Source organism: Ornithodoros turicata, chromosome 2, assembly GCF_037126465.1.
Source record: "Ornithodoros turicata isolate Travis chromosome 2, ASM3712646v1, whole genome shotgun sequence".
Taxonomy (NCBI): Eukaryota; Metazoa; Arthropoda; class Arachnida; order Ixodida; family Argasidae; genus Ornithodoros; species Ornithodoros turicata.
This window is the reverse complement of record NC_088202.1, coordinates 116,856,074-117,000,252: the sequence shown is the minus strand read 5'-3', so window position 1 is coordinate 117,000,252 and position 144,179 is coordinate 116,856,074. Positions and strand designations below refer to the sequence as shown.

Sequence of the window (144,179 nt, the reverse complement as noted above, 5' to 3'; positions counted from 1 at the left end):
AACGGAAACGAATTTATCGTCCGGTATTGAATTCGGGTAATGGCTATTCCTGTTGTGCGATGACATTTGAGTTACCTTTCATTTTTTGTTTGTGTATTTCGATGACTCTATTCCCTGTAACGCTCTAAATACTATCCGAGATCATGGAAAGAAAGCGCAAATTGGATCTCGAGGGTGCATCCCTCACTTACCTCGCCCCAGTCCTCACAACTCCATGACATCAACACATGACTATACTCCATCATAGCACGAGGATGCCAGTCTATGATTTTTAGTTACTTATTTTGTACTTTTTTTTCCTTTCACTGTTGCCGTGACAGTATTATTTACTATTGAGAGCGTCCGCTTAAGAATTCCATTGTCCATTGGATGAAAGTTACGCCCATCTTGAGTTGCTGGACTCCGAGTGACTGAAAACTGAAAACATGTTCCTACATATATACTTTTTTTATTTGCGCATCCCAATGACGTAAAATCACTTGTGTAGTGTGTACGAGTGACACTGAAGCAGCACTTGGGCACAACAGGGTGCTGATAGAGCCGGACGGGCTGTCCACCCGCAGCTCTGTAACAACCGTTCCCATTACCAGAAACAGTAACCGAAACGAAACGGAAACGAAATTGAAAGGCCGGTATCAGAAACGGATAACGGAAACGAAAATCTAGTAGTAACGAAAATGGAAACGGTAACCAAAATACGTCCGTTATCCTTCCCTGGTTTATATAGCTTCCTTTCGCGGACATCGCTATTCAAAATGTACGAAGACGACGAAGACGGGGCTGCACTTGCTGTTTTCGATTGCTTCATGCTCCATGTGCGCAGGCAAAGATCTCGCCATTTTGAACGTACGTGCAACACAATGTCACGAACACTGACTGACAACTTACTCGTGCAAAATAACTCACGCGCATCACGATGTCGTTGACACTGACTCGTGCGAACGAAAACTGTCGTGGCGAATACGCCCGTTTATCCAACTTGTCCATCACCGTTTTTCGGCAGTGCCCAAATACATCGTCGCGTGTTTGGCAACATGTTGTCAAACATAGTCAGAGCGCTTGCTTGTATGACGGCACGGTCACACTGGTTATACACACGTGTTTTAAAACATGTTTTGCCGGTGTATAAACAGTGTGACCAGACGAGATGTTCGTGTATAATGTATATCCAGTGTGACTCCGGCCTTAGTGTCTGTCTTCTATTTGGTCATCTTTGCTCAAACTCACGGAAATGTTTCCTCTATCAAGCTAATAATGTCGCGCAAAAGAAAGATGGGAATTTTGTTGACTATTAACGGGCTCTTCGTCCTTTACAAACTAAGTCTATAGCTGTAATTAAAATTGGTAAAAACCTAGAGTCCCCAATGCGGGGTACAAAAAACAAAAAACAAAAAAACGAAGACGACACACACACGCGGTCGTCCTTCTACGCAACACTGGGATCTCTAGGTTTTTGCGATTTTAATTATGTGGACCAACAAGCCCAGCTTTTAACTCTCTTTAACTTGCTCTCGCTGGGGCAGTCGCCTTGTATTAGCCCGTTGTGGACGTGCAGCACTGAGTTATTTCCAGCGTGTTACACTTTGAATGTAGCCTCTTCGGTAATGCCAAAGCCTCGTCGAAGAAAACCGATTGATTCTATAAAGTGTCTAGTTTACATGGCAGAACTCTGCCGGAACGGAAATCCAACGACCAAGTGTTTTCCGAGGTCCACACCTACGATTTCTAGCGATGCACACCTCGCACGATGCACTTCCTTATTTACCTAGACGTCGTCCGTACGTACTCCAAGTCGAAGGCTTAGAAATGAAGGTACACATTTCTTTCGCAAATACCTGAAAGCAAACGACCACTTTTTCTAGTCGTGGCGAAATGACATGCGCCCGCATAATGATCCAGCGGCAATCTCGGTTCTAGAAAACCCTATCAAGTTGAAACCGCAGGCTCCGAGTCCTTGATCAAAATCTGGGAACAGCGGCAGCTGCTCATAATAAAGCTGCCTTCTCTCTCGCACATCTCAATCTAAAAAAGCGCGGCTTAGAATAAAATCACAGAAATGAAAAGTTGCCTTTTCTCTTTCCTTTCAACATCAGACAGGATCGTTTGGAAAAGTCGACCGTGGGACACAATGATTGCTGCATGAATGCTTCTCGACGGCATGCATCCATTTTCGCGCATACATGCTGATGAGCTGTTTTGGCATATTATTTATTGCTCGGTGGTATATTTTGTGGTAAGAACTACAAGTTATACGTTGTCCGCTGTTAGGTGTTACACATAAGTTATGCTAAACGTTTCGAAACTAAAAAAAAAGGTGAAGGAAAATATGGCTGCAGCTTTGGAACAAACGAGTTTAAATATGGTAGATCCACGGGGCCACCGTTGGCGGTTAGTCTTTGGCAAAGCTCTATTTGAAATGCTATTATTTTTTATTGAAATACATTCAAACATTTGTGAAGCGTCATTGCCATGTGGTCGCTCCTTGAGCTCGACCTGTGGCTGTCGGGCTCGGTGATGTGGCTTGGCGTTTGCGCACGACCGATAGCACCCAGACGAGCATGTCCTTTATGTCGTACTTCCGCCATTCCGTTCCTGCTCGTCGGCACGCTGACCTTCGGTCGCCCGCACTGGTTTCGATGGCGTTGTAAACGCCGAGCAGTATTTATTAAGGATGTGCGAATATTCAAATTCTCGAATTCGAATCGAATATCAAACGCTCTAACTATTCGATTCGCGAATCGGATATCCAATATTCGATTTTTCGAATATTCGACTATTCCACGAATATGAACGACACAACCCGAAAGTGGGCTTCACCTGATGCTTCCGTGCATGAGGTGAAGCCTCCTTTACGAAATTGCCCTTGCTGCAGGATCAACACAGGCCGGACGGTGTTTAGTTTAAGATAACGTTATCCAAAGTTAGTTTTGTAGACATCGTCTGTGGAAGGGGCGGCGCCCCTCCCACATGCAGTTTAGCGGTGCCAACGAGGGACTTCGATTTGATGTCTGTGAGGTTGCCTTTAAAAAGTTAGGACCCTTGAATAATGACTACAGCCCACGAACAAGAAAGGTGTCTTAAAGATGTCCTTTACATCTAAAATTTCAGTAGTGCAACTTCCTAGGATGAGTGGAAAGAAACTAAAGGGTGTTCATGGCAAAGCTGAGGCAGGATGCCAATTCGTTTGTTTCACAAATGGCCTGTGGTTGTCTGAAACAATTACAGCCTCATCCGTATAACATGCTACTGCCTGACATAAAATTTTGAAATGAGGGTAACCACTCCAGTACTCCAGTAAGTGTAGGCTCACCTGAAAAGCAGGAAGCACTCTCATGTAAAATTAAAGAGTAGGGGCTTTAAACAGAAGAATGCATGTCTCTCTTGTGACAGTTAATGCCAGAAAAATTACACTAAAGCCATGGGCTACAAAATGGAAACTTTTAGTGCGAAAGTCACATATTGTAAATTTTGCAGGAATATTCAATATTCGATTCGGTATTCGAAATTTGTTCCCCCATTCGATTCGATATTGGATTCGAATTAAAATATTCGGATTCGCACACCCCTAGTATTGATACTGTCGCGAGCGGAAGGACCAACCGCTGTTATATGCATTTCTGTGTAAACATCTGACGTCACAGTCACACCCCTCTTCAACGCCGCTGCGCAAACACTTGCTGGCGGGGCGTTTGGTGGCGCAGCTGGCGCACATCTCTGCTCCTCGTTTTTCCGCTTCTCGTGCCCTTTCCAAGGTATATTTAAACAGGTAGCGCAACTCCCATAGGCCCCTGTGTCTTCAGAATGACGCCATGATTGAGACGGTCAGCGCCATCCATCCGTTGCGCGGACTACTACAATTGCAAATAAATGACATCAGAGATGACGTCACTAGTATGAATAATAATTAGTGCATAATTAGTCATGCACGTTTACATTGGCCCACTTCGCTTGCTATGTATTCCCTTTTCCGCGCCCAGTCAACGATACCAGACGAGAACACAGAAAAATAAAGCATATCAGGTTTAATGAATTATATCAATTCCAGATACATACGGTTATCACAGATTTTGACAACTCCAAACAGAAAGGCATCGTGATGACCATACAGAAATTAGGAAGGCTCACATAAGGCCCATTTCTCACCCAGAGCTATACGTACGCCTAGTGATTAGACATTTGCATTTATTCAATGAGTGGCCGTTATGGGTTCATTGCAACAAAACACGACATCGTTGGTGCACAGTTGGTTCCTGCTAACACTTACACTATCATGGCCGCTCGTCCCATGACGAAATCTTTTTATTCGCGGGCCCAGCAACAGGGGATGCATTATATTCACCTGTTCACACGTGTTAATCCTGGTCTACAGCACGGAGATGCGAACGTCGCTTCCTGTTTGACCCAAAGAGTGTACGAACTCCGTATTACAGTGCACGGACACACGGTACGGATACAGAGTCGCACGAATAAACACCCCCATGACACATGCGCAAAGGAGCAGGATACGGAAATGTACTGAGTGGTAGATGATCTCGTATATGTGCACGAGCGGGGCAACAGAAAGTTTTTTTCTACATTGAAATTATGAATAACCTATTAGTACACACACAAGCGACGCCCATGTCGCAAAGTTTTTCTGTTTACAACCGTACCTCTACCGTCAACACCCAGGATCGCTCGCGCCTCTTGCTGGTGGCCTTGCCGATGGGTCTGATTTGGTATTTTCGCTAGTTTTCGCTACCAGTTTAGATATACCTTGCCCTTTCCGCACGCCGCCTTCTCCTCCCGCGAACTCTCTCCACAACACATGCTGCCATTGCCACGGACGCGCCTACACGGCTGCCGACGGTAGTTTGTCATGTTACTCCTGTAAAGCTACTAATTTAAAAATACCTTCGTCAGTCACTGCTGACTCATGACCGTTTTCCATGTGACTTTCTGGGAACTATGGTTGTTTTACATCTTAGTGCCGCATGGCGGTTGTCAACAATCACCATTCCCGATGCCAACCTTTCCAATTGCCATCCTATCTTGGGATACCGCACGCTGCCTCCACTACGCCATCAAAATATTACCGCAGAAGGACGTGCATTGTGAATGGCGTCAGTGAGCAGCTTCTGCATAATTTGCTTCTCTGTTCTGTAACAATGTCGCCTGCATTTAAATTTATATAGCAGCTCCGTGCCGATGCTTCTTTGCAAAGCAGTATACAACGGCGTTCCAAATTCCAGTTTGGGTAGATGTTACACGATGTCCCGGATACGAAAGTGGCTGAGACTGTATTTTAAATCCGGCTACCAGACAATGAAAATGCAATACATTGGTGCACGACCGCAGGTGTGATTCGATGTATATTTAAAATACAGAACCTATATGAGGAACCAGTAGTGGCATGCAGGTGCTTATCGGAACTGCCATACGTCGTTCACGATATCGGCATTTGTGCCCTTTAATGTGTAAGTGTTCGTTTCACACCGGCAGCGACCAGATGCTAGGATACCCACTCAATGTGTCGTTAATGACCGAAAACAGCTGTTATATCCCTCGGTGCTTTCCTTCCCTCGCAATAATTCTCCTCGATATAAGTTCGCGAACCTTCCATTTCCGGTAGCGGCAGAATACATTGAATTTTTCGAAGACGGAACTTGCTATACTATGGTCAAATGGGTATTTCTTTGGCTGCACGTATAGCATATGTTTGTAACTCAAACGTCGCCATGCCAGTACTGGACAGCTGTTTCGGCCTTGTTCTATATATATATATATATAAAGAGGGGGGAAAGCCATTAAAGAAATAGATATAAATATAAAAAATATAAATATAAATAAATATAATATATATATATATATATATAGGGTGAGGTAAAAGGATTATCAAACGGCCACGAAGTTTTACAGAAGTTCAAAAAAAAGACGCGGAAACAGATTTTAGGGAAGTTACAAACACTAGTTTATTATTACATAGGGAGACGTTCCTTGCCCATTTTACTTTTTAACGTCTCCCTATGTAATAAACTAGTGTTTGTAACTTCCCTAAAATCTGTTTCCGCGTCTTTTTTTGAACTTATATATGTTTGCGCCGCGAAGCAACTTTGGCTATGAGTGGCGTACAGATGTGGACAGATGTAGAGAGGATTGCAGGAAGGGGTGGGGAACAGGGGGGATAGTATGCGTCCTGGGCCGACTTCAGGGGGAACTGTGCCGACATTCGTCTGGATAGTCTTCGGAAACCAAGCGAAATCCTCACACAGCACAGCCGGTGACAGGATTCAGACCCGAACCACCTCCCAGTCTTCAACACGACCTTGGCTATCACCAAAGAGCGGGACTCTCTAACCCGCTCCGCCATGCCGCTGTTGAACGGTTAGTTAACCGCTGGAATAAGACATAAGTTAACAGACATCGCCAGATAGCACGGCACATCCTTTACTTTGATAAGAATCATCTAAATTGTCTATTAAAATAATAAACAAATCGGCCGTTCTAATCAACGGTCTCCGACGGTTGGTATGTGCGGACAAGCCGCGCAATATTAAGGGAAGGAGACGCGGAGCACTGCAACGATTTTCCGGGTAGCAGCCCAACGTGAGGGCACCGTTATGTGGCGGGCAAATGGCGAGGTGGCGTTTACTTACGGCGCGACGCAATTTACGTAATTTACATAGGGAGATGACGGTCGCTGCCGCGCGAGCTCCGGTGATTACGTGGCTGCTGTATTCGAGATGCGTGAGACACTGACTCCGTGACCTGCATGACAAGTTGGACACAATGGTTGGCCACGTGAGAGGACCCTTTGGCATGCATTGCCCCGTCCGCATTAGGATCTTCCGCAGTTATAGCGAGAAGGGTCATGTAGGGGTGGCACCCTAGTTGTTATGGGCGTACTTCGTTCGCGGCTGATGAACTGGGCACATGTGGAATTCACCTTGCAGCTCCTCTCAGCTGATCGGGAGTCTTCGCGGTTTAATAAGATTGGATTGAAGCGCGGATTGGGCGCAAGTTGCCTCCGTAGTTTAGATAGCGTCTGCGATCTTGTTCAAATCTCTCCGGTGTGATAATGTCACAGCTGTTGTTGCTTGACGGAACCTGTATCAAACGTGATAAATGCGCTCGTGGACAGGGCGTGCCCATACCGATTTGGAATCTCGCTGAGAAAACTCGCGAGAAAATAGTTACATTTTGTTGAAAAGTTCGAAACCAAATAAATGAAGCCACCAAAGCACTTCGCGCCCTTCGGACAAATCGCTTCCGAAAGAATTATCGTTGTCCCGTGGAACTTCCATGGAAGTCCTAATTTATTGATGTCAGTCGCACATCATAGTGATCGGCGCCCAGCCCAACTAAGGCACTTGTTCGTCAACAAAGAAAAGGAAGTTATTAGGTGTTTCGTAAGCATTTCTGCAAATCCACCTTCGCAGCCAGCAGTGAAAAGCTTGTTTGCCAAAGCAGTCTACAGCCCAACCTCAAAACGACAACATTCCAACATTCCTCGTCTCCAGGGCAGCGAATCTCCGCGTCCTCAAGAGGTACAACAACATTTTCCGGCACTATGAATGCATCCATCCATACTACAGGCGCTCATATCTACAGCGTGAATAACGAGGCCTCGCTGCGGGAGAGGCCCGCTCAAAACATTTTTGCGGGTTTCGTGGGGGCGTCATTTCCCCGGCGGAGTGCGGGGACCCGGAAACAAACGACCAAATCAAAATATTTTCCCGCTAACTCTACGAAGGGGGGCGTGGAACAGCAAATAAACGTGTCTCCATCGAATCATGTCGTCGCAGTGCGTGCTTTGACGACGCACTTGGGAATTTTGGATAATTTCACGTGGAAACAGCTCGCGTCTAACCGATAGAGCGCAGTGTAAGGGAAAACGGCCATTATACCATTACCGGAGAAACATGTTTAGGCTTCCGGAATTTCCCTGAGAAGCATGCTTCTTGCTGAACGCCCTGTAGCTGGCGACCGTTGTTCACATCCATGTATTCCTCCTTTAATGACCCGTTAGAAACTGCAGCATCGCTTCGTCTGTGGACATCGAGTGCAACGAAAAACCTAAGCAACACAGTGTACTGGAAGGCGAGCGGACGAGCGGCTGGAAAGTGCCTTATGAATCCAGCGAGTCCTTCTGTGCAGTGGATGGACGAATTACTTCTAGAAAAGCCTCAACAAGCAATAGTGTAGTCTTCATGTGTCAGGTTTATTCAAGAAAGCATTGTTAGAACAAGAAGCTCTACTTCTAAGCGGGGAAATAGGCGCTGAGGCGCTGGCCAATTTTTATACCTTTCTTTAATCTGTTGTTCTCTACAGCACCCGAAGCGTCTCGCGTCTTTGTGTAATCAGGGGCTAGATTTTGAACTTAGCGCTATCCCGTAACGCTTGCTAAACGCTCGTGCTCCCCGGTCGACGGACAATGCGGGAGACGGAATGAGCGCGCAACTTTTGAAAAATAGCTATAACGATCGCTATGTGCAGATCAAGATTGAGCCCCTGCTCTTCGGTATAATGGTCATCTCTGACGTGGGAGTTCCTTCCTGAGAGCGAAAGTGGATTGGAGGAGATGTGGAAAGTGGAACACCCTCTCTTATTACATTGGGTTTGGAGTGCGTCACCAGATTTTGAGTTTGTCGCGTGTGTTTTATATTTGCCTGTTTCTGAGTTATGGTTTCTGGGAATTGCTTGCCTATCGTGCTTGTTGTATGCATTGCTGTTATGGGACTTTCGAGGTCTGATTGGGCTGGACGTACCACAAGACCCGTGCGACGTAAAGCGAACCAGGGTGTATACAACTCCTCCTAGATAGCAGAAGGCCTGCGCCCCACGTGACAAAGCGTCACACGGGAAGGCCTGCTGTGGATACTGCTATGACGTCAGTGAAAGAGCGAACAAGACAAAAGCTCGGAACAGCTCGAAACGCTCACGCAGGCTTCTGTGAGTTGGGCAGTGCGCAGGCCTTCTACTGTTTAGCAGGTGTTGGTTTATAAGCCGTTGTGTGACGTCACTAGGGTGAGAGACGGACTCAGAGCTCAGTGCGGAAGCCAAGAAAGAGTCAAGCCAGCGGACGACCAAACGAAGGAGTGTGGGAGCCCGGATGGAGGCCTGGAGGAAGATCAACAACGACGGCGGCACCCGAATGCCTGTTATCCAGCTTCAAGTTGAGTCGTTAAATAAGCATGGCTTCAGAATAGCGACACTGAGCTCCACAGGTGAGAAGGGAAGCCATCTTATTTCCGCTCCGCACATGCACACAACAATGCTCGACGTGGTAGGTTAGGGAAGCGTGTGTGATTGTTGTGGCGGCATTATCTATGTATTGTCCAACAGAGCGTCCAGAGGAGGTCAAGGTGAACTCAGGGCTGTCAACGCATCTACCGTGGTGAGATGCTCCCATCAGGAACGAAGTTTCGGAGGGCGCTCGACAGATGACATCGTGAGCTAGCAGGGTGTAGGGTGCCTGAATACCAGCTTCCTCTGTGTAGTGCGGCGTCACCCTTTGTAGAAGCAAATGCCGCAAAGCCGCCATGTTTACGCCGACGTTTACAATGCATGAATGCTGTGTACCGATGTCACCCACTTTTTCTAACCACGTCTGTGTGTTTACATCTATGTATTTACTTCACTCCAAAATGTAGTGTGTAGCTAAGCATATAGCTACACTTTTGTGAGCGCATCGCGAGCTGTGCATGGGCGTAAAGATGGCGGGAATTCGTAGCAGACGACGCAGCTGTCTTCACCTTATTTGCAGAGGGAGCTAGTATTGAGGCACCCTAACAGGGTGCGGAAAAAATGGCCTCTTCTTGCCTGTCCTGCTTCTCCTTGGAACTCAGTGTCGCTACTCTGAAGCGAATCTTATTTAATGATTCTAGCTTCAACCAATATATTAGACGGCGAAGTCGCCTTCCACCTGCGGGCAACAGAAGGTGAGGCTGGGAGCACCCAGATGCCGTGCCTGACCAACGAGGGGCAGCCGACGACGATGAGCGGCAAGACGCACAGCCGAGGCCGGCAGCTGGACTCCAGGGACCGAGACATCAAGTAGGACCCACCGCCGTAGTTAACCGTCATTGCTACCGCAGAGCTCAGGAGTTGGACAGGGAGCCCGGGAACAAGGAATATCGATGGAAGCGGCAGCTGAAAGACTGAGCCAGGAGAGGGGCCGGAACGTGCGTCACTGCCGAAGTCATCTTACGAGTCTATCCTCTACTGTCTACACCTTCGTCTGCCGCCTGGGAAGCATGTTGGTGTCGTCGGGTCCTCGTGACGTCATGTTCAGTCAGTTCTAGTCCAGGCATAGGGTAGTGTTTTGATTGCTATGTGCGTTCGGTCGTTTTAACGGGTTCATTAAAAGTTATTGATATAGTGTTAACCAATAATACTGTTTGGGTTATGTGTATGCACAGAAATTATGTTTGTTATCATTAGATAAGCGTGTCAGTTTGATTCTCACCTCTGCGGATAGTCGAGCGAGCGTATTCCATTCTTCTGTGATCGTCAACCTGGCAGTAATCGGTGACGTCACAACGCCACAATATTTACGTGTCTTTGGTCATATACGCAACAGTCCGTACGTGTTATAGCCCTTATACGCCAGAACAAACGATAAACAGCACACACAGAAAAGCATGTGCATCGGGACTACGATAACAACGAACAAACGTTACAGTTAGAGCAAACAATAGATGAGTATATTGTCTTCGGTATAAGGGGTGGGGGATATTTAAAGTAAAAGTAAAAGTTATGTTAATTTGTTATGTTATGTATTTTGTTATTAAAGTTTGCTTTTGTTATCAGTAGCATTAGAACATTCGAGTAATGTCCGACATAACGTCAAGATGAGGGCTCATTTGTGGAACCTATTCTACGAAAGCTTATGACTTTTGCATCAAGCTGACGGAAAGAGAGAGTTCAAAGTAATCGCTGGAAAAGCCCATTAATGAGACTGAGGTAATGCTCTAAGATGCATGTTACATCATACTCGCAAAATAAAGTAGCCAAAAGTAGTAGTAGTAGAGAAAAAAGTCTTAAGAGTGAGAGAGTGAAAAGAAACACGGAGACAGCTTTTACAGAGGAAGGCTCAGCTTAACCTATTGATGAAGATCAAAAGAAAAGAGAGAGATACTTTTGAAGTATCTCGTGTAGTCTCAAAAATTAGAATAATCCTTGTGATTTCGTAGGAGTTTTAGTGCATGCTAGTTGGTGGCTGGTCTTGACTATGGGCTGTGTGGTGAGTTGGGTAACCGCTAATGTGTTTGTCATGTGTAGTGGACGACACATTTGCTTCAGTTTTGGATTGCAACGGATATTTTTCGCGGAGCTGGGACGCCCGACATCAAAGATGATCCGTAATATATGCCGTCTCTTTTCCTTTTCAGACCTATCATCAACCATTCGTTGTCAGAAAAGCCAAACCTCAACCCAACCCGAAAACCCAACATTTGGCTTCTCGAAATCTCGAGATGTCGGGTCACGGAAATATTCTGGGATCCCGGGTTTTCGATAACCGACCGATTATTTATTTGTTTGAATACCCTGCAGCGCCGCTAAACATTATAGCAAAGGAATGGGACATCCAAAAATCTCACAAATATCACAGCACAGCACAGCTGACACATCAACGCATCAAGACGGCACTTACTGGAAGGAAAAAGAACAAATGAAAAAAGAAAGAAAGAAAGAAAAATAATACTAGTAATCACCTCCCGTCAAAGCTTTAAGACCGGATAAAAAGCGGAGTTGGGTGCACCCGGCATGGTGTCATAGTGTCAGTCATTCGGCAGAGTGTCACGAAAGAAAGACTGATTGAAGACATCACTGCTGTACCGATACGGTCTAATTTTTTAGAATGATTTATTCTAGTTGAGAGGTATACAGGGGTCTCAAGGGATACGTCTTTAACCAGGCCAGTCTCACAGCTGTATGTCCCGTAAAGCATTTTGAGCCTACGATGCTTTCTGCGTGCTTCCAAATTTTCCCAACCTATGGACTTCTCTTGATCTCGCTATAGAGCAAGTGGTATAAGAGTAAATGCATGACGCGAAACTCACTACCTGATTTTGCACCGCTTTCATTCTTTTCTTTAAATACGCATGCGCTTAGGATCCCACCACTACCGAAGCATACTCTAATATAGGAAGAACATATGACTTGTAAACGGTTTCCCTTACTCTAGACGGCCCATCTTTAAAGTTTCGCTCGATTAAAAACAAGGTACGGCTGGCTTTAGCAACGATATAATTTATGTGACTCTCCCAAAAGAGTCGACCATTAGCCTCCCACTGCAGAGAGCTGATCGACCCAATTTTTTATATGTTCATGTTCATATGTTCAAGTCAATTTTTATATGTTCATGGTCGTTCGATGAGGATGGTTGAAATGTATAACTTCACACATAGATATGATCAAATTCATAACTCACGTATTGCAACAGTCATTGTGCATTTTAGTGTGTATTGGGCGTTGTGATTATGGTGTAAATTTTCCCTCGATCTGATGCACTTTCCTTCCAGTGTTCTTCCTCTTGTCCGCTGACAGGCGTGCAGCTCCCAGAATACACTCATCGTTTCTGTTACTGATGTCCTCGCATACTCACTGGTCACCGAAAAGCCATATTTCCAAGAACTAATCGGCGCCAGTGCTTCATTACCACTGATAAAATAATGACAACCATAACTGTCGAAGTCACACGGTTATGCCCACTCTATAGAGTTTAGATGATATCATTTCATGCCGAGAGTACGAAAAATTTTGCGGGAGTGTTTTGTTTTTTGCTTCCGCACGGAAGTTCTATTACACTGCGAGTAGATGCTCTTCTGTATTGCAATATTGAAAATCATGAACCGGTCAACCTTAATCCGGTGCATTCTTCCACTTACGCGGTAACGTAGCCAAGAAGCAAAAATTTCGTCAACACTCAAGCATTTCATGACCGAACACCCTTTAAATGTTTTACACAGGCCCGTGGTCTTCCAATCTCCTGCGTAGCTAAGTCCCATAAGTGCTCCTCATTTCGCGAGAGCAGAACACATATTTGAAGCAGAACACTGTTTGAAGCAGAGAAGCGTGAACTTACGACGCTCCAAACAGAGCACAAGTCGTGTGCACACCGTTGCCAGACTCGCGTGAAGTATTATAATTTGGGGAGCGCGCTCTGGGTGTGGCGGGTTTCTAGGGTGTGAGAGCCGGGACCAGAACACGGCCAATGGCGGCTGATGGCAGGGATCACGCGTGGTCTGCGAAAAAGTGATTCCCGGCGGACCCTGATGATGCCCCGCTTATGACCCAAGGGTGTTGGCGGTATCCCGTGATCCTTCTTGGGAGCTCTCCTTCAGTGGGAGGGGAAAGAGGCGCTTAAGAGGATCTCAACAAGTTCTTCGCTCGGAACGAGAAATAACACGCCTACGTCGCGCGGTACGTTTGGACGGCGAGCTCATGGAGAAACGCGATGTGGAAGAGGATTTCAACAAGTTGGCGGTCGGCGCCAAAATCGTGTTAGGTTCCGCTGGAAGTGCTCGTAACGGTTGAGTTGATCGAAGGCTAATAGTACGCCGAGGTATCGTGCAACGGTAGAGAGTCATTCATGCGCGTGGCGTTGATTTATAAGTTCCATTTACAGCATCAATTGCTGAAATTGTAAAAATGTGCGCTTGAGTCTTGAGAGCCTTGCTCGCCGTTGATTCCATGGAGTGTTGAGCTTTGAGCACATCAAGCAGTGAACAAAACATGGAACAGTGGGGGTGTTAATTTATTTTTCACACTGGCTTTCCTCTTGACAGTATTCAGGTTAAGCCAAACAGGTTTCTTTTCCATCGTTCAAAACCAATCGACACACTAATAACTTTGCAGCCGGAGTGCAAAGAACACGCATTTCTGTTAATGTTACAAAGCCCCTCCTCCCGCTAGCGGAGGATACCGATGCTTTCTTTTTCTTTCCGTGTTAGCGCCGCGAAGCAACTGTTGCTATGAGCGGCGCACAGATGTGGATAGAGGACAGCAGGAAGGAGTGGGGGACAGGGGGAGATGCTTTCTTCTCATTGATGTAGCTGATATCCGTATAGAGCCAGCGCAACACAACACTGCTAACGTAACGTGAACAGACCTAGGAAATAACGACGACAAAAGTCGAAATACACGATAGACGTGCACAAGAGAAATTCTGACCGCTAACTTATGCTCAATTAGCAACTACATTTTATCTTCCATCTTAAATTACAGCAGCGCTAAAGAGGGCGCAACGAGGCATGACGTACGGTTTGATGCGCCCGAGGTAACGCGGTAAGAAATAAATGTCAGATTAGCGAAGCTCCAGAAAATATCTTCCGCACAAAGAACATCCATTCGCGAGTACACAGGAGGCGGTAACATTAATTACAATACAGCCGTGTGATGACCATCATTGTTAAACAAAGGTTTGATAATGACCATGTAATTACGGCACGGCAAGTGCCGTCGAAGAGGCGCACTTGGGTGCGCGGGGCGAGGCAAAAATGATGACATCGTGCAGGTGCTCTCACGCGAACACGCTTCCAGCAGGGGAAAGAAGCAGACAAAGCCATCTGGACGTTGAAAGACGCCGTCGCGCTCTGTGTAAACACAGCTGAACACGTCTTATTTCTAAGCCGAAGTGCTGCTGACACATCAGATCGTTGCCGGCAGGGTGCGAAGAACGAAAAAAAAAAAAAAAGAAGAAGAAAGGAAAAAGAAAGAGAATCTCGAATATGGTTACAAGGAGTGTGGACGACGCCGGGCACTGTAATTGTCGTCGTTATCAGACATTCCTGAAGCTTGGGTGAAATACAAAACAGGTGACACCTACCTATGAAACAATGTAAAATGAAAGCGAATGAAGTGAAATGAGGTGAATGCGATTCAGGGACCGTGTATGCGATAAAGATTTGGTGGCTGCCCAAAGCTATAATTTCGGGAAGGGCGACTTGCGCGGCAGTGTACTGACTGATGAAACGATATGGCGATATCCCAATCGACCGACATGCCGCATGGAAAGAGCAGATTTGCTTCAGAAGCATAGAAACAGCAGGAATGGAAACGCAGTTTATGCCGCGTTGTCGTGTTTCGTGCCTGCGCAAGTGCCTGAGTAAGAAATCGTCGGCTTCAAATACCAATAGGCACGTCTGCAGTGATTGCTGACCACCTCGTAGTCTTATACCTCTGCCACACGGGCGTTTTGGTGGTCATCGAAAGCGGTGCCCATCCGACGTTCCGATGTTCATCGATGCTTGATCGCTGCTGCACGGGCGATTCGATGCGCGGATGCGCATGGAGAGATTGACAGGACACACGTTGGATGGCTCTATACGCGTGCTAAGCGAGTTCTGTGATAAAGTTCTTGCAGGATCAAACATGTGCGCAGAGAAGCAAAACTGAGTGCAAAATACGATTTTGGAATTTTAATAGTGTTTGTATTGTTTATTTGTTTGCATTTTGCTTCCTTTCGTTGGTGTCATGGAAGCAGAAGAACCAAGATATACCTTGGAAGAACTGTCAGACGGCTCACGAGGTGCTTTGCGCACGCGCGACGTTGCGGGGCAGCATTGAAGAATAAAACGAAGTAGATACATATATGGTTCTAATTACACGGGGCCGCCCAGATTACGCATAATTTTGTACTTTATTAATTGTATTTACTCACTCTGCCGCTTTATAGCAAAATTTGGTTTACCGCTTTGCTTGTCGCTGGTTGCGAGACTGCCGCCGGCAGTTTTCCATGATCCATGACAGCTTCAATAATGCATCTGGAGTCTCCATCGAGTTGATGACCATCCAGTTTAATGGTAATCATAAGTGACCGTGTAATACCGTTCGATTATCATTCAATTCGATGGACAGCGCTTTCGGTTACCATCCAAACGCCAGTGGGGCAGGGGTATTAGTAAAGGCGCACGTGGACATTTTATTCACTGTGCAGCATGATTTATGTACCTTCAGAACATTCGCATGGAGACTTGTCAATACGCTCATGTTGTTGGTAACATTTCCCTGAGTCTGGGGCTGTGTGCGCAATTGACAAACACAAAGCAGGTGTTTCTCACACTGGACATCTCGTCGTTGTTAGGCGAGCGGCTGCTCAGAGGTCCCGCACGTGCGCCATAGTCGGTTTACTCACGGTTTTCAATCAAATCAAGGGTCCGCGTGAAGTATTTTCGGGTTGTTCGCGGCGATTATCAAGAATATTATTGCGAGCAATAGTGTAGAGTATCGCCTGTGGTGATGAAACACCCCATTTATAATCACCAAACTAAAATTGCGTTTTTTGTGTGTGTGTGGCAGCACGAACAATTCACCAAAAACACCAGAAACATGTCTTTGTCCTGCTTTGTCTTCAACGTATACTCATTTTGTCCTGACGGGCACGGTCATGCAACGGATGTCCCTGTAGAACGTTTTGCTCACATGTCATTTTTGTCTGGACTTCTTAACTAGAGTTGAAATTGTAGATTTTACCTCGGGAAACAGGAAATAGTCAACGATAACAAAATTCAGATATTATCAAGATTCATTATATACAGATGCCAGCTTTGAACGGCGAAGCTTCTGTTGTCAAATCAAGCTTTGATGATGGTCATGTTATGACAAGGAAAGTTGTGGTGTAGAACAAAGTTGTTGTCAAATAAATTTTCGATGATGGTCATGTTATGACAAGGAAAATTGTGGTGTAGAATTTGTTAATTTGTACTTTCATAACACACATGCTTAGCGACTATTTTCACCGCCCCAGGACTGAGGATTCCACCTGCTTTATCCTTCTTGTTCAAAATCTCTTGCACCGAGTATCCACAGAGTTATTTACGCTGTTACTTTTGATTTGATACTCCGATCATACCTCCTTGATCTCGCGTATAGGTTGAAAGAGAGACGACCGGATATACGTTTGGAGAAAGTGGTGTTTACTGATAAAGAAGATAAGACGCGTGAAGGATGTCTATTGGCCAGATGGGGCATCCGGTGCAGTGGTCTGAGCGAAAAGGTTCTGGCTGGCATTTGTCCCTGGAAGGAGTCGACAACAACATGACTGATAGCCTTTACCAAACCGTATACAAGACTGTTGACATCATCATAGAGTCAGGGGTGAATCATTGTTTTTATATCCTCTAGATGCGATCCTCAGTTTTCAGGGAGCCTAGAGCATTCACCATACCAAGGTGCTCATTGACATCTTTCTGCCCATCATAAAGCTGCACATATTACCAAAAAATGACCAATAATCTCGATATTTGCTTCCATAGCCATCATCCAATAAACTGTCATTCAATCATTCAATAACTCATTCAATAAACTCTGGGGTTGTAAGTTTACCGGCTCTTCAAACAAAATTTGACGCACTACTTGATACAAGCTCACGTGAAGTTGTTCTTACGTCTGAACGGAACTTGATGGCAACTTGATAGTTGTGCGCCAGTTGAGAAATACTCCATCAACACATCCGGAACAACAAGGTGAACAAAAGTGATGCCAATCCGTCACCGTACGTTTCCTGTTATGGCTCTTTGAAACACGCCAGACCTAAATCTTATGTAAGCGCAGTGCTTAAGTTGTATCTGTTTTTTTTTGTTTTTTTTTTGAGAAAATTCTTCGTCGACAAATCTGAAACTTCTGCGAATGGCTTCCAAAAACTGAAACCATAAAAGTTCCAAGCAAAAGTCAAGATTTACCGTCTATATTAGACACTTAAGCAACAAAGTGGCAAGTATCTTCACAGATAAAGATTAGGCGTATCTTGATGATGATGATGATTGAAAGAAAAAAATGGGGATTGTAGCCCTCATCACGAGGGCCGGCACGTATCTTATTTAAGAACAACGACTTACGTGAGCAGTAACTGGCACACTGAGCAGCCATACGTATACGCAACAAAGTTTCGTGACCCGTAGGGGTTACCAGATCGGACACGCGGCCCGCACGACTTTGCCAAGCTAATAAATCAAACGACGGGTCTTCACTTTGTTACGGAGCTTTGGAAGCAGGTCATCGCCGTGGGCAGGGCCCAGTAAATTTCCTGCCTTTCAGTATGTCTTTCTTTCCAGTGGTAACAAATTGTACTATATAAAGTGAGGAAAAGAGCGAAGCAATAAAAGCGGGGCTTCTTGCAGTTCCTGGCTGAACGGAAGAACGCCCCTCGAGGTCTAATCTAATACCCTTCTAGAAGAGCGCACCTCTGAAAGCTTTCGCCAGCAAATAACGCGAAGAAACAAAAAGTATCCGGCAACTGGCGCAGCACTCCTCTTCAAATCGTGCTATTGGAGGTGTAAGAACTCTGCCGCCACCACCTTTAGATATATGCGGGTTTTACTCATAATAAACGGAAAAAGAATGGCCGGTAGCACGATATAAACGGCGTAATAGAAGGACGCCTGTGTGGGACTGGTAGCGCATATACACAGGAGTAATAAATGTGGAAACTGCAGTGATATTTATGCTATAACGTAGCTATATCGTCAACCGAGACTTGGGTAAGTATTGAGCTGGGTTCCCAAGGCATCCCTGTTACCACTACCAAGGTATGAGTACTGCGTTACCTTCCAGAGGTGTACCTATTTTGCGAGAAAGGATAAAGGCAGGATAGTTGCTGTATGATCTTTGGTAAGCAGCCTAACAATTTGAACAAGCAATTGTGCATTAAACCTACAAAGTATACGCAAATTTGTTACATCTCTGTCGCCTGTAGTCATCCACGCATTTTCCATGAAAGGTATCTGTAGCTTCATTGTCCTAGGGAGTACCTTGTTCACATTGCACTTTTATTCCTCGTTGCTCCTCCAATCCCAAGCGGTCGCTGAGCACTCAGATTTAAGTGTCATGGAGTAGACGGACCCATATTTGTAGAATCACCATCTCTATATTCTTCTTTATACATGCCTCCCTCCATCCTTCCTAGAGAGTTGTACACATGTGAAACGTAACTCCTTCCTAGCGATGGTTCTACACAGTGTTTGGTTATTTTCTAAGAATCTAGTTGCTGGACGTACTACAAGCAGTCTCCAAGAAAAACCTGAGGGCCCGGTCCTCAGCTTTCGCATAGCCATCGTTATCGCTATAATAAATAATAGTGATAATAATAATAGTAATAATGATGATGACGACGACGACGATGATGGTCTACCGCGATGTTACATGTAAGGTTTGTCTGCGGGATGTGGCGACATGTTGCACTTGCCGCAGGGTAGGACTGCTGATAATTTGGACCACCTTGGCTTCTTTTGACATGCGACGGAAAACTCAGACACACGGTGCTGGAAGCAATGTTTACCTATATTTAAAGTTCGTGCGCTTTGATAGGCTCGCACGAGAGCTCGTGGCGAATCATGGGCCAGAGTGATGCATTTCAAGCGTGTTATGGGATAATGACTAGGTGAAGATCGGGTCCCATCGATCACAATATAGTAACTTCCTTGTCTGTTCCATTACAGCGTGTCCTCACATACAAGTTGTAAACGGTTTCAAGGAATAAAGGGCAGAAGTGTATTCACCGTTGCTCTTCGCCGCTGCTCCTGTATACACCACATGCCGTCCCAGGCGCGCCACAAGTACACTTTCGTGAACGCAGTCGGCCTACTACACAGCATGTTTGTCAATTATGTAAAGATGACACGGTACATCAAAACGTGTTCCCAGCAAAATGTCCCAGCAGCCTGTGGAAATAGGTGTCACCCTTGAGGAGCTGCGACACGTGGACCGGGCTTCGACCTCTCATTCGCATGCAGCCGGCGTGGGTCACTCGCGTGTTGTTGTCTTGCTCTCTGTTCGCAGTTCAAGTGGCTGTCGTCGTTCTATTTGTGACCAACAGATTGGATCACAGCTTCCTCTCTCTGTTTTCTCTAAGAGGACCAGAATGGGGGTTTTCATTCAAGGCACGAGCGAATTGAGACCAGCTCAGTTGTGCGAAATAGCTTTCCACCTCTTCTTTTTTGCAGCGGGAAGCCAAAAGGCCACCGGCAAGACGGTAATCAGGAGACGAGGATCTTGCAGTATTTTCGATCGCTTTGATTCATTCCACAGTCAAGCACTTTATTAGCCCCAAAGGCTGTAAATAGGGACCACTTCGGGTTGTGTGTAAAGGGTTACAGAGAACTTGCAAGACGCCTCCGCTCACCAAGTATACGGTACATTGCCTTCTGCACCCCAGGCATGCATTAAAGGTGCCGTGAAGTGTCATTGTTCGGGTTGTTCGAAACCCTGCTTAATTAATCAACCAGTCTATCAGTAGTAGCATGCAACACTTCCCGTATCATTATCGAACATTACCCTATCAGTGCGCAAGTCAATCTACAAAAATGCCCCAAAATATGAGTCTTGTGCGGAGCGGCGTAACCTTGGAGGCGCGGCCCCATTTGCCGTCGTGACGTAAAGAGCACATTGTGACGTAGGACTAGCGTAGCCAGTAGTCATGCTGACCTCTCTCAACACTTAAAAACAAAAACAACAGTAGTCATGAGCGTACCACCCGATCGGCACTCCCATCAAGTCCCCCCTTCGTCACTGAATGGCGGGTCCTACGCTGTCCTACGAAGGACTTAGGGGTTTCCTATGGCGCGCCCGGATCAAATACTTCTCGCACGGGACACAGGTCACCTACGATTTTTTGTGAGGGGACGCTTGTTTTCTTTTTTTCTGCGACTCGCCGCGTAAAAAAAGAACAACATGAACGTGGTCTTTCTCACCGCTTTAAAAATCATCCAAATTTATTTCAGGCAAAGCAGAACACATGGCCCTATCGGTGACGGTGGCAGTAGTTTGCTTTCACGCTGATCCTGATGGTTGGACCCCCAATCGGTGGATACGATTTGACTTGTACAAGAAAAAATGGAGATGAAGAGCCGCACGAGCTATCAACGTAAGAATACGTTGTGCTATATTTGCAGCTTGCAATGAAAATAGCACAAAGTATCTTTACGTTGGTAGCTCGTATTGAACGACGTGCATTGCTTCGCCGTGTCCACTGCGCGGCCATTTTGTAGCGACCGTGGCGCCACGCCGCGGGAATTTCCTGCGGAGAATGCGGCCTTTTCGGCTCAGTCCATTGGCGAAGTCGTGCGCTCGGGATATAGCTCGTTTTTCAGGCGCTCAATCCGCGATTCATAAGGCTCAGGAATAAAACAGAGCAAAAACCGAAGTCCGTAAAGAGTGCGTTATCTAATAAACTTCTGCGTACTATACGAGGTTCCTTGTTTGTTGAATTATACGTCGAACAGGGTTATTATTTGTCCATGTATTCGTGGTGAAGTCTCATATTAAGGTTTTTGCAGCGTGGCGCAACGGACAATAACGTTGCGGCTAGTACTCAATGGATTGTTTCTGTCACGATAGTTTTCACACATTCCTTCACTTGTCAAACTCGCTGTTCTTCGTATTCACTATTCTCATTTCCAATTCCAAGTGTCACCGTTCTTCAACAACAGAATATTCCCGTCACATTTAAAACTGCCTTTTGGGATTGTTGGTGAATCACTGATGTGGGTGAAAGAGCTAAAACGGAAGGGGAGAAACAAAGACGCGGACACAGAGTGTCTGTATTTCGCCCCTTTCCGTTTTAGCGCCTTTACCCACATCAATTCCAGCCACATATTTCGTAGTTGCGAACATTCAAATTTGTCTCGCAGGAAGACTTGCTGATTAGTGTTGCAGTGATACAAAACAATGACTGTCTTACAGAATTAAATAAGTGCGCATGTTAAGCAGGGATCCCACACTTCAATATCAACAGCATCATATATTCTGGTTCTTCATTTTAGTTCATGCGGGTTATTAGCTCATAAGGCCTATACTTTGAGTTTTCTTTAATAGTGATCTTCCCTGGGAAACAGCTCGCCAATACGACTGGCATAACAGGCCGAAGTTACACTGACCAAAGCGCTCAGCAGCGGAACCAAGGAGAAAGGCTTGCTATACTACCAATCTGTGATATGGAATTTAAAATGCTTGCTAATCCTCGCTAACTGGTTTCATAATTTTCTTTTCAGCGTTGCTTACTCAAACTTATACATGCTGTGCACACTAGGAATTTCGTAGTTTGCGAAGAACACCGGGCAGTTAGCTGTGGATCCTGAGTTAAAATTTGCTTGAGATTTGAACAACGACAAATGATTACGGAAAGCTCAACTGGTCAGAGCACTGGCTGTTGGGTACATATTTTGCGTTAAAATGTATAATCAAATAATATTCGGGCTTAAAATAACAATGTTTGTTGGATGCGGGCAACAATAACCACACCATAGTTCAGCAGCACCACAATTTCCTTTGGGTGAATACGTAGAACACTGGGCAGCAACATCAGAGCGGCTGTTGAGCTGGTACACACGCGGTGTACATGCAATGCAAATAGCCCTTTTGCTTTCATTCGCATTACAAATCTCACCTAACTGGACGACGACGACGACGACGACGACGACGACGACGACGGCGACGACGACGACAATAATAATAATAATAATAATAATAATAATAGGCAGTAGATTTACACGCCAACCGGATATTTTGATTGCGTTAACTTGTTTGTACAGTCAACCACAGTAGAGCGCCATCCAGATAAACGTCTGTTGTTCATTGAGAGCGATTCAAATTGTACGAAGGAGGCTTGTGCAGTGACGTCACGTTTGGTCACATGATACTGGAAAAAATACCGCCGCACCGGAGTCACAGTAGGAGGGCATGCCATGCCATGCCATGTTGGGGTATGAGTGCAATTAGAGAGCAAGTTGTAAAAACACGCGCTGTTGACTCATGCTGCCCGCAGTAAGATGCCTGTGACACATCCTCATGTTTTCCTATGTCACGTGACTCCAAGGCGCTCAAAGGCTGCGCGTGACGTCATGTGCACGAGCAACATTCTGCGCCAACAGGGAATTTGCATTCCGCCAGCTCCTCCTGTAGTCCAGCACTGCACGTGCCGCATTTTTAGGCCCAGGCCCGTCACGAGCCAGGCCTTCCCTTGATTTACCCACCCTGTCCCGGCCCAACGGCTGCATATCTAGCCCGGGGCCGCCCCAAGCCAGAAGGACCCTAAGTTTTCGGTCCAGCCCGGCCCGAGCCCGAGAAATTTATAGGGTACCCGGCCCGGCCCAGTGTATAGGGCTGTAAAATTTGATCGTGGCTATCTAACAGAGGGGTAACATAGGCTCGAGACCGACCTAGGCCCAGCAATGTACGGGCAAATAATGGTCAAACCCGAGCCAAGCCCGCGCCCGCAAAAAGGAAGCTTTACCCAGCCCGGTCCACGGGCCGGGCCGGGCCCGGGTAAGCCCAAGCAGTGCTCTAGTCCACACGCCGACCGTGCCCGCAGGTGGCGGGCTGTGTCGAGAGTAAGTGGGGAGTATAGTTCGCGCTAGTTCGTAGCTAAATCTCTGGTTTATACAGAGCAAGCATCTCATGGATCAGTGGTTCACAATTTAAGTTATTCAGGGAACTCGTGGTCTTGTCAGCACGACTCCAAAGAACATACTACTGCAAGCAACTTTGTACACGTGGGTCGGGCGAACTAGATATCGTAAACGAATTGTTTATTTTGTCGTATTATTTATTGAATATTTAAGTATTTATTTAACTGTTTATTGTTTTGTCGGAAGATATCGCTTCAGCTTTGGCAGGTTAAATTGAACTGTTTGACAGTACTTACCCGCAGGTAAGGCTTTGTGGGTTACCACTGATGCTCGATCCGAAGTCCATGTAAGGTGGAGAGTGTACAGGGTGTCCCAGAAAACGTGTCATTGAATTATAATAAAAAAAACTACGCCACCTTGAATCATGCGGTCAACGGCATTTGTTCTTATTAGGTTTTTGCCACCACCTGATGTGAATGTCAAGTACTCCAAGTTTAATTATGTAAATATTTGCTAACTGAACTCGGAAATTTGCCAAGTAAAGGTCACTTTTTTACCCCACCAATACGAAGAGCGTGCCGAATTCACTCAAATTCACGATAGTTCACAGTGATATTTGCGAGCTATCCCATCGAAAAAAAAATAGCCGAATATCATGCTTTTCGGAGCACCGGACCATAGCGCGCGATGACTTTTTGAGCGCAATCGCTCGCAGTGCGACGAAAGTAGGTTCCGAAGCCAGCCCACAGAGTGATAGTAGAAAAAGTAACAGTTCGTAAAATTGGGAGAGGGAAAGCATTATCCCAGCGAAAGTCGGTCGTGATAAGCCGTGCTTGTTTTATCTCTTTCTGCGATGTCGAGGAGGGCTGGGTTTCCAACCTCCTTTCGTCGGACTGGCAAAGATTGCGCTGAAAAATTAATCGTGCGCTATTCTGTGAGACCTCCGTAGAGCATGATGTTCGGCTATTTTTTCCGATGGGATAGCTCCTAATATCTCTGTCAGTTATCATTAATTTGACTAAATTAGACATGCTCTTCACATTGGTGGGGTAAAAAAGTGACCTTTACTAGGCAAATTTCCGACTTAAGCTCGCAAAAATTTGCATAATTAAACTTACGTTACACAACATTCACATGAGGAGGTGGCAAAAACCCAGTAAGAACAAATGCCATTGACCGCATGACTCTAGGTGGTCGAGTTTTTTTATTATAATTCAATGACACGTTTTCTGGGACACCCTGTATAGGTGGTCAGGAATCTCTAGAGCTGCGGGTGTCAATCTTCAGTGAAACCTTGATAAAAGGATAATCGGCTAGCCAGTTAGCCAGATAACTTATCGAGGATTGGGATAAAAAGAAATTAGGACCGATGTGCATAAGCCAGCCTTCTATAGCTCTACATGACAAGGAGTGCATGTCTTTAGACGTGGTATTCCACTTTGACCTTGTATGTTTTGTACCGGTGTCCCTCGTAGCCGTGTCTTCCATTATATAGCATTGTGTATGAAATTTCTTAAATTACCAGTGAGCGCCTGTCCTGTCAAATTCTGTGTCCGTGTCTTCAGCGCTTCTTCTCCTATGTTAGGAGAGTATAGCTCTCAAGTTTTCTGGAGTAGCTCCAGCTTTCCAAGCGCTGGTCATGCTTTCGAGCCGCAAAAGAAAAGCAACAAGAGTCCCACATACTAGACAGTGGGTTGGATTGCCGGTTGAGCCAGCCGATGATGAAGATGGTTGCTGACTCTACTCTTTACAACGAAGCTCTGCGCGGCACCCTGCTAGTCCGGCGATTCCGATGCCTATCCCGATGACAACAATGAGATCCAAAGCGCTGGGTTCCACGAAACTCCGGTTGTTAACCACTGTCATAGATAACCACACAGTGCAGTGTTGGAGGCTGCCGTTTTGCACACGACTATGTAGTGTGCACTTGTATCTCTCACATGCATCTCTCACATATCTACAGTACGGTTCGCGAGTGCCCATGCGCGATCTTTAAATGTCACCAGCTTGACATAACAACAGCAACAACAACAATGAATGATGACGATGAGATAGGGTGTTTCACCGCGGTGGTGCGGTACCCTGCCCCATTGCACGTGGAACACTATGTGAAGATGATATAAGGACGGATAAAAATACAAGAAAGAACTAAAGCGTCCGGAGGAATCCAGTGCTTATCATAAGCGATACGCCAGGAATTCCTGCCAGGAATTCTTGGTAACTGAACTTTAAAAAATGGGAGACAGTTAATCAGTAGGGACGTTGGCACATTACAGATGTCAACCTGGAACCTCATGCAACAGATATCACTTACGTTGCACGATTACTTCTTATGTACCTACAAATTTTTACAAGAAGTTTACGACTCACGGCCGTGTGGAATCTATACAGGCTTTTGGTTGAGTTTTTCAGCGCATTTTGGATATCTCAAGAGTACGTTTTCATGAAACGCTTCGTACAATGGAGGTAACAGCAAATGAGTTAAATTGTTGCAACCAGTACTCCGTACAGTAAAAATTGACTATGCTAAACTGTACTGTCGCATCCGTCACGGTCAATTCCGAAACTATAATGCCGTTTTACTCCGCGTTCACCACTGATATTAACGCCGAAGATCGGACGTGAATTAGTGGAGTTGGTCCTGCGCAGTTTGATGTAACGCATCGCAGGAGCAGACGACAGACATTGGGCACGTTAAGTAGCTGCTCTCTTGCTGCTTCTCGGGCGCTCCGAGTTTAGTACTCCTCAAGCAGCTATTAAACGGCACTTGGACGCTTGATCAGGCTCGCTGTGCTGCTGTTTTTCCTGTCCCTCTTTTCTACTCTCTCTGCTCTGCTGGCGTCCCACGTCTTGCGTTCTCTTTCTTCGCTTTCGTGGAGAGGAGGGAAGAGGTCACGTGACGGAGCACCATACCCCTTTTTCGTGCACCCTCCAAAAGCTGGGGCGTGAATTGTGCGCTTGCGTACGAAACTCGGAGTACGAGCGTAACTGCGCTTAGCGGTAGGAGTGCGAAACACTCGCGCTCCGGAGCAGCCACTTAACGCGCCCATTGAGGGTATCCCGGAATTCCCCCTCTGGAAACGTCACACGGACAAGCCCAATCATTGAGCGCCCTTTGGCGGGGACAAGTCCAATAAGGGAGCTGCTGGATGGCCCTCGGCGTTGCCCTTCGCGACCGACCGGCAGCCGCGAGGGACGGCGCCTGCTGTCTGCCGTTCGTGGAGAGCCGGTAATAGGCTTGTGGAATGTTGTTTTTGGTTAGCGTCGCACGTGTTCTTATAGCCAGGAGCGTAACACCACTTCCATGCAACATGGTCGCGTCAGAACTCATCGTGGTAAGCGAAAATCAGCGTAGTTAACGAGGTCTTTTCAGTTTGAGTATATTGCGGCGCGAGCGCGAAGCAGACGACCTCGGAGACAATCGACTGCGCTGCGCTAACATTTGTGTGCCTGGCTGACGTCATAATGGTGTTGCTATCAGAGTTGCGGAATTAAAATTCCGGAATTGTAGTGATTCCGGAGTAATGCCCCGTTTTTAGCGCACCGGAACGGAATGGGAATGGAGTTAAGTCACCAGCTGTTGGGAATGGAATTTGAATGGAATTAGACGGGGCCGGAATGGAATGGCCAGCGAATGGTGTTAATTTGCTGGCTTCCAGCACGCTGGATTTTGAGCGGGGGCCACTCAAAGTAAGTGTCTGGCAACCATTCAACCGAAGGTCGTCTACAGTTTCGGATTACAACAAGAAAAAGGTCTGCACTTCGGACGCTGTACGTGCAGGCAATCTTGCTCGTAAACGTTCGTCGTAAACGTACGTCATCAAAATAAAGCAGTATACGATTTTTTGAGCGTTGGCTGTTGGTAGGATATCTAGTATCCCGTTACATGTTTCCTTCTTTTCTTTTTTTTTTTTGTTGCACTGATCAGTGCACCAGTTAATAACTTATAGTGCATCACTTCAGCCCCAGAGTGGGAATGGGAATGTCCTTTTCTTGGGTGGAATGAGAATGAGCCTCGCGTCTTCATTCCGAGGAATTAAACGGAATGGAATTTCAACTCGCGACCACTCCTCGGAATGGAATTGGAATTGGATGGATCGGTCCATTTCGCAACACTGGTTACTATCCCTATGGCTTCAGTACCTTCAGAGGGAGTGTGAATCTTTAAAGCTCGTTTATTTAATATGTGGGCTGTTTTCGGGAGAGAAACCTGGCCAAGTTGACTGTGAAGCGGCGACGAATATTACAGTATAGGTTTCGCACACACGTTTCCGGATGCGATTGTCCCTTTAAACGCTGTTGGGAAACGACCGTTTCAAAACGCAGTAATTTGCCGATGATCTCCTGAGCGCTGTTGATTTTTGTCCAAAATATTTTATTAACATAATTATCTAATACGCTATGAAAGTAGGTCAGCCTTTCGCGCAGACCCTCAGCTTTTCCCTTTCCATCGTGCACGTAGAACGGTCCGATTGGATCGGTCTTAAATAAAGTACCACAACAACTACCGTGATTTCACACGTATTAGCCGCGGCGTGTGCGCGATTTTTTTTTCTCACGGGCGTTCTGCGGCTTATCCACCGGTGCGGCTTATCTGATGACTATTTTCCCTGGTGCTTTCCCCATGCGCCGTTTTTAACGAAAGGGCTGACAGTGTCTCTGGAACAGCACCGCCCTGCCAATGCACGAAGAGCGTAACAGTGGAGCGTCCACATTGGATTGACTGACGTTCCTGGTGCCTTCGCGCAGCAGTTTAACGAAAGTAGTGACAGTGATTCATGTCTTCTGGAAGGTCACTAACCTGTCGATCCATGAAAAACACACAACAAGGGCACATTCAGATCTTGGTACAACACTAGAACTGACCTCCCTTGTTGTACGCCATGCCGAGCCCGGAGTATGGACCAAAGGGTTTATGACCTTCTCTATGGTCTGTTTTGTTGCACAAATCAATCGTGTCGTATTGGCCATGGCTTATCTGCAAGTGCGGCTTATCTGCCGGGAAATTTTCAAACCGTTCCTAGAAACGGGTCCTGCGGCTTATCTGCGGTGCGGCTTATACGTGTGAAATTACGGACCACGTGGGGTCCACGTGGCTTCGTCTTTTTCACCATAGTGTTGTGGCCCGTCTGCGAATGCCCCCTTATTGCTGCTTTCTCAGTGGACAGATGCTTTGTCACGTGCTTTCTCGAACCTTTTTTCCTGGGTTTTCCTCAGACACTTTCAGACATATGTCAGCATAGTTCCCTTAGAAGTCGGCCCAGGACGCCCATTCCCTCAGGGCGCCAGTCGTGACATTTCCCACCTCTGTGAGGCCGACAACGGCGAGCCCTTTCACCAGCACCACCACCATTTTCTTTCTCTCATGCGCAGAGACGTACTGTCGTAGCTTTCGTGCTTTGCGTAGTGGGAAGCGAAATATAGGGACGCCGTGGCGCTACGATGTTTCACGGCCGTCCACAATGCCTACCTTACCCATGGGGTCGAAAAAAAAAACATGAAGATGTGCGACACCGATGGGCTAAATCAGCAGAAACATCATGTACGTCAACGAAGTACCCGCAACGACAACATCGAGCCCGTTGGTTACTCCGCGCCGACCGCGGGGAGTGGAGGAACGCTGCCCACGTAATTCCTCCGTCCATTTTCCCCTCTCCTTCGCAGAAGTTCAATTTGCACAGAGTATTACACAAGTAAGTAACTGACCTAATTACAATTTGCTTTTTTACTAACGTCATAACAACGTAAGTGTTCTACGTGCACACTATCGTTACAATTACGTACAAACCGCTGACATGTACAATATACCGTTCGCATGTACACATATCAGGTAAAATTCGACTGCAAAATAGGTTCTGATTTTTACACTCTTTATATAGTCTGAATCTTTTGTTAGGTGGGGATATATTGATTAGAAGAAAAAGAAAAGGAGAAAAGGAGGAAGAGAATTGTACTTACGATTCCATTCTCATTTGTGGATTGCGGTGTATTCATTCACGCATCCTTCCATCTTGCAGACGGAGAGGGGTGGTCGTCTCACAATGAAAAGATGTGATGTGATGTGATAGAAGAAGAAAACAATGGGGACGTAAGTCACGACGAAGTCAGACAATGAAAGGAGTAAGGCCTTATCGTGGGCACTTTCGGATACCATCAGTGACGTCGTTATCAGAACCACAATGGGCAACGACGATGATGGCCACGCGCCTGAAGCAGCGGCTTCAGTTCCACCGGCGCGGCCATGGAGATGGCCGCCGTCATCCCCTCTCCGTGGCATACCATCACCGCCGGTCGGGACTCATGTAGAGAAACACCACCAGCTCTACATTTGGTGACCCGAACAAAGAACACCGTGTTCGGCGTAATTCGGCCCTTCACCATCCGAAATTTTTGACACAATCGACGAGCACTACCAAGGCAAGCTATCCCTGGAAGCCATCGCCATTACTCGACCCATCTCGCCCGCATCATAACGCCCTTCGCCTCTCCCGCGACGCGCCGACCACTTCCGTCCACGCTACCGATCAGCTGCCGATCCGACCGCTCACTGATCATCGCATCCGACCATCGCTTCACGGCTTCCAGGGCCCGACCTGCGTTATACACGGCTTCCGGCACTGACGACCCACTGCCCCATTACATGCATCCTGCACCTCGACGCGCATGCGCTGCCGGCCGCGACACCTGAGCAGCGTGCTCGCCTGCCGGTTTCAGCAGTCACGGCCGCCGATGCCACGGCACGCATCAGCCGACGTCTCGGCACTCCTCACGGCTACGCAGCCTCATTTCCAGGGACCCTACGAGCTCTCACTCCCGTGCTGGTTGCGGCACCCCAGGCCACGATTCCAATGCCCGACCACGACCTCGACGACGTCGACGCTCTTCTCTGGCAAACCTCATCTCGTCCGCTCCCGCCCCACTCATCGACCTCTTGCTGTAACATGTGCTGTGCCGTGCCGTGAACATATGCAGCAGTGCATGTTTTTTCCACTGTCGCTCTTGCCCTCCTCCTCCGGTTCTTGGATGTCAGTTCTACGGGCACCGTCCTAGCATGAGGCCACGATCATCTGCCCGGTGGGGCATTCCATCACCGCTGGTCAGAACTTGTGTAGAGGGACACCACCTTCTCTACAAGCCAAAAATAACTGCCCAACATTGAGAAACAGTGACATATTGTACTGGAACTGTTGACATTGGGAAAAAAAATAAATAATAGATATATTGAATTCATCACACGACGAATTCGGCTACTCCCATAAACAGAAAAAACTCGAGAAAAAGAACAAAAAACACTTCAGCCTGTCACACGTGGAGGCGATAGAACAAACAAGACCAAACAAGCGGTTAGAGACAAACACAAGACAAACACATGGTGCACAACGAAACACACGGTCCTAGTATACTGTCTCCAATGCATTACTCTGTAGAAAAGTCACAAGTGCTGATAATGGCGGCATCCATCTTGTCAGGCAGCCAAGTATACCCAGCACTTTTACGAGGTCAATGTTTCGATTGTCCAATCGGTCGAGAGGAGCAGATTTCAATGTGGCCCTTTGTAATGTATATTTGGAACCGTGCGCGAAAATCTGCTCAGTGTAATCTACGGCTGCACAAAGTGTACACTAAATCAGCCTTCACAATTTTACGGAGGAATCGGCGCCCGTACGCCAGCATAAAAACGTCTGAACGGATAGAGGAAATGCGGATGGAACACTGAATTTCAGCTCCGGGTCAACTAGATGTAGCAGCGAGGAGTGCCTGTCGCTTTATAGGCATTGGCGGTATATATATCGTCTGTGTAAGAGGTCTTAATAGGTTTCGCCCATGTGCTTTGGCGTACGGCACTAGATGCCTTGTTAAGGACAGATGTGCAAGGTTCGCTACTTCATCAGCCGCTTCACTCCCCTATATGTCTGCGTATCCAGGAATCCATTGTAGTATGATATCATGGCCGGCACCCCTGGATTGCTCGCACACAGTCAGAACGTCGTGGACTGCGGGTACCATACATCCATTACGCAGATATTAAATTATGGTTTGGTGTCCCGCCTTTGAATCACTGTCATATGACCCATTCCGCTGCAGGCGGGCATACAACCACGTATAACTACTAGTTCTGCTGTTGATGTTTTGTGGGACGGCCGTGCCAGTCAGTGTTATGTTCTGTAACTGTTTTTTCCCTAATAATATCTAGGACGATGACATAAAAGCATACTAGTCTAGTCAAGTAAACACGAATACTTCGCGCTTCACTCGAGAGCTAAGGTGGACAAATCACTATGCTGCCCCTCCTCTGAAGGGGTGAAAATATTTGTTAAGGAAATCTGTCCAGCTTTTCAGGTACGTTTGGTTTCTAGACCAACGAAAAACATTATGTCGGCTATTTACTCATCCTGTACTCTACGATCACGTTTAATTACCTTTCACTTTCAAAGGAGCTGGCAGAAGTACAAAGTGACCTCTAGTACCTTTGAATGCGCAATTTATTTTTTGTGGATTTTGGTCATCGAGGCTAGGGATCCACATAGCTTCAGTATGCCTTCGAAGACGTCGCAACACCCGTCAGCGAACCGTTTTGCTGCCCTGCTTCTCGCCTTCCCTACCTCGCAAAAACGAATGAGGTGCATTAAAAGAAAACAAAATGAAGCAAGGGAACGGAAAGGTTTTATTTTATTTTTTTGTCCCCGCACCATTTCATCACATATTTGCTATGACCTTCCCCCTAGCGTTTCCACACACAACCATAACAAGATTTAGCCGTTCACCGACATCCATCGTCACTTGCCTTTCACTCAAGCCCTAAAACTTTCCAGGAACCTCTCAAAAAACTTCACGCAAGCACCAAGCGATCAGTCAATTACGGACGTCACAGTAATCAATGCCAAGTGCCTCGAGGGAAGAATTTCAACAAACAAAGAAGAGGAACTAGCATTCAGCCTATATAGAAGAACAATCGTGGAAGCACAGTACTGAACCGTCACGCAACTGAATTTCAAACCGCCTCAGTGCTACTGCCATTCAATAGCACAATCTTGCGCTCCCCTCTGCTTCGTTTTTCACGTTTTTTTTCTTCTTGTCTTTCTTTCGGTGGTTCTTTCTTGTATTTGGAGCCGACCTCACCTTTGGTTTCATATTGATGCTTCTTTCAGGCAGACAAAACTTCGATTGAGGGCTCGTCTGTGGGTATCAGGCAGCGCAAGGTGAAATGGAACCCATCGAAAATAAACATAAAGGAGAAAAGAAAATCATGCAAAGGGAAATGGAAAACGAATGAAAGACAGGCGAAGACACTACGCCCGCTTTACACCGCTCTTGAAAGCTATCTGGACTTGCGTATTGTATAGAAAAGCTTAGGTTACTCGGAAGCACATCGGAAAGGGTGAAGAAGAAGAAGAAGAAAAAGAGAGCGACAGTCGAAAGAACAATAACGAAATTTGGCAACTGGCTGATCTTTTTACCTCGGCCGTTCATTCTGAGGAAACCCGAGAAAAACGGATTTCTCTTTCCTTCTCCTAAGACGGGCGGATTGCAACGACCAGTAAGGTGTGGGCGTGAAAATATACTAAAGTTAAGGAGAAAGGTAGGATAAAATTGGTGCTGACTGTGGCCCCGTTGAGGGTCAGACTTACGGCGTGGTTGTGTTACTGCTGATGGGAAGTTAAAGTAGAGAGAGCATGACAGAAGCGGGAACTGTACTTATGAATTCCAGTGAAAGCGTCATTCTTGTTCAAGTGCGTTCGTGAAGCTTCAGAACCTTCAAAGTAGGTGATAGTTTAAAATGATGCATGTTAGATAGGTCACAATAGCTTTTCCGCGTTCGCCAGCTAAGGACACAGTGTTGCCACTGTTTGGGCTCTCATCCCTCCGATGGGGGCATAATGACTGTTCCCATTTTGGTTTTTCACAAAGAAAATATGTGATAGGATAAAGCAAGGTAATGAACCAATGATAAAGCAATTTCCCCGCAAATAACGGACATGTGGATATGAGTAGCTATAGGAAGATCTAAACGACGTGTGCAGTACATACTAGCTTCTTGAAGATAACAACGCGTTTGAATAAGCATTAGTCTTCAGTTAAGCTCTAGAAATTTGCTAACACTGAATCAATAGATAGCAATGAAAGGCACACTTACCTTACGTATTACTGACCTTCTCACTAATAAACGCAATATTTCTCTTCATCGACGTTTGCCACTGCACTTAAACACGCGGACAAGCACATGAGCACTAAGCTGTGCATCTGTAGCTTAAATGTCTGCTCTTACGAACACCCGAGCATGGTAATGGTAATTGGAGTACATTTACACGTAAGGTGTGTCAGCCGAGTGTGGCCACATGCTACGCGTGCCGCAAGGTAGGTCTGGGGATAATTTCGACCACATATGGGGTTCCTTTGACGTGCGCCGAAAACCCGAGCGTGACTCACCTCTCACGTCCATGATCACCATACGCAGAAGACATAACTTTGGTCAACTAAGTATTCATTTAATTCAGGCAAATCATGAAACAGACTATGTACATGACAACATTCTCCTCCAAGACCACTCGTTAAACCATCACTCTCTCGCACTTGCAGCCTGCGGTCGATGCGTCTCTGCGTTAACGGTAAATGGTACGATGACGTAGAGTTCTCTCCTCCTATGATAGTACTCGTGCTGATGATGAGCGCGAAGAAAAAAAGTTTCGCCACGATAACGTAGTCCATGCGCTCTCCTTCACACGTTGTAGACAGCACTGCAACGGTTTCACCGAGTCCTTCCGCTCACACGCAGATGCACGGATGCTTTGTTTCCACCTCGTGTGGGAATCAATGGAGATATGCCCGCCTGAAGCAGAGAGGCAGGCTTCCGAGGAGAAGCACGGTGGCTAGAGTGGGAAGGGACACTCCTCCAGAAGAGGCTAAGAAGAGAGAGGAAAGAGGAAGAAGAGAAAGAGAGTGCAATCTCTAAACGGCTGTGGCATAGAAATAGAACCGTATATGCACATCTATGTAGCGGAGTCCCGAGGTGCACTTTCATAACTCAGATAATTAAGTGAACGTGGAAAGGTCTGGAAGGATGCAGCGAAATGGGATTGCAAGACCAGGTTCGTCCCGCGCTAATGGTGTGTTCCGGAAGGTTTATAGTTCAAGGTACGACTGTGTTGTTTTAGGAGAACGCACAATGTTTCTAGGCGTTCTTCTTTCTGCTTTGTGGTTCATTACATTATGGACTCACTGTACCATAGGCTAGAGTAAAGAAATAATTATTTTTTCTACGTGCCCAAAAATGCAGTCACACTAACCGTTCAGGCACATCAAAGGAAGGAGCACTTTGGCCATGCCTATATTGGTTCTCCTAAGTACGTGACTTTTATCGCCGCCGCTTGACTGGCGGAGATGCGTCCCGTGACGTCACGACAGGGGGAGTTTTGGTACTGGCGTTGGTGTGAATTATGATAGGGTGCGTTAAGTAGGCGCCCCTCTTCCGGCGCACTGAAACGGAGAGTATGAGACACCCGGAGAGGCCGCTCAACAGCGAAAAGCAGCTTTAGTGCTTTAGACTGCTCTCTCGGCGATGCCGCTTCCTGTCGTCTACTCATACAATGCACAAACTGAAGGTGCGGTGGCTTTGTTTGGACGGCAGCGGGTTTGAGGACATTTTCTCTCAGCAGCAAATGAGACGTAAACGATGGAAATATGTAATAGACGCAATAGGAGCAATTTCCAATGAAGGTACTGCTTGGTGTGAACATTATCCGCATTAAAGCCCTGCATGACCCGCGAACAAATGCCGACATCCGCATGGAAGTGACGAAAAATATGATAGTTTACCGAAATGGGAGAATTCGTAAGTTGCTATATTTTGCTTCCAAGCGTACCATTCGAACTAATTAGAAGTACTCTTCTGCCAGCACCAGCCGTTTGCTCCCGGTGGATCGCTCGATCAACAGGAAATACGCCATGGCAAATGCTTCAACCCGCAAGCGCTTGTCGTCTGCCTCGATGCACACATCTGAGATGGGAGCGCGAAAAAGTGGCTGTTGTCTGACACTTCGGAGTGAGCCGATGGCGCATGTGTCGCGTTAAGGGAGTGAAGTATGAAACACTCGCGCCCCTCTTTTGGCGCACTTAAATCAGAATTGTAAGACACCTGGAGCGGCCACTAAACAAGGAAAAGGACCTTTGGAGCGCTCTGCTCACTCGCTGATGCCGCTTCCTGTTGTCCGTTCATGTGCACAGTCGGAGGACAAGTCGGCTTAGTTTGAACCAATATCAACGTTGGACGAGACGACAGCGGTTGTAAAGAATTTTCTTTGTAAGGGCGAATGAAACAGAAAAGATGGAAATAACAGACACCATATAGGAGCTGTTCACCATAAAGATGACTGTATGGCGTGAAAATGTCTGCATTAAAGCGCTGCATTTCCCGCGAATAACCGCCGATATCTGTGCGAGTGTCGCCCACTAATAAAAAAGCACGATAACAGTTATGAAAATATTACAGTGTCCTGAAATGGAAGCATTGGGTAACACAGTAGGTCCGTATTTTGCTTCCGTGCCCACACTTCGCAGTTCGTGTACCGGCGCTCAACAGGAACTACGTCACGGAAAATCTCAAGCACTCGGGCGCTTGTCGTCTGCTTCCATGCACCCAAATGAAACGGGAGCGCGAAAAGCGGCTCGGAGTCTCACACTCCCTGGTGCGCGAGTGGCGCTTCTGTTGCGTTGACTAGAGTGGAGTGGAGTGGAGCGGAAACACTCGCGCTCCGGGACGCCTACTTAACGCACCCATTGTCTACGCGTCTATTACCGTTTGTTTGATGATCGTTTGTTTTAAATGATCGTTTGTTTTACATGTATCCGACATAATTTGGGGCAAAATATCACGACCTCTTTGAAGGGTGTGCAGTTACTATACATGACGTACTATTTCGATTGGAGCGTGTTATAGTACAGCGAAAAGGATTATGTGACTGTCGTGAGGATCCCGTGAGGATTATCATTCTAGTGCTGCCGCAGTGATACCCGCGTGATCTGGAATAGCTTCATCATTTATATTTGCGACAGAGGTCTCTTAATGTTCGGTACACAAAATAAACAAACAAACAAACAAACACACAATGAGTGCTATTCGAAAGAAGCGTCCATAAACAGCGAATTGTGGGAGATGGGACTACGGAGCGGTACGAGAAGAAAAGACAAGAGAAACTATAGTAGTAGTGCGTTACAATAAAGTAGTTGGTACTTTCGCAGACGCATACACCTATCTAATTCGTCGACTTTTGAGTGAGCACATCACTGGAGTGTAATGGTTCGCGTATGGCACATTTAAATATAAACTCTCCGTCTATATAATATATATACTGATATAATAATATAATAATAATCATATAATGATAATAACATATATAGGTATAATAAATATAGATATATAATATAATCTCGTGTTCTCCGTCGAAATGATATGGGCGAAGGACCAAGGACCAAACAGCCCTACTATTGAGTTTCTTTACAGCTCATATATGGCTGCAGTGTAACGGATCAAAGCGATTTAATTAAATTTAGCGCATAACGTAGGTTCACGCGGCGCGTTTCTAGTCTTTATGAGTCAATAAGGTACACCTTGCCTGGTGAGGCGAATGCACATAAGTGGATCCGCAAGCGTACATTGAAGTGATATGCTTTAAGAATAAAAGGAGCAAATTAGGCAGCAACTACAGCTTCTACTCCTCCTAGATTGCCATTACTCCCTATTTTAGTCCACTAACACTGAAATTTACTTTCCAGCGCAACAAACATCCATAAACTTCGCATAAACTTTTGGTCCTGAAACGGACTGATGTTTGTAGAAATGCGTCTAGTCCTCAAAAAGACTAACATTACTCTCTCGTTTTTGTTCTCTCTCTTAAGGTGTATACATATCTTACCTAAAAGCTATGCCATCTTTATGCCATATTTCTCAGAGATGAGACACTTTTGCGCTTCGATGCACTGAACACAAGACGTGTAACTTCTCTGCGCATGCCTTCATCTCGATCATGTTCTCATCTCTTATTTTCTGTTTGCCAACATATCAATTTATATAAATGGCCAGCTATTAGGGCGTTATCTGACGTATTATGGCGGACGTTGAATTCTTTCACGGGTCAAGCAAACAGAAAAGGTGGGGAGCACCAACAGACGAGGAGCATATAAAAAGAATATTCTCCAGTGCGCCATCCATCATCCCTAAATTATACATATACCCCTGCCGTTATACAAGTCAGATAGAAACAAGCCGCTACATGCTCAGCGAGCTGAAACAACGGGGCTGCCTATCAGGTGCCTCGATATTGATTTTGAATTATGTCAGATAGCATGCGCGCACTTGATGAGTACGAAAACAAAAGGTACCGTGGTTCACTGGGGCCGAACGAATTAAGAGAATATTGAATAAACGCTTTTAGGGATATTTTACGTTACTGCCTTCATAGTAGGCGAAACAGATGGGGCAGGAATGATTGGTGTCAGATGCACCGTTAAAACAAGAACTTTCGCCGCATAACATCGCCAGGGGGTCAACCGTCATTCTGAATCATATCTTTCTGTCTCATGACTTGTTGAAAAGAAGAGGTGCACGGCAATTTTTTGACAAGTAATCAAAAATGCAAAGTGTCCAAAAAAACAGGACGCACTCGTCTCATTTTCAACAAATCAGGAGGGAGAACGATCTTATTACGCGTCAAAGAAATAATGTCAAGTGAGAAAAGAATAGATAAATGGAACAGCGCAAAAACAACTTTTTCTTCTTTTTTGCCAAGCCTACTCGTCTAGTGGCAATGCAGACAGTACTTACAGTCAATCCGTATGAGCTTCTCCATGAACATTGTCTTGAAGGAAGGCGCGTCGGCGGACACTTCACACTTGTAGTTGCCACCGGTTAGTGTGTCAACATCCCGAATGTATACTGTGCCATTATTCGAACGCTGCAGCTGAAAGGGTACAAGCGAATCAGCAGTAAGATCAAGCAGCAACAAGCTGGTGTCAGACATGTACAAAATACTGCGGAAAAGTATTTAAAATAAGGTACTAAATACTCCACGTAAAAAGTAGTTAAGATAGAGTACAAAATACTCAAGACTGGAAGTAATCCGAGTAGAGTACTAAATACTCTAAGAAGTATTTAAGATACACTTTAAAGTACTTTCGTATTAGCAGTAGGTGAAACGCGTATTCTGAAAGTGATCAAGAAAATAAATGCCGGGATTCTCTTGTACCTAATCCCCTGGGGATTCACCTAGCAATATTACTAGGAACCACGATATAAGATATATATCTTACACCGTGATAGGAACCGTTCACTGACGAAGGGGCCGGGTATCGACAAGCAAGGCCAAGCGTGGGACCAGCCTATTGCACCAGACGAAAAGATGCGCGAATTCCCCCACCAAAATAAAAACAGCAAAAAAATAAAAAACAGCAAAAAAAGGGGGGGGGTTAAGATCCGGTGAAAAAAGTATTTTAGATATTCTAAAAATACTTGTCGCAAAAAGTATTGAGTAGAGCAACAAAATACCGGAAAAGTATTTAGAATACTGTTATTTTGAGTACGCACTCAAGATACGTACAAGTCTGGCTGGTGCATAGATTCGAAGAGGGTGACATCTCCTCGTGACAGAGGGCAAAAGGGCACAAAAGATGGAATGTCACATGGAATGTCACAGAGTAGTAGATCGGAATTTAGAGCGGGGAGGTGGGCCATCGCAATGAGCCCCTGGTCTTCGTGTTTAGGGCGAGCGCACTATTATTTTTGCAACGCGACGTCGTCAAGGATTGAGACTTGTCCCATCGTCCAGTAGCAATAAAAGATACTAATGAAGTAGTCGCAGAAATATTGCGCTAAGACCTTCCTGCACCAAACTCGCTTGCTCACTTTAGCCGGTGTGCTGAACGGCCGCTTCAAAGCATTGCAGGCGTGTGCCCCTGGATAGAAGCCGGGCACGTGACCTTTGACAGCACGCGATTGCCGCACACCATGCGGGTTCTCGCTGAACTACACTCTAAATGTTTTCACACCCCTTAAGGTGTAAACTGGGTGTAAAATGGTTGTACACAGGAGTAATACACCCTTTATGCACCCCAAATGTTCTGGTGAATTGGATTATCCTTGAGTTGCCTATGTATTGCCGCATATATTCCCTTAAGATAACATTCTTTACACATAGTTGATCGCATTAGAGCTCACCAATTACCTATAGACATGCTGCATGAGCAGTGCAACTTTTACTGAATACTTTAAATGCAGTGAAACTTTTTATAGATATGTTCATTTGGTGATTATCAAAATGACATACAAATACACTTCATTCCTAGATGATCCTCTTTGCCTCGTGCACCTGTTGGCTTCCTTGTTTTTATCAAGGGGTCGTGCTTTTATCAAAGACACGAGTCCAGCGGACTCAATGTGTTAGGTCGCAGTTTTACTAGTACATTAGTTTTACGCACTCAGTAGAGGTACTACCTTTCACAAACATATTGAGTGGTTCTTTGTGCTTTTTTCCCCTTCCGCTGAGCTTTTTGCTTGGTCGTGGAGGACAAAAAGTATAAACGTCCCCATTTCCCTCACCTTCCGACGCCTATGCATAGGTTATGAAACGTATATTTGTTTGTTTATTGACGACTGTTCGTATGCTAACTTCTGAACTGGCATTGTTGTTGTTCGTACTCAGGAAGCTGCAGGACCTCCTGAATGGTACAACCCAGTTCCAGCTTTCCCACCCAGTTAATGCATGAAATTGTTCGAGCGTTGTTTTTAATGTCCGTTTGTATTTTCTGTATACAGTCTGTGTGCATCACTCCTCCTTTTACTGGACGCGTCAAAAACGTTTACCTTGCCGCGTTGGACATATAACTAAATTACGTTTATTGGCAAGAATTTGGTCTGTCTCTGCTACAGGATTAAGGGCTATTGTGTTTCAAAGAAAAAGCACAAAAGCGTCGATTACACCTCAGCGCTGTTTTACAAACATGGCATACTGTACAAATACTCGACTTAACACAGGTTCTACTAATCGAGCGGCAAATTAGCACTCAGGATTCGGGAAACTTGATTGACATAACTATGTGAGCTGTGCATGGTTCGCCAAAAATTGCAGCGGCTAGTGCTTCTTCTTTTTTGGGTTTACATTACCATAGCACGGGAAATCATGCAACGCACCTTATGTAACGATACTTCATGCAAGAATAATTGCAATGCACCTCACTAACAAACACCGTTCCAATTGCAATTCCAACAAACACTGTTGCCATTCTGGGCCACCGCACCTTTGAGCTCGTAAAAGTGCTGGGTCCTCGGCCCCCTGACAAGAGCTGCCTTGTCAGCGCTTGTGACATTTATTAAGAGGAGTGCGTTGGACTCAGTCTATTAGGATCATGTAATTCGCTGTGTGCTCTACGCTCACCGGTGATTTTGGCCTTTGGCCGATAGTTATCGCGAAAGTGCGGATGGGGGGATTCTCTTTTCACCTTTGGGGGAGGGGGGAGGGTCTGTTTATGGGAGTAGCCGAATTTGTCGTGTGACGAATTCAGCGTCTCCCTAGTATTTTTCTTCATCAACATCAACATCAACTGTTGCCATTCGTGTACTTTTTAATGTGCCTTTTAACTTCAGTTCAGTGGACACTGCAAAGTGAAACATATGTTAAGCAACGCATTGAACATATGTTGTGTGTTAGCAGCATGGCACACAAATATATTATTTTCATCAGGGGGACAGTGTTTATGAAACGCAACATTTTTGGCTCAGTCATTGTAAAGCATGCAAGACTGTTTTACGCGTAATTCCACACATGGATGCACTGTAGGGTATGAGCAATTAGATAAATGAATTATTTACAACGAGGAGATAAGTGATAAACGGTAGGGGGCGGTAATGTCAACGGAATCAAGAACGATATATCACCGAAATTGCACCTGGTAACAGTATCGGAAACGGAAACAAAAGAGCGTCCTTCGCTTACCGGCAGTGTTACACCCGCTACCAAAACGAAGCAACGGAATATCGGTAGCTGCTACTCCACAAAAAAAAGTAGCGCAATACTAGCGTCGCTACAAATTTTAAAAAGGGACGCGATACCGCTACCACTACAAAATAAAAGTAACGTAAATGATATGCCGCTATTTTGCCACTACCATACCCATCTCTAGGCAACACCTCACCTTATCGGTGGGCATCTCGCTTCCGAATCTGTCTGAAGACGGTGCAATATTTATGTTCCCTCACATAGCCAGCATGCAGCATAAAGTATACCACTACTTACAGCCAAGACATACTATTTCACATTGATCTTGACCTTGAGATGATGCTTATATGTTTTCGAAATAATTTAAGGCACATAGCGCATTTGTGTATTCAATAATTTTCTCGTCAGAGTGTTTCGAACACACGACTGTTTTTCATCGATAACATCATTTTGTTCGAGATATCCACGAATCCGGACCTCAGACTTTTCCGTCTGCTTACAGTTGACGGATTAATCAGTTTTTTCTGCTGTCGTGTGGCGCAAATGCCATCATAAGCGACAACTTATCGAGCCATCAATAAGTACAGCTACCAAGTAGTAAAGAGATCAAACGAATGGCATAATGTTTGCTCATGCTTTCGCCAGGGCTAACGCCTCCAAGAAGAATTACACAGCCTTCTGAGTGCTGTTGGCATACTGCGCCAATGCATAGGTTTCACAAGAATTAGAAGTTACTGTTATTATCTAGCCTCTGCTGGCCATTCGTCAAGCCACACGACATTTTCTAAAAAAAAAAAAAAAACTACTTGATTTGAACGATAATGAGTGGGGAGTTTCACCGCCATCGCTTCTCTTACAAAGTGTTTGACTATTCGAAAGGCAATGCTGAATACGCTTTTCCCGGGACTAGCAGTTCTTCAGGAATAGTCTATCCGTGTGATATTACTTCCGTAATGTAGGATTTACAGAAAAAAGAAAAGAAAAAAAGATACGTAACTTGTCCCTAAACATGTCAAACGCCGTAAAAAATCAATTGCTTTAAAGTTAATCGCCTGTGCATCGTGACCAAGCAAGTGTACAAAGACTGACTGCTGGCATACACAGAGTCCCGAATAATATTATTGTTTTTCTTCATTTTGTGTGGCTCACGTACTCTAACGTGTAGAATCAAAAATAGTGTAGACGTGTAAAATCAAAGTGTAAAAATCGAGCGAACTGGTAGGGATACATGAAGGGAAGTACCTCAATACCAGAGCCGCCGATATTTATACGTATATTTATACGTATCACGCCGAAATATCGGTGGCTCTCATCCTGAGGGACTTCCCTTCGTGTGTAACCTAAGGTAATTTTATCTTGCCAGAAATGCTTCACCCACGGCACAAAAAACTTGGAATAGTAAACTCGCGAGCAAAGCAGTTGAAAAGTAGTGAAGAGTAGGTTTTTATTTTTATTTTTTTGGGGGGGATTTAAGTTAGGAGTTGGAGAACACGTCGATAGACGTCTTCAATTTCTTTCTTCAAGTTATTTTTTTCTTACAAACAAACAAACCTGAGAGCAAAGTTGGCGGTGCGTTTGGAGTGCAATGCCTGTGGCGACATTTCGTTGCATTTACGATATATTTTCGTACTCCTGTTCGAAAAGATAGACGCTTTGTTTTTCAGCTCCTAAGTTGAAAAACACAGTTTGAAATGTGCTATCAACACGCTCACGCTGTGTTGAAACTGATTGTATGACGGAAAGTAGCTTCGTAGCCCACATTATTAAAAATTGCGCAGAATAACATAAATGAAAATCTAGAATATTTGAACGTTACAAATGAAATCCGATTACATATTGGCAGTCACGACCGGTGACGCATTGGACGTAGTATGTAAAGCTAATGACTCCAAAAATATGCTGCTTACATAGACGCCAGAAGGAACTGTAAGAACTGCTAAAACTGCCAGGAACTGCCAGAGCTCTCGTGATCGTCACATCTGACCTCCTCCATGTATATTTTTTTTTCTCACCTCGGATTTGCACGATATGCGTATGTCGGTGTGGCAAGTAGGGGGGGGGGGTGCTATAGTACCTCATGGCTACGCCACCTACTAGCTGGTAACTAAGTTTATGTTTCTTTAACGAAATGAGTCGACTTGTTTCACCGCTATGACCTTTTTCTGGCAACTTTCAACAAATTTTACGTGCGCGTGCTTACACTTTTTAGACATAGGTTGTGAGCGTTTTTTTTTTTTTTTTTTTTGTCACGGGTTTTTAGGATGGGATGATATGGGATATGTATCAATTGTCACTGCTCTAAACATGATGATAGTTATTGAACGAAGTTATGTGGTGTTAAACACACCCTGTTAAAGGAAGTGCTAAATTGTGCCCTATTACGTGTAACATGGTACGTTATCATGCTTATGTTCAAAAATATGTGGAGACCACATTCAGACAATGCATCTATGCGAGGTAAAGATCATGGACTGCCGGCGTCCCGACACGGACTGCGAAACATCGAAGTTGGCTTGGTAAACCATATTTTTCTTGTTCGGCCGGATTCACACGAACGTTTTTCGCGTCCGTGTTTTTAACGGAGGCAAAACGGAGCCATTGGAACCTATAGGGCTCGAATGCCATTACGTTCTGTTTTTGACGGACACAGATGACGAACGGTCGTGTGAAAAGGTCGTGTGAATCTGGCCTTATTGAAACGGACGCGTCCCGACATCAACGTGCTGGCTGAGATAAGACACAGATAACGCACAGATAACAAATTTCAGAAACGGTTTCCGTGTGTGGCATTCGGTTGGCTCTGCCGCTGCTCAAGGTGCAATGCAGCGCATGTAAGAACGATGCAATGCATGCTCTTGGGCTAACTGCACTGGAGCTATCACATGACAAGTAGTTCGGCAGAAATCTGTGAGAGGCAAACATAATATATTCCCAAGTACTACAGTGTGACCAACATTCCCGAATGCAACAAAGGCGATATCAGAAAAATTTGATAATAATAAGAATGCTTGCAACCACGTTTATGTTTTAACCACGTTTGTATACACTGCGACATGCACGGCATTCAGTATAATTCCTTCGGCTTCTACTTGGCATCCCAAACCACACTATTTTGTGAAATCATTTGTATGCATTCAAGGCAGAACTTAGCTGGTGTCAACAAGGAAAAAAAAAAAAAAAAAACGAAGGCAAAAAGAAAACAAACAAACAAAAAACGCTCGTATCAGGGTTCTTGCTTCAATATGCGGTATTAGTGTTTTCAGCAAACCAGTTGTTGAATGATGCCGCTCGACTACAATCGGACAATTAAAGTTAGTAAAGTAGTGTTGAATGTGATCTTTCAGAATTAAGGAGTTAACATCCAGTTAATTATTTGTTTGTACTCTACGACGCCTTGACCTCGGTATCGAGTCCACCTATGCTCACGTGACGTCGCTCCAACTTGGTTTATTTGTTCAAGGGGAGAAGCGCGTTATTCTATCTTTCGTAGTCATTATTTCGAATTCAAAAGAAGTCCGTGCGGTTCGATATCGCGGAATAAGGCTCAGCGGGCGGAAGTAGAAGCACGACGCTCTGAGTTTGCATTTGGCTCTCACTTGCATGTGCAGATGCGTGAATGATGAGGTAAATTGGCACACGATATGGCACAACGAGTGAAGAATTATCCGCTCAGTTCATGCATATCGTTATCTGAGCAGCAGATACGATACATAGCTGCGCACGCAACAGATCGAATTCACGGCACAGCAGTTGCTCCTTTATCGACTAAAACGCTACTTCGATTTTGATGTATGGCATGCAACATTCGTACCATGTGATCACTTCAAACCAACCGCTGGGGAGGCGCAACATAACAGTGGTAGAAACCACGTGCCGCAGGAAGACTTTCGGATCACAAAATTATTCTACTGCATGTAGATAGCGATAGCAAAGGAGTTGATGCACGGCTAACACAGTACGTGACACTGCTCCACTAGGATATCTCAACGTCTCAGCTGCCTCCACACCATCTTTATAGCGTAGCACATATATACAGGGTGTCCCAGAAAACGTGTCATTGAATTATAATAAAAAAAAAGACTACACCACCTATAATTATGCAGTCAACCGCACTTGTTCTTTCTAGGATTTTGCCATCTCCTGATGTGATGTGTAACGTAAGTTTAATTATGTAAATTTTTGCGAACTGAAGTCGGAAATTTGCCTAGTAAAGGTCACTTTTTTACCCCACCAATGTAAAGAGCGTGTCTAATTTACTCAAATTAATGATAATTGACAGTGACATTCAGGGGCTATCCCATCAGAAAAAATAGCCGAACATCATGCTCTATACGGAGCTAGTGCGCGACAAATTTTTCAGCGCAATCCTCGTCAGTCCGACGAAGGCAGGCTGGAAACCCAACCCACACCTGTATCGCAGAAAGAGATAATACAGGTATGGCTTATCGCGTCCGACTTTCGCTGGGATCACATTTTCCCTCTCCCAATTTCAGGAACTGTCACTTTTTCTACTATCACTCTGAGGGCTGGATTTGGAACCTCCTTTCGTCCGACTGAGAGCGATTGCACTCAAAAAGTCGTCGCGCGTTGTGGTCCGGTTCTACGAAAAGCATGATGTTCGGCTATTTTTTCCGATGGGATAGCTCGTGAGTATCACTGTCAATTATCATGAACTTGAGTGAAATCGGCACGCTCTTCATATTGGTGGGGTAAAAAAGTTACCTTTACATGGCAAATTTCCGAGTTCAGTTCGCAAATATTTACGTAATTAAACTTACGACACATTCACATCAGGAGTTGGCAGAAAGGTTGTAAGAACAAATGCCGTTGACCGAATGATTCTAGGTGGCGTAGTTTTTTTATTATAATTCAATGACACGTTTTCTGGGATACCCTGTATAGCTCGGCGTTTCGTGCCTTCGAGACTCACGATCACAGCCATATGATAAGGCGTGAGGCCGCTGCTACGAACTCACGCGAAGGTTGACATGGCGTACCGGTGAGTTCTATCCTGACGCATATTAGTGCCCTCACCGGATAGCATCACACTTGTAAACGGAGCAGGTGTGATCGAGCTCACCGATTTGCGATATCGACTTTCACGTGAGTGCGTTGCAGGGCTTGAACTCACGCCTTATGAGATGATTGTGATCGTGAGATTCGAAGGCCAAAAACGTTGAGCTATGAGCACAGATAATTGAAACTGGATTTCGTCGTGCGTTATGACCCCCGCCGCTTGTAAACCGACCTAAACTGAAAGCGGTTCTGGCACTTTGATAGATGCAGTTCATTGCACCATGGACGCATTCTACGATACGTCAGAGTACCGAGGGGAAAAAATAATCCTAGGGTGTTTTAGTGTGGCCGACGCCAACATGCGCAAGGCGTTGCGTACGCAAGAAAACTGTGTTGTTAGCACTGTAGATGCGTCGAATGCAAGGCAAGTTTTGCGCCCCGCGTACGCACTCTATTTCTGGAATCTAGCGTGCGCAAACGGGACATGTTTGCGTTCCATTCTCGTGGCACGCGAGACAGCTCGAGCTCTCCTGTTTGCAACGGTGGGGTGGTGGTTTGCTGTTCGCCGGTTTGTCGTTGTTAGCCTCACTTATGTGGGCAGCGTCACGACTGTAGCCAGGATATAAGGTGAGATGATATAATAACAAATGTTGGAATGATGACGACCGAAAGTTAAGATGTAGGCCGGTCACTGCCAGAATTGGTGAGAAGTCCGAACAAAGAAACTTCCCCATAGTCTTTGGGAGAGTTCAAACACCTGGAGAAAGTAGACGAGACTGGCGAGTTTTTGAGTGTCTTTCCGTGAAAGAGCCTCTGGTGTGGCGATCATCTAGCGTACAATTCCTGCACTGTCCAGGGCATTTCTCCCGCACCACAGCGCATGCACTGCAACGAAGAAGGATGACAACAGCTAAACGCTGAAAATGCTGAAAGTGCTAAACAGGCTGAGCTCGTTACAGAGTCATACACATTCTTCACCTCTATTTCCAACAGTCACATGCAAAGAAAGACACGAGCCAATCGCCCTGGACTGGACGGATTGTTTTCGCTGAACTGGACGGATTGTTTTCGCTGAACATGGCTTGCTATGTTCTGGAAAGTAGACATTCTCTGGCTTCTATTTTACTATTGCATGAGTGCGCGCTGCGCCGTATTAAACCTGTGCTTGCGCCACAAAATTGTAGCGTGATGTTAATTGCTAACGCATAACATACGCAAGCGCCTATTCCCATGGAACTATCACAAGTTGGGCCAAGCTTGGCAGCAGTTTGCCTGACCTATAGCTAACCTTGGTTGGCACATCGCTGGACCACAAGCTCGTTTTTTAGTACGACTGTGTACCCCACCCAATGACTTGCTAAACATTGGCAGGCCTGCACTGTGCAAAGTTACAGACCAAAGCAATCCTGTCGCGTAGCTGATATTATGTTGTGTATTATTGTTGGCATGCTCTAGTGTGTATTATTGATGAACACAACTGTTAAGACCATCAGATGGGTTGACAGTACGCGGTAATAATAAATAAACATTCATAATTGTCTCCCGACGTAAGTTCACGAATTATCATTCCTTGTTTGTTGCTCGTATTTCCCACAACGGACAGTGAGCGCAGCGTTTTAAAGTACAAAAAAATAGAGAGAGAGAGAGAAATGTAAGAGTTTCCACGATGCCCAAGACCACTAGGACCATATAGCTCACAAACTCAAGCAATAATTGCATTTCTTTCCTGAGGAAGAACAGATACTATACATTGGCAAATCGGGAGTCCTGTTCGTCTGTGAGTCAAAATGGAGGGTGAGGTGTCTAAGTTCTAAGGTGCCTAAGGTGTCTAACTCTATGCGTATACAAAAACAGTGAAATGAGGAATTGCTTGGCCTACCCCCGAAAATAAGGTTGTTGTTGTTTAACTCACCATGAAGATTACATCTGCGTTTCTTACTGCTTTAGGGTTGACACATTCAGTTAGTCCATCGAAAGCCGAGCTTGTGCTGTGTTCACCATCCTGCGTATCCCTCTCCCCCAGCGACATACCGAGATTTTGCCAAGCTTGCCAAGCTTGGATGGGCTCCCCTGACCGTGCTTGGCAAGTGCTTGGCCAACGAGCTCCTTTCTTAGTACAGATCTGCCCTCTTGGCGACGGCTTGTCATCCAACGACCACCCTGTGTATAGCCAACCTAATGCCAAGCATGACCAATCAACCTCTCGGTTAGCATCGGCCAATTTGGTGCCGGCTCGTTCTGCCTAGCACTATGCATCATTGCGCCAACGTTGGCTGGCCGAAGTGTCGCCGGTCAGCTGGCATCCGACCTTTTGCCAACCGTCGGCCATCGGCCATTGCTTGCTTGGGGAGCGAAAATCTGTTTTTCTACGCTTCGTAGCTGACGGGATAGAAACCCTCAAGCGAACTTCAACGTCACGCTCTGACAACAGAGAACCGAGAGCCTCGGCAATTCCCATTGTTTCTCAAGAGCACGTGACCTCCCCCGCGGCTGCCTCACTCATGGTGATCTCTTCCGTGGCGTCACTGCCGGAGTAGCTTCGGTATTCGAGATACCAAAATGCCAATTTTCTAAGCGTCTATTACGGCGTTTGTTGTAAAACTTTACGCAGTTTCACATCGATGCAACTAATTGTTTTTCGCGTTTATTTTGCATAACTTGGGGCGAAGTGTCACAATCCCTCTAGGAAACATGAGACTGCCCAACATATGTACAAGAGACACACAGACTGTCCAGGTTAACGTGATAAAAAATCGTATTAGAAGTCTACTTGTCTGAACAATATGGGGTCACTGACGGTATGCATTAACGCTGTAGCGGTCAACGCCGGATATTTTGCCGTGAGTACTGAGCACTTTTATAAAATTTAATTTGCGAGAAATTGAATTTTCTCAGTTGAACGGCGAAATTTGAAAGTCAACCACCGCTCTTTCTTTCTTTTCTTTTTTTGCAGATATAGAAAGCACATGCCGAGTTTACCGCATTCTATATTGCAAACTACATTGACCGGGCGGGTGGCCGTTTTTCTCAGCCGCATCTTGCACGGAGAACTGAGCACGGCTAACAATTTGCGCGACTTGAAACGGTGGTTTTCGCAATTTTTTCGACTATTAATGAGTGTTAGTAGAACGTTGATAACGTGGCTTTTCCGAAGTACCGTGTCTACCGTACCCAATCAGCTGATAAGATTCTGAGTCATGTACGTTGTCATTGGTTCCGGTATAGGTGCAGTAGTTCCACGGTGATGTTATCAACGGTCTCTCTATTACCAAAGTAGTAGGGAATCTATTCTGCAATACAATGGTGTAAATTCGGCGTGCGTTTTCTGTTTCTGCCAAAAAGAAAACGAAGATTACATGGGTTGACAAATTTTAGAGATGAATTGCGAAAATTCAATTTCCCGCCGAATTATATTTGATAAAAGGGCTCAGAAGTAATGGCAAAATTTCGCCTGAGATAAATAAAGTTAAAGGCTGAAAAGTAAGACACATGTCTTCGGTGTAGAAAACGAATGAAGAAAATAGGATGAAAATGGGGTAGTAAATATGTGATGATGACGCTGGATCTGACTGATTTGTAGAATATAATTTACGTTTGAAAGCGAGCAGTTAGAATTCGTCGTCCTTCTGCAGCACGACTCACAGTATATGCAGACTTTATGGGGTGCACCCACCGGCACACATGAAAGACAGGTTAGGAACACCAGGCAAACTAGTCAAGCAGAGTCACTGCCTGCAGTGGAGAAAGACAACCAATAAACACAGAGGCCAGTATTGCCAAACCGGCACGTGGCCTGGACTTTTATTGTACGCATCCTTAATACCGCGTACCACGTTTCGGACTGTGATGAGCACAGAAAACGGGAAGACGACTTACATCGACTTTGATACCGTCTACAGGAAAGAACTGTCCTGGTGGACGGTCTGAAGGCACGTAGCGGAAGAACTCGACATCGTCGCGATACCATTTCACAGAGTAGAGGATGTCACCTTCGAGGTCGTAGGCGCATTTCAACCTGGCTTCTCGGCCCACAACCACAGACTGAGGCACCTCCAGGGATAGGATGCGGATGCTCTGGACTCCTATATAGAACGGCATAAAGAGAAAGAAAGAAATAATTAGTAGACTGTGGTTATCATCACGTCAGCTTTAGTCAGAGCTGGGAGAAGTAACGTTTTCAACCCTATGTACACAGTATCATAATGCAAAAGTCTCGTTTGTTTTTACTGCCACTCTTTTTTCGTTTTTTTTTTCTTTTTAATGAATGATGTGGCTGTCGGGCTGCCAAAATCTCTTTCGTGTTGCAGATTCAGAAAAATGCGGTATATGTAAAACTCCCATTGCAAATTTAGGGAATATGTGCAGTTGACTCAACCGATGACTACATGCCAGGTAGTCCTTTGCAAAACATACTTGCACCTCGAAACGAACGGCCCACAAGAATACAACCAAGATGTTGATGACTGATGAAAAAAATAATAGGAATTCGTCACCAACCAAAGAGTTTAAAGCTCTTCAAGACCGTTACATGCGTGCAAGCAATGCGCTACAAAAACGAAAGTGTCAATGCGAAAGTGTAGAGCTCAGCATGAAGTCAGCACTACGAACGTACGTGCTTCATTTCCTGTGCATTTTACGCTAAAGCTACGAAGTCGAAGCCGTTGCTACAGCTGTAACACTGAGAATCGGTATGCACGCGGATACATCGACCAGCAGACGAGACCTTATAGGCCTGCCGTGTAAGTGTCGTGAGGCCTGTCTTTGCGGTCAACGTGTAGCAACTACATGGTTTTGATAGGAAGAGAAAGTCAGGTTGGTTTAAGGGTCGCTCAAGACGGGGCTATTGCGTTGATTGTGACCGACAACCGTGGCACTATGTTGTGATTCACACAGTGTTTGACTCTCTGTTCTGACTGTGGCTTTTCGTCTTCTTTCACCGACGGAACTCTTCTTCTTACCCCCGTTCCCTTGTTCCTTTTTTGCTCTACGTAGGTGTAGAAGTTAGCCAATCCTCACCTCCCCATTTTTTTCTTCTGTCCATGACCATCACCATCGTTCAAGGTTGATCAAGAGTTTTGCTCAAGCAAAATCAGTGAGTAAATGTATTCTGAATACGACTATCGGAGGACGAAGTGCAATCCTTTTCAGTCAGCGGCACGTGCAGCAGCGGCACCTATCATGGCGCCGAGCAGTGTAGCTGTGGAACAGCGATGCATAATTAAGTTCCTCGTGAAGGAGAAGGTCAAACCGGCTGTGATTTTGCAAAGATTACAGGCTCAGTATGATGCTCGACGATGTCGACGGGAAGAGTGCACGAATGGTGCAGACGGTTTGGCGAAGGGTGGGATACTATGAGGGTACTGTTTTCTGGGGATGACTGCAAGGTTTTCTCTGGAAAGCACCTCGTCATGTCGGGACTGAAAAAAGACGGTCGTTGTCTGGTTTTGTTCTTCGAACGACTGGTCCACTGCGTACTTCCGTTCTGCTAACAAAGATTATGGGCCCAGGACGGACTACAGGCACAAACAACCTCAACGCCTACTAAAAGACTGTTAGGGTGGATATCTCCCGCAGCAAGATGAGTGATGGGCATCATGGAACTCCGCTCACCGCCCTCGAACGATTGGATTCGAGCAACTACCCTACCTGGACGTACAGGATGATGATTTACCTCAAGACGAAAGGCATTTGGACGGCCATAGAACGTTCTCCTTCAGCAGCCGACGCCGAAAGAGCAACATGGGAGAAGAACGACAGAGACGCGCTCAACGCCATTCCACAGACACTTTCGAGGTTCTCAGACGAGCTGTGTCATTAACCAAGCTACTGCAAAGGGTGTTTGGGACAAGTTGGAACAAGTGTACAGGAGCAGAGTCCTAGAAAAGAGGATAAACCTGATGCTGAAATTATACATTGTCGAGAGAGCAAGCACCGGATACAAGGTGCTTACATGGGGGCGTACATAGCTTATGAGAGCTCAAGAGCAGGACAAAAACAAAGAAAGAAGTAACCCGTTTCCGGAAAAAGCAACACGCTCGCGTACGGTACCGCGTTAACGCGTCGGGCGCAGAATAGCGTTCGGTTTTGGGAACGGCATTGGGGAAACGCGGCCCGGTGTGTTGCTGAAGCGTCTTCGTCGACGCGGGTGACCCTTTCTTCAAGTTGTAAGTAAATTTCGTTCGGAAAATATTCGTAACTTTTAATATCCACGACATAGAGAATTCACATTATGATATAGTGGATATAGAAAATATCAATCCATTCGATTAAATTCTCTGTCATCGAAATAGTGCTCGTCAAAGTGAGCGAACTCAAGCTTGCGTATTGTGAAATTACACAATCTACAACACTGATCGTAACTCGCAACATCTGTTCAAATTTTAATTAAACTCTTACTGATGTGTGGTAGTCGCCACTTCTCCTGAATGTGAATCGATAAATTTTAGCATTTAAGCCGCAATCAAATATATTGTATAGTATGTGTGACTATATGCAGAACTTTTTAATCTATATCTTTTAAAAAATGCAAGAAATAGCGTGCAGTTTTGGCTTTGAAAATTTAAAAAAGAAAATGATCTTTAATGTTGAGTTTGCGTTTTACAATGTCATGAGCTAAAATCTTCTAAAATTAAAGTATCCCCTTTCCATTTGTAGTGCCCGGATGCTGTGGCACTAAAATAATGTGATAGTTTTTCTGTATGGCTACGGGAAATCTCGAGTATATTTTGTGAATTGGATCTATGTTTATGTGTGACCTGCGCTGATCTGTTTATTATAATTAATATAACATATCTTCCATTGTGTTTATGCATAACGCTCATCTTCATTGTATATTGGTTAAGCACTTCTGATGGCGCTTATGTGATCCGCTTATCCCAAAATCTGACTGCCACTTGGAAATTATTTCATACACGTTTGTGTGCCGTGTGTTATGATGATTACGTGATTATAAATGTAGACTTGGCCTGCACGTCATGCCTGTAAAATCCTTCGTTTGCATTGTGGCGTCTGATAATAGATTCGCTTTTCGCGAAGACTTCCTATTATCTCGCTGGCACTGAACCCGAATGCAGTTGTAAAAGTTGACACTGTGTCGCGAACGCTTTGACTTATCCCGCCGCGATCAGTTATCTTGCCTTATTTCCCGTTTTGCCATATCTTGGACGGCTCATTTTTTCCTATCCAGTCATACAAACGGACAACTGTAGGCGCGTTTACATGGGCGTATACGTCAACTGAAAGCAACAGTCGACTAATCGCAGAGATCGACTTGGGACGGTTTACATGGCAGGGAGCGATGCGCCTTAGTCCGCCGGGCAATTCAGTCGACTCAGTCGATGACAGCGCCGCCAAGGCACTAAAGTGGTCACTTTGCAATTGCATACCGTTTTATCAGGTTGTGATTTCCTTTACTGCGCCCATAAACATTAAAGCCTTCTACCAACGGCCCAGTCGATGCCCAATGCTGCTGGCTTGAAACGCTTGCACCGGCAGGAACGTCAACCGTGTCCGTCGCCATGTTTATTTTCTGTGTTGCGGGCGGAGCACGGCGGCAGATGTGGTTGTGACGTAGCGGAAACCGTCAGCATAGTCGACTTGCCCGGTTTACATGGCAAAGGCGAGACGACTCCAGTCATCTGATCTGCCCCAACGTAGCGACTTACTTCTGCTGCGTCGACGTCCCCTTTAGGTCGATGTAGGCGGGTTTACATAGAGAGGGGAGATCGACCTATCTCGCCCAGTCGACTTATGTCGCCTTCATGTAAACGCGCCTTGTGTTGACAAAAATATTTATTTATTTGTTCCGCACTCCAATCGGGTTGCTTGCCAAAGACGCCTTTTCTTCTTCTTTTACTGCGTCTGGGCTAGTGCAACTGATTGAGAAATATACATGCACTGTGGAATTTAATTCATGAAATAAGCTTTCGCAAAAGATTATTGATCCTTTTTTTTGTAATCATAGACTGATGTATCAAGCCTCTAAATTTCAATTAGCGATTCTTCTACAATTCTTTCCTTCGGGTGTCGGTGTTGTATAGAGTGTGGTCGTGTAAAATCTCTGTGATTGCCAGTGCTCATTCCATGTGAGAATTCTTACACACAGTGTGGAATATTCGTTTCCTTACCGATCATTGTTCCCAGTATAGCCATGCCAAATGCAAAGTGTTTTTCGTTGCGATGTGTAGAATATATTACAATGATGACAAAGAATATAATTATTATTTCAATTTTACACATGTCTATTTCGATAAAGTACAATTCTATTCCAAACTCTGAAGTTTCCGTTTGTTGTCTTGATTGATGAATTCCGAAGACATCAAGTACCGTATTTTCACGCGTATTAGCCGCGGCTTATGCGCGATTTTTTTTTTCTCACGGGCGCCCTGCGGCTTATCCACCGGTGCGGCTTATCTGATGACTATTTTTTCCTGGTATTTTCCCCATACGCCGATTTTAACGAAAGGGCCGACAGTGTCTCTGGAACAGCACTGCCCTGCCTTTGCACGAACAGTGCGTAACAGGGACGGGTCCACATTCGAATAGATTGATCTTCCTGGTGCATTCCCCCAAGCAGCTTTAAGGAAACTGGTGACAGTGATTCACGTCTTCTGGAAGATCACTGACCCATCAGTCCACGAAAAACACCCGACAAGGGCACCGATCTTGGTAGAACTCCAGAACTGACCTCCTCTGTTGTACACTGTGCCGATCCCGGAGTATGGGCCACAGGGTTTATGGCCTTCCCTATGGTCTCCTTTGTCGCACAAATCAGTCGTCTCGTATTGCCCGCGGCTTATCTGCGGGTGCGGCTTATCTGCCAGAAAATTTTCAAAACGTCCCAAAAAACGCGTCCTGCGGCTTATCTGCGGTGCGGCTTATACGCGTGAAATTACGGTAGTTTATTCTGATTATTGGGCGCTTGAATCCAGCATTGATTAACGCATGTGATATGTTGTCGCCGTGTTTGTATTGCTTCAACAACTTGCACTTTGTTGCGACGAACTTGCACAATCTCTTATTGATGTTTCCTTTCTTTGTATGAAGGTTCTTGAATGGCGTACAAGACAGTATTAGATGGAAATCATCCGGTGGTCCACCGCAGTTGACGTGTTTGTTGAGTTTCAATAAGTGATGATACATCAGACCTTGCACAACAATATTGGACTTCTGTTCATTCGACATCCTTGACTGGTAGAATAAAATAAATGGGTACAGGTTCAAATGTGGAATATATCACGTGATAAGATTTTTTATGTACTTTCCATTTCAACCGTTAGGTGTAATTTCAACAAATCCGTAATCAATCGTGCGATATGGACTGCTTGTATATGATAATTTGATCTGATTGCTTTCTTGATTAATGCAATGCCCATTGCAATGATTACAATTACATCTGGTCTAGTGTATTTCAATTCTTCGTTAGCAAACCTCAAAAACTCCACCATCGATCCCAGTGGTCCTTCCGATGTTGACGTACATATATTTTTATAACTATTGTAGATTCGGCATACAAGTTCTCGCATCTTGAATTCCATAATTTGCACCATATCTCCGAATACGACCATGTCTAGGACGTATTGAAATGCAGCGATAATTGAATCGTTTCGCGGCTCATCCTTTTCGAAGCAACTTTTTATCAGGTCCTCCCATGACCTATGGTAACGGGTACAAAATCCGTCCATCTCTTCAATGTATGGCAAACGTCTGTTCTGTTTTGTAGTGTGCCTCGACATTTAATTAAATCATATCGGTGCTAATTTTATTCATTAAAATTTTATTATCAGGTTTAGAGTGTTCCACCTGACGTAAGAATTATGAAAGTCAATTTACAAAAAAGATGCGATGTGTAATGAAAAAACGTGTGCTTTCAATGATTCTACGTACAAGACAGCGCTAGAGCCCCTCCTTCCCTAACTTGCAGGAGCGAGTTTATGGTTGTCAACTATACATTGTGTGTTTAGAGGGAGAGAGTGACCCCACCGGTCTCGAGTCTGGTTGTACTGTGTAAAGCATAGCTGTGCTGCGTGTTTGGATACCTCTGTCAAGGTAAAGTATATAGTGCCCGAGTAGGATGAAAATTCTATATTGTTAGGTCGCAAAGTTGATTTTATGATAGTTCAAGAGATATATTATTTCCATTTCAATTTGTAATGTTCGATAGTTTGTTTCGCTATTATTTTCCTGTGTGTTGTTTACATGTTGGCAGATGCGCCGTTTAGAGTGTTTCTGTGCTATTCATCGGTGCATGTTTCTCGTTTTGATAGATTGTTTTTCATTTATTTATCCTCTGTGTACCTCTTGTTTATGTGATGGGTTTTGGTTCTCTATTAGCTGTTGATTGTATTTCAATAATATTTTCCTGTTCATTGTTTACGTGTGGATGATGTGCCGTTCAAAGTGTTTTCACTGCTATTCATTCGTGCATGTTTCTCGTTTTGATAGATTATTTTTTTCAATTATTTTCCTGCATGTTGTTTACACGTTGGCTAGATGCACCGTTTAGAGTGTTTCTCTGCTATTCATCCGTGCATGCTTCTCGTTTTGATAGATTGTTCTTCAACTATTTATCCTTTGTGTACCTCTTGTTTACGTGTTGGATTTTGGCTCTCTATTAGCTGTTGATCTTGTTTCAATAATATTTTCCTGTCTGTTGTTTACACGTTGGCAGATGCGCCCTTTAGAGTGTTTCTCTGCTATTCAGCGTTAGCTCTGTGCTGTATTAAATTATTCATCATGTGGCGTTCAAAGTGTTTCTCCGCTATTCATCCGTGCATATTTATCGTTTTGATAGAATCTTTTTCAATTATTTTCCTGCATGCGTCAGTTGTTTACACGTTGGCGGATGCGCCGTTTAGAGTGTTTCTCTGCTATTCATTCGTGCATGTTTCTCGTTTTGTTAGATTGTTCTTCAACTATTTATCCTTTGTGTACCTCTTGTTTACGAGATGGGTTTTGGTTCTCTATTAGCTGTTGATCGTTTTGTTTCTCATTATTTCCGTATGTCTATGCTGTTTACTTAATAAGAAAATGATTAATTGTGTAATGTTGGAACTTATCTTCCCTATTGCGTTCGAAAATGTTCATAACTGTCACAAAACAGGTGTACGCCTCCCGTCTTCAACGAATCAGGGCAGATATTATTAGAGCTGATTGTTGGCTAGGAGCGTGCTATGTGGTGAAGTTCATTTTTTAAATATATTTTCTGTGTTGAATTCATAAAACAAAGTAAGGTTTGTAGTGTCTCTTAGAATGAAAATTGTGTGAGGTTCGACTAGATTAAGTCACGGGGATGATTTTATGATAGTTAAAATGATAGATTATTCTCCTCCTCTGTTGTTTTGATTAAGAATATCTTCTTTGTAGTGTTATAAATTTTATTTCCTCTTGTGTTCATGTCATTCGTGTCCCATGGTCTTCCAGGTTCTCTGCTGTCCGCAATTAACTACATCTATCGGCACTTGTAATTAAAGCTCCACTATGGTGGTCACGTATAATAATGTTACTTTTTATAATAAAACTTTTAACTTTGATTGTAATCATATTGATTAAAAATATATTCTTTGATTAAATGTATCATAATGGAATATTAGCTGTTGCGCATGAAGTTACGTACATCTGTCAGAACTTAGTAATTAGAACTCTGCTATGGTGGTCATGTTAGACTTTTTATAATAAAACTTTTAATTTTGATTGTAATCGTATTGATTAAAATATCTTCTTTGATTAAGTCGGCTAATCAAATCGGCGCGTTCCCGGCGAAATCGTCCGGATACCGGTGCATCCGGATAAATGAAACGACTGAATAGAAACGTCCTACAGAGCAAGGCTTAATTAAAACACAGAAATCTCGTCAATGACAGCTGTTACATAGTAGTGTAGGCACTCAATTCCTGCAAACTTTTGCTAATTGCATAGAGTTGAGCCACGCTGTTGCGCTGCTCGAAGAATGTCAGTGCGGACGCAAAGTGTCAATGCCGGAGCCTTGTTTCTCACTGGCGTCATCGGCACCGTCTTGCTGCACATCATCGGAGGCAACAGCAGCAATCACACCGTCATCAGTCATAGCTGCACACGCGTCATCATCCTTATCAACGTCAACGTAGTCAGAAACCGCAGCATCATCTACGGCAGTTGCAGTGAGCCTCTGCATCAGGGATCGCAGCTGAGCTAGGGGAATGTCTTCATCGGCCAACGGGCCGTAAGCAGCAAGCCCCCGGGTCGGAGTTTTCCCCTCTAGAACCGTACAGTTGCTCGAGATATTTCCAAATCACTCGACTGGTCAACGTGACCCAACGCACACAAATAGAAAAGGGGGTCATCGTGCACGGTTGTCTCCCCTACGGAGGAATATAGGTCCCAGACGTGTGACGGGAATAACCCCAACACAGCGAAAAGGGTGACGAAGTGGGGTCAGCGTCTCCTCTTACTCACGGTAGTCCGGATAACTGAAGCTGGATTACAAGAATTTTAGACTTTCGTTCCGTGGAATTCTTGTCCGAGTCCGGAAGCTGAAGTCCGCATAAACGAGAACAAACTACATGGAGGAAAATCCGTCCCCGTGCCTTTTGTCCGGATACCGCGGGATCCGGATAAATGAAGTCCGGATAAACGGGGGTCGACTGTACTTGTGAACTGACGGAATCTGTGGACTGACGCTGCGTTTGAGCGATGAACGCTCGAGGTCAATGATACTCTGTACACGGAATATTTGTGACGCTTTCCGAGTTTTGGGTGAGCAGTCTTCTTGGAAGTTGGATGAGCTGTTGCGCTCTTGTTTGGGGATCGAACAGGTGGTTCTATCGCAGGGACAAGTGCCCGGAAAGGCGACTCTTTTGAAAATATGAAGTAGGAAGCACAATTTAAGCCTGACCCTTTTGCTTTTCCGCTAGTACAAATTGATGGGGAACTTTCCTCATTCCTCGTATTCACTCTACTATTACTACTATTACCCGGAAAAAAAAGAAAGAAAGAAACGAAACAAAGTAAATAAAAAATGTAGCGTCAACGGTATACTCGGTAACCATATTGCTGAACATTGTAATATTGCCTGTTTATACTATCGCGTGCCGCCGACGAGCGAGTAAGCGCAACCACGTTGGCTGGCATTCACTAGAGTCACTAAATAAGCTTATTTAGTGACTCTAGCATTCACTACCCTCTGAGCGTTCATACTTCCACGCGAGAGAATGTCTGGCGTTGAGAAGCGTGCTTTGGTTGCAGTGGGCACAATTCGGGCCGAAGAAGAATATGGTCGTGCCGTAGCGTACCTGTTGTGCCTTCGGACGACACAGTATAAAGAGGCCTTAAAGGTACTGTAAAGCAGCGCCGATCAAATGTCATTTAGTGTAGCTATTCGATAGTCCAAGCCACCAGGACAAAAACTGCGTAAGGTTCATTCCAATAGACGGTGCAATTAATTAGAAAATTACAATTAAAGATTACGGGCAACACTGTACTAGGTATTCGAAATGATTCCGTACTCCTGCCACATACGGCGGCAACCACATTGCATGCGTATAACACTGGGCCCGACATAACAATCCACGACAATCCACCATAAAATCCGTCCCTGCAATTCACACAACGATCCACATCTGAGGATAAACGGATAAGCGAACTGAAATGAAATGCTAAGCCGTTGAAAAAAATTTGTCAGACGTTCAAGAAGCCTGACAGCGTCGGGACTTGTTTGTTCACAGAGGCTCACAGAGAGAGTTTGTTCGTTCAAAAGAGGCCGCGAACAGAAGGAGCGCGCAGGCGCAGTAGAGAAGTACGGATAGCCTCCATCGAACAGCGGCCAGCGCTGGGTTGCTTCGCAAAAAACACTGTTAACAGGAGTTTCAGAATGCATAGGTAAACATTGAAATGCGTATACGAAGAGGGGAGTCAAGTCCTGTAGATCACATAAATGTCGGCTTCTGTATTTTGTTTATGTAAACAGGGAAACTAATAATATGGTTACTAAAATAACGAAGTTCCGATGTAATAGTGTGAAATACCAATTTTCAATGTTGCCCGCGGTACAGGGGGTGTTTTGACACCAGGCGTCGCACCGCTCCACTACGCCGCATTTTTCATGGCAAATTAAAAAGTATTTATAGCGCGTTGTCGGTCGTATGGTTCCGCATACAACAAAGTCTCTAGGCACATCACCGGCATATCATGCTTGTCTACTGCTTTACAGTACCTTTAATGGACAGTAAAGTGCACAAATTTCTCTTCGCAGAATGATAGAAATGGGGTTCACCCGTTGCGCCGTTTGTTTTTTCAACGGGAACAAAAGTGGCAATTCGGAAGTACCTCTTTCCTTCCTCCGATTCCGAAGCAGCGAAAAGCGTCAAGTGTACGTCAGCTCACGCGCACCAAATGGACCTTTTTCACAATGCTTCTGCGCATGCTCTGTTACATAACGGCGCCGAAGATGACGCCAATATGGCGACCTTTCCCCCGTTTTTTTTTTCTTTTCGTCTAATAAATATATCCCCCTCCCCCAATATGGCGCCAGCTGTGCTTTGGCGCGCGCCGATCGTGTTTCTCTGGAAAGCCGCTAGGATACAATGCGAGTGTGAAAAATGTCCATTTTCGAAGGAAGTATATTGCGGGAGCGTCCCCTTCCGACATCGCTTTGTCTAATCAACGCCGTACGAGGGGAGCTCCGACTTTGCTGCGACTCGTAGAGATACATCTCGCCGGGACACGTAATTATATAGATGACCTACTACTATACTAGAGACCTAGACATACAGCAAGCGCCTATTGGAGAGCCTGGTGATGGGTTAGTTACGGTAGTGGCCGCAAGGAGCGCCACTTATCACTATTGGGGAGAGGAAATTACTTGTACATTATTATCATCATTGCCACCGTCGTTCGTCTGCTATGCACGCGCTATGCTCTTCCACACCGCTTCTTCGTTGTCAACATGGCACATCATATACAGGGTGTCATTTTTTTCTATACCGATTTTTTCATGAAAAAACTATAAGGGCTATCGACATGTTTTCACGATCTCTGAGCCGGCGGACGTTTTTGGCCATCTGTTGCTCAACCGTCGAATGACTAATTACCTAAAAATCATTAATTAACTTTTTAATTATAAAAGCTACAAGGTCGTCCCGATGAGAACATTTGGTCCCTTCGGTCACCTGATACCGTTACCGTTTTCAGAACAAAAATCAAACAGATTTTTGTTCTGGAAACGGTAACGGTATCAGATAGATCGCCAGCAAAAAATTCGTGAAAGAACACCATTTTTCTCTTTATTTTGTTCATTGCGTATCTTCGGAGACGCGTCGTTCTTTCACCCGTAATGTGAGACGGTGAAAGAGCACACTATCGCCTCTTGCGTCCTGGAAAAAGATTAAAAGAAAACAGAAAATGCAACCCAAGAGAACGGCAGTTCGGAAAACGTCAACCGATACATTTCTTTTTGTTTCGTTTCCGCTAGTTCCAGCTCATCTTCGACGCATGAGTCGGCACTGTGCTCCTCGGCAAGCGCGGGCCGGGTCGGGGGCCCGGGCCCGTGAAGAGCTCTAGTCAACCCGACACGACAGCGTTTACATGGGCGAGTCGAACCCGGCAACTCAACTGGACCCGCTTCTGTCGAGTTCTTGTAAACGCGGCTATGGCTGCGGTTTCAGCAAATCACGTGATAGCGAATAGTGCTAGCTAACGCCAAATCCCATAGCGAAGTACACACCGGTGTCTCACCATTCTCAGTTCGTCGTCCCCTTTCCAAGCGCGGCAGCCCAGCAGGGGGAAAGTAGCTTTAACCACCTACATAACTAAAAGTAATGATATGGCTGGAAATTGAGAGACGTGATCCTGTTATGAATGACCTCTGGACGTTCAATTTCCAACATTAGAGAGTTATAGTACATCGTACGCCATCGCTATTGCGTACGTAAGGGATAGGTTGATGGTTCTGCGCCCGCCCATTACAGAAAGACAGCTTCGCGCAGTGCGCAGAACCACCAACGCTATCTGTTACGTACGCTATCGCCTTCGCGTATGGTGTACTAAAACTATCTATTGTTTAGTGTCCACCCTATCTTGCATATGAAAAGACTACATCGCGCTGAAGGGGTCTCACGCTCTGGACGATTATCGGAGCGAACGTTTCAGTGGCTTTGTAATCTGTGATTTACGCTATTGTTTTATAACGCTGCTATTCATGGTGCCTTGAGGGTGAGTCACGCTTGTATAGAGCTTGGCTTCGATGTGTTCCCTCCTCGCGCAAACAAACTAAGAAGCATGAATCACGAAGCACCGAGAGGTTTCATTGCAATCGAAGCGCAGTCCAGTCTGTGACTCACAGCCTACCAGGCTTTCAGTGCCGCTCAACGTGTATTTTCAACAGCAGCGGGATGTAAAAGTTGCGGGAACAGTATTCCCAGAAATAATTAGTTGTGGCACTACGATTTGCAGTTGGGACCATGCCGATGTTTTAAGCAACATTAACGAAACCAAGTATCTCCTCATGCGTGACCCACCCGTCCTCTCCAGCACACAGTGACCATCTTTTCGTGGATCAAAAGCAAGCGAATTTATCAGAATTGAGTTCTGGGATCCATTGAGGTCTTATATCTGACACCACATATGCATATTTCACGACTTTTTAACAGTTGGTACCTGATACAGTGTCCGAGTTGGCTTCTCAATATCTCCCAGTTGCTGCATATCAGTCGTCTTATGAGGTGTCTTTGGTTCCTATTTTGAACCCATTTATCTATTACTGTAACTCGAAAGTCTAGTAGGTTTAAGTAGTTTTAACAATCTTATGTTCCTAGCAGTGCGCGCGTCACACGTTTTTTACGAACAACGTCTTCAATTCATGTTCAGCCTTGATACACACTTACGCATGAAACAGGTCCAATGAATTTTTCTTGCCCTGCGAGTGCGGACGTTACGGTGTCTCGTTCAATACTCTCTGTTGGAAAATCCCACTCTACCTGACGCGTTAAAAATAAAATAAGTATACACAGAGCAACTGTTGCGCTTACTTGTACGATTAGAAATGTTCGAGACCGACGTAGCTGAGAGATTCTGCTTGCGATAAAATATGCAAAAACCCTGTAGGGACTGTACCAGACTGAATGGTCTGGAAAGGCGCGACGAGCGCTCTCCATATCGATAAATCAATTGCACCAGGGAATGTCTTAATATTTTATTTGCGATCAGTATCGGAAGATCCATATGTAATGGCCCGTTTTCTCTCGGGTAAGAGCGTGTGAAAGGAAGGTTCCCATATCACTTCATATCACCCCCCCCCCCTTTTCGCGCCTCCCGTTTTTAAGGCGACACTTATGTGGGCCACCGGAGTGGCTCTTCTTATCCTCGTTGTATGCAGCGATGAATAATGGAAGGGAATCTCGTACCTCAAGAAGGAAGCTTAAACAGATGCGGTGGTCAATCTTTGACCTCTCAAGGGGACCACGGCTATATTTTCAGAATAACACCGAGGAGGATTCTCGCCGATTGTGAATGTTCGCTCTGTTGCTTATATCATTGACAGACAGTTGGCACTAGAATATTGTGTGCAAATATATACGCATATATTTCTCGTTCTGCGAGTTCGGGGGAACCACCTGCTGCTTTGCAACCGGGCATCTCAAATATCGGGCTCATGCAAACGTGCATGTGTATTTGAAATTTGGCGAAATCGAAAATGAGAGTTCAGATCTCTTCTTTCTTTGTGTTCATACATACGATGCATATCCAACATCATCACTTTTCATTCACTATTTCATTTATAGTTGTTGTTGCATATCCATATTGAACATTCTTTTGCATCCGAAAAGCCACTTTTATTTTGTAGGACATTTGAAAGCACCGAGTGCTGTATGCCAATATTTCAACAGGGAACCCATATGTTAGAGAATGAAGTCCACGGCCCAGTTATATCCAGCGTGGTAGCGCGAAACAATGGCCGCAGACCAGCAGACATTATATATAACATATCATATAACATGGCAGATATAACATAATTTTTGCCTCTACGAAATAGACGTGTAACAGGCGAAGAGATGAGTGGCATTAAAATACAGGATTACCCAAAATAAGGTATTTCTCCTTCCTTTATCTTTCTTTTATCTTAATCTTCTTTTTTCTTCCTTTTCCAATCCAATCCAATCCGAATCCAGGTATTTCTTCCGCTCGTGTTTTCATCCTTCCCTCATCATCTTCATATAATGTCCCACCTGCAATGGGGTGGGAAAGGGCACCGCGCCGCCACGTGAAACACCCCATCCCATCGTCAGCATCTATTGTTGGTGTTGTTGCTGTTGCTCCGCTCCGTTGAAAGTACCGCAGAAAATGGCAGACGCTAGAACTCTCGTCATGTGTGTGCCTAAATACCATGTCAAGAATTTCCAACTTCTGTGTTTATTTCAGCAAATTATACAACCAGAAAACCCGTTCTTTCCTAAACTTTGCCAATACCCTGTTCCACCATTTCCTTGTGGGGAAGGGGGGGGGTAAAGTTGGGTAGACGGGCGGTCTGCCTGCTTAGCAGGCGGCATGTTGCTCGGGGGGGGGGGAAGGGAGGGAGGGAGGGGAAGGGGAGAACAGTTACATTAGTTGTTGCTTCACATGCATCACATGTTCCTACATTCGCCCTTGTGGGTCGACGACCTTGAAAAAGTCCAGAAGAGCCTCTTGGATGAGCTTCCGACGATGGAGCTTGCCACGAGGATAGACAATCTCCTCGAGTTCAGGCTTGCCGGTAGGCTGCACAGCTTGCTGCAGCCTGCGTCTTGCATCCGATATGGCTGGGCAATCCATAATAACGTGCTCCTCCGTTTCTGTTTCCCCACAGTGCGGGCATCCAGGGTTCGGGGTATGGCCGAGCTTGAAGACGTGGGCCCGTGTGTAGGCACTGCGAGAACGGATGCGGAGAAGGAGGGAAGCCTCGGCCCTGGAGAGGCCACCAGTAGCACAGAGTGGTGGTGCAGATCCATCTCTCGTGCGCTTGTCAGGGTGCAGCATCCACACATACCCCCTAATTGATTTCGAGTAGCAGAAGTTGCTTGGGGGAGCTTTGACTTTGGGCGTGGTTGTCGCGGCTGCTTTTGCCAGAGAGTCAGCGTGATCATTGCCCGGTATGCCCTTGCGGGAAGGCACTCACTGTGGCGACACCACAGTGCCCCGCGATTCAAGCCGTACTATGTGCATCCGGGCCTCTCCTGCGAAGCAACATCTTTCGTAGTGGTGTTTGAGGCGAGAATTAGCGCCCAGTGAGTCCGTGATGATGACAATGTTGAGTAAGTTGCGGTGTTCCGCAGCCTTCAGCGCTTCTGGGTGATGTTTCTAAATTAATTCCGGAAGACCTATTTTCTAGTAGAGTGATGACACAAATGCGTATTATGCTTCGAAATTGTAAAAACGCTGTAGACTAAATGTCGGCTAAATGTAGACTAAGTGTCCCGCGAAACTGCGAAGACACACACACACACACACGAATCTTATAAGTTAGAAAGCGATGCATGCCACTCAAAGTGTTATGAGGGCAGCGTTTCTTCTTCTTCTTTTTTTGTTTTTTTAAAGTCTGAAACTCCTCACTCCAGCACTCGGTTCTACACTCAGATATTATTGCAATCGTCGGCCCAGAGTTTGCTATTTCTTGCCGAGATGTTCATTCCATTCAATCCAAGCAACCGGAGGTGTCATAGCTTGACCGAGGGCTTCGGTGGCGGATGATGCTGCAGCCTATAAAATTGTGCTGCAGGCAAAAATCGTCAATCTGACAAAACCTTCTACCGCAGAAGTAAAGGGAAATATAGCACCCACCTCATACACCAGTGACGGGAGCCCGTGATTTGTACAGACACGAACTCGAGAGTAAATCCATAACTCATGGAGAAAACCCGAGACCAGGGGAAAATCAATAAAAAAGGACGTACGTGAGTACAGAAAATTTTAAAATGTCAGCTCATGGCGCTGAGGAAATTTGTGGGTAAAAGTTGTTAGAGCAGATGCTGATAGGAAGACAGTCAGGAAGTTTCGTCTGTTGCCTTTGCTGTTTCTTTAATGGTGTATACATATCAAACCGCGATCGCGGATCTCGTACATCTCCCGTTGGAACGGACGCTCTCGTGGTGATTCTGACGGCATTTGTTGGGGACTACACTGGGACGTTAGTTAAGCAGCACACTTTAAGAACGAGGGAAAAAGAACAAAACCGGAGCACATTTAAGAATTCGTATCACTCGTCAGTTTGGTAGCTTTACTCTTGTTTTATGTTGCTCTCCACTTCAGAATGAAACCTAACTACTTAGAAACCCTACGAATTACTTTGCTGCAATGAGAAAACCTTCGTTCTTTTGTTCGGCTCTTGCTACATTTTTTTGTTCTTTGCGTTGCTGTTTTGATTTAATTAGGTGTTAAACAATGTCGATCAACAGCGTTCAAACACTGCTTTTCGAATAGAGGTCAAAAGTGAATTTTTGCCATTGCAATCCAAGTGTCTTATATCGCATTCTCCCAAAAATAATGTTTCCCTATGTTACCAAGAGTGACGCAGGGCGAATGCTGAACGAACTCAAGCAACAAATGTGCAGTACCTGTTAACAGGATGTGCTCGGGATTCGCTTCTTTGCAAGGTCGACCCAGAGCTACGTTTCCGAGCACAACTTTCCTTCACGCGACAAACGACAACTGTCCTACGTAGGCTACGGGAGAGGGGGCGAATTATTTTATTAAGAAAAAAGAAGGAAAGGTCAGCCAGACGGAGGTCAGCTTGCTATTCAAAAAAAAAAAAAAAGAGAGCGAAAAAGGGGAAGAAAAGAAAAGGAAAAGAAAAGGAGAAGAAAAAGAAGGAAAGAAAATAGGCTACTGCTCAATGTACCGCACAACACACGTCTTCTCTTCAAACTGGGCAAGCGTGACCCTCAGAACTGAAGTGAGTGTGGCGTTGTAGAGGACCTAGAACACACCCTACTCAGGTGTCAAACGTATGTTGACACTCGAAGGGTTCCAGGGGCGACAGTGGCATCACTAGGGGGATGCGGTCCTCACCGGGTGACGCCACGGAAGGGGTGACGTGCCGCTCCAGTATCGTCGCTTTCTTTCTCTGCAGCGCGCTGACGCCAAAACAACATGAGGAGCTCCCTGCTAGCACGTGTTTTTCATTCTTCTACGTGTGGTATGATATTGTTATTTATGGTGTATCGCCTAGTATAGCAAGGGATTCATTACTGGGGGGGGGGGGATAGCACACCCTAGTGAAGCCACTTGGGCCAACCTGTCTCGTGTGGACTCCCGAGCCTTCGACATCGCGGAACTGTTAGGTCGTACAACTGCCACAACGCCATAACGTACAACTGCCACTCTTAAAAATGAGTTCACCACATAGCACGCTCCTAGCCAACCATCATCCCGAATGACAACGTTCTCGCCCCTGATTTGTTGAAAACTGTGTGTGTGTGTGGGGGGGGGGGTATCGTATTTTGTATCATTATACACGTGCACAATGGTACAAAATAGGCTCCGCCTCCCGTTTTGAACATGGTGGTTATCGGGCCGGCCATGTCACGTCGTGACTAGGAGATACCCGGGTTCGAATCGCGTCATATGATAGTAGCCGAATTGTTGACGTTCGCGTCAGACTTATACCCTTGTCACACGGGCAGTGTTAACAGCGGTTAAGGAAACCACGGTTACGCGTAACCGCGGTTCGCGACTGTCACACGGCTGGCGTAACCACCGTTAGCGCGCAAACCGCGGTTTGTGGTAACCGAGCTTGGCAACCTCGGTTAAGGGCAGCTAACCGAGAAAATGGCGGCGGCCGTGCCCGTTGTGTCAGGCGTGCTTTGCGAAGAAACGTCCTCTCAAAAGCGTATCATTTGGTCTGACGCCACAACGCAAGCCCTGTACGCATTTGGGAGGATAATCTGGCAGCCTTGCGTTCGAATAGCCGCAACGCGCCCTTTTTACGCCGTTACGCAGATCAACTGAATGCAAGGGCGAAGTGTCCAGTGTACGGCGAAGGGCCGTACACTGGAAAGCAGGTGCGGTTGACGATTGATAATCTAAACAAAAAGTATCGGTAACTACTGTTTTCATAATTCGACGATGAGCGGAGATTGTAATACCATTGCTGAGCGTCGAAAAGCAAAAAGACCATGGAACCCGCTTCTTCGTCGTTTTCCTTTTCATTGGCGACCGGATCGTGATCCGCCCGTGTGGCAGCAGCAAACCGTGTTCGTTCCTAACCGCGGTTAATTCTTGTAACCGCGGTTAGGCATAACCTCGGTTAAGACTGCCCGTGTGACAAGGGTATTAGGCGCTCAGGATTGCTTAGTCCAGCCGGAGATGCTGGGGATGTCATGACGTTGAATTTCGGAACCACGGGGCTCAAAATGTAGTTCCACAGAAACAAATAGAGCACTCCGCCTCATAGCTGATAATGAAGCATGTTTATTGGCTGGAAATTTGAAACGTCACGTTCCTCCAGAGCGTCCCTTCATTGGACGGCAAAAGGCTACGTCGCGTATGCGTGGTGAAGAGATGCGCGCAGGTTACCCATATTTGAAAGCATTTATATGGGTCACTGAGAAGCACGAGCCAAACGAAATGCATATTTGTGTATCATGACCTGCGTTCTTTCATCGAGTACTATTATTTGTGAAACGTTTGGCGGCCTGCTACGGCCCCTTTAAATGTGGTGTGCCGTGTGTCGAGATTTCGGCGCACGTTAAAGTGACTATACCGCATCCGGAAAGGTGTGTATGAGACCGATAAGGTAATGTTCGGCATGGTTTCACGGTCTACTTGGCCGAGTTTCTCTTCCGAAAACAGCTTAATTCTTAAATGAACGAGTTTTAAAGATTCACACTCGCTCTGCAGCTAAGCCAGAATGATGGAAGCCGGGCACACGAATGGGAGCGCAGCTCATGTGATTGTCTCCGAGGTCGTCTGCTTCGCTTTCGCACCGCAATATACTAAGTGAAAAGACCTCGGCAAATACGCCGCCTTTCGCTTACCAGTGTGAGTGCTGACGTGACCATGTTCCGTGGAACACAGTGTTACGCTCCTGGCTCTACAACAACAACAACAACAACAACACAGATGAATGGATGATGATGATGTGGGATGTTTCCCTGCGTTGAGTGCAGGACCCTACCCCATTCCAAAGAGGTTCATATGAGAGGATGACGAGGGAAGGAAATCCCTACAGTTCGTGAAGGAGGCCGGTGGCCCTCAGAAAGGAAAGAAAAGCACCAAGTGCACGGCACTGATGTCCAGGGTTACTCCATGGGCCGAGAACTTTGCAGATGTTGAATGGCCTCTGATCGAGCATTTCAAGTTGACATTTAAAGGCACGTCGCTCGCGTACGTACTGGCTGCAGTCTTCTAAAATGTGTCGGATTGCTGCCGGGACACCACAAGTTGTACACAGCGCCGTGTTGCTGTGGCCCAGCCTATACCGGAGTGCAGGGGTGAATGCGACGCTAAGTCGTAAACGACGTACGAGAGAGGTAAAGAGGCGAGGGAAACCGCCTGGCATTTCAAATAATAGTGTTGGGTCAACAGCATACAGAAGCTACCACGGGGTGATGTCATGACGCCATTCCTGATAGGCCCAAGGCGAAGTCAATGCGGACAAGAGGGAGCGTCAACCCGCATTCGAAAGTATGATGGGGACTGCTGAGCGGCGATGGTGAGCCGCAGCAGCTGCCCGATCCGCTACTTCATTGCCTCTCCTGGCTGTACAAACACGTACGACGCTAACCAGAAACAGCATTCCACGAGCCGATCTCAGATTTCTCCGTGACCTACAGACGCCATCACTCCCGCCCTGTGGGCGGAAGCCAAGGTCTCTCTGCCGCTTCCTGATTGGCCTTGTCCGCGCCAAAGGCCGCTCACTGACTGGCCAACAACGGCAAGCCGGTTCGTCACCACCACCACCACCACCACCCTGACCGGCCTTGTCCAAGTGACGTTTACAGAGAGGGAATTACGGAATGCTCTCAGCATCCGTCGTCTGCCCTTGCCATGCATTACATCACATTGCACAGAAACAGCTCCACTAATTCGCATAGGATTTTTGTCGTTATTGTCCTTGATGAATGGTCGGAATCGAGCGCGACGCATGCGATAATCCGAATTATTGTTATTATTATTATTATTATGACTATTAATCCATTGAAGACGAAACATGTGACTTACTCAAGAAAAACTAACATAATATGCAATACATACATGTGTTCCGATGCCATCAAGCGTGTCGATGTACTGAAGGATTTGGGGGTCGTTTTCGACTCCCAGCTGAGTTTTCATGATCATGTCTCTTACGTACGCTCTTCAGCTCTCAAAATTCTTGGCTTGCTCACATATACATGCAAAATGTTTTCCACACTTTTCGTTCCTTAATTTTACCGCGACTGGAATACGCGTCTCCAGTGTGGAACTCCCTTTCCTGCACTGACTCGTCACGGATTGAATCTGTCCAGAAGAAATTTCTACACATTGTACATAGCGTATTCTTAAGAAAAAGCCCTCACTTTAGAATGTATATCTATAGAGAGATAAGGTCATTTCTTAACCTCCAACCACTCTCAACGCGACGCCGTTTTCATGATATTATGCTCTGTTATAAGATGTTACACGGTTTTCTCGATACACCATCTTTATTACATCAGCTTCATATTGCCGTACCTGTCAACGTAACCCGACACACGAATATATTGTACCTATCCCACCACATGCCTGCAAATCCGATCGTACGTATTCAACAAATGACAAACGCAATTCACCCTTCTGTTGCTATCTTTAACTCCCATTCAAACATTTTTAAAACTCTCCTCTTGCGTTTACTCAGTAACACGTGAAGTTTTTTCCCATTTTTGTGATATGTACTGTATATCTCTAAGTCTGTACTGTATGTATCAGTGTGAATATCTTCCTGTTACGTTCCTCTTCCTGAATATGTTATGTTATGTTTCGCCTAATCTGTATGTGTATGTATATATATATGTGTGTGTATATATATTTGTAAATACTGTATTGTCTGCGTGCGCCAACACCAAGGCTTCGGCTGTTCTTGGGCACATTAATAAAGGTATTATTATTATTACTGTAGACTGAGCAGTCACAAGCATTTCAGAGATGGCAGAACACACACATAAATGGGATGATGATGTGGTGGTTGAGAGAAGTGTGGTGGGCGAATAAAAAAAGAAATACAATGAAGAACGATAGAGAAGCTTTGATATCGGGAGAGCAACACAGTCTAATAAAGATAAAACGAGTAGAGCGTGTTGGCTGTAAGTCGTAACTTAACGCGGATGGAGAAAGCAGGAGATCGACATGGAAGAAATATACAGCCAAGACGTTCGATGCGCTTCCTAAGACGCAACCCCAGCGTGCGTAGACGGTACACCAGATGGCATCTTATATGGGAGAGGGAGGCACCTCAAAGAAATGGGGCGGACCAGCCTGAGATGGGCCGGAGGACGGGAACAAAGGGCTCACAAAGTAAAGATGGAACACAATCTAATGAGTTTAGTGATTGTGAAACATACTAAATAAACATAAAGGGGAGTACACTGTTAGAAATGAACTTCACCGTATAGCACACTCCTACAAACCACCATCTCGAATTATATTGTTATCTGCCCTGATTTGTTGAAATGCGTTAACACACAATCAATAAGAAAAACATTATGGGGGTGTTGGGAAAAGGGACAGCATAGGAGCGGTGATACGCGGAGAGGGTTAGACGTTTCTTGTGTCTTACTGCAGTTATCGGAAACTTCACAAAATCGAGGATCTCTGAAGGAACGTAACACGAAGAGTAAAAAAATACACAGGAGATGGTGAGATACGTTTATGCATACTTTTACATTTTTACGCGAAGGGTGCTACGAATTTGGGTAGGACGTTATAGAGTGAGGCATAAAGCGCTTAAAAAAAAACACACTAAAGAACGCCACAAACGCGAAGGCACAAACAAGAAGACCTACGCGCCGTTGATATTATTCACCTTGGCTGCGGCCCGTGTTCTGCTGAGTTTGCGTTCGTGATCCTCTGGGGCAAGAATTTCGCGAGGATTCTCTAGGCGTCAGCCGCAGTATTGCACTGAGGAAGGATGCGGATATGCGTCACGGTGCTCTTTAGCGCGAGAGATGAGCCTCAAGACACGAAACATCAGAATACTGTCTATTGCTTCTTACCGTATTCGCAGAAAATAATTTATAAATATGGTTACTAATATTACTGGTTGCCAGGGTATTTTGCATGAGCAACTCTGACTTTTTATTTCACTCTCTGACTTGAATGGGCTTGGATTTAGAGAACAAGAAACAAACATGGGAGAGATTGATCTTGACAACAGTACTTTCGACAACCCCCCCCCTTCCCTTCTACTTACCACACACACGAGCGCACACCCACCCACCCACCCACGCGAAATACTCCAATGCTACGAGATTCACCCCATAGAACAGCACCGCAAAGCGACAACGCGAAATGCTAGAAACAGGGGCCTCAAAGTCCTCAGGGGACTCTGTGAACTGAAGCAGAAGGGCATATTGTCTGACATTTGCACATTGTCAAACGTTTTACTAACGAAAATGCTGGAAGATACTTATTTTCCTCCTCTTTTTTCTACCGCTTGCTCTCAAAAAGTCATTCGTGAATTATCAACGTCACCGTTTTGTGCAGAGCTGGTACAACGTGCAATTCGGGAATGAAAACTTCACTTAGCGTAATGCTGTTGAATTTTGTACTTGCGTAGTACACGGTGCTTTAATGGATATTGTAAATGTATTCATGCACCGTCCGAAAGAGAACCATAATCTTCAAAGCCTGCGTAAGTACACATTTCTGTAAGCGCGGTTAAGAGATGAAATGTCGCTATCGTGCATACTGCAGGCGCTGATATTTTAATAAATCATGCTTGAGCTGGAACTCGCAAGAGTTCATTACAGTAAAACCAGTATAAAGCTTCTTTCGCAACTGCTTGTGAATAAGTAACAAATGATCCGTTCGCCCACTTACTGGCTCACGCAGTGGTCATCGTATCGATGCCTACGAGACTGCTGCCACTAAAAATACTTTCCGACCGGTTTTTCTTTCTTTTGGACCGCATGATTCTTTTCAATAACCACTTAGGTTAGCATAAACGCGCTCAAGCAACACACCATGCACAAAATACGTGGAATGATGTAATTCCATTCACACATTTGCGTGGGATGGCAGAAAAACAACGTCTCGCTCGAAAGGGGCAGAGACAAAGGTCTCCGTGTTTCTCCACTGATCTCCCTGAAAGGTTGGCATAAATCTCTCTTAAATGTCCATTCAATGTCTCGGTTGCCGGGCAACGCCATTTTACGGCGGATCGTTTGTTTTTGGGATCGGCTCAATAATGGTTTGACAGGGCGACTAAAGTGCCTGTGTTCGTGCCTTCCCCTTTTCCAGCGCGTTGTATCAGGGGATCTTCAAATGAGTCGAAATCTCCAAATAGATTGGTAGTACATCATGTTCTGGAGGTTGAAGATTATCTATCATACGCACGTCCCGCTCCTTCCCTCGTTCTTCCGCTTCTAATTTTTTTTCTTCTATAATCCCTGTCTCTGTCATACTTGCTTCGTTCTGTTTTTTTTTTCTTTTTGTACAGCTGCTTGAGTAAGAGAAAGGATGATTTGAGCCCGGACGTCACAATCAAGCCTACGTAGCCGTATTTATTTCTTTCTTGTTTTTTCTTTTTTTGCGGCAAGAGTGCTAAGCGACTTTAGTACGGAGTACGTAGCAAGTGTTTATAGGTGGTACGTTTGCACCATACGGTATTCGCAGCAGATTGGGGGCGTCCTTTGATCTTCAACACTGAAAGCACCCTTCAAATTTATCCAGCAAAACACTACTTACAGGGGGGGGGGGGGGATAGCTCGCCGTTGCTGGCCACACACGAGTGGGCATCGCCACGACTATCACAACCTACAGGAATTGATTACTTGCGGACGCTTAGACAAATAGAAGACAGCTTAGATCAGACATGGAGCTTCGTGTGTCGAGAGATCATGATTGAAGAAGTCTCGCGTCATAGATTCCGAGTTTCGTTGGTTTCTTCTCCTTCCTTTTTCTTTCGTTGCGAGCTGTTAAGCTTCCTGACCCTCGAATATTACTAAACTGATGCCTCCTGAAGTCATAAACTCCGAATTTCATATAAAAACCCTTGAAGGGTCTGATTCCTCCGTGAAGAGGCAGAAATACGCGCCTGTCGTACTGATCACAGCACTACACCTAAGTTATGCAGACAAAGCACGCTTTACAGGCATATCATATTGTCACGAAGCGAAATGGGCCGGCGAGTCGTCGAATAAACAGCAAACGGTTTATTAAACTACTTGGTCGCAAAAGCACAAGAGTGATAGCTCTCTGAACACAACTGAGTCCAAAGAATGAATGCTCCAGCCGGAGCGCACAAGCATTTAAGCGTCGCGCCGAAAAGTCTAGAAACTGCACGTGCGCTTGCCAGAGAGCAGGCGATGTGTCTGTAATCTTGCATTTTCTTCAGCACGCGCCGGGATGAGATGTACCGTTTCGTGCCTGCCCTGGAAGTTTCTTGAAGATGATTCCGGCAATATATGCGTGTTCTCTGAAAATCGTTAAAAGGAAATCGATGCGTGAAGGCCGTGCACCTTAGCATAACGCAAAGATGGTGCAAAAAGAGTTCTGAATGGCGTTCTCAAAATAGTACACACGAAGAGCATGCAATCAAATGATAAATGTTGTAATTCCCCATGAAGGGAAGATTGCGCCGGGCGAAGTTTAGAAAACTAATGAAGAATTATTAAATGCACACCAGTGGATACACGGACAGACGTGAGGAATAAAAAAAGAAAACGAGATAACAATTGCCCTGCCTATAATAAAGAGAAATGCAGTAATGAACTTCTTCGATTATCAGAGATACAGCAAGATGTTAGTGGAGCATAAAGTGGCCGAATGCGAGCTACGTGGTGTAATCGTGAACGAGGTAACCTGTGAGTTGCAGGAGAAATGCATGCGACACGATGACTCTTTCGTCTTTCGTTTTTTTTTTTTTTATTGGGCGGGAGAGGGGGGGGGGGGGCTCATAAACTGTGCGCCGTCCTTTCAAGCATCTGTTATTTTGTCGTGTACCTTTTTCTGCGACAACTGTGTCGTGCAAGGTAGTGAGAGACCTCATGATAAGGCAAAGTTGCTGAGAAAGAAAGGAGAAGGGAAATCTTTCGGCAGCTACATGTTTTATAAATTCCGTTTCTACGAGGTTGAAGGCTTCTTATGGTGCAGACGATAATTAAATAATTCGGGTCTTAACGTCAGGAGACAACTGCGATCAGGAGCACAGTGGTCGGGTCTGGGGATTAATTTTGCGCACTTGAGGATTCTTTAACGTGCGCCGAAATCTCGACACACGCAGATGACAATGAGGTACAAAGGTAGTAGATAAACAGAACCATCTTCTTCCATACGTACTGAACTGGCTATGAATTAGTGTGGACTGGCTGAACGGAAGAGTAGATTGTTGAATGCTTAAATTTAAAGCGGTGTTATAGCTGGCGAAATCAAACTCGAGGAGAACAATACTCTGTGTGCCACTAAGCATAATCAAATACTTTCGTATAAGACTTAAAAGGCAATACCTTGACAAAAACATACCCTTATTGACCGATTTATTTCATCCTTCTTAAATTCAAGTAAAAGGCGACTGTATTTATGAAACCTGCAGATATGTTCTGCAAAATGATCCGAGCACGTCCCGATAGCGAAAGCAGGAAAGGTCAAACGATTCTGTACCGGCAAAATATTGATACAAGTATCAAAGGGGTAAAAAAGGAGAAAGAACACCGATCACATTACTGCGTAGAAAGATCAGTATAAAGAGGAACGATTAAATGACCGCTCAGATGCACTGTGAATAACGGTGTTGCACCAGATCGATGACTGGTCGATTGACTGGGCTTGTAAAGTATTCTTGTGGTTCTCGTAAGCGGGATCATGTGTGGATGTCTCAACAGTTCGCGCTTTACATGTTACGCAGCATTTTCTAATTACCGAATGAAGGTCAACCACTTGTATTGGAGTAGTCGCTCCCTGCAGTAGCTGTATGTGTACGCCGGCATGTATTTGCTTGATTGAGGACGACTGCTCTCCACCGTGTGGACCCGTGCAGAGCGAATGATTATGACAAAAGTTGTACGTATTTAATGCAGAACCAGATAGAACATCTCAAATTATGTGTTGAATTTTTTTCTTCTAGCCCCTGGTGATAGAACTCCCCCATTCATCATCTCCAAATAAAGCTGTTGTTTGGTATTTCTTCTACGTACATATCATGGTACCACTATATCGATGGCGAGCGTCTCGAGTCACCCCTGTTGTCCCTGCTGATGCATTAGCGTAATAAGCTTTGAAGGATCAGGAGGCCACCTGTGTGCAAAATTTCAACCTTATCGGATCTGTGGCACGGCCTACGTAGCGGAGAAAATTGCCGCTTTGAAAGATACCATAGTGTAGATCGGATATAGCGAAAAATATATTTACGAAATAGACGTTATACTTTGTAATAAAAAGTAAACATTTGTAACACATTTTGTAACAAAAAGTAAACGTGATAGTACTGTCCACTTGTGTAGCAAGTTAACTGATATAGATCGTTCGGCAAAGTTAGGGAAAGTGAAAAATAACTTCCTATTGAAGCAAGCACAAATTATGCATTCGACAACGTACGTATAGACTGTGGCACCATAGTTTCCAATCGCGGGCTATCTGAGGCAACTTCGGCTGCTGTTTCCAGTGCAGCTATCGGACGCCCGTGTGCACTCGGAGCGGTGTTCTTCTCACAATACGAAGTCATCTATCTCGTTTCGTTCCGTGCAGTAGTCTTACTGCGTTGGATAACAAATTTACGAATCGGAAGTGCTTTCTGAAAAAAGAATGAAGAAAAGCGCATTCTTCTGAGTGCAACGTATACTCCTCGTGAATATAAGGAAGTACACATTACACTGAAGGCGCAATGCTTCACGGAACCATCGATAGTGCATATACGCTCATCCATAAACTGGCTCCGAGAGGACAACTATTTGTACCGTGCATACTGTGTCGAATCAGCAGTGAACTCATGTACTAGCATTCTCCTCGTTATGTTGTGATAACGTTTCATCCCGACTGTTTTCGTCGCTCCAGCAAAATTCATCCTGAAAAATCGTAGGCATATTGTTGTTGATGTTGATTGTTCCACAGCTGCGCGTGCGCCGCATACAGCGATAGGGCTGTTGCAGCAAAGTTTGCGTAGCGCCATTTCGAGCCCAAGCGGCCACGGATCCAACAGTAGGTAGTTCCATCAGCGGGTTCTGCATGGTGTTTCAAGAGGGTATGGCGCCAAGGAAAGCGGTGCAGCAAGAACAACTACATGAATGACGATGCGATGAGGTGTTTCACCGCAACAATTGCAGTACCATACCTCACAGTGCATGCGGGATAATATATGAGTGTGATGACAATGAAAAAGATGTGGCATACACACACGCACACACACACATGACATGCGCAAATGAGATATCACACACGCGGGTGCGTCGTAATTGATAGGGATAGTAGTTCATCCAGTCGGCCACCGGAGATGCAGTGCTGTGAAGATCACATCTCCGCATTCATGCCAAAAGCTGTGAGGTCAGAGGAGATCGAGCAGTCTGGTTGACGTCAAGGACAGATAGAATGAGTGCAGGCATTGACGGTGCTGCACAGGGTTAGAACAAGGACCGAAGATTGCGCGCAAGGCTGAGCGGCTTGTTGTTTATACGGGTCAGTTGAGACTGGAGTGTTGCTCTCTCAGAACTGTACAGAGGGCAGCGATAAGGACGTGTTGGATGCTTGCCACCATGCCGCAGTTGAAACACGAGCTGGTTGAAGCATGCCCTAGTCTGTGTCTGAACTGCGGGGTGAAAGCCACATTGAGGCGAAATCGGTGCAGAAGGGAAGAGAGACCGCGGGGCAAACGGGCCTGCGAGGGAAAACGACAATGTTGGATGCACTGCGTACAAGGACCTATCTGTAATGTCCCTCCGCCATTGCTGCGCCGCCATTGGTTGTATCACAGCAGACATGAATGTCCTCCTGTCACCAGGGGTCGACATATTCGGTACCACCGCCTGACGTCGTCTGGCAGCAGCAGCCACTCTGTCAGACTCTACAATTCCGCTTATTCCACTGTGACCTGGGATCCATTGAAAAGTGATGGAGTGACCTACGTCGCACAGACGCTTGACGTGTCTGAGAATGTCGATGACAACTGGAGGTAATGTACCTGACGAACCCATGTTCTCTATACACTGCAGGGCTGCCCAGGAGTCCGTGTATACAACCCACATTCGCGGAGCCTCGCGCAGAGCATACCGCAGGAACGACAAGATGCCGTAAAACTCCGCGGACGTAGAGGAAGTGCAGTGTGCGAGGCGATATCCGTGAGACACTTGGACCGATGGAATAACAAAGGCGGCCGATGAACTTACAGGTGCACAGGACCCGTCGGTGTAGACGGCAGTATGCTCAGCGTACACGCTTAAAGGGACTGTCGCATCCGGAACCGTGGTTACGAATCCAATACCAATGTGTTCGGTACACTACCACCGAGCTATTTGCCAAATTTTCTCCTTCCAAAACTGACCGGGTGATGAGGAATCGAATTTAAAAGATCCGGTTTCGTTTCGATCCTCGAAAGCGCCAGCGCCAACAATATCGCGTGACGCAAGGTGGAATCTGGCTAATCCGCTGTGAAGGACGCAGTTGTCTGCCGCCAAGTCTGGGGCTGCTTTGTTTTTTCCGGCACGTCGCCCGTATTCACATGTGACACTTTCTAGTAACGCGGATACTATCTCTACGCTTGCATCCTTCGCGTGAGATGTCGTTTGGAAACCGACGCAGCGCTCCTGACTCCAGGAAAACTTCCTTCGAAAACCTCGATGTTTGATTTCGCACGCCTAGGATACAGCTACAGCCAGACCCCAGACGAAGCGAAAGTTGGAAGCAGCTACATCACTAGAGGGTATCCAGATGAAGCAAGGAGTGTTCATGCTGTCCGTGTATGCTCCTCGCATTTCACCGATAATGTGTACCTGGATGAGATCATCGTGCAAGTGCAACTTGGATTAACACAAAAAAGGAACGAATTGAAACTTGACGCCGTTCCGACAGTGTTCCACGAACAAAGCGAGCCAGCAACTTCGACAGTAAGTCACAATATCTATGTAGTTTCCCAATCGGATCTGTCACTCTTGTGCGTGAGTAACTTAGCAGCAAAAGACGAAATCGGTACAACGTAAGGTATCCCCTAACCTATGATTAATAACTAGATAAATAAAATACAATAAACAAGTAAAAGAACATGATGCCATTCATATGAACGTGATTGGCTTTTCTCGTTGTCGGACGCGTTATCATGAAACTTTCCCTGTTACTGAACCTGTGACTTTTGTGGAATGTGGTAGACATGATTGGTTTTCATGTGTATTACAGCTGCAGGCAGCTCGACAGGGTCAAGCGCAAGTGGTACGTATATTACTTAAATACATATAATGTGTTTACAATTTTTGGACACAGAACAATTCGCAAACTATGAACCCCGATCACTAAAAGGAAGAACTGACGCTGCTTGTGTGCTCTGGTGTTAGAAACAGGCACTATATACAAGCAGTACCTCTGTCCGTAACATAAGCGCCATAAACCACTTCCCAGTTTCCTTTTATCTCGCTGTTTGTGAACTGTTTGTGTGCTGTAGGGCGGCGGTTTTTGCGGTTGTCATATCCAACTTGAGGTGCACTTTTGACGTTCTGTGTTATAGAAGGACTAGGTGCTGCTGATCCAAGTCCCATCCATCCATGAAACGGCATCAAACAATGTACGTGTGTGCACGGCAATTTTGCTGAGAGACCTGGTTTCTACACTAATGCCTTTACGACGCCTCTGACAAATTAGGATCTTCCAGAACAGTTCTTTCTTCATCCAACTTCAAGAAGTAAAGAGAATGACTTCATGGCTTCTACTGACATCTCACAGCTACATGCCAAGACAAAATAACTTGAAAGAAGGAAAAGAAAAAAAAAGAAAAAAAAAAAGGTCAATTTCAGCTCCACCCAAATCTTTGTGCAGAGGCTGACAACAACAACGTTATTGTGAGACGATGAATGATGCTGATGCAGCGTTGAGATTAAGCCCTTGTTTCCTTTTTTGCAATGCTATACATTACTGCTGGTTAAATGTAAAATGATGCACCTACCTCCAGACATTAAAGGGGCTACCAGAGATGTAGTGTCAATTCAACAGAAAAGCTGCATGTTCTACGAGGCACTGTCACATAAGCATTGGCCAAATTTGCTGTCCTGTGAGCTTTGATAGGAAATGCCGTAGAGAGTAAGAGACCTCTTACTGTAAAAGGGAGGTGCATTATTCGAGTAGTGGGGTCTGAGGCACGAGGGTCCATTTCAGGATGTACCAACCCTTCCAAAATTTTACGCTTGGTTGTGCCCAGAGATCGATCCAGGTCCCCTCTCAACACCCCGAGTTTTTCTCCTGTGTACCACTGTTATAATGAAACCGCCCAATTTACTGTCCAACCGTCCCGTTTTCATTGCAATTGAAGTACATACGAAACTGTTTCTTTTTTTTGTGAGTCCCCGCTTCAGATCCCAAGGGACATTGCCAGTGTGGTGCACGCTGATAACTGTCTGTGCATAGCAAATAAAAATATCTGTGCGTGAAGTTGGATGTGGACTTGTGCAATGGCTCTTGAATGGACAACACTCAGTCAACACAAAGATTTATTCATATTTGCGTAACTTACTGCCTGTCATTATAACAATTATTATAATACATAGACAAGAGGTAATGCTCTGCCAAGGATCTCTGAAGTTACAGTCTTGAAAGCTGTTTTCAAAACAGTGGTGCTAAAAAAATTAGATCAATGGCAGGTATCAAAATTTGTTCATCATCAAACTAGTATATTCGTCACGGGAGCTATTACTAAAGGCATTTGAACGGCACGATTCGCCACTTCCGCCGCGTTCCGAGTCCGCCATCTCCGTATGTGCCTTCGCCTTCGTCTCCCTGACCTTGCTCATGCAAGATGCAAGCTGCAAGCCGCGGGGACTCCTCTGGCTCGCCACGTTCTTATTGGTCAGATTCCTTGTGACGTTGCTAAAGATTCTCAGCAGGGAGTTCCGCTTGACGACCGCATCCGTCGTCTGCTGTAGCGCCGCTTACACACGAATTATGCAAAAAGTATTCCGTCGATCGGAATGGGACTTTCGGAGTCATGGTCAACAACAACAACAACATAGATGAATGGATGATGATGATGTGGGATGTTTCCCTGCGTTGAGTGCAGGACCCTACCCAATTCCAAAGAGGTTCATATGAGAGGATGACGAGGGAAGGAAATCCCTACAGTTCGTGAAGGAGGCCGGTGGCCCTCAGAAAGGAAAGAAAAGCGCCAAGTGCACGGCACTGATGTCCAGGGTTACTCCATGGGCCGAGAACTTTGCAGATGTTGAATGGCCTCTTATCGAGCATTTCAAGTTGACATTTAAAGGCCCGTCGCTCGCATACGTACTGGCTGCAGTCTTCTAAAATGTGTCGGATTGCTGCCGGGACACCACAAGTTGTACACAGCGCCGTGTTGCTGTGGGTGATGTCATGACACCATTCCTGATAGGCCCAAGACGAAGTCAATGCGGACAAGAGGGAGCGTCTATCCCCATTCGAAAGTATGATGGGGACTGCTGAGCGGCGATGGTGAGCCGCAGCAGCTGCCCGATCCGCTACTTCATTGCCTCTTATGCCAATGTGGCTAGGGACCCATTGGAGGGTCAACCGGTGGCCCCTGTCTTCTAAAACCTTGAGCGTCGTCAAGATGTTCACTGCCACCGGAACCAAGGAGCCACGGATGCCCATGTTGTCTATGCACTGCGGCGCTGCCCGCGAATCTGTGCAAACCACCCAGAGGCGGGGGTGGTGATCCAAAATAGACTTTAGGAATAACAGGATGGCATACAACTCCGCAGAGGTGGCCGAGGTGCGGTGCGATAGGCGGAACCCACGTGAAATTGCTTCCTCTGGAATTACAAATGCCGCAGATGAGCCGCCAGTAGTAGAGGAACCGTCCGTCAGTCATGGTCAGTGAAGAACGGGGAATCTCATTTCACTGTGGTTTCGGAATCGATCTGTGGTCGATGCGACTGTCCCTTTAACATCATGCATCAATGACATCTGGCGAAGGGCTGACGGTGAACTCACTTTTAATGCGTTGGCATTAGGAGTGTCAAAATGGAAAAAACTGTATATATATATATATATATGTATGTATGTGTATATGTATGTGTATATGTATGTGTATGTGTATGTGTATGTGTATGTGTATGTGTGTGTGTGTGTGTGTGTGTGTGTAGGTGTGTAGGTGTGTAGGACATGGTGAAGCCTCACCGAGGTATAAGTGGACATGTAAAGGGGATATAAGAGGGTAAATGCAAATGGAGGTAAATTATTTGAAATTGAAGTAGTCGAAGGTAATTCAAAGTAAAAGTTAAGAGTTACTGAAAGTAATTAGAGGTAATTAAAAGAAATTAAAGCAAGAAAGGTGAGTTTAAAAGTAATTAATGTAAGATATGTAATTAAGCAAAATATTAAATGAAATGGAAAATTACCGACCGTTAGCGCAGGTTACCGGAGGTAATTAAATACAATGTAACTGTAATTAACGTCAATTAAAAAGGAATTGAGAGTAATTAAAGCAAGCAAACGTAATTAAAGGGAATTAAATGAAATTCAAGATAACCTGCAGTTACCTACGGTAATTAAAGGGTGATTACAGGGTAATTGAAAGTAATTCAGGCTAATTAAAGATTAATTAAATGGATTTACATATAATAATCGAAAGTCTCGAACCGGAAGTCAGGTTAGACCGGAAGTGGAGAATCGGAAGTCTTGGACCGGAAGTGGATACAGGAAGGCAAGTATAGACGGGAAGTGTACAACCGGAAGTTCGGTTTAGACCGGAAGTGGATACCCGGAAGTCAAGTATGGACTGGAAAAGGTGGTTAATGCTAACGCATTTCTCTCGCATTTACCGCTAAGTCGCCACTGAACTTTCTTTTTTTTTTTTTTTTTACGTTGAGTTCCGAAATACAGGGGGAGATCGAGGGCAGTGAGAGACCACGGGGGAAACGAAACGCTATTGGCTTCACTACAAACGAGAGAAATTTAGGCTTTGCTTCCGCAATGATTTTGTAGAGGTTGCTGTGCTTTCGGCGATGAAGTTTTGCTACCAATGGGTGACGGAGGTGATGAGCTATCAGGCATAAGTAGGGACGCACAGTCTACCTCATCCTGAGGACTTCAATTGGTATTTCATGAGCTTCGGCTATGAACACCCGCGGCTCTGGGGACGCCAACACAGATTCTCAGGCTGCGTGCTAGGAAGCACCGAAGCCACTGAACTTGTGTCTCCGAAATGCCGTGAAGAACAGGAAGGCCATACAGAAGTGTTCTGTATGAAAGGCCGGAAGTGACTGCTCATCCATACCCCACTTGGCGCCAGCAAAGGGACGAAGGACGGAGGTCCACCACTGAACCTTCTTATCAAGGTGATCAAAGTGTTCTTCCAGGACAAGTTGCAGTGGAGGACGACACCCAGAAAGCTGTGATGTTTCACCTGGTTAATCGGCGATCCAGTAAGAAAGGGCTGATAGCGGTGCATATGCTTCCTTGTGAAAGCGAGAGCTGCTGATTTCTCCCGCGATATATCTATGCCGGCTTTGGTGAAGTACTGCATAATTCTGTCCAGTGAGCTCTGCAGACGACACTGAATTGCAGGTCTTGGTTTTTCAACTGTCCAGATGCAAACATCATCAGCATACTTCGATACCTTGACCTTGGAGGTGATGCAGGACTTCAGACCCACCATGACGAGGTTAAATAGTATAGTGCTTAACACACTACCATGTGGTACCCGTGCGTTACCACGACTTCCGGTGTGGCTCCATCACCGTGTGCGTACATATACAAATCTCTGCTGTAGAAAGTCAGCAAGCCAACGGAAAACTTTAGTGGGAACACAGCATGTCTTTGAAGGTGCCGCCGTCGTCTGGTAAACTACCACGAGTTGCATAGTTTGGGGCGCTGACGTTACCGCTCACTCGCGCCAGAGACAAGCCCGCAGCCCGTAGAAACAAGTCTATAACTAAGGTGCTGGTCACGGCCGTAGCCGCCATCACCCAATTGGGCAGCCGCTGATAGCAAAACAGGTCCGTGTCGTCTGCGGCGATTGGCTGTAGAACACGACATCTCAACTTTACATGTCCTCGCATTACCACCACCACTAGAGCCCTGCGAGCCTCACGGCTTTTTATTGGCTGTGTGCTCCGTTCCGGGCAGAGACCAGGACGACAAAATACGGCAGCACCGCGGGCCCTGCCGTGCCGAGAAACATGTTTCCGAGAGTCTGACTCGGCCGGTTCACGCAGCTGATTCCACAGAATGGAGGACTATTAGTTCATATCATCACGTGATTGCGTCATTCCTGGCCTTGCTCTCTCGCTGAGTCACCGGGCCCTGCCGGGCTCTACTCACTGGGCGACCGGGTTGGGCCGGGCCGGGCCGCATAAAAACAGGAAGGCCCGGGCCTTCCCGTTTTTATACGGAGCGAGCCCGTGCCATTTTTCGATGCGCCCGTGCCGGGTCGGGCCCGGAAAAGTCGGCCCATGCAGGACTCTACCACTCACATGTCCACGTGACGAAGGAGTGAGAGGAGACATTAAGCATGCCTCCTGCATCAACGTGGCGTTGGTAGGCTACGCCACCCGCACATGGGGGTGGAGGGGATTTATTAGAGGAAAAAGAAAAAGGAAAGATAAAAGGGAAAGGTCAGCCACGCAGCACGCCGGCTTGCTATTCCCTAAAAAGAGGCTCACAGGGAGCCCAGGTCGCCCGTATCACGGAGAAAGCGGAGCACCGCCTTTGTGACAGTCCACTGGATAGCTCGCTGCACGGGGCCAAGGAGTGTTGCGAGGGAAATGTCCGTGCACCCAAGCTCTGAGAGGCGTTGCCAGAGCACGGCCCGATGGCGAGGGTGACGGTGACAATGGAGGAGCTGATGGGAGATATCGTCTTCTGTGGCGCAGCAGGTGCAAGTGGGAGATGCGACGCGGCCTAATAGGAGTGAGCGGGTGAAGGCAACATTCCGCCGAAGACGATATAGAAGGGACTCTTCTTCGCAGGTACAGCGGCAGCCGATGACAAACTCCAGTGAGGGGTCGATGCACTGCAGGAATGCATGAGGGCGGATAGCGTCTACGAGAAACTGGCGGGTGCTGTCGCCGCAGAGACGCCGTAATAGCAAGCGACACGCAGACACCGGGAGCGGCAGTAGGGGCACTGGCGTGGCCGCATCAAGCGCGGTGCGTCTCGCAGCCGCGTCAGCACAGGTGATCCCGTGTAGCCCTGTATGATCGGGTACCCATTGAAGGTAGATACGGTGGAAATCGCAGAGATGGAAATCGCAGGGGTCGAGGTCTGGACTGTAAGGGGGATGTGGCAGCAACTCCCAGCCAAGTTCCTGTAAGGTGCGTGTCGTGAGATGCGCGGTATGCGTGCGTGCATTGTCCTCTAGGAAAGGACAGTGTGTGTCCCGGTGTCCCACAGAAAGGTCCGTCTTTCGAGCCAGCTCGAGACATGCTATCCGTTGGTCCTTTAGGATCAGTCGCTCCACAAGTTGGATGTTTTCAGGAACTCTGACACTGGGCTCTGAGTGGCCCCGGCCGGGATCCTCCTGCACTGATGTACGGCAGTCTCGGAACCGTTTGCACCACTCAAACGCTTTGCTGCGGCTAAGTGTATCATGGCCATACTGAGCCTGAAGTCTTCTGTGAATTTCAGATGGCTTTATGCCTTCATTCACGAGAAACTTCATGTCAATTCGCTGTTCGATGTGTGCGCTCACCTCGTTGTCGGCCATCTTGTCCAGCACGTGTCTTCTGTTTTGCACAAACTTTGGACGACCACGTGGTGAACGCGGAGGCTTGTCGCATGTGAAAATCACGAAAATGAAGTAGCGCGAGCCATTTGTACACTCAGGAGACAGAAAGTCCCGGTTTCACTTGAACACCTCTCGTATATAGGAGTGCTCACCACACGTAAACGAACGTATCGACGGGCGCCAGTGGCGTTCAATACGAACCAGGCAAGGCTAAACCAGTAAGGTTAGTTGTTTGCTGCAGCGCCGGCTGGTCGTGCTTCAAAAAGTGTAATTTAATTTCCGCCAATTACGCTGTGTTGTCGAGGCGGCACAAAGAACGACAGGAGCGAAAGTAGGAGTGCGCTAATGACTGACCCGGCTTCTTCTGGTAATGCTTCAGCGAGCGTTTAGACCAGCTTAAGTGTCTCCGCCATTAAAAGTTTACTGCGTCTTTCGTGTACGGTAAATGCAGCATTTGCGGCACGGAGGTAAGATAGGACTGTTTTGTTTAACGTCATTACAGCCGCGGTGGCGGGTGATGTTTTGTTAGGAGACATTCTTAGAGCGCGTTTAGAATAGGCAATCAGTGAACGTTTTTGCCGCTATACAGGACATGCTTTCAATAGAGAAAATTGTAAATTACACCAAGGATTAGGAGACGAAGCGTACCAAAAAACAAGAAACGGAGGTCTTTACGGGTTGCTGAGCACATGCAGTACGACTCAATACTTTACTTAAGGGAAACAGCATATTATGGCTTCACCTTTCCTCAATTTTATTTCTGGCTGTGAACTGCATTTGAAACTGCAGGACGGTGACGTAGATACTGGTAACAACGGACATACACCAAATCTAGCTTTTAACTAAAATATAAAAACGGTGCTTGCTCGGCTCCCCATAGCACATGGAACACGTTACGCTCAAAAACAGACCCCAGTAGGGAATGGTTTAGTCTCAACAGTTTCCTTTCTACATATTTCCATGTTTATTGTGACTTGTTTGCCTTGGTTTGGTTGGAGTTGCCACTGTGCTTCTTGTTTTTCGACATGCTTGTCACACCTTGCGTTTCCTTCTATGTCAATTTCGATGACAGACAGTGGCTTTGATGATGACCTTTCACTGCCATTTAAAGCCAGGCGTCACAATTGAGCCTCCTTGTTACGTTACGGTTCCGTTTCTTGCGTGTTGCAGCCCACACGTTTACCACACGTTCGGGGTATCTAAACGTCTGGAGTTTCGGCATGGTATACAACACATGCCACTTGAAAACATGAGGAGTGGATTTCAATTCCACAAAGGTTTTGACGAACCTCTCATTTTCACGTGTTGATCCACCCTCCATCATGTAGCAGTGGTAGAGTCACTCGCTTCTCGGCGGGTGACGGCTAATACATGTGGCTTTTTGTCTATACAGTAACTCAAGTTTGGGACTCGCAACAGGAGAGAAGGACATCTACCCAGTACAACCAGCTCCAGGATGCGAGTGCCGGACAGTTTTTAGTCGTCGTGGACGGCATTCATTCTATACCACATCGCAACACATTATACCACGGCATGTTTAGTTATTACTGCCACAAGACAAACTACGCAAGACCCGTCTTAGTAAACCTGTTGCGAGCAAGAAAATAACGCATCCAGCACACCCATATTACGTCGGTTGCGCTTGAAAGTGTTTTGCCAGTATTGTGTTTGAAGATGGACCATGTGCTGCACGTGTTTACTGCTCGAAAGGAATAGTTTTGCAACACCTGGAGATTTGAGATGAGATAAGCCACGGAGTGCTGATTTTTAGACAACCGTGTCCCCTACAGTACATCATTACACCATTGCTAGTGCGTTGCATTATATATTTAGGCTAGTATTGGACCTGCATGTTCATGATCTTATCCAGAGCGACAGCGCAATGCCCTCTTTTTGCGCATATGCGCACACAGCCCTCGTACGAAGACGTGCAAACAGGAAGGCTTTCCCTGCGTGACGCACGACTGCATACTATCAAGCAAAGTGACGGATAGGTAGATGACTTTTATGCTCTACGGACCTCTTGGAGCGTGAACCCCTGGATAGATACGATGATGCATCTCAATAGAGTTTCGCCACGAAGAATTCAGCAAAAGGTGCTTCGCTTTTATTTTTTCTGTTAGATGACTTGTCGCCTTCAAAGATGCGGTGAAGTATTTACGTCAACTCCGTCCTTGGAGGAAAGAAGCGCCAATTTCGAAGCGTAGCTTGAAATTTGCATCTATACATGCAAGTTTTGCTTTGTAAATTTCTAAGTAATCGTAATTATCCCGTACGTTATCTATCAGATTTTCTATAATAGCCACCAACTAAACGTTAGTCAAACTGGTACACTTTCACATTCATTAAAGCGTCATTATATTTCTTCTTTAAACACAATTGGAATTGGCTTACAACACCTGTGCTATGTGCACACGGACCGATGTATGCTATAATTCAGAGGCACCATCCTCGGTGGCTCAGTCGGTAACGTGCTGGATTGCTGAGCTCAAGATCGCGGGTTCGATCCCGACCGAGGGCGGTAGTCATGTGTGGGAGGTAAACATTGCTTCAGGCACCGTGTCTCAGATATTTCCGGCGCACGTCAAGAGAACCCCAGGTGGTCCAAATTGTCCGCAGTCCTACCCTTCGGCACGTGCAACATGTCGCCATACTGGGTAGACAAACCATTATTATTTATAATGTCAGGGGTGCCGAAGTGGCGGCAGCCTGCATGGGGTTGCCATGCGGCCCCCGTGGCCACCCAGCAAAAAATAAAAAAGAAATATTCTGTCCCAGCTTCATGAACGGTTGTGGCATCATCATTGGGCTCTCTACTCGTGCAGTTTGTCTTACGTTAATTAGTGAATGAAAATTGTTGCCACTGACCTGTAATAGCCGATAACTCTCTAACTAAGTGACGAGCGGGTCGGTTGGCACATGAACACAGCGAAGACAACAAAGGTAACATAAAGACAGCCAGAGAACGTCGAAATCTCACCCTTTAACCATAATCAACCGTTAATCATATAAAAGGGTGAAAGTTCGACGTTCCTTGTCTGTCTCTGTGTTGCCTTCGTCGTCTTCGCTGATGGCTCTCTAAACCTGTCCTTGGGTCTGATTTTTACCTGATTGGTATTCCTTGTACATCCTACCACAATTTCTGAGCGAACCCTACATACGTCCGATTTGTAATGTTGGTGCCTTCAATGCCACCAGAAACGGAATGGTTCAGTCGCAAACTTGGTAATCTCCCAAGTGAATTCGAGCAAAGTTCTTCGAGTGCAGGAGACTTGAAACGGAGCTTTTTGGCTCGCCGTTTTCCGCAGATGTTGACAACGTTCCTGACGACTAACAAATTAAACTGATTGACCTGCAGTGCGACGTAACGATAAGAACAAGTTTCATTTCACTTTTCATTTCATTTTATTACCCTTAATCACAAGCGGAAAAGAACACACAAAACTACACATATAAAAATAGTATGAGATAACAGTACAATAACAAACAACAATGTTATAACAACAGGAGCTAAGAGACTGCTTTGCGGAATGAGTCTGGGTTAGTTATCTCAACCATGCTACGTGGAAGGTGGTTCCACTCAGTTGCTGGACGCAGGAAAAATGAATTCAAGTAAGAATTAGCGTTACATGAAGGAATGTGAACTTTGCAACAATGATCAGTGCGGGACGAGATGTAAAAGGGGCGAGTGATCAATTGTGTACTCAATTCGGCGTGCTGATAAATTTTATGAAATACTTAGACAAAGTCGAGATATTTTCCTGCGTATCTGAAGTGGCGGCAAACCCAGAGATTCTTTCAGTGATGTGATGCTGCTAGTGCGATGATAGCTTTATAGAATAAAGCGTGTAGAATGGCTTTGTATCATTTTAATGGCAGTAATTAGTGTAGAAGAAAGTTCGCTGAAGAGTTCGGAAGAAGTTCGCTGAAGTTGGTGCGGCTTCGTTTTATTCTTACGTTGAACAAAAGTATCTCAACATACGTATGTTGTCGCAGACAAACTTGTCCACGTCGGTACAGCATACGTCTAATAGTAATAATTCGTGGCGTTACGTCGCGAGACAACTGTGTCAACCTACGTCAGCGGACAGGCGTTTTCTGTGATGAACCTGAATAAGTCAAAGTTACGCTCACAACTATAACAAACGAACACAACAACGTTGCAATTGCGCCATCGCTTTCACCCGATATTGACGCAATAGTAAAAAACCAGAGGTGCCAACCTTCCTCATGACACAGCAAATAAAGATGATTGCTGACCAGGAATGGGCAGTATTTAAATACATTGTAATTAAAATTGTTGTATTGTTGACTCTATGAGATGAGCCACAGAAGATTGTGTACTCATCTTCCTAAGCTTTCCCTAACCATTGTAATTAAAATACTATTTAAAATATAAATACGTGTATTTATATTTTGTATTTAAATACAGACTCGAAAAATGTATTTCTAATTATATTGCAATACAAATTTTCGGGTATTTATTCTTTTAAATACTTTATAAATACTCCTAAATACAGTTATATACTGACTCGTATCTTAAAGTTGCCTCGCATTTGACCTTTCGGGAAGAAGGGTGAGTGAAGGTGAGGGGCGCAGTTATGCCGTGTTTGCGCTAGCATGCGCATGCGACAAACCATTTTAGAGGCAAGCTTCTCACTGTTGTTGCGGACAACGGTCGCGACCACCCAATTACCTTGTTGTACGAAGCATGCTCGTCAAATTTAATACAAACATTTGTTCATCGGCACCTGTGGAGAAGCTGTTCTCGTTTGCGAATCTGATTGTATGGCCGAACAGAAGATGCCTAAAACTTGCAGTCTTCGAGAAACTTCTAATATCAAAATCGCCACAATAATCTAACAAATAAATGCTAGTGTTCGTTGCTGATTTGTTATGATCATCGTTATTTCTGTTATTCCAAATGACATTTTCCTCACAGTATTTATGGTATCCCATAATCCCATTCCTTCTATATTACTGTCACGGTAATAGAACCTCTCAGTCCACAAGCTGAAAATTTTGCACCGCAGCGCCCCTTTACGGGTTATTAGAGGACTTCAAGAACAGCTTTAAAGGGTCCGTCGCATCCGGAAACCCACGAGCATACCTCGAGCAAGACACTGAAAATGAGGAAGCGCCCATTGTGAATGTTATCACACACATACCAGTAGTAGTTACGGTATCTAAATACTGTATTTATATTTTGTATTTAAATACTCACGTTGAAAAGTATTTATGGAGAGTATTTAAATACCCCTTTCAACAGAGTATTTTGTATTTATATTTAAATACTAAAAAAAATGTGTTTATGCCCATCCCTGTTGCTGACCCTGTGACTGAGCAACGCTAAGTATATACGTCTTATGTCGTTTTCAGCTCTGCGTTGTGTCATCTATCAGAAACAGGCTACCCCAAAACCGTGGTATGCGGCGCGCGTAGTTCCTCCGTGGCTCAATGCGGACAGACGGACGGACGGACGGACGGAGACACGTCTGCTGTCACGTCATTGTTCGACTGATTCCGAACACGGATATCTCGAGGATTTGTAGGAAAGCCGTCGCGTGTAGGAAAGCGTTGTGTGGTAGTGGTAAACATACAGTGTAGCTACCTATAAACGTTTACCCTATGCCGGCACGCCGTACCCACCAATTACTCCAAGTAGATGGAAACTCAAGTAGACCTTCTTACGAAAGGTATGTGGACTGTGGTACATCGTGATGATGACGGATGTGTCGTCTCATATTTGTTAGTCGGCCAGATATTACGGGTGTGGCGGAAGTGTGTTGCCGCGTACCCGTCAAGTGGCGGAAAAGGAAGAAGTGGCAACGAGATGAAGAGGAAGGGTGGGGAAGGACATCAGGACAGTCTGTAGCCAGCACTGGACGGTTTAAGTGGTCTGAATAAACTACTGGTAACTTTGACTACGTTACAACGGGTAACATAAACCCGTATTCCCTTCAGGACCGAATTAACCAATTTTTAATGTAGATATCATCGCATTCACAAACACTTTGAGTTTGTTTTGCTAACGCACTTCTGGTAATATGGCTAGCGAAATAAAGAAGGGAGATAGGTAAATCTGACATTGTTTCTGAATCATCAACGTCTAATCACTACAGTCAGCCAAAGATTTCCAACTAGCTGATCTGTTAGCTCGTCTGGGACTCTAATGGAGGCGCATCTCACGTTAGAGATTCGCAACGGGATTCGTCACTACACTGAAGATTGAGAAAGACGTGCAATCGGTTGTCGAGAAACTCATCTACCGCGCATTCGCTACACATTTGTTCAACCGCATCTCTAACCGCGTCTGTCTGGGGCACATGCAAAATATTCCGTGTGCGAGAGCTTTCCTTGGGGCTCTTTCACTGTCACTGCCAGGTGTTGCTACATCTTGAATAGGAACTGGTATCCCGCGGGGCCAACGCGCTCTATCGGATGACACCAAGAATACATATGAAATCGGGTGGTTCCCTCTTTGCCTTGTCTTTGGTTTGTCTTTAATCGATCTCATCCTTCTTTCACTTATTGTTCTTATTGTTAGCTTATCTGGACTCGCCCCCTCCCACTCTCTCAAAATTGCTGCGTCACTGGCCAAATCCAGTCCACCAACGCTGTGCCCTCAAAGCACTTTTGACATTTTTGGACACCATAGGACTTCGAACCTTACTGTGAAGGGGCTCATTATTTCATTCCTCACATCACCATCAGTAATGGGGCAGAGTATCGCCCCTGGCGATGAAGCTCCCCATTCACCATCTTAAAAATAAAGTTGTTGTTGTTTGTTAGTTTCATAAATTTCATAATTCTTTCCTTTTCGTTTTATTTGTTTGCGGATTAGCAAGCCGACAAACCGTTTGGCTGACCTTTCCTCTTTTTTCTTTTTTCTAGTAAATACAGGATGTCCCAGCTAACTGCGAACATATTTAAAAAAAAATACATGTATATCACGTTTTCCAAGATGAAATCAATTGCAACATAACATATGCTGAAGTGCACTCCTTAGGAGGGCATTAGCAAGGTCCTAAGGCAATGTCTTAATTAACTTTCATTAATTAACTTTTTAATTATAAAAGCTACGAAGTTGTCAACATGAGAACATCTGTTCCTTTCGGTCTACCTGATATCGTAGCCGTTAAATCCGTTTGATAGATCGCCCGCAAAAAGTTCGTGAAGGAACACCATTTTTTTTCTTTATTTTGTTCATTGCGCATCTTAGGAGACGCGTCTTTCCTTCACCCCAAGTATGAGAGGTAGAAAGAGCAGACTATCGCCTCTTGCGTCCTGGAAAAATATTAAAAGAAAACAGAAAATGCAACCCGAGCTAAGGCCAGTTCCGATAGAGTCACCCGATACATTTGTTTTTGTTTTGTTTCCTCAAGTTAAAGCTCATCTTCGACGCATGAGGCGGCACTGTGCACTTTCACCCTCTGGTACATCGACATCCCTGGCACATCGACAATAGTACAACTTCCCTCAGGTAGCTGTATGCGAACACGGCGTGGATGCTTCACATCGCGTTAATTTATACACAATGTATCGATCAGATCAATCCTCTGAAAGTAGAACAGCGCTATACGTCCGTAATGACCTCGTTGCTGCGTCTATAGGTCAGCCTGTCATCACTCTTGCGATTATGTCATCTGCAAGATCTGCCTTGGGCCGTTTTGCTAACGGTCGTCAGTACATATCAACGTCCCGCAGTACGGGTTCCGTGGAGTGCACTGGAAGAGTTACTTGATCCCCTGGAAACCACCACGCTTGTGCTGGGTGACTTCAATGTTCGTTATGGCGTCTGGGGAACCCGCAGGACGGACGACAGAGGAATAGTGCTGTAGGATGTAATGGAGAATCGTCACATGTGCCCCCTGAACAATCGGGCGCCAACTTATACGCGATCCCCCACGTCACTCGATTTATTGGACCTTTCGTGGTGCTCAGCAGACATAATTCGACACCTGTCGTGCGCTACGGATGTCGACACGAGAGGTAGTGACCATTATCCTCTGCATACTTCGCACGACAGACTGCCCCCCTAACCAACCACTGGACTGATTCCTTTCACGACCTGGAGACTCTTTCGTGAACGTCTCAGAACATCTGTGTACACCCGTATGTCACCAGGGGCGCTCTCGGAAGCAATCACTTGCGGCATTCAGGGCGCGGAAATCAGGTCAAAAAGGGTAACGGGACACAAACACAAACAACGAAAATTAGCTGAGGGAGGCTACAAAACACGGACGACACAAACGTGTAAGCCTCAAACGCCCAGAATCATACAGAATCATCTTTTTTCCTGAGTTGTTTGATATGTTTTTGATAACGGGACATGTCGGACTGGCTAACTTACAGACCTTATGGCATACCGGATGAAAGCTAAAGTAGTACGAGAACGAAGAAGTAAGAAAGAAGCTCGGAAGCGCTGGCGTAACTTTTGTCAACATCTTTCATCGTTCGACCACAGAGACCTGGAGGACAATCCGATCTCTGAAAAAGACGCCCCCGCAAAGGCAACCTCTCGCGGCCTCCGCTATCGTTAAGGGTGCAGACGAAAACACGATCGCAAAGAAGTATATGGACCGTGACTGCACTCTCATCGAGCTAAAGACAGTGTTGAAGCTTGTCAACGTGCGCTCGTCCCAATCACCTATGCCGTGCTTTGAAACCTCGACGGATGATCACTCCTAGGCCTCCTTCATGGGTATAATACATGCTGGCAAAAGGCATATCTACCATCTAGCTGAAAGAAGGGAACAGTTGCGCCTATCTTGAAACCAGGCCACAGCCAAATGCCCTCGTCCTTTCGCCCTGTAACGCACACACACACGTGTTGGGGCATAGTGTGTCATCTTCTCAGAAAAATCGGAGATGTCGTCCAGACCACCCTGGCTCATCTGACATGAAAACATCCTATCGTCCTTTCGCCCTGTAACGCACACACGCACGCACGCACACTGGATGATGATGAGGTGGCCTATTCACCGCCGCTGTGGCGGCACACTGCCTTGTTGCTCACTGGGAACGGTTGAAGAAATGATGATGGGGGAGCACTTTCAGAGATGCTGTCTTGAAAAACAAGGTGTGTTTCATTTCATCAGGAATTGGCTGGATTCTCGACCCAGTCTCTGCAGTCTAGTATAGGCTCGTACTCATCGACGGATCGTGATACCCGTTTTGCTGGAGATCAGGCGCGGTTATGATACCGTTTCGCATATCTCTATGCTGCTTACCGTCTGCATTCTTTATGTGTTCCGCCGACTCTTCAACTGGCTCCAAGACTTCCTTACGAACCGACCTGTCGCTACCCGTACATTCCAAGACCCAATCCCTAAGCATACTGTTCGTCAAGGAGTTCTGCAAGGAAGCATCCTGAGTCCGACACTCTTTAACGTTGTGATGGCGGGCCTAAAACCGATAATTCCCCGAAAAGTGGGGTTCCTGTGTACGCAGATTGAGTTTGATTTGGAATTTTCTGCCGCAAAGATATTCTGTGTGTGCAGGTGACGTTGCTTTTTGGACAGTAGGAAAATCACGACCTGCCATTCAGCGCCGCTTGGAACTGGCTTTAGATAACATTCACAGTATCTCACGCAACTTGGGATTTTCGCTCGAAGAGTGTGTTGAGCTCCCGTTCACACGCAAGGCTATGACAAATTTCCCACTGTGGGTTGATGCAAAGGAGCTTGAGCCCTTACGCTTCCATCACTTCCGTGGCGTGGTCATGGACTCGGATCTACGCTGGACTCGCCACATTAAGCACATTGAAGCCAAAGTACAGCGATGGCTCCCTGCTGTTCACCATCTTCCTGGCTCAGGATGGGGCTGTGATCAGCGCCCTCGCAGTTCATACAGCCTATACTTTACAGCTTCCCGATCCTGCACAGGATTTCCACAACATCAGTCAATAGTCTTCTAAGACTGTTTGCTAGTAGCCTTCGTCGTTGCATGTGAAGTTCCAAGAATGGCTGAAACACGACTCGTTCTCGCTGAAGCTGGGGAACCGATTGAGGTTCATACGTGAAAGGGAAACAGCTCGTCGCTTCCTCCGTTTGCGTGCGCACAATCGGCGTCCACTCCTCAGGAAAATTCGATACCACCGCGAAAGTGACTTTTACCGAGTAGCACCGATAACGCGCCAGAGCCGCACTGGCTTCGTAGTTAAGGACACAACGCCGCCGGAGGACCCTTGGTCTCTAGCGGTCCTGCTCACCTTTGTGAGTCTTCCGGACCTTCGGGACCGACAAGACCCAGCCCCCCCCCCCCCCCCCCAAATCCCTCGAGCCTATTTTATGCGCTGGTAGAAGATAAACTTTCCACTTCTGCAGCAGTAACAGTACACACGGAAGGCGCTTACAGAAAAGGCAAACCGGCACCGGTCTTTGTAATACCATCCGAAGGCGCAGGGCAAGGACGACGCCTTTCGCATCCAACTTTATCAACAGCTGCAGAACTCTATGCCATTTTATTCTTTCTGCAGCACATAATTGATTTTAGCCCGCAGGAATAGACAGTGTTTACCGACTCCAAATCTGCACTGCAAGTTATTAAAGGGGCCGTAAACAGGCCACCAAACATTTCTGAAATAACGATACCCCATGAAAGAACGCAGATCATAATACCCAAATATACATTTCGTTCGGCTCGTGCCAGCTCATTGACCCATATAACTGCTTTCAAAGATGAGTAACCAGCGAGCATCTCTCCACCACGCATACGTCACATGGCTACGTAGCGTTTTGCCGTCCAATCGGGGGGCCGAGCTGCGCACATGACGTTTCAAATTACCAGCCAATAAACATACTTCGTTATCAGCTGTGAGTCAGAGCGCTCAGTTTGTTTCTATGAAACGACATTTTGCGCTCCGTGGTTCCGAAATTCAACGTCATGACATCTTCAACATCTCCGGCTGGGGCAAACGTCAACAGTTGGGCTGCTATCACATCACGCGATTCGAACCCGGGTTCCTCCCAGTCACGACGTGACATGGCCAGCACGCTATCCACTGTACCACACGAGCTGGTGACGCGATGCCGCGTGGCTCAAACCAAAGTACGGCAGCCCACTTGTCGGAACCATTCGAAGATGACGAAGATGTTCCATCGCGCACCTACCTAAGATTCCGGAACTGTCGTCCCGGATATTCATTCGCGCTCGTGGTGTGCTGCGTGCTACTGCCCAGAAAACGAGTGCGCGTATGATACCTAAATTAAACGCATTTCTTTTTCAGTTTGAGGCTGTAACTGTTTAGATTTTGAATAGAAGAGGATTCACGTTCATCTAGTCTAATTCCTCATTTGAAATAAAATCATACGTGGAACACTCGATCGTAATTGGTGAGGAAAGCGCTACGTCAAAATGACGTAAAGTTAGAGTGGTAGTTAGAGAACGTAGTTAGAGAACGCAGGGCGGAGCTAAAATGCGAAAGAGTGCAGTGAATATTTCATCCTTATGCAAGCGCCTTTTGTTTTTGAGCGTTAGTAATTGCAAGGAGTTTTCACTGCCTAAGTTTCAATAATATAACACAAAGAAATGTGCACCTTTTGTACCTGTTTACGACACACACATACGACACATACGACACACATACACAGGCATACGAGGTTCGTCCACACCCTTCGTGATTGATGTGCTAATGGCTTACCAGCATGTGTACCAAGCGTGACACACGCTAGTTCTCCAATGGGTTCCAGCCTATTGTGGTGTCGTGGGGAACGAACAGGCTGACAGCGCCGCAGAAGAAACTATCTCATCTAGGCGACGAACGAGTATTGCACTGCTGAGAGGAGACCGCCGTTTCATTCTTCGACGTCTAGTGGCACCTCTGGCTTCCCTCCAATTGACAACTGACATTGTCCTCTCATCTATGCTTGCAAGAGTTGATCCAAGGCTCGCTTTCTCGGTGCCACGAAACACCTCTCGTCAAGACGCTGCATTAATTCATCAAACGCGACTCAATGTGGCTTTTACAGCTCAGTGACGTTACCGCTTGCGACAAGTTGACTCTCCGAAATGCCGTTAGTGCGGTGATATAGAATATCTCGAGCACACCATTCCTCATTTCCAGCACTACCAACCTTCTCGATCACTGCACTTACTGTTTTTCTTTCTTTCTTTTTTCTTTCCTCCCTTTCGTCTTCTTTCTTTTTGTTTGTTTTCAGTTTCTTTTTTGGAATAGCAAGCCGGCATTAGCCTGGCTGACATTTCCTTTTTTCCATTTCCCTCTATTAAACATATCCCCCCCCCCCTTCTCGATCCACACTTTCAGTGTCTCTAAATCGGCTGGACTCTCGCTCTCTCGCTAAATCCAGCCCACCAACGCTCCTCACTAAAATCACTTCTGAAGTTTTTAGACACTGTAGGACTTCGGTCCTCAATGTGAGGCGACTTAATATTACATTTCACCACATTACCGTCAGCAATGGGGTAGGGTTTAGTGCTCCCCACTCATCATCATTTAAATAAAGTTGACGTGGATTAGTGCTAATAATTTGGCTTCGTGTTTTTGGACGCCTTATATTCCTTCACAAAAGGGAAAAAGTCAATACGAGAACCTACACAACAGAATACAGAACTGAATCGGAAGGTGTCATCGGAAACACTGACTTAAAAAGGATCGAAGAGGTTGAAAGGAAGAGGGAAAATTCTAAGTATCTCTCTCTCTCTTTTAAGTGAAGTTTGTAGCGAAGGCAGGCGCCTACTAAACCTCATTGTCACCTTCTTCGCTGAGTGTTAGTTGTAATTTGTAACAAGAAGACCTTTCAAAGAAGCTCAATATTGCGAGTGCTAGATTATTTTCTTTCGTGCAATCTGTATTCGCTATCCCCACGTACTCTCACTTCGTGTTTTTGTTCGAATATCCTCGAGGTCGAATGTAAGTGTAAAAATTGGTATTAAGACACAAAGAACTATGCACAGAGCAAGACTATTTTACACTACTGGGGAAACGTTTAAGGGCGACCGGCTTCGGTGACTCAGTCGGTAGCGTGATCGCCTTCTGATCCCGAGAGCTCGGGTTCGACCCCGGCCGAGGACGCCAGCAACTAGTGGCAGGGTACAAGTTGCTTAGACACGCCGTCTTCCGCGAGGGACGTTAAATACGGGGTGCCGTGTGGTGAGCTTTCATCGCACGTTAAAGAACCCTCAGGAGGGCAAAAGATATCCACAGACCGACCGTTGTGGCGTCGCTCATGATCTCAGTTCTCTCGCGACGTAAACCCCCAATTATTATTATTAGTTTAAGGGCGAGGCTTTTACTTTTGTCCTCATTATGGTGGTGTAGCCTCCCAACAACAACCTACTCATTCAGTAATGAATCATTTGAGAAGGGGAGCTAAGTAGTTTTGCTTGCTTGTAAAACGACGATGCTCAGTGCGCTAGTACTCATTTCAGCCTCAATATCTGTGTAAGGGCCTGTTTATACTATCATGTCCGATGGCGCTACTACCGGCACGCTACGTTACCTTCCTCGTCCTTCTGTTCGTCGTGAACCAGCGCAACTGAGCGACATGCTTTTCCCCTTGAGCATGTGCATCAACATAACAATCTCCGTGCATAAAAAGCCGCACGCTGGCGTGCGCTGTCGCCCAACGTCAAGAGTAGAGCATCGTCTACTCCGGCGCGAAGTGTGCCCACCGCTGTCAGAACACGCTGGCCCACGCCATACGTTCTCTGGCGTCCGACTTTCAAAGCTCAGCCAGGTGCGTACGGCAGTCAACGTCGTTGAGCGTGCTCGCTCGTCGGCGTCACATGTAGTATAAACAGGCCTTAAAAGAGTCCAGGAAGAAATCTAAGCCGGCTAAGACAGTAGCTACGTCATTCACGTGCCTCTCTTTCCGCGCCCCGGCTCTAGACCGAACTACGTCTCGCACTGTCCCTACCTAGGTATCATCATTGATAAGAGACTGACATGGTCACAGCAGATCAAATCTCTCTCCGCTAACGCCCGCATCTACAGTAATTTGCCCCGGCACCTCTGCGGATCCACCTGGGGCCAGTCCTGTGCTGACCTCCGTCGTGTGCACTGTTCCCTACTGCTTGGCACTATGCGCTATAGCTTGCCTGTCTTGTATGGGATCTCCAGCACTCACGTGCGGGAGCTGCTCAATGTTTAGGTCAGAGGCGTCCGCCTTTGTTTGGAAGTGCCGAAAACTACGGAAGCCTTCTTTGCTTTGGCGAAGGCACGGGAACCATCGGCGCTTATTCATCGCGATAGTGTTGCCTTACACGCGTACACGCGTTATCTTGCCCGCCAGCCGGCTCATTACTTTTGCGACATTGGTCAGCGTTCGCCAATGTCGCAAAAGTAATGAACCGGCTGGCGGGATGCAGATGCGGGATAGCGTTATCCCGCATCTGCATTCGGTCAAGCTATTCTTCCGGTTTGCGGTGCAACATCCCCTCATCTTTGGCACGTACCTCCTATGTGCCTCCCATGTGGACACTTACAAACCTGCTGTACAAATGTCCATTGTGGGTCTCAGAAAAAAGAATACTGTGCCAACAGTTGTGGCTTGCTAACTGATCCTTCACCACATCCGCAGCCACCACCAGCATCGAACCCAAGTATACACTGATGCTTCAGTGTCTCTATTTAGGTCCTCTGCTGCCTTCTGCATCCCAGAGGATGGAATTGAGCACGGATTCAAACTCACTCTTATGTCATCTGCCGAGGCCGAGGCATTCGCAATACTGGTCGCTTTGAGTCACGTTTCATCGTTGGCGCCCAGGGCCTGGACGACCCTGACCGACAGTAAAGTGGCTCTGGAGGCGCTGGCCTCTTACTCTGCTGCAGTCAACACTGACACCTACACCACGATAGTCACACTGCACTCTGAATTTGTATCCCTAGAACACGGCATGGTATTCCAGTGGATTCTGAGCCATGTCGGACTTTCTGGGAATGGTCGTGCTGACGCTCTCTCTCGGCATGCCCACGACACTGAGCAGCCAACTGTCCTTCTCCTTACGCTCCCTATGTGCCAGCTGAAAATCCGCCGCTTTATTGCCAACTGCAAGTAGCTCTTTCAGCAAGAAGCTGTACGCACCAATGAATTCATTAAATTCATTGACCCGCTAATGACACATGCTGTACCTTGCCGCATCCCCGCGCATCGAGGAGTCGTTGCTTCATCGGCTGCGACTGAATCTGACACGAACTCCACTCCTCCTGTTTAAAATGAGACAACTTCCATCATCTCTTTGCCCCACGTGTCATGTAGAAGCTGACGTGCAACACATACTCCCTGCCTGCCAGCGATACGAAGGTAACCGGTCCAGTCTCCGGTGCTGTCTCGCTCATCTAGGCTACAGAGAGCTTTCCCTAGCGGTGCGGCTTGGCTCTACTGAGCCCGCTGATGTCACGTCTGCTCAAACGATTCCTTGAGGAAGCTGAACTCTTGAGCACTCTCTGACGCCTCCTATATGAATGGCTGCACAACGATTAGTGAAGGAGCTGTCTTTTCCTGTATTTTTTTTTCTTCTTCTTTTCTGTGTCTCTGGTGCTTCATCTTCCGTTTTGTTTTGGTTTTAGGAATAGCAAGCCTACATCATGGCTAACCTTTCCCTTCTAATTTTTTTTATCAGTATTAAACATATCCCCACAAAAAAATAAAAAATAAACAACTGAGTTCTCAGTGGAGAACGGCTGGCAAAGATGCCTATTATCTGGAATATATCCTATTTTTAAACGCTGCATTCAACGTGGGCACAGTTCACGCGCGTCAAAAGAAAGGAAAAAAAAGAGAAAAAAATATGGAAAGAAATGCAGAAAGCGTCGAGTAGCAGTCGCGCGACACATCCCCTGCGAACGGACTGACGTCACTTACATCCTTTGCTACTCCAAGGTTGCACCAAGATAGCTCGTCAGTGGAAAGGTCGCCTGCTTTCTCCGTCGTGCAGGTAGCGGTGGCGTCGAAGCAGTCGCCTGTTTTGGCCGTGGTTGTTAGTTAATATTTTCGTTATTCTATCCAATGTTGGGTTAATACTTCACATGGTAAATGCATTAGCGGCTAGGAATGCGTTACATATGCTTGCAGGGGTTTTTGGAACATCTTCATGGTCCCTTTAACAAAATTTCACATCTCCAGGATCATATCTTTCATGCTGCGCTCTGAATGCATCTATATACCAGGTCACGTTTCATGGGAGCAACAGTGTATTACCAAACACATTAATTGAATTTAGCAAACATTGCAGTAGTAGGTAACGCAAGATTAAGAGAATATTACCGTGTTCTTTATTCACTTCAGAACTTTTTGCCGTGCATGTAGTATAAGTATGAAGTCATTTCGATGCACAAATCAAACCCAAGATAGGTGAGTAGCAAACCATGACAATCTCATTGATCTTGAAAGATCAATAGCAACTACACAAATTCATAAACATACATCTCGCATTCATACACAGGAACACACTCGCGTCAGGCGGCACCTTTCTGAAGCGAGGTAACTGCAGCTGATGCAATTTTTAAAGGGGCGCTATGGTGCAAGGATTATTACGCCTTTCCCTCTCCCTCTCCTTCTCAAGGAGCGCCATATTGCGGAGGGGCCTCGGATTGGTTTCCTCAAACGACCTCCCGCGGTGATTGGAGAAATGGTTAGAGGTGACCAACGAGAGTCCGCTCTGCATCGGTTGGCGTTCTGGAGGAGAATGAGGACGAAGAGGAGAGAGAGAGGAAAATTGTAAATTGCGCTTTTCGCGCGTAAATCGCAAACGACGCAACGCGTGAACCCCGTTCCTTTTGTGTTGTCGTCAGGGTAACCGTATCTTTCACTACATGAGGAGACATTTTTGCACTTGAATCTGGCTTTTGTAGAAACATGCAGCTATGTATTGAGAGGTCTTAAGTGTTGTGTTCTCTGTCCCACTGCATCAGCTGCAACTACTTTTGTCATCTGCAAATACGAAACTTCGTATTCGGCGAGTTCGCACATGCGCAACACAAATATTGCTTCGTGGTCGCCGCCTTCGCAATATCGCGGCACGAAATGTCTTCTCATTAATGCGATTGCTCCTCGCAACCACGTCTAATGTGTACAAAGGCTTCATTTTTAACCCACTGCTGTGCTGCGTGCTCCTCGAACATACCGTTTAATTAGAATTCCCCGGGTGCGACGCCATTTCTACCCGAGCGGCGTAATGTCTTATCTCCACAATGGCGAATCGTACGCCTAATTACAAACCGCTGCGTATAATGAAACGAGAGACAATAGATGTCTTTCCTTTTCTCAGACCAAATGAAGGACCCTTGAGGACTATCGATGGTTCAAAGACAGTCGATTTTTTTTTCTTTTCTACTTACCAATTAAAAATCAGTAGTGGACTGATCGAAGGCGAGAAACCAGCGAGATCGATATGGTAAGGTCCTTCCTTTTTTGCTCGTCTCCCAGGGGCACGCTGACCGGCGAGCGTACACTCATCAATCTGCCAACGAAGGATTAGAGGATCCTTCAAGTTTAAGCTGGATCTTCGAAATCCCAAAGGACAAGAGGAAAGAGACCTAATCGTGCGACAGGATTCCTGTTCTTGTAATCTGGGCAGCCCACGTGACGCTCTACTGTTGCTAGGAGATGGAAAAGGCGCGTGCAATCTCTTTAGTTGCCTCCCGAAGCCTTCTAACTTTATAAGACCCATGAGAAGTCATTGTGTCAAAACGTGTCACAGCGAACGTGCGTCGGTGTCTTTCACGTGGGGTGACAGGCAGGTACTAAATCTGTAACGGAGAGTGCTATACCGGGAAAATTAAGCAGTGCGGTCAATTTTGTATAGAGTACCTGCAGTGTGCGGTGAATGCTTCGAGCCCATATGGTCGCTTAAATATGAGGCATTGCGTGGAAGCGAGGAACCGCGAGCCCCCGGGCAAAACTTCTTCGGCTCAATCCGCGTGATATGCTGGCGGTTTTCGGTTCGACTGTCTACCGCTTATGGACGTAACCGGGCACAGAAGAACTGTGCCAGGTATGTCGCGATATTGAGCCTCTAATATTTCTAATTCCGTATAACAATCAGGAACAAACATATGCTTGTAACTCTGATTTGAATAAGTCGCCAACCATACGAATAACAGGAAAGAAGTGATGGAAGCGTAGGACGAGTACAGTTATGATGGGGCTAGCCCAACGGAACTGCCTTAGTTAAACATGCACATCATTTGCGGACCACTTGAAGTCGAATTAAACGAGGCGGGATATGTAAAAAAACATTATGCAGATATTACACAATCATTTTTCAGCAATGACTAGCAACGCAATAAGTCCGCGGTACCCAGCAGCATGCAAGAACAAGGAGTTATTGCGTAAACCAGTACACCAGTTCACGCGTAGAGCAGGGGCATATCCACGATGACACAATGTGGCTCGGTTTCATTAAAGGTCACCTAAACTTAGGACTAGTTCGCGAAGTTTGTATGGTCTGTTAGCGACGTAACGTGAGTTCTATAATATCAGCCAGCGTCGGTAAAGAAGAGGTGAGAATGACCAGCGTACAAAGACGTTTGTTCTCAGTTCAGATACTAGTGAGAGTTAGTATATCGTAGGCTGTGGCTTTTCCGTACGTAAGGGGATAGCGTGGTGGTTCTGCGTCGCGCGCAAAACTGTCTTTATGCCCTGTGCGTGCATAGTACCACCAACGCAATCCCTTACGTACGCAAAGTTGTACGTTATATTATACTTACTATTATGTACTATATTATATACTATACTATACTATATTATATACTATACTATACTATATTATATACTATACTATACTATATTATATACTATACGGCTTACTATTAGTGTGCGTTAGTGAGTCTGCGCTAGCGTTGCACTGCAAAAGCGTAGTTCGGGTTCACTGTGTAAGAAATTTGTATGGGAGAATAAAAATAATTAAAATAGTGGCAAAGGCCACATGTCTCCACAATTTTTTCCTCTACTGTGTATACCAGAAATATCCCCACATTATAATAGCGAGTGTTATTAGACCGGTGATAAGGTCACCGTTAACATACTGTGCCTACCGGAACCAATGACAGATACAGCGTGGCTTATAATGTTATCTGTTGATATGGTGCGGTAGACGCGGTAGCCTACCGGCCTCCCGGTAGCGGTCTACAACGCTCGCTATTAGGGAGTTTTAGTGCATGTACACTATCGCCTTTGCGTACGGAACGGATAGCGTTGATGGTTCGCACGCAAAACAACGCCGCCCACAAAGGGAGCTTCGCGCAGTGCGCGGAACCACCAGCGCTATCCCTTCCGTACGCAAAGGCGATAGCGTACGATGTACTAAAACTCTCTAATGAAAAAAGCTATATCCTATGAGCTACGAAAACGAATTCGGTCATTGGCACTTCACACTTGTTACTCTGTTTTCAACGTATCATATACTTCAGTTTGTTCTTGGTATCATCATGAGTACACTGCAGTGCTCTATTCCGAATTGTGCCTGTTACGGTCACTTCACGCCTCCGCCACGAAACTTTGCCGAATGCCCCCCAAAGTAAAAAGAAAGAAAAACAAGCAGAAAGTCGAGGAATGCTCAATTTCAGAACACTTGTAGGAGGCAACAGAGTGACCTTCGCGCAAGTTTGCACGAAGCGCATGCGACCTCTGACATGATACGAAAAGTGACAAAAGTGATAAAATCTGGGGTGTTTGGTAGTGCATTGTTGAAAACCTTGTCTTCCAATACGTTACGAGAGTATGTCTATTCGCATGAGAGAAAGAAAAGGTTGGAGAAAGAACATGACAAAGCGTCTGTCGACTGAGAAAGCAGCAATAAGGGGGCATTCGCAGACGGGCCACAACACTATGGTGAAAAAGCGAAGCCATGTGGACCTCATGTGTAGTTGTTGTGGTACCTTATTTAAGAGCAATTCTTTAATTGCAATTTAATTAAGATCAATTACGAGCAAAACCGTTCTACGTGCACGACGGCTAAGGGAAAAAAACTGAGGGGCTGCGCGAACGGCTGACCTATTTGTATAGCGTTATAAGGGTGTTTCTTTGTCAAATAAAATTTGTTTGTCAGTCAGTTCTTTCGTCGTCTTCATGTTCGTTTCTTCTTTTTGTCGCCTACATTGGGGTATTTTATCGCTTTTAACACAAAATATGGTTGGTAAACCCTTCCCAAATAAGCACGAGAACCAAAGACAAAAGGAAGAGAGATGTAATCGCAAACGGTGGTGATAAGGTGGTAGGGATCAACGGACGCCATATTTTCGTTTCATCGCACCCAGAGTGAAGTCACGCAAACGTCTATGATGTTTCTCGCAGATGGACTGGAGATTAGAGCGCTGCACACTGCACGGGCCGGGCATTGTTTTTGCGGGCCTGGGATGGGCTCGGGTTGGACATTATTACCGGGCCTAGGTTGGGCTCAATCATGTTTTACGTAACTATTAGTGAGCCACGTTCAACCTTTACAGCCGACTACACTGGGCCGGGCCGAGGTCACCTACAATTTTTTCGGGCTCGGGCCGGACCTGGGCCGGGAAGCCTAGAATACTTCAGGCTTGGGCCTTGCACGGGCTAGGTATGGAACCGTCCGGACGGGCCGGGCCGGGGCGAGTAAATCAAAGGAATCCACAAATTCAAGAATCGACATTCTTCCGGAATCTTCCGGCGTTTGATGCGTTTTATTACGAAATGCAGTGAATATAGTATACACTTGCTATTGATAACACGAAATAAGAGACTCCTACTAGGTCGCAAGAACAGTCCTCGCGCTCCCACATGGAGTACACTTTGTAATAAGTGAGAAGCGGGAAAAAATACAGGTGTTCCCATTCGTCTTAGAAGCGCTGTGATGATTAATCCACGTGCAAAGGAGTCTCTGTGGCACGTGCATTGCTTGTTATGATATTTGGATTAAAATGCGTGGGAATGCCTGCAGGTGCGAACAAAGGCATAATGTTAAGGAAGAACAAGCAAAAAAAGAAAAGAAAAGGGGAACATGAATTTTGAATCTCCTTTCCCCTTGTAAAGCTAGCGATTAAAGATTCTTTCTCTACTATTGTTCCTTTGCCAAGTACGTCGGATGGTGGTGAAGTAGGTCGGCATGCAATGGACAGTGGTCTACCTTTCACACACTGACTGTAGAGGCGAGAGGTCAGCATTACCGCAATTGAAGCAAAACAGAACAGGGATTGATCATGCTATCCCAGTAAACAATAAACGTCTAGGAGATGTCCACCTGATATCCCAAATTGGATGTTTGGATATCCCATGGATCATTGCAGAGAGCCCGTAGACGTCGCATGTACGTCCTGGCGACTATGGTTTGTCCCACTTTTTCCACATTCCACGGACGTCAACTTCGGGATATTTGGATATACACAGGATGTTCTGAAATCTGCACATATTGCTATAAATGTGTTCTTTCAGAAATGTGCTATATACTATGCAGTGGGGTGCCACACATTCTCATAAGATATGTAAAATATGTAGATATGTTTTATTTCAAGGCTACATTATGGCTAGGTTTTTGGCACCATAGGCGTATTGCAGTGTGGTAAATAGCAGCCCAGAGGCCTTTCGGCCCTAATCAAAGACGAATGCAGACCGCGCGTTAATAAATGTTATTTCGCCTTTCACCACATAAGACGCAGGCTCCCTTTTTGGCCCCTCCACCGCGTACGCGGATTTCAAGAGATACCAGAACGAGCATATACTGAAATACAAATTGTCGAGTACGTTCATCAAGTGTAGCCTGGCGTGTGACGTTTGCAACGGTGACAACGTTTTTGCAGTTAGCTTGTGAGCCTGCAAACGACGTCAGCATATACCTGTGAACGTTACTTACACCCCACCCTGGCAAATATCGTGTTTTTAACTCAAGCTACCGTGGTTAATGTGATTACTTGGTAAATAAGGTAGTAAACCCCAAAGTTTTCCCTTTCGTTTACTTCATGCCACTAGGGGTCACGTGCCCTAGATGTCTCCGAAAAATAACGCGCGCTTGCTCCTTTTTTTTTACATCTATGAGATGTCCCAGGCATATAGAAAGTAATATATTTTTGAAAGTCACATTGTGGACGTACAGGTAACGTCGCATAGACGTGGCGGACATATGCGACGTGTGCGACCTTTGTGGGACGTACCTGGGACATTTCTGGTTTACTGGGATGGTACCAAGACTGCATTAATAAGCCCTCCAGGAAGAAAACTGTGACGCTCTCGCCTGCTGTTATTCTCGGAACTCTCTTTATAAAAGAAAAAGAAGTAATACGAAAAAGGAATGACCCGCGCATCGAACCTCGAACCAAGGAACACGAAAGCCAGTACCGACAACTACACCACTGAGCCAAGTACACATCGGATTATCATCGTGAGGGATCAAGACGTAAATATTTCGGAAGCCACACTGACCTCGTCGTCACTTATTTCGTCGCGGGAAAAAAGCTGGAGCATCCTACACTAGCGCAGAAAGCTGCAAAGCTTAGAAGACAGGTTCAGCTTTCATGCCTGACATGAACACTTTCTGGGGAACCCATTGTTATCGCGAACTAAAAGAAAAGAGGCACGCCAATGTATCGTGCCACGAAGCCAACACGGCAAAAATAAGTGCACCAGGAAAAAAACTGGCACGCTCTTGCGCTTCCATTCCACTTGTACACTATTGAGGGACATCTCATACAAACACCTAAGTGCGGACACTTCTTTCTAAAGCTCACACTCAGCAAAGTGAAGTGTTTTCTGGGATGCCAATCTCTCGTGAAGCACCCATATCAGGTACCTCGAAGCGAAAGTTCAACGCTGGACCAATGTCACTTCGCTGGCGCACGAATCGCTCTATCCATTCATGGGGCACTGGTTCGGGGAACCATTCTCTACAGCCTACCGGTCTTATACGGCATCTCAAGAAGTTCTGAACAGAGGCTTCGATGTATGTTGGCCAGAAGCTTGAGGATATGCCTCGGTGCACCCTGCGCCGCTGAAACGCGCATAGTGGTAGCAGAGGCCCCAGAGTTGCCAGTGGAGGTCTTACGTCAAAGAGAAACTGTGCGCCATTATCCAGGCCTCGTCGCGGAAAACCGCCGTCACCCGTTGGTTTCGAAGCTCCAAAGGCGGAGGCAGAGCAACATTTCTCGCTGCATCTCTGCTGTAAAGCCGTTGCTACGCGTCTTTGTTGGCAGACCAATCGTCCCCGCAGGACCCCTGCGTGGGTCTTTTCGGTACCTTCAATCTCAACTACCATTCCTGGGCTCAAGAACAAGGATCACGTTGCAGCACCCGTGTTGAAACAACTTGCGCTAGACATGATGCAGAGCCGCTACCCTTCGCACATTGCCGATTTCACAGATGGGTCGACCAACTTACACTGCTCCAATGCTGCCTTTACAATTCCGGCTGTGCCACGCATACCGTCTCTCGCACCGCACCTCATCCATGTCTGCAGAGTTACCCATTTTCTTCCCCCTGAAGCAGATTCCATCTGCCGATATCAGCAGCTGGGTGATATACTGTGACGCCAAGGCAGCTCTTCACTGTATAGCGAACATGGGTGTTCGTGGATCACTTGCGCCAGTGGTTGTGGAAATACCAGAAAGACTAAGCAGTCTTGAGATGAGCAGGCACTCTGTCTACTGCCAGTGGGTTCCTGCACACTGTGGCATCCGCAGCAATGAAGAGGCTGACGGGGCTGCAGCAACCGCGTACCATTCCCGATGAAGCTTGCGTATTACCCTGCCCAAACGCGACAGGCGAACCTTTCTCAATGACGTGGTGAGGCGCCTCGCACATGCACAATGGTCCCGTGACGTTCCATCAAGAGTTGCGTGAAGTGGACCCTGACATTTGCTTCACCATGCCCTCTCGTGTGCCTCGCCATTTTGCATCGCTGGTGCTGTTGCGAACCGCCGTATGGTAGCGAGGTCGGAATCCAACACCCTGGGGCATGTACGGAGAGGCAGACGGACGAAGGGAAACAGGGCGAAGAGAAAGTGTATTTCGGGATATATACAAAATAGAGATCTGAATACAGTGGGTCAGTGCGTCCGCTTCAGTAACCTCGGAGCCTGGGAAAGAGGTCGCAGCCTTGGGCACTTCGTAGAAGACGCTCTCCATTTCTCCTTTTGTGGCGGACACGAGTGGGCAGCTCTGTCTTTTGGCGTAATGGCGTCCCGGTGGAAACAAGGTAGCCAAGATGGCGAGATGAGTCGTAACAGCTCGACGCCGCCCGGGGTTGACCACGAATGGGCTGTGGTCCAACAGTGGAGTCCAGAAGAGGTGACGCGCAACCACTTGAATATCCATTTCGTTTGGTGACCTCTGTGCTCGAATGAGAGGCAAGTTCGTTGTCCGGTGCGCAGCTTCTACCATATGCCGCTGTAGCTTGCAACGTCGAGGCGAGGACAAAATCTTGGACCTTGGCTGCTCCCAAGTTGCCGTGATCCCGCTCTGCTCCGGGTCGTAACAAATCAGGGTTGGGTTAGGCATGGGTGTCCTAGACGAGTTCACTTCAACGTGGCTAACAGCAACAAAACAATGCACCACAACCCAGTCTACAACATGGCAGCAGCTCCCTCCCACATTGTCACACAGCCAGGATCATATTTCTTTCTTCGCAAAACTTTCCGCTAACATTACGATTTTTGCAGCCCGCAATTTTTCAACACAGAACAATATTATGCAAACAGGAACCCGCATCAATTTCTCCGACACGCTTCTCAGAGGCTAATCACTTCTCATGGCAAACAAAGACATTTTGACACAACCCCACGCGCAATTTGGCCAACAGGCAGGACGACATGGAGCAATAAAGTCCGTATATCAGGCGCGACTCAACCACTCAAGCCATCGGCATTGGTGTGAGCTTTTCATTTCTTATACTGCACAAGAAAATTGTGCTGCTGTAATGCCAGACTCCACCTGAGGAGGCGTTGGTTTTTGCCAGACATCTGATTAAGCCACGTCAGGGGACATTGGTCTGTAACAAAAATGAACTCGGCTCCGTAAAGGTAGCAAGAAAGCTTCTGCGTCACCCAAACCAGACAGGCGCACTCTTTCGCCGACGCGCTGTACGCTTCCTCTCTGAGAGAGAGTTTGCGACTGGCAAATAAGACAGGGTGTTCTTCCTCATTATCATCTATTTGGCTCAGAACTACGCCCATTCCTCGATTACTTGCGTCACACTGGACGAAGAATGTTCGATTAAAATCTGGGGCTCTGAGAACCGGAGGCCTGGTCAGCGCAGCTTTCAGGCTCTGAAAAGCCTTTTCTTTCTTTTCATCCCAGATTAGGTTATTTGGAGCATGTTTGCGAAGCGCATCCGTCAGTGGACTCGCCAGTTCGGAATATTGCCTGATGTAGCTCCGGTAGTATCCGGTCAAACCTAGGAATGTGCGAACATCCGACTTAACGAAAGGAAAGTTAGGTAGCAAGCGAGCTATGTTTCAGACCGTGTTTGTGTTTGTCTGTTATCGTCCCTACCTCGTCTCGGGTTTTCAAGTCATGGATTCGACTTAGTTTGGGGTCTGGGAAACTCGGGTATCGCGGCTATCTTCATTTCGGCCGGTGCACGTTTTACCTGGCCTACGCGATGTCCCAGGTACAGTACCTCGGCTTGGGCTAGAACGCACTTGCTGAGTTTCAGCGTTAACCCCGCATTCCGCAAGCGACTGAACACGTCATGAAGGTGATCTATACGTGATCTTCCCATGAGTCCGAAAATATGGCTATGTCGTCCAAATAGGGAACAGCGTAGTTTTCGGCTCCGCGTAACACCTGATTCATGAGCCTAGAAAAACAAAATGGCGCATTCTTAAGGTCAAAACTTAGTATTAGGGGTCTGAATGTGCCGAAAGTGGTCGTAAATGCCGCATACTCCTTCGCGCTTTCAGACATGGGTACTTGCCAATACCCCCTCACGAGGTCTAGGGTAGATATGTATTTCGCTCGGCTGACTTTCTCCACGTTCGGTATCGGGTACATTCGGTTTTTCATTATCGTATTCAACTTTCGGTAATCGATGCAAGGTCTGGGGTCTTTACCTGTTACCTCTACGATGATCATCGGCGAAACATAATCACTTTCCCCCTCCTCGATTATTCCCAATTCAAGCATGCGCTTGACTTCTTTTCTCATTACCTGTTCCTGACGTGGGGAAACTCGGTAGGGGCGTGAGCGCACAGGGGTGTCCGAGGTAGGCTCTATATGTCATGCAGACTTGTGCCCGTTACTCGAAAAATGTAACTGATTACCGTTACCGTTACTTCTGTGGAAAAAGTAATTGATTACCATTACCAATTACTCGACTTCAAATGTAATTGAGTAACGAGTAGAAAAGTAACGCGTTACTTCGGTCGTTACTCTGCATTTACGCAAATTAACCGTCTTTGTGTGCCTCAGAAAAAAAAAAAAGGCTCAACAGCGGAACAGCTGAAATAACAAGACAAACAAAAACACGTAGGACAAGGAGATCTGACTGTACGCCCGGGAAGACGTTGACCCGATTGTGGAAGAGCATTGCGTGGAACTTCCCCATGAGTCACTAAACCCCCAAAGCTTCAGGTACTATCACACTGGTGTAGGGAGAGGGACTCTGAAATTTCAGAGCGTTATTACAATGACCTCCCCTTGCTACAGTAGAACAGCCCAACAAAGGCTGATGGCACCAGGGGCTTGACTTGGGGCAGAACACCTGAAAGATAAGCTAATCTCTGCCGGAAAAGTAATCAATTACTGAGTAATCGATTACTCAGAAAAGTAATTGATTACTCCAAAAATTACTTTGACACTAAAGTAACTGATTACTCGAAAAATTACTCAAAAAGGTAATTGATTACAAGTAACGCAATTACTAGTAACGCGTTACGCACAAGTCTGAATTGTCATGGGTCAATAGTTCAGTTCTGCCCGGTCTATCTGAGAAAAGGTCCTCAAAGACCCGCACTAGTTGCACAATACCGGCTTTCTGATTGCTCGATAGCTCGGCATGGCCGACAACCGTGTTCACAATACCATCTACGGTCGGCTTTGTATCCTCTATATCACCCCACTCGTGGATCTCAGCTGGTTGGTCGGGCGCATTTCGAGCCACGCTAACCACGTGCGTCGAACTAATGTAAGGTTTCATCAGGTTCGTATAAGTACGGACCTCTTTCCGCTTCCCCCTGAATTCTACCATGTAGGTGGTATCAGAGAGCTTGCGCAACACTTTGAATGGGCCGTCCCAGTGTATTTGGAGTTTGTTGTCTTTTTCACGTTGGAGTTTGTTGGATTTTTTTTTATGGAATTTTCACGGACATTATTGCTACCTCTCTTGCTCCTTGCGGCTTCCTGCTCTTTTGCGTCGTCAGCATATTTCAGTGCTTGTAACTCTCGCGCCTTCGCTCTAGTCAATGCGCAAATGATTTCAGGTTCCAATTTCATACCCGACTTGCGCAGCAAGTGTGCTGTTCGATTAGAAAGCAAGTACAAGTATCTCTGTGGTAGCTTGTCACTCACTGCCGCCCTGCCGCCTCCGTGCGGAGTTCTCCGAATGGGCCCTTAAGAGTTACTTCGGCTACTGGTAGACATATTGTCTCTTCCTGCATCACTTGCCGAATCCTGGCGATACGAATGAAGGATGAACTAGATCTAGAGTCGCCCCACTATCCCGCAACACGGTACACTGTTGTCCGTTTACTTCCATCTGGTACAAGTAAGGCTTCATTAGGTCTTCCTCGCTATCGCTGTCACTCTGGTATGCCATCGCAACACGCGGGTTTCTGCAACCGACAGCTATGTGCCCCGTTTCATTACACCTGTGGCACACGAGTGACACGACAGGTTGCCTCGTTTCGAACGCTTTCGCTTTTTGACGGTCCTCCCGCCCTTCTTTTCTTTTATGCTCCCCTTTCGACTGACCATTGTGGGGGTTTTCGTCGTCGACGCGTTCCTTTTGTTCCCGTTTGTCCCCGTCTTGGCTACATTCGCGTCCATATGTCTCAATGAGATATACTCATCGCGAGATCTGCGGCTGCTCCTATTGTCGCTGTGCCGGTCTTATCTCGCACCCAGTTTTTGATTGCTTCGGGTATTTCCTGAAAGAATTGCTCTAATGCAATTACTTCTACCGTTTTGTCCGCATCCCCGAAAGCTTCTGCACTTTTTAGCCACTCGCGCAGGTTTGCCTTAGGAGCTCGGAAAGCACTTTAATCACTACCATTTTTTCAACCAAGCGGTTCGTAAGCTTATTAAAACGAACCACGCGAAGTAATTCTATCAACAGGTGAACAAATATCGCAGAATTCGATTTTGAAAATCGCGACCGTGCGCAACGGTGGCAATGCCCGGAACGAGCCGTCGAGCCGCTTGCGTCATTTTGACGTCAGAAAAGTGGAGCCGCTGAATGGTTTCGAGGAACGTCGTCTGCTATTTTTCACTCGGAAACCCGCCGCAACGGTGGAAGAAGTTTCTTTTTGCTTTGGTTTCTCATATACAGTAAACGAAGATTGGTCTACAGACACTGTTCAAGGTTAGTCCGTGAGGTTCTGAAGGCCATCCTCATTGAACTCCCCGAGCAAAGCGGTTAGGCCTCATATCCTCCAAATGCCCATTTCCACCGACGTCCCAAATCAACCAAAAGCTCATTTCATCCGAAAAAATGTTCGGAGGTTCTGAGCTTTCGGTTGATCTGGGCACGCGGGTGGCAGTGACCCATATCCCCCAAAAGCTCTTTTCATCCAAGCGCCCAGAACCACCGAAAGCGGGATACTTGAAAGGACACGATTCCTCTGTTTGTCAGGGAGAGGAGGAAGGCTGAGCGGTTTTTGGGTGCGCGGGAATCCAATCCTGCAACTGAGTCAGAAGTGAAGTTTGCAAAGGAAAGGTATTATTAATGTCGATCGCGTTCAAGAAATGATGCGATCCGAACAGAGAGATATTTTCCATGTGAGTGACCGGGCTCCAGGCACTGTGTAGGTCATCATAGTGGAAAGCAAATAGCAACAAAGCGCCCACTTCGCAGGTCTCGAAGACGGTTACAAAGAGGACCTCCTCCTTTACTTTTCTTTTATGCGTTCTGTTAATACAGTTCAGACGTTCAGAAAACACGCTAGTAACCGGCTGAAACAACCCCTAGAAAAAGCTTGCAAACAGTATGGATGCATGAAACCAACATATCGTCTGAACTGTGGATCTCCTCTGAAGGCGCTTGAGGTTTGTGTGTTTTCTGCCGTCCTGCTAAATGTTCCAGCCACAGAACATATCACTTCCACCATGCTGTTTATCCGTGAATCATGACGCGGACTTCCATGACATACCGAAGATAGTGATTCTCCCGTCAGCAACGTGCATACCAATAAAATTCATTTTCGGGATACCTCTCCGTTCAGATCACTTCTTGAACGCGATCTCATTTGTACACACCGAGTGTCGTGTCATTTCTATCCAACTACGCTCAAGCCTCTTTAATATAGATCTCGTGCGTCAGCTCTCATATTTATATTAGTCATATATGTTACATCTCTAAGGAGAATTATTAGTAAGCAGGGGAACAAAGGAGCTGAGCAAATCAACGGACCGCATACCTCACGCTACAAAACATTTCGAGCACCGGATGAGCAGCAGTCAGGAACCCACGTGACCCTCTCTGGCGGGTTGACGAAAGTACAACTCGAAGCAGAGTTAACTGGAACGCCACTTCGACCGCTGAATCGGGAAGAGAATCACCCAAGCGGCGCTTAGGAGAAGTAAAGGGAAATAATGTTTCCACTGTCCTACTTATAGCGAATTGGGGTGGTCATTTAATTACAACACTGCCTGGCACTCGGAAATTGCTAGGTCGGCTCCGGAGCTGGATCATGTGACAGTTGCCACCCGAACATGCTGCGTGAACAACGCGAACAATGCGAACAACGTGCCAGGGATCTGGCGGTTTTAGGATCAGGATCAGGCTCGCCTCATCCCTTTTGAATAGGGGAAGAGTTCGTACACTTGGATCACGCTAGGGCCACCGCGGTCGCCGGTCTTCGGGTTCCGTCGTCTGCTAAATCACGTGAACTTCGACGTGCAGTCCAATGAGAGCACTCGCGACCGTTGCAGTGCGGATTTGACGACACCGGATATAGCTGGGCAACCCGCTGCTCCATCGTTTCGAGACCGGACGAAAAAAGTAATAGCTGGGAAATTCCGGGCGCACGGAAAGTGCCACGCGAACATGCAAGATTGCTTAACTGCTCGGGATCTGGCAAAGAAAAAAAATAAGAAGTTTCCACCTGATGACCACCACTCGCCATGATGCTGCGAGGGTGTCCGCCTCTGCATGAGTTGTTGACTAGGCATTACTCTCAACGGTGGTTGTCATCGCGATGTTTGTTTGGGTTTGAGACGATTATGTAAAGGTGTATGCTGGCCGATATCACGCGGATACGGTGCTGTTATCTCATTGATACGCGCAAAGGTGGACAGCAACTCCAATAAATTTTCCACTGTACCCCGTGCATCCTCATTTGTTTTATCACAAATCTGAAAATGCCCCACTGAGCGAACGCGACCACTTTCGCGTGTATCAATGAGATAAGGCATCGTATCCGTGCGATATCAGCCGGCGTACACCTTCACATAATCGCCGCAAACACAAACAAACATCGCGACTATAACCACAGCTAAGGGCAATGCCGAGTCAATAGCTCATGGCAAGGCTTACACCTCCACAGCAACACAGCAACAGTGGGACAGTCGGAACACTATTTGCCTTTATTACTCGTAAGAGCCGCTAGGGTTGTTCTCTCCCCGAGTTTAGCTCCGCCAGTCGAAATGGCGTTCCAGTTAATTCTGCCTCGAGGTGTACATCGGATTCCTGCATACTTGGGAACCGCTCACCCTTCCTCCTCTCCCTGTTAAACTGGTCAAGCGTGTCCTTTGAAGTATCCCGCTTTCGGTGGTTCTGGGCGCTTGGATGAAAAGATCATTTCGGGGATATGGGTCACTGCCACCCGCATGCCCAGATCAACCGAAAGCCCAGAACCTCCGAATATTTTTTTGGAGGAAATGAGCTTTTGGTTGAATTGGGACGCCGGTGGAAATGGGCGTTTGGAGGATATGATCTGTCAATCTGTCAACCAAAATCGGTCAACCTCTCCCCGCTCGACCATGCTTTCCCTAAAGCGACCTTCCGGAGTAGGTGGATTATGAAAATAAACTTCAGGTGCCAGTTGAACGCCGTTCTGTCCGTGTCTGTGTTTTGTACGTATAAACACAGTGCAGCACTAAGCGCTGCTTCAGTTCACGCCTCAAAATGATCGCTGCATCGCTATGGTTACTAATTCCGTTCGCTATGTCACTATATCAATATTCGCTGTATCACTAATTCGCTATGATCACTAGTGCCCATCACTTCGACTAGCAATTTTGTTAGCCATTCAGTTAATTCCTTATTCAGCTGGAGCAGTGTTCTTGCCCATACGTTGTCAGATACAATCCAGTGAAATCTATCGCAATATGCCGTCGCCGTCGCATCGTGGCATCAGGAATTGAACATTCATTGCATGAGTTACACACCAACATAGCCAAGCAGTGTCATAAGACCACCATAGTTTATGGTCAACTTACCAATCATCGAGCTAAACGAGAATTGGCCGATGCAGACTACAAATGTGGACGACGCAGACACGCAAATTTGAGTTCATCAGTGCTCGGCGCCTTTAGTTTTGTCACCATAAAGTGCATCAGTTTTATCCACCATATAGTGACCGACAACGCCTGTTAAGTTTGCGTCCGCTGACATATCAGCCTGCACTGGAACAACACGTGACTAGCGTAAATTTTAGCTGACTATAAAATGCACATGTCGCGCGCGGAAAACTGCCAACGGCAAACTGTGACTAACCCAGCCATAATATAGCAAGCATACAACTAACTAACCAACATGCCGCCCTGCTAAGCCAAACGGCTGCTAAAACGTGTCTTTCGTTCGCTAAGACGACTTGGACACATATAGAAAACTCCTGAATTTGAGTGGTTAAATAGTGATGTTCTTAATCACGGCATATCATCTTGCGAAGCAGCATTTCCCCTGGTTTTCCTTGCTTCCAGAACATGAATTTCGAGAACGGGGGTTTCACGACCAGGAATATCGAGGTCCTCTCTTATTCATTGCTTGACAGGGAGAAAGCAGGGGGAAAGAAAACGGAAAGAAAGAAAAGAAAACCAGTCAGCACTGACCCTGATAGAAGCGCGGTCGCCGCTTTCAACTTTTATTACGTCACCAATGACGTTTTTTCATTATCCTCCACCTTTGACCCGGAGGAGCGAGTCGAGTGGGAACGCGCGCGGCGATGTTCCAGTGTCTTTTTTTCTATGGAAAACATCATGTACAGAGAAAATTTTCGTGTTAGTCATCAAGTCATGTTACCTGCTTCCACAACGCGTTCGGAACAGAAATTGTTTAAGATGGCTTTTGTTCCTTCCCGTACCATCGCGGAATCTTAAACCTGAACGCCTCTGCGGAAAGACGGAAACTCTTGAGTAAGCTCTGCTTTACTTTTTCAGAGTTTTTCGCATCCTCTGTAGAGAGGCGAGCCACACTGTCCGCTGCTTCGAACGGGATAACCGTTAGTAACCGAGCTGGCCATGTCTCCTTCGCTTACCCCTCTCTTTCGCATGTCCTCCCAAAGTTGACTAAAAAGAGTCCTATGTCTTCACCAAGTTTGAAAGGTTGCAAAAGTCTAGACATGTCTAGACAAGTATAGACAAGTTATCCGTTCTGGAGACTGACTTGCGGTTCTCAGAAGGGTTCGAAGCGTCCCTTCGAAGCTCGAGTTCTAACTTCAGTTTTTCCAGCTCGAACGTCTGGGTTTGTTTAATCTGTTCCAGTTTCGTCCTCTCCAGTTCGAGCGCCTGAGATTCCCTTTTTTGCTTTTCCCGTTCTTCCTCCTCGTGCGGTTTCGCTTCTAATGCCTTGAGGGTTTCCTTAATCTCATCTTCCTCAAGTTCGGCATCAACGATCGCCTGTATGACCTGAGCCTTCCTTGCCGTGCTGCTTATGGGGATCCCAAATTCTTTGCACACGTAGAATAAATCTGCCCGTAACACGCGCGCCAAATCCATGATGCAAGTCCCGTTCTCACAATACCGTGCTGGCCCACCCTCTTGGTACAGCGCAAAATCCTAGCTAGTACAGACAGAGGGAACCCCCGGATAGATTTGAATTAACACAAAACCTACTCCTGGCCAAATGACAATAAGGTGAAACCGCTTACCCGTTGCATCCCGAAGCCGTGGACTTTATCCCGCTGCTGGCCACCAGTTGTTGCGAACCGTCGTATGGTAGCGAGGCCGGAATCCCAAAACCCTGGACATGTACGGAGAGGCAGACGGACGAAGGGAAAACAGGTCGAAGAGAAAGTGTATTTCGGGATATATACAAAATAGGGATCTGAATACAGTGGGTCAGCGTGTCCGCTTAAGTAGCCTCGGAACCTGGAAAAGATGTCGCAGCGTTGGGCACTTCGTAGAAGACGCTCTCCATTTCTCCTTTTGTGACGGACACGAGTGGGCAGCTCTGTTTTGGCGTAATGGCGTCCGGGTGGAAACAAGGTAGCCAAGATGGCGAGATGAGTCGTAACAGCGCACAGACTTCGTCTCGGGGTTGCGTTCACCCCCCATTTCAAGCATCTGGTCGGCCGGTCCGATTCTATGTTCTGCTCTCACTGTGCTGTTTTGGCGGATACCAAGCAATGGATCGCGGCCGCACCATTTACATTGGCAACCATCATCGGCCCTTGGTCTAACCAGATCGACCATCACCAAGCTTTTGAGTGCTATCAGATTTTTCTCCGGGACACCGTTCTCCTCTCTACCCTATGATGTGCCTGCTTACCTGCGTGCTGTGCGTGTGTTTTTGTTGGTCGGTTGGTTGGTGGTTGGTAAAATAACAAGGGAGGTTGAATGTGTTTTTGTGTGTTGTGTTTTTGCCTAGCGTTCTTTTGATTTTGTCTGACTGACTCCACTGATTATCGCCCCTATTCAGCGTCGTTCATCATCTCATCATCAGGACACATTTCATCCTGTCCATTGTGCCTTGGGGTAGTGGGCCACACCTCATGTGGCTAATTTCGTCATTCATCACCATTAATTTATCTGTTGTTGTTTCTAAATCTAGGGGTCAACGGATATTCTAACAAAACTAGGTGGAATGCATTGCTTCAATGAATGGTAGGGAGTACGCAGGTCAAGCCAACTTTAAGAGGGGGTGTCCCGCAATTCTGGGAACGAAGCGATTGAAATCTGGTAACATTTACACAGTGCTGACGCTTCAGTCGCGATAACACTGATGAACAAGAGACTGTCGCTACGTACAGGTCCCGACAAAAGTTTACGGAACGCGCGAGCGGTGTGTTTCCTCCTCGGTGCGACACCCTACCGGCGAGTGGAAATGGGCTCGTTTACTCGTTAACAGGGGTGAGCGAGTGCGCTGGTAGCGACACACCGCGGTATATAGTTTCGGTATCGCTTGGATGTGCTCGAAACGTGGTTTGAATTGGGTGTCGCTGCCGGCGCACTCCTCCACACCTTTGAACGAGTGAACAAGTCCACTTCCGCTTGCCGCTAGGGTGTCACACCGAAGGGAAAATACACCGCTCGCGTGTTCGTTAAATTTTTGTCGGGACCTGTAGGCTGCAAGTGATGCAGGATGCCTCGCGGATACAGTAGCTCTACTATCTACACGGCAGGGGCGGATCCTGACCCTCGATTTGGGGGGGGGGGGCGGTTTCTTTGTCGGAGCGCGTTGTGGGGGAAGGGGGAGAGGGAAATTCAATGTATAAACTGACGTTTTAAGGGGTGATCGCCCCCTCCCCCCTTGGATCCGCCACTGCTACAGGGTTAGTCTAGCAAACGTTACACATTTCGATCGCACCGCAAAAGTCGAAGACTGGGTTTAGCAAACCCCCAACTTCGCAGACTTGTAGCCATTTGTCTGAAGCTTTGTTGGAATTTTTGTGAACGTAATAGCCCCGTAGAACAGAAATTAAAAAGCAAGCAAAATGTCACTCTATGCTTGACGATAAAAGCGCTAAAAGAGACAAACACAGACGACACAACATAGAGCACTACTTTCAACAATTTAATGGACTGTCAAACCATCTTCATTAATGCAGCAGGAATTCCCTCTCCGATAGCGTGATATTCTCTGCGCTAACACACGTGTCACGTGATTGGGAAATGTGGTGACACACAGGTGGTGGTGTTAGCGCAGAGAGTATCACACTATCGGAGACGGGGAGAAGGAATTCCTGCTGCATTAATGAAGATGGTTTGACAGTCCATTAAATTGTTGAAAGTAGAGCTCTATGTTCTGTCGTCTGCGTTTCGCTTTTATCGTCAAGAAATGTACCAACAAGCCCAAATGGATGTTTTACAGTCACTCTATGCATTTTCTATGGCCGATCTCACTCAAAAGCAGCCATTTTCTCCTCTGTGCGGCTCATTTTCATTTCACCCCACACAGGTAGCGCCAACATACAGAACAAGATTATTGGCGCATAACGTCATAATTCGTATGTCACACCGTTTTAGGCAGTGCGGCCTGTGTGAAGTGATGTGAATATGAAGCAGACTAAAGAAGAAAAAAAATGGTGTGTTTGTGTGGGAATACTCCATTGAAAATGCATGGGGCGATATTTTGCTTGATTTTTAATTTTCTTTCTACATGACTGTAGCGCTTACAAAAAATCCCAATAAAACTTCAGACAAATGGCTATCAGTCTGCAAAGTTTGGGGTGGGCCAAACCCCCTCTTGCATTTTTACAGTGCGATCGAAATGTGTAAAGTTTACTAAACTAACTCTTGTAGTTATCCATCATAAATGAAGAGAAACAGTTTCCAGAACGGAAACGGAGTTTAGTAGCGTCTGACGACGTGCTACCCGAAGACAAAAAGAAGGGGGGAAAAGGGTGATTTCGTAACAAGATATGACACACGCCTAAGTGGGGTTTAGATTTCCATATTTACCCCTACTACCGTCATCATCAGGTGACAGGTACGGCGGTCTCGAACAACAACCAGGTATTTTTCACCCTAAGCCCGGAATGGCAAGAGCCCAGACGTTAAACTGCAGACTCTTCTTGGCTATCGGTAGGTCTCCTAGAGGACGTGTGCTAGATACGTCATCAAGCTAGTACATCAGTCAAACGTCAAGCAATCTGAGCTGTCAGTAGCCTAACGTACACAATTAAGCGAATTTCCAGCAATGTACTAACTAATTATCGAAACTTGTTCCGTGTGTGAAGTCAACAACGAAATAAGTTATTAGATTACTTCACATTGATGTCATATAATCCCAATCATAAGGTACTCAAACGCAGATGACGCGAACATATTTCGATGCAAGCAAAGGCCTATAACGCTACATGGAAATACGCACAGAGTCCAGTGTGCCACTAATGCATCGAGAGGCAGACGTCCTGTATAAAAAAAAAAAAAACAACTTTATTGAAATGATGACGAGTGTGAGTTTCGAGATACTGGAATCTGGAATCGCTAATGGAACTTTTTAGTGATTTGTGCTGTGGAGATCAGTCTGTTTGGCTCGCGTATGTGCGTCATCGAATTCCTTGTCGTTTGTTGCGCCGTCGACTTTATGTGCCGTCGCATAGGGTGCAGTTCCGGAACTCAATTGCGGAGGGAGGGTGGGGGCATGATGTTAGTGCAGCGTCGAAGTCTTTTTTGTTTGTTTGTTTGTGTTTGTTTGTGTGTGTGCGTGTCTGTGTCTGTCTGTGTTGGGGGTACTCATTCTCAGAGAGCAGAATTCGTCAAGTGACAAATTCGATTCCCTCCTCTGTTTCATACAGTCAAATCTCATCAGCTAGAATCGGGCCTATCATTTTTCAAGATGGGAACTATTATTCATCACTGCAAGGTACTGTCTTAAGTTTTCGCAATATTCATCTCGAGATGTTGCGGCAATAGTATGTAATCCTTGACGATAAAAGCGCTAAAAGAGTCGAACACAGACGACATAACATATATAACACTCTTCAATGCCACGAGTGCTCTATATTGTATCGTCTGTGTTCGTCTCTTTTAGCGCTTTTATCGTCAAGGAAATGTACCAACAAGTCCAAATGGATGTTTTAATAGTATGTAATTTTCGTAGTTTATGTTACATGGTCATCGCCCCATACGTCACCTATGCTGCAACACAGACGATGACCACTGTTACGTATTAGCGAAACATGTACGTTTCTGTTAAAAAGTCTACGCTCCTGCTTCTGTTTATCTCCTACACTTGAATGTTACTGATAGCCCAACGAAAGAAGCCGCCTAACGTGGCTGGGAGGAGCTTTCGTCAATGCGCTTTTCTCGTCACGAGACAAGACAGAGCAACGCCATGAGTCAACAACGCAAATCTTACCCACTACGGGCCAGTGCTACACCCTGATCATATAGGATTCATTTCATACAGCGAAGCGGAATTAAGCAGAACCGCACCTGCACTTTCGGCGGTATATATGGCACCCCTGACACTCGGGCATTCTATAAAGGCCATACCACAGAAGGATATCTCTGTGTAGCCTAACTTGCATCTGCGAACGTGGGGTATAGAGTATCGCCCCTGGCGATGAAACTCGTCCCCATTCATCATTTTAAAATAAAGTTGTTGTTGTTTCTGCGAACGGTGTTTGTGCATGCTGCATGGTGACGACATGCCAAACCGAGAATCTCCTTTTGCATATACTGATCTTTTCCAGAAGAGGAGATCGGTTATCTCCTTTGCGTAGCCTCAAAGGCAGCGCAGCCAATCATTTGCAGCACACGAATATCGAACACTAAAACGTATTCGTTTAAAATTTGTATTACTGTAAAAAATAGTTTCCTCGTCATATATAAGAGCCTCCTGACGTCTAATACGGCACGAAGGCACTCGCACGAAGACCGTGCGCACCGCATCTCCACCATGATGCTGGAGACTTGCATCAATTTCACTATCTTCTTGATACACCCATGGAATTGCCTGAATAAATAACAACAACTTTATTTTGAAGAGGATTTTATCTGAATAAAATGCGCATATAATACTCATTTCGTCGTTTACTATCAACCAATTATATTACTTGACCACAACTGTAATTCTGATGAGGACCATTGGTGCATTTAGTCTACGTTCATTTGAACTCTTATTTCATTTACTGGACTTATTCATCAGATGGACCCTGCTGGTTCTTTTTCCTTTTCTTTTGTTTTTGCTTTGGTTTGTTTCGTATTTCTTCTTTTTGAATGCCTGTTGATCATCTTGAGGTTGTTTTTCTTCTTTATTTTTATATCTTGTTTGTTTGTAAGGAAAAAAGAGAAATTGAACTCGTCTCCCGACTTGTTCTGCTACTCCTAACATAAATTCTCACCCCCACCCCCCAAAAATACGTCTCATGTGCTCCACTCACAAGTTCGCTATTCACTATTCACATGTTCGCTACTCAGAAATCCACTATTCACATGTTAACTAGAAGTCCACCATTCACAATTATCCATTATTCACACGTTCACTAGACGTCCACTATTCACAATGATCCCAAGATCATGCACAGAGAATCCTGAAAGGTTGTGTCCATCCCACAGCTCTGAACGAATTTCGCAAGTGCCGCGGCAGCATCCCTCGTGTTCGGTGCCCAAAGTCTCAATACCTTCACTACATTGAAGACGCTGCTGTCTAGTCGAGCAAGTGTAGCTTTCAGAGTAGCTCTTTGAGACGCATACTTAGTGCAGTGCATTATAATATGCTCACTATCCTCCACCGTTGCACAAATCGAACAGTTCGATGGGTCGGCTCTTCCAACTTTATGAAGAAAATGACTGCCATAAGGCACATTCAGCCGACACCGGTGTGAAAACGTGTGAACAGAGCGCGGTAACGTACACTGTTAGAAAAATTTATACCTTTTGGGGTATAAACGGCTTGTCCCAGGGCGCATACCTTTTCAGGTATAAACGCTATACCTTCTTCAAGCTATACTATCTTTATACCTCCCTGAAGGTATATTATTTGCACCTCAGGGTATAAACATATACCTCCTAGAGGGTGTATTTTGAAGACCTTGTGGTATAATTGAAGAAAACGGCAATATTCGATTTGTTTCAGCGTCATATCCGAGTGGCGGCTTCCCAGCGCAGCTTTCCACAAATATTGAAAAAAAAAGGACCAAAGGCAGGATAACATAAAAGAAAATACCTGGAGACACTCGTGCAGAAACTCTCAAAGCATGGATGTGAATCGGAGAGGAAAGAAATTAAATAACAATTAGCATTAAATTGGAAACCAAGAAGCAAATATTAGGAAACAAATCCAAAATTATCCAACAAATATTAGGAAAAATATTTCCAGGAGCAGTTGGCATTTGCTGGAGAACAGATACATATATACAACACACCGCGGCTACACATGGACCATCCTTCGCCCGGGAAGCAACTGAAGAAGTGAGGGCGTGTAAATTTATTTATTTTGGGATCAAATAATTGGCTTCCAGATGTCACTACCCAATATAATTAGAATGCTACTGTATTACTGGCTATGTTTTTAAATTAACTTATTGTTTAACTGAGATGATATAGTCACCGTCACAAATTAATGTGATCCCAGATGTTGCGGGACAAAAGGTATCCAAAACTCTGAAGGTATAAACGTAATATAGAAGTACTTTTTTATACCCTCAGCTGCCGTGGAAGGTATAGAATCAGTGATCTATACCTTACACATGGTTTAAACAGGGTATAGACAGTGGTGATGAGGTATAAATGTCGTACTCTAGACCTTATTTATACCTTTTTTATACCTTTTATATACCTTTTCTTCTAACAGTGATAGACGGAACGCAGAACTTGAGCTCCAGATCTATGCGATGTAGCAGCGACGAATCACTCTGCAATTGTACCCATCGCAGTCTGCACAGTTCCTGCGACAATGCCTTTAATGAAGATGTAGCATCTGACTTTGGGGATATCACCTGATATAGTAGTTTTATATTTCTTGGTCATCTTCAGATTGGTTCTTCTACTTTATTTCCTATTGACGAGTTCTGGAGTAGCCTGACCAGACTTTGTCGGGTCTTACACCTCATATTTTTTTATACCTCAATCAATCAATCAACTGTAATTAGCAACTAAGTTTCCTGCTCACAAATATATGTTGTATTGCTCTCCAGTTTTTTTTTTTTTTTTTTTTGTTTGTCTGAACAGCTGGTGCCAGTTTTCTGGCGGTGTGCGATCAATGCTGTGTGCCTGCGGCACAAACTCCCTTCAATAAGAAATGATTCATATCTTGCAAACGGCCGGCCCCTACTTCGAAGGAGTTTAAGCGTCTCCGTAGATCAGATGTACTGAGTGCACATCTACAAGGTTACGAATCCCTAACGGTACCACAAAACGCACAAGTCTCGGCTGTGACAGGATAGACAGTACCCGTCACATAGCACGCAAGTCGCAACAACAACGACAACAGATAAGTAATGATGATGTAGCGGTATGTTTCACCGCTAAGGCGGCACCCTATCCCATCGCTTGAGGGGGAGAGGATGGTGAATGCTGATGAAGTCGCAAGAGGAACCTGACAATGGGCAACAACACGGATGTGAAGGGTAAAAACATGCTGCTCATCGCCATTCACTTCTCAAAACAGAAGCATCACAGCCAAGACTGTATGCGTTGGCCATGACATGCACGCAAAAAAGAAAAAAAAGAAAGAACCAGTAAAAAAAAAAAAGGAAAAGTAAAGAGGGGCTTAAGTACCGGGGGATAATACGGCGGTAATATGCTACACATTTTCCGGCTCACCAGCCATTCCTCTTGATGGCGTTGGAAGACGAAAATTACCCGATTACCCATCAAGGCGCGCTTCTTGAGAGGTATCGCGAACAAGGGAGGGAAATCTAGTTGACTGCGGTAAACCTAACTCAATAAGCAGTGCAGGGCTAAGAGGGCGACCGGCCGATGCTCCGTACGGACGCCGTCCCTGGAACCCACGTTGGGGCCCCAGGCGCTCGCGGAAACGAGAGCTCCTGCGGTTGTAGTCCGCAATTGCGATGCCACCGCGAGTGAATATTTTATCCCAATCTTGTTAAGGCAGACGTGACCCCCTACCGGGAACGATTCGAATTTTTAAAAAGCTTTTTTGCTCGACTTATGTAGTAGTGTCGCTTTATTTCGTTTATATTTTTTCGTTTTTGAGGAACGGGAGAGGAGTTTCGTGTCATTCCGCAGGACTATAGTCGAAGTGGGTCGGCTTTACGAGAATGCGTGCGAGCGTTTGAAGATTGCGCGGGCGGTATGGAATGCGCGGATCGGGCGCGGAGATGTGACATCTCCAGTGTAACACGAATGGCTTCAAAAAATAACAAAAATATAAGAGACAGAAATTGGTAACCACGAGAACTAGCAATATGTTCTCGGAAGGTATCTCGGAAGACATTGACCGAATTGTTGTCCGTGTCTACTGATTGATGCGCTTTGCTTTTCTACTTTTATTCCTACATAGTATCTAATTATTGCGTTCGGGTCTGGAGGAGCAGAGTCCTGTTTCTGAGAAAGTCTGTTTCCATCTTATCGGTTCACTTTTAGATAAGCGTATTGATGAGGAGCGAATGAACAAAAATGAGACAGAGAGAGAGAGAGAGAGATCTGCAATATCTTGTGTAGTCTCATAGATCGGATTGCGATTTCTTAGGAGTTTGAATGCAATATACTTCATGCTGTTCATGGCTGTCCTCGGCTACATCCTGTGTGGTGGCAGGGTTGTTAAGTAACTGAGTAAAAGTATGTGAGTACGCGTATCTAGACACTTTTTGTGCATCTTGAGAAATTTTTTTTTTTTCTATGCGTCTGTAGCTGTAACTAATTTACTGTTTTCAGTTACTTGCATCTTTTTTTTGAAGGTGGGCGAGTGATTGAACGCAAATATGATTAATATGTCGTGGAAGCCAAACCATTATAAACCGTCGACGTGTATACCGTCTCGTCGAGGTACTGTGAATAACGGTATTTTTCAAATGTGTTAGTAAGATGTGTATAGAATCTTTAACCATCAAATTATTCGTTTACAACTAAGAAATTCATATTTCAATATATCAGGTGAACCGAGAAAATGCGCGCTTGATGTACTGTAAAAGTGCCAAGTACTTTCTTAAGAGTACCTGTAAATGTATTAACCTATCCCTACTTTCTTTTTCATAATAAACATATATTCCCCCCTGTAATTGAATCGGTGTATTTTTTCATTGGGTATCTGAAACTGTAACCTAGGTACCTTTGAACACATTTGTGTGTAAGTGCAACTCAATACCCTAGTTGGGTCAGCAGCCAACCTGTTTGTCATGTGTCGTACGCGACGCAGTTGGCTCGGTTTCGGATTGCAACGGATATTTTTCGCAGAAGGAAGCCTGAAAACAAAGATCGACATGATAGCGTTCGTTTCTTTTTACATGCACAACGAAACATTCGTTGTCAGGAAAGCCGAAGTTTATTATCCCGATATCCCGGGACTCGGTCTCCCGATTGGAAAATATGCCGGGATTGCGCGATCCAAACACTAGCTATGACCTTTATTTAAATGTCGCACACGGTTAAATTCGCAAACGAACAACAGTCCACTAAGTGTACACACCGTATATGAACGTAACGTACAAGGAGCAGTACCCCACTTTCATTATACTGCTCAGGTGCAGCAACTGACCGTAAGCTGCCTTCATAGATGCTGCTGGCGTCGGATATAATATATTGGGCCCTCTTCCGTGGATTATGTCCACAGATATGCTCTCTGTCAATTTGTACTTTCCTCTTTTTGGTTTTTGTCCATTATTGTGTCCTCTAGTCTGGTTCTCTCTGTCCGCTCAAGCTGTTTCCTTTTTCTGGATGTAACTCCCCACTCTCCAAAGCCAAAATAAAGTTGTTGTTCCTTTTTCTTTTTTTCGTCCATGTATATCTTCGCAGTCCACAAATATTGCAGTGGCGAGTTCTAACCCCAGCGGGACAACACTTTTTTTTTCTTTTTCACATGATCTAGGGTATAGGAACAACCGCGGCGCAGTCATCCGCTTAGATAATAAAGCAGCATACAGAAAACAAAGTAAGTAAACACAAAAATCTTCCCGCCTGCTCCTGTGCTAAAGGCAGCGTCCCAAAAGTAACACTTGAATGGCAAACATTAATGTGATTCCCGGTAGCCCTCAGACGTAAGAATTCATCTTGACGTATAGTATCTTAATACTTGTGTCCGGAATTAAATTTGTATTAACCGGGCAAAGAACACTGCCCCCGGTACGTTTATAACACGTGCTACATCCTATTGTTTCTTCGTTTACTTTCGTGCTTTTGCACCGTATGCACAGTTTGTGTGTGTGAAAGAGAGCAAAATGCTCTTTCACGCTGCCAACCATATAGTCGTACATAGTCGCTGGTCTTGTACTTCGCCTGCAAATCAGCTTTCCGTCCGTGCAAAAATCAAGGTTGTATGCATCGAACCAGCGTCAACAACAACATCGATTCGTACGCATAATATATCGCTTATGCCGAACTGTAATGAAGGCGCGATTTGCCTATTCGATTTTAAACGGACGCTATACGCAACGGACGGAACGGACGTTGTAAATGGATTTTTTCCCCAGACAACGGAACACCGAAGCACGCAGGACGTGATGCCGGAGCTAAGCGCTTCTGGGGTTCTAGTACAAAGAGAGAGAGAGCGACTATGTGAACAAAACCCGAGGTGTGCGAGGAAAAGTAACGCAGTGAATTCAAAGCCATTAAAAATACGTACATGACGAAAGAGGCAAAATTTATGTTCCGACTTTATCACGTCGAAACCTCGGTAATCGCACATCTGGTTCCGCAACTTTCAACGGATCCCTCAAATGCGTGGTTGCTGTGGAAGGTCTGGTATAAATGACAGCTGCACAATAAACATGGTCGGACGCCCACCTGCACTAGAAAATGAGTTGTGAAGACTGAATGAAGAAAATAATGCATTGATAGTTGAGTAAAGATACAAGTCATTCGCGTTTCGCGCGGCATCGATTTTCTTCAGGGGCGACTTTATTTCACCACCTTAGATGTCCAATCAAAGAGCGCTTAGACAAGATGAAAAAGAACTGGAAGATAAGATAAAGATACGACGAAACGAAAGATAGGTATACGAGGAACGATACGCAGAGCGAATGGGCCGGAATGGAACAGCGCCGCCAAGTGGGCTCTTCTAATTGGGCTTGGATAACTCGAAAGTACTTAACATCACTTATCTCACGTACACAAATTACGGTATGTTAAAAGTGGAGTAATGCCGAATGTTAAATCTGATCATCTCCAGGAAATAAGTGTTCTTCACGGACACAACTATACACATTCTGTGGAAGTATAGCAGCGCTGTCAAAGAAAAAAAAATGTTCTCAGTGTTAGATAACGAATACTTTGTAGTCCATCAAACGAATTCATCAGTGCGCAGCATTATATTTCATACAACGCAGTCTCCCACGCAGTGTTCGCTGTGCCATCAAACAGCGCCGATTCATCGCTTCAGACGAACAGCGATGAGGTCAGATAATATCCTGCTGGTTTGGAGTTTCGTTGACCAAGTGTTCTCTACATTGATGGCCTTTAAATTGTATGACTACAATGGTTTGTTGAAGCACTTCCACTTACGCCCACTGCATGCACGACGCAATATTGCTGGTGCTTTGTTTGCTTATAAATGCGTACATTCATCTATTGATTCTTTATTTCTCTTAAGTCGTCTGAGTTTTTGTCTTCCTCGAGCTGCGTTCCGCAATCCGCCTTCATTTTATGTAAAGAGTTTCTGTCCTTACGATCCATTGTAAGTTGCCAAATGTTTGCTGAATTCAATGAAATTGAATTCAGCAACATTTGGCAACTTACAATGGTTGCTGAATTCAAGCTGCTGAATTGCTGAATTGCTGAATACAATTGCTGAATTCAATTTCATTGTGACATCTCTCCTTCCTTTGTGTCCTATAAGAGAGATATTACCATGTGCCTATCGTAACATCTACTACTTTGATAATCTTTCATGTCTGTTTTTTGGATTTTTCATATAGTTTCTATGTAGGTTTCCTTTTTATTGTTCGCATCTTTAGTTTTGTTCAATTATCTTACTTTCTTGTACAGTATTTTGTATCTCATTTTAACATGTGTGATGTTGTGTGGGCCAATACTAAGGTCTATGAGGTTGTTCTTGGGCACCAATAAAACAACAATTTCAATTTCAATTTCAAAACGCACACGTGCAAAGCAAGCGTCATAAGGCAAGGCACCGAATGTGAAACATGCGTGAGTCACTGCTCCTTTCCGAAACTTTCCGTGTACAACATGCGCACAAAGTTCATCAGAGCACACAATCCAATTTAGCTTTAAGCGTCACACTTTTTCGAGCACTGAAAAAAAAAAAAAAGAAAAGCCAAAGAAGAAGAAGCAGTTGCGAAAGCTACTGCCACATCCGGTAAAGTTTTCACGACTTGCACGCTCGCCGTTTCAAACGGCACGGCCCGCCGAGAAGTGCAAGCGTCAAAATGAGCACGTCCATCGAAAAAGGAATGGTCCTACCTGACTCGAGAACAGCCAAGGCGGCATACAGAATAGTTTGCCAGAACATGAAGGCGGTCGGAGGAACAAGTGGCCGTCGCTATCCCGGCGGGACGAGGACACTTCCCGCGTGGCTCGTGTAGCGGAACTGGTGGCCAACTTCCTTCCGCCGTCTTTCGACGATGCTCTCCGCTAGCGCACCTGGTGGTCGCCCTTCCGTTGGGGCGTCTTGGTGATCGATCGCCGCACGGCGTGGCTCGCGAGGGTGCTCGCGAGGGTACTCACTGGGCACCCAAGCCCCGAGCTCACTTACAACTTCGTGCTGTGTCAACAGCCCCCAAGTAGCAGTAGATTTGGGCTGATTACTGATACTGAGAAAACAAAAGCGGAGCGACAGATAACGCAAGCTTATATGCCCTCATTTTTGCACCACGTTTGTTTCCGGAGTGAACGTGTTGCAATTCGGTCGGAGTTTGAGCTTGCAAGTCACAGTTTGAGTAGTCATCTAACAGTAGGCAGTAAACACGAAATCATGTTTACTGAACTGTGCGGGAAATTTCAGTTAGGCGTCAATGGGAAGTTATTTCCAAGTTAGCTACCTTTTGTTCTATTTTGCCAAAGCCTTGCCCACGTACAAAGAACTTATCGTCTTAAATCAGTGCAACGTTAAGACAGTTGTCTAGAAGGTTTCATGTTGCACTGGCTGACACCTAGTAAAAAATAAAAAATGCGGGGGGGGGGGGGGCTCTCAGTTGGAGAGGTCAGCGAGGCCGTTTTGGGCGTAGAGTTCGCTTTGGTGACTTTCGTGATGTTAATTGTGTTGATCAGTTGATTATTTTGATCGGTAGGTTGCAGCACTAGTTGACAGTTCTGAAAGAGCTACAGAACCTCTCGCAGACGACGTTGCCGGTCGTTGCTTGATGATCGAGCGTGTTCGGGAGCGTTGTGATGAAAGTGGTCGAGGAGCCGTATAGACGTTGAATACTGATCTGCAGATTTCTCTAACTCTATGCTCTCGGACACAGTATACGCTCCGTGAGGTCAAGGTGCTACATGAAATTACTTCGGTGTCGGCCGCGTAAGCTAGCGAAATTACGTAAATACTTCATAAATAGGAGTGTTAGAACCAAGATAACAGTTCTTTGAATAAGCGACGCGAATGTCAGAAATATGATGCACGCGGGTAGTTCTTGCAGAGCCGCCTTGAGCGCCCATCAGCACGCAGCTTTTTCTCCGATAATGATGTCGTCGGACGACGAAGACATCTCCTTTCGACACTCACCGGCCCCAAGATGCACCGGCCCCAAGAGGCTCAGTGGCAACACGACATAGCTCACTCCCTTCTTTGGGATGTAGACCACACGCTTTCTCTCGTACTTCCTCCGCGACTACCGCGCCCCTTTACTGCTCTCTTCCACCGCATGAGGCTCAACGTTGCCTTTACACCTGCCTTTCAACACCGTCTCGACTCCATCTCGTCTTCCCTCTGCCCCACTTGTGGAGTGCACGGCGACCTCAGCCACTTTATCCTGGCTTGTGGGCAATATCACCACGAGCGTGCACTAATGGAAGTCTCTATGCACCGCATTGACAAGCGGCCGTTCAACATCGCGAAGATCCTCGGACAGTGGTCGAACGCTGCCCACCAGATGCAAGGCCTTCGTCTTCTTGCGGAGTACTTGTGCTCCACCGGTCTGGTGACGGCTCTCTGAAAGACCCCCATCATCATCCCCTCATCCTTTCCCAACGCGCAATAGGACAGTGTACCGCCTCAGCAGCAGTGAATCGCCCACCCCATCATCATCCAATGTGTGTGTGTGTGTGTGTGTTGAAGTGAAGTGCCTGAAGTGCCACTCCTAGAGTGGAAAACCTCCCCACTTCATCGTCAAAATATAATTGTGGTTGACGTTTGGACGAACTCTCGGGATAGCTTGGCACTTCTTTTTCCGGTGATTGCAATCTGGTGTAAATCAGCCAGTCAAACGTATCGATTGCTGATAGCAAGTGCGCGCACTTACAAGAGGAAAGCTCTGACATATTTATCCGCCTTTTTCTCTCTCTCTGTTCAATTCATTTGATAGGTTGTAAATATTCTTGAGACCCATGAGAGCCTCCAACCCATGACTCCAAGAAAATTACTTGCAACCCCACGTTCTCATTTAATGCACATAGGTTTCGCAACTGACTGGACGGGCTTGTGTAAAGCGTAGTGTATCGTACAATATGAGAGGCGAAAAAATAAGCCAAGCAGATGAACACATTTTTCGAATGACCACACGCTGAACGCCGCAGCAATTACACAAGAAACGTAGAAAATTACTTGTAATCAGGGGCATGCAGATCCAGGATTTTTCTGAGGGTTAGGTGTCTTGCCTTGGAAAGCATGCTAATGTACGACCAAGGTCAATTGATACGCTATATAACCACTGAAATCGAGGGTGGTCAGGCCATCCGGACCCCCGACCCCTAAATCCGCCCATGTTTGTAATGGTGAGTTCTGTGCATGATCAGTTAGGCTATACCTAGTACGTGGTCGTACTGAAAAGTTCTCAGTCCGACCCACTTCCATATACTCTACGGACGCTATCTTGTCATCGTAGACACAAAGAGCGAAACGAAGAAGAAAAATTGTTAGATGCCGCTGCTGATGACGATGATGGCGGAAAAATAAAAGGGAGAGATTGAATTCGACACACGACAAATTCGGCTACTCCTATCAACAAACCGCCTCAAACAAAACAAAACAAAACATCAAAAAAGAAAGAAAAACCCCGCCGGTTTCGTCTGCTTCAGAGTCGTATATTAAAAGGGAGTTTAGCCATTAATGGGTCATGTCTATACCTGAAGCTCCATCCACTTTTCCAGCTTTCTTACCAATGACGTCTTTAAATATGGGGCACTATCAATCAACCTATCCTCACTATTTATTCCCCTATCCAACATGGGCAGCGCCATTTTGGGTGGCAAGATGATTGGATGGAATTGAAATGGATACCTCTCGCGATCTGCAAGACTAGTGGATTTTTGGGGCAAATTCGATGAACGCCACCTTGGCTGCGCAAGGTACGTGGGGAATTGTCGTCTGCTTCCATGGTCGTACAGCTGCGGGTAGAGCAACCTCCTGGAACACATCCTGTCGTCGGTACGATTTTTAAACTTATCTACATGAATAGTTGGAATAAAAAAGACAAGAATGTTTATAGCCATGAAATTCAGTTAATAGATTCAAAACTGTACAGCACTGTGCCGTTTTATGATTTCGTTGTGATCGCCGTGTTCACTAGGCCTAACACCTGCGACAAAACGTATAATTTTCAGTTAGATATCGATAACGGAGCATCACCTCAAAGTGATTTCCAAGAAACGTATATGAGGATGTACATCTGCAGCGTACATCCTCATCTGCGTAAAATCAGAGTAGTCTATGAATGTTTCTTTTTTTTTTTGTCACGAAATCCCCGCTTCACATGGAGTTAATGTAGGAAGACTCTAGAGAACGTGCTTGGCGCGCCGTCAATGGGATTCTCCTATCCCGTGAGCGATAGGCGAATTGTTTAGGCGAGTGGATGCCTTCGTCGAATGGATGTGGATCGTGTGGATCGACGAATGAACGTCGAACTGATGCCTTCAAGTTGATTTTCCAGCATTTTGAGCGTTCTAGTGACGTTTTCCTTGAGCAACTTGTTACTGCTGATGAAACATGGTTGCGTCATCCTGAGAGAAAACAACAGTCCACGGAATGGCGGCACTCGGGTTCCCCCGAGGCCGAACAAATTCAAGATTCAACGATCAACGGGAAATACCATGGCCATGATTTTCTGGAACAAGGAAGGTGTTTTTAATGACTGACTGAGTCCAGAAGGCTGGAACAATTATTGTAGCATAATACTGTAGCTTGCTCTGCCGGTCAAAGTAGGCGCGGGAAGCTACAAAAAGGTGCTCTCAGGCTATGCACAGGCCACCAAAGCACTCAAGACCATGGAGGTTCTGGAGGATTTGCGATTTGAATGCATCGAACGTACGCCGTAATCGCCGTATCCTGCCCATCGAACTATTTGTTGTTTCCGAACCAGAAAAAACAAAACAAAAGGAAAAACAAAGAAGAAGAAAGAAATGGAAAGGAAAGAGATTCTCGGAGGTGATAGTGTCACGACGACAATGACGACTCATCTCACGCGACTCATGTCACGCGCATTATCATTCTGTCATTAAATCATTGCCATCGCCACGCTATGCTGCCCGTATCATTTGGTGGAGGTGCTGGCTTCCTTCCCCTCAGACACCCCTACAAGACCATCTAAGACCATCTACAAGACCTTCGTGTACTATTGCTGCGCCTCTGGCCCCAACGATGCTGTGATGGTCGTCGACGTCCCAGCCCGCCCCGATGACGCGACAGACCCGACGACGACGAGACCAGACCAGACGCTCCCCAGCCCCGTAGATAAACGACGTCCACGACAGCAGCATGACAAGGCATGACAAGAGGACCGGAGGCACGGGCGACTGCGGGCAGCACAGCGTCACCTCATCTTTCGTCCACTGACATCCACATCTACCTCCACGAACAATCCGAAACTCATCACCTCCCTCATCGCTCATCAACATTGACTCGTGCCCAGGAGGTCACGACTTTGGGAGGGGGGGTATTGTCACGACGACAATGACGACTCCTCTCACGCGACTCATGTCACGCGCATTATCATTCTGTCATTAAATCATTGCCATCGCCACGCTGTGCTGCCCCTATCAATAGGAGCAGCCGAAGCATATTTCGGATAGCAGAAGACTTACTTCTTCTTTATAAGGCTTAAATAAGCTTCAGGAACGACTTCACAAGTGCGTTGAACTTCAGGGTGAGTATGTCGAAATGGTAATAAAGGTTTAGGACTCAAGGCCGCGTTTTCCTTGTCGGGCTCAGAACTTTGCAGCACCCCCTCTTATAGCAAGACTACCATTACGCCCATGCAGTACTTTCACCCTCTGACACGCCCTTTACCTGCACCTTGAACCAATACCAATACAGTGCCTTCCCATCGGCCTGGCACTATGGCAACAGGAGAAATCTTGTTCCCATTCTAATTTCTCTTGATTTCCCCTCTATCCTAAGCGGTTACGGAACACTCAGATTTAAATGTCACGGGGTAGACTGGTCCACATTTGTGAAACTACCATTCATTTTGTTTTTATATCCCGTCATCCATCCACTACGGCAGCAATTCTGTGTCACACACAGGTTTCACGTAAGGACACGTGCGTAAACTCTTTCCGTGCGCAAGAGCACTTCGACCTGCTTCAGACGATGCAGCACTCTGAATCTTTCACCAATGAAAAACTCAATCGGAGAATTATAGTAGTCTGTAATGGGCCTATCAGCGATATGGCCATACTACTACTTTTCGAACTCCTATCTGCCAACCATTTACTTAACGAACCATCGATTACTAACTCCAGCCTAGAACCATTCCGACATGAAATAACCGCAAACATCGACTTCGTTGACTACGACGTTTTCCGAATTCCGAGTGACGACTCCTTCTCACCTCGTCTTACCGCTATCCTGTCTGTGAGATGGGGTGGGGTGATGTGAGTTATAATAATAATAATAAAAAGAGCCGTGACAGATGGTTCAAATCTTTTCCCTGTTTAAAAACGACGACGTACCTTGGCTGCATTGGCATCCTTTTCCCGAAGCACACATTTCATGGCTGAGCCTGTCGATATCTATCGTGTGCTTCATTAGCCACCCAGGGAAGTAGCACTCAAACGAGCGACACCCCATTTTCCGGTACGAGTTATCTGGCTGCTGCCACTGCCAGAGCTCCATCGACGAGGGCAAAAAAAGCAATTGCTCTCGAAAGTACAGTTTTCGTCGTACCGAAAACGAAGCGAGGCGTTTCGTGTTGCTGGATTATTTCATTCGTGCACCTGCAGATGCTCGCAAGCCGTGTCCCTCGGAGAATGCCCGCCTTGGCTCTTCCGTAGTTTTATAATCTCGCGCGGCAAACTCCATGGAAGCGAATGAATAGGGCACATGCGATCTGGAGTACTTTTGATGCTCGTTTGTGCTTCGGACAAAATAATTTTTTTTTCTATATATATGAAAATAACCTGTCAGAGAGTACCATGATGCTGTAAACCGATGATAAGACGAAATAATTTATTCTCCAAAACGTTAGCCCTGAATAACGGTCCCGAAGATGTCTGATTGCTGCTGTTCTGTTGATAACTGGATTGATAAAGCGTGCGTATGGACGTTAAATAACGTATTATGTAATGGAACTGGAGGACACCGTCGAAACATTATTCAGTCAAATGCTATGAACCCACTCACTCTCATTCATTCATTCATAACCGCACGCGCGCACGCACACACCTCGTTATACTTCAGCACCGTAAACGTGATAGGGAGAAAATTCTTTAATACCTCTCCCTATTACTTTTGCGTCAACATCAACATCAAAATCCTTTAGTAGTCAATTTCGTTTGTCTGACGATAAAATTTTTGTTCTACTTCACTTTGGTGAAGATGAGTAAGCTATGATGAGTAGAGCCTGAGCTTGGGTAACGAAGAAACACAACACACAGACGAAAGCCCAATATACAGGGTGTCCCAGCTAACTATGAACATATTTTTAAAAATATATATAACACTTTTTCCAAGATGAAATCAATTGCAATATAGCATATGCTGAAGGGCACTCCCTAGGAGGGCATTAGCAAAGTCCAAAGGCAATGTCTTAATTAAGTTTCATTAATTACCTTTTTAATTATAAAAGCTACAAAGTTGTCCCAATGAGAACATCTGTTCCTTTCGGTCACCTGCTATCGTAGCCGTTTTTAGAACAAAAATCCGTCCCATAGATCGCCCGCAAAAAATTCGTGAAGGAACGCCATTTTTTTCTTTATTTTGTTCATTGCGCTTCTTAGAAGACTCGTCTATCCTTCCTCAATGTGAGAGGGAGAAATAGCACACTATCGCCTCTCGCATCCTGGAAAAAGATTAAAAGGAAACAGAAAATGCAACCCAAGATATGGCCAGTTCCGATAGAGTCACCTGATACATTTGTTTTTGTTTTGCTTCCGCAAGTTAAAGCTCTTCGACGCATGAGGCGGCACTGTACTCCTTTCCCCTCTCACGTTGGGGATGGAGGAAATACGCGTCTGCGAAGATGCGCAATGAGCAAAATAAAGAAAAAAAAAGCGTTCCATCACAAATTTTTTGCGTGCGATCTATCGAAAGGATTTTTGTTCTGAAAACGGCTACGATATCAGGTGAACGAAAGGAACAGATGTTCCCATTGGGACAACTTTGTAGCTTTTATAATTAAAAAGTTAATTAATGAAAGTTAATTAAGACATTGCCTTTCGACTTTGCTGATGCCCTCCTAGGGAGTGCCCTTCAGCTTATGCTATATTGCAATTGATTTCATCTTGGAAAAAATGTTATATATTTTTTAAAAAATATGTTCACAGTTAGCTGGGACACCCTGTATATATATATATATATTATTTCTGAGCTCTTGTCTGTGTGTCATGTTTCTTCATTGCCCAAGCTCAGGCTCCACTCATCATGAATATGATCCACCAGACTGCCTGTGTCTGTAGAGGACGGTGGTCTTCCTCTACATGAGTCCTGACCGGCGATGATGGAATGTCCCAGCGGGCAGATGTGCGTGGCCACACGCTAGGACGGTGCCGGTAGAACTGCCGTGCCAGAGCCGTAGCGCGTGGCAGCAGAGGCACGTCTTCGTCATCACACACGGGCCGCCACATCACTCCCCCCCTCAGACGCGGAGCGGTGTAGAGCTAGCGGTTGGGGTCCGCGTCGATACATGAAGAGGAGGAAGACGGGCGACAGGTGGAACAGGGACGACTTGTTCAGAAATCGCAGTAGCAGCAGAATGGTTGGTGCGGGCAAGCGCTGACCGGGCGGGTTCCAGGGGCGATGTGAGGGCAGGTATGCCGAAGTAATTCAGAGAGGGGCGACAGAACCGCGACCGGTTCGTGAGCGCTGGGCTCGTAGTGTTGTCGCCAAGGAGACTGCGGGGACGACCATCGTGAAGCACGGGGAGACCGGGAGTAAAACTCACTGTGGCCTCCGTGCGTGTCCCCGGTGGAACGTTGGTCCCGGAGCCTCTTGACCGCATCTGGACGAGCTGCCGGTGTCTTGTATGGAAGCCTGGTGGGAAGGCGAGGCGGGCAGGGTTCTTGGACCGCAAGCGTAGCAGATGCGTGTGGGGCGGTCGACAGCGGCGTACCGCGACCGGTACAGGAGCGTGATGCTCGGGAAGGTGCCGCTGGTGGAAGCCCGAGGAGTGCCATCACGAAGCGTGTGGCGACGTGACGTGGAGTGTGGGACCATTGCGACGTGAGCTGGGTAGATGGGTGCAACCACGGTGTTTCGCGGCCGGGCGTTGCGATGAGTAGAGCCGCGGTGGATTGGCGTCGTCGCCTAGCGGTTCCTCGGTTGAACGATGCACCGCACCTTCGGAGATGACTTCAGAGGTGGGCTTGCAGGAATTTCGGATGGTATTGGGCCGAATTACGCCGAACATGGTGTTCATAGTTCGGGTCACCAAATGTACAGGACGGTGGTCTTCCTCTACATGAGTCCTGACCGGCGATGATGGAATGTCCCAGCGGGCAGATGTGCGTGGCCACACGCTAGGACGGTGCCGGTAGAACTGCCGTGCCAGAGCCGTAGCGCGTGGCAGCAGAGGCACGTCTTCGTCATCACACACGGGCCGCCACATGTCTACACCATCATGTGTATCACGTGAAAGCCTTTTTTCTTTTTTTCTTTTTTCTTGCGTGTTCACATTAATTACGTAGTATGCTAAACGTTTCTATTTGTCGTAAAAGGTCGTGGCCTCGCGTGTTCAGAAATGATAGGGGTTCAGATGATGCTACGGGTTTTACACATGGTACTCCTCGCGTGGCATGGTACTCCACGAACCTCGCGTGGCGTAGGGAAGTCCCCGTGCCTTTTTTTTTCTTTGTTTCTTTCTTCTGAGCTCACGCGCCACTTATTCGCTGCGAGATCGACCTATAGGGGGCGACACTGTTACCTTTCTAGTGCGGATAACACGCCGACCGATGTTCGGAGTTCATGGTTCTTTTCCGTAATTCTTGTGCATAGTGTTCACCGGAAGATCACTTGTGCCACGATGGTACGATACTGTTCGGTTCCCCAATGCACTTACTGCACCTACTGCACTGAAAGAGGAATAAACGTGGAAAAGCAGACGCCGCGAGGAAGCTATCCACACTACGGTAGTTCATCGTTTCACCGCAGCGCGCTGACACCGTTCAATCTTGGAGCGAATACCTGTTTGAGCTGTGCCGCTCTACGTCACGAGTCACGTGCCCGAGGAGCACGTTACGTCACGACGTTCCTTCCTTCTTCGATACGCTCTTTTCACGAGTAGAATTCTTCTTCTTTTTTTTTTCTGGACGCCTGTTTGAACATCATAGCGGCACCACCAGCATTTTTTAAACGTGTGCGGAACAGCGGCCTCGCGCTTGCTCTGTAGGTCTACTTCACTCTTCATTCTTTCGAAGTAGTTCATTTGAGCTGTTGCTGAACGTGCCCCAGTGAAAAAAAAAAAAAGTTGTAGCGTCACCCAGTGCTCCTGTAAATGCTACAATTAAAGCAGGTGCACCTGCTTGTGTTCTTGTGTTACACATCGATGAATCTGTAAAACGGGTTCAGCAAGCATCGATTATGGTTATGTTTAGAATATATAGTTTTATATTGGATTCCCCGTTTTTGTAGAATCCTTACGGGCTACGTTGTCATGTCTCCCCATCTTTCCAACGGCATCGCTCTATTATGAAGAGCAGGCGCTAGTCGCATTGAACAATGTTACATCTTGCGCGAGTCAATGATGTATTGCTATGAAGTAGATGCTCCTGTCTCATCCCTCACCTCAGCACTTGCCCAGCTGACGTGTTGTTGCCCATAATTGTCATACCAACAACGGCAAGCTACCACTACGACTACCACCACCACCACCACCACAACCACAGTTAATGAACGTACTGATACATAGCGAGACCGCTAGAAAAGATGGGGTGCGCTTTTATCGATTTTAGAGGGTTTTAGAGCATCGTACGCTATCGCCTTTTCGTACGTAAGGTATAGTGTAGTGGTTCTGCGCAGTGCGTGAAGCTCTCTTGATGTTTTGCACATGCGCAGAAAGACCAACGCTATCCCTTACGTACACAGAGACGATAGCGTACGATATACTAAAACTCAGTACTGTTATAGTGTGTTGGGTAACATTTCACGTTGTATTTCATGCGGTGCAACACAGTAAGGGCTGCATCCTTGAGGAGGCGCAATGAAAACGCGAAAACGCTTTGTCTTCGCCCACAACGTCAACATTTTGCAAAATAACCTTCCGTAGAATTATTCAGCCCAGTTGCATTGCGTCAGGCTACGCTTCGTGGAGCAGAAGCAGTTCGCCATGGCCTACGAGTTTCCCTCTCTTTTCTGTTGGTTCGAACTGTTGTCGTACTATGGTCCGAACATGTTCCTGAACAATACGTATGATGCACTTTTCACGCAACTGGGTGAGAAATTGGCGAAACTCGGACTTGCCACTTACGCATTTCGTGCTACGTTCGATACCTTTCAAGCTTCCAATTTTTTTTGCCACTCCTTGTTTCCCATTTCTTTCTATACCTTTTTCTCCTTTCTCGCCACTTCTAGCGAAACTCACTGTGTTTCCCTGCTCTTCTTTCGGGTTTTACATATTCATTATAACTAACATCTTCCTGCCTTCCAACAACCGTGGATAGAGTACTCATTTTACCACTTCACACACTACCTCGTCACTGTTGCTCGACTGTTATCTTACACACTTTCTTAACGCTGTTCGTCATTGACCAACGCGTTTTCCATACGCTGGAAGAACAGCTAGAGAGAGGGAGAGAGTTGTGACAGCAACGCTACAAGAAAGCCGTACGATCGACTAGATCAGGTGCGTCGTCCCAGAGAGATACGTAAGCTATTGACCGCACAAGCTTTCTACCAGGAATTAACTTGCAACAGCAGGTCTCATGAAGCCCCCCACGTGGAAGAGGGCCAGCGGAGCATGGCCATCCATCGATCATCGTCGTCCAGCCATAGACACGTTGAAGAGAAAGAAGAGGAGCGCAACGCAGCAAGGCGTCAGATCAGTCAGAATCTTTTTGTCCACGCTCTGCTAACTCACCCATTGATCTCTTACCCATTTCTTCCCTTCACAACCTCGTCCCGGAGAATCTGTTTTGTTCCGCGCCGATGTATGAGATACGACCCCGATCTCATAACCGCGACTGCCTTATCAGGGGGAAGGCGTTGTAATAATGCTGCCGCCTTTACATTGACGTCTTCTTGGCTCCATGGGCGCGAACATTGGAAACAGGAAAACGAGGGGAAAGAAACACGAAGGCTGCGGTAAATTATTGTGAACGCTTGGGATTCCAGCGTCTTGTTTTCGATGCTGTGGAACTTGGCTTGATGATGTAGCGGTTTCTAACTCTTAGTAGGAGAGTATACTGTAGCGTTTCAATTGCGTGTTGTCGTCGGTGTCATTGGATGAGACTTTGGAGGGATAGTTCGGCGGTATTGAAAGTTATTATTTTTGGCCCGATTCGCGCAGCAATGCGACATTCCACTTTGACGTAATAAAAAACAATAAAGAAACATGAGAAGACGTAAGGAGAGTCCACAAAAAAGGATCGATATCGCCTTAGTGGTGTCACACGTGCTGTACAAAGAACAACAACAACAAGATAATGATGATGACATGGCGTGTTTCACCGCAGCGGTGCGGTACTCTAACCCGTACATACGCGTGTACGTACTGCTTGCGACACGGTTGTCTGAAATAAGCACCCCGTAGTTTATCCCATCTCAAATCTTCGGGTGTTGCAAGATCATTTATTTCAAGTAAGAAACAGGCGTACACTCCTTTAAATACGATATTGAAACAATATTTTCGATGGCAATCAAGGAGATATGGGATGCAGAACTACTGACAGACGATTTCCGACAACCGTGTCGCGAGCAGTACGTGCGTGCGTATCACTTACGTTTATTTCAATCAATAAATCAACCAATCAATCAAGTTACCCCGAACCCTAGCACCCACTAATCTCGCAAGCCATATTTAAAGAATTAGTTTGCCTATGAATTAGAAGTAAGTTAGCTGGAGACGACTTGCACATTGCTCTGCAGAGTGGCACCAGAATGTACCACAGCCTGAAGAGAAAGCAAAATGATCCCTGCATCGACGATATTTCTCCATAAATCCACGACCTGCTTCATACCCTAAACATTCTCTCACTCATATTTAAATGAGTTAAATGA

General features: G+C 46.0%; 1 protein-coding gene across 2 annotated transcripts; it reads right to left on the bottom strand.

The window, feature by feature from the left end:
- Positions 1-33,799: 33,799 nt before the first annotated feature.
- Positions 33,800-131,997, bottom strand: LOC135383975 (uncharacterized). Of its 2 annotated transcripts, none has more exons than XM_064613247.1 (4): positions 131,840-131,997; positions 50,204-50,409; positions 38,146-38,281; positions 33,800-34,228 (listed from the first exon to the last, which is right to left on the bottom strand). In XM_064613247.1, exons 1-4 carry the CDS (start codon positions 131,886-131,888, stop codon positions 34,137-34,139), a joined length of 483 nt encoding a protein of 160 aa, XP_064469317.1. In that variant the 5' UTR covers positions 131,889-131,997; the 3' UTR covers positions 33,800-34,136. The 2 variants fall into 2 exon arrangements, with proteins under 2 accessions (XP_064469317.1, XP_064469316.1); XM_064613246.1 differs by lacking the exon at positions 131,840-131,997 and adding an exon at positions 89,202-89,356.
- Positions 131,998-144,179: the final 12,182 nt, after the last annotated feature.

Coding starts and splice junctions, on each gene's coding strand:
- LOC135383975 (XM_064613246.1), bottom strand. CDS start 89,283: ATGTTACCTTTGTTGTCTTCGCTGTGTTCATGTGCCAACCGACCCGCT. Junction 50,410..89,201: donor AGAGTTATCGGCTATTACAG/GTCAGTGGCAAC, acceptor CGTTCTATATAG/GAGTCCAGAGCATCCGCATC. Junction 34,229..38,145: donor GAAGCTCATACGGATTGACT/GTAAGTACTGTC, acceptor CTCTCTTCTTAG/CCTCTTCTGGAGGAGTGTCC.